Here is a 144,179-nt window from a genome sequence, read left to right on the forward strand (position 1 = left end):
GCGTGAATATGCGCTCCAACAACGTAAATGCTTCCACGTTTCGCTTCTCTTATTCCTTTTTCTTCTACTTCTTCGTGTTGCTCCTCTTCTTTCTTAGCATTCTTCTTCTTCCCACGTTTCGCTCATCTTATTCCTTTTTCTTCTACTTCTTTGTGTTTGCTCCTCTTCCTTCTTAGCATTTTTCTTCCTTCTTCTTCGTGTTCCTTCTTCTTGGTTTTATTATTTTCAAAAGAGTAAATCAAGAAGAACTTTGAGAAAATAAAATAAGAAGGAGAAGATGAAGAAAAAAGATGAAAAAGAAAAAGAAGACGAAGCAAAAGATGAGGAGGAGAAATTCAAGTGAAACGAAATCAAACAAATCTAAATTAACCAAAATTTCTTAAAGAATAAAAAATTTGATCAATACTTAATAGCAGCATCAAATGAACCTCAATTAATTCACAAATGAACTTAAATTAGTTCATATGTGAACAAGCAGTAAAAAAACTCAATCATCAACAAAATATATCGAATTCATTTTTGGATCCAAATGAACCTCAAATAAACTAAGAAATGAACCAAAATTATTTAATAATGGCTCCAGAGAAAATCAAAATCAATAAAGATGTTAGCAAAATGTTGGTGTTGCTAGTGATGACGATAACAAAAGAAAAAAAAATAGAAGAAGAAGCAGTAGTTCTACGACCACATAGTATCAGTTATAGCATCAGCTAGCACCCTGAACTCCGCTTCAGTGTTAGCCCTGGACACTGATACTTGTTTCCAGCTAGACCAGCAGATAATGTCCGATCCTAGGAACTCACGATAACTTATAGTAGATTTGCGATCAACTGGATCAGGAACCCAATATGAGTCACAAAACGCTAAAATTTTGAAGTCCTCACTTTTATGGAACTCAAGCCCCATGTTTGTTGTGCTTGCCAGATAGCGTAGAATGCGCTTCACATCTCTCAAATGCCATTCTAAGGGAGAATGCAAAAATTGTGAGACTTTGTTCACAACGTATGTGATGTCTAGCCTCGTTATGGTGGCGTATTACAAGCCACCAACCACCGATCAATATAAAGTTGGCCTATCAAACACTGCTCTTGGCATGTCAATCCGAAGACCACTCATCATAGGTGTAGGCATAGCACGAGCGTCAGCCATATCAACCCTCTCGAGCAAGTCCTTTACATACTTCATTTGTTTTAGCACTAAGGAACCAGCGGCTACGCAGCCTCAATACTAAAAAAAAAAAATTTCCATTTCTCCCAAGTTCTTGAGTGTAAAAGCCTCATTCAAATCAGCAATAAGCTTGTTTAGCTCACCTGCAGTAGTGCCAGTCACTAGAATATCGACATATGCCAAAAGATAGATAGTGGAGAGAGAGTTGTGTTTGACAAACTAGCAGGGGTTAGAGGTAGTATTGGTGAACCTAAAACTCTCAAGAGTACTCTTTAGCTTGATAAACCATGCACGTAGAGCCTGCTTGAGGTCGTGTAACACTTCTCTATCTTACACACTAAATTATATCCAAAAATGTAGCTTTCAGGCTACACCACATAGACATTTTCAGACAAATTGTCATTGAGAAAGACGCTGTTAAAGTCAAACTGACGAATTCACCACTGTCTCGACAAAGCCACTGTCAAAATAGCATGGAGTGCCGCAGATTTAGCCATAGGACTGAATACTTCCCCATAATCAAAGCCTTCCCTTTGAAAAGCCTTTCGCCACCAGTCGCGCCTTGTATTTCTGGATACTTTCATCCGACTGTCTTTTAAGAGCACCCACTGACATCCAATTGGGCTGCTGCTGTTGAGGTATCTACAAGCTTCCAGGTTTTGCACTTTATCAAGCAGCATACTCTTCGCACATAGCTACCTTCCACTGTGGTGAGGTAAGAGACTGAGCAATGGAAGAAAGTTTCATTTGTGTGAGATCAAGAGAGGAGGAGTAAAGCTAAGAAGAGTACACCTTGGGCTTGAAAATACCTGCTTGACTTTTAGTCACCAAAGGGCTAGTGCGCCCCACCTTTGTCATAGGCTCAGGGACAGCACCATGGTAATGATTGTTCAGTAAACCCTGCATTACTCAAGGAAAACTCAGAAGTAGAGTTAGAGATGCAAGTGTCAACAATTAATGGACAAGAATAAGTATAAATAGGACTGGCAAATGACTCGATCAACGCTGGTGGAGGGGTTGAGGTTGGCTCGGATGGGACTAGAACTGGAGGAGGAGATATAACAGTGGTTGACTCTGAAACTCTTTCTTGATGAGTTGACAAATTAGATTGAAGAGGTGAGGAGTGAGGACTCAAGAAAACTTGATGAGGGTACTATTGTGGCTGGGAAATCTGTTGAGCGTATTAGTGTTGTAGGTGTTAGTATACTAGGGTGTGACTCATGAGGATTTTCCGGAGGTATTAGTGGATGGCTTACATGAATGAAAATAATGATAGGCTTGGTTGTATAAGGAACTGACGCCTTTAGATTTGAGTCTCTGTTAAAAAATAGCAACTGATAAGGAAATTTAGATTCGTCAAAGACTACATGCCTTGTAACATAGAGTTTTCCAAATGGACAAAGGCACTTGTACTCTTTGTGGTGCCGTGAGTAACAAAAAAATAGACATTTATGAATCTTAAAGTCTATTTTATTGAAAACTTGATGATCATACTATTTGTAATTTTATATTGAATTTCTTTAAGATTTTATTATTTTTAATTTTAATTTTAATTTTAATTTTAATTTTCTATTTTATTAATATGTATGAAATATAAAATGATTGAATTTTATATTTGCTTAAATTGATTTTTCTGCGGATAGGATCGAGTCGGGTAGGGTAGGGTTGAGAACTTTAGGATGAGAGTAGAGTTAGAGTTGAGAGATTTTCAACTCGCAAGTAGGATAAAGGTAGAGTCCAAACCCTATCTTACCTTACCCGGTCTATTGCCAGTTCTATCCTCAACGACGTTAAACTAACCATAAATATTGTTTAAAATATGATTAACTAACAAAAAATATCAAGAAAAAAATATGATTCGTCTTGTAATTTTAGAATAAAAATATAAAAAATTCAAACAAAAAAAATGTTGGTTGATTCTGATGAAAAAAGAAATATATTTTTGGGATGGCATTATTAATGTTACTTATATATATGAATCTTAAACGTGTGAAAGACATGAAATTTATGCTCATATTTTCAATTTTTCAATACAAAGACGAATACTCCTGTAAATATAGTTTAAATTTCTCTTTTTCTTACATTACCATGGTACATGATTAGAGGAGGAAATTAAATCGAGAAGAATTTTGTCTTAATTAATACATTTACTGTTTTTTTAATTTTTCTTTGCACTCCAATGAGCCCGACAAAAAGAGACAAAGTTGTTGAATTCCTCTGCAAAAAATCAAATTGAACTAAAGTTTTGAATCGGTCAAAAAAGTCCTAACTTATCAGGTTGAGCTTATTTTATTCCCTTACATAGCACACATAGCAGTATATACAACTAAATTACTGTTGATCTTAGGCACGATAATTATACACTACTAATTTACATATAATACATTATGTTCAAACTAACTTCTAAATATAATAAATTGGATCACAATTTATTATAATATAAAATTCTCTAACAATATGGCACCCAATGGCAGAGCTTAGTTCAAACAAAGGAGGTCATGGCCTCTCCAAACTTTTTATAAAAAATTTAGTAGTACTTTTTTAAAAGATAAAAAATAGTTCAATTAACTTAAATACTTTATTATGACTTAAAGTATTTAATAAGTTCAATAAACAACACTCTCTCTATCTTTAAGTTCAAATATAAAAAATTAGATATTTTTTATTTATTTAATTTAATATTATTTTATATTTTACTATTTATTTAATTTAATTTTTTATATGATAAAAAATAATAAAATTGTTAGAAACAAGAGACTAAACTGAAAAAAGGATTTGTGTGTCTATTCAAGTTATGTTCAATGATACAATATAAAAGAGTATTTATAGAGACTAAGAGAATCGTAATAATAAAGACGTAATATTCTATAATAAATATTCAGATATACTAATTAATTCTAATTGATCCTAATTATATTCTAACATCTCCCCTCAAACTCAAGTGACAACTTGAGTTTGAAACATATTTAAAACAACGAAATAAACAGAAAAAAACTGCATAAATTGATAAAACGGGTGCAGACAGAACTGCCGGAAGGAAGCACAGATGGAACTGCCGCTTGTCTGAAGGAAGCGCAGAGGGAACTGCCGCTTGTTTGAAGGAAGCGCAGACGGAACTGCCGCTTGTCTGAATGAAGCAAAGACGAAATTGCCGCTATCTGAAGGAAGTGCAGATGGAACTGCCAGAAAGAAACGCAGACGGAACTGCCACAAAGAAACACGTAGACGGAACTGCCACGAAAAAACGCAGACAGAACTGCCACGGAAAAACACAGACGGAACTGCCACGGGAAAACGCAGACAGAACTGCCATGAGAGAACGAAACTGCCACGGGAGAACGCATACGAAACTGCCACGGGAAAACGCAGACGGAACTGCCACGGGAGAACGCAGACGAAACTGTCACAGGAGAACGAAAACTACGATGATTTCATCGCCAGGAAAACAACATCTCCTCTTCAAGGAGGATACCATGGCTCTGATACCATGTTAGAAACAAGAGACTAAACTGAAAAAAGGATTTGTGTGTCTATTCAAGTTATGTTCAATGATACAATATAAAAGAGTATTTATAGAGACTAAGAGAATCGTAATAATAAAGACGTAATATTCTATAATAAATATTCAGATATACTAATTAATTCTAATTGATCCTAATTATATTCTAACAAAAATATTCAATAAGTATTAATATTATTGTATTTATATAAATTGATAAAAAAAATTCAATAAATATTATAAATTTTAATATTTGTCCTTCTAACTTTTTCTTTATATATTTCACAGGATATATATTCAAATTTTTATATAAAATAATAATGAAAAATCAAAGAATTGATACATTTTTTAAGAGGAAGGCTAATATTTAAGAAGAAGAATATATAACTTTTATAATAGCAATACTTGTAGATAGTTCTTCTACTTTAATGAATCACGAAAAAAGTGAGATATAACGTTCAAAAGTTCAAAAAGTTACATCTGATGACTTTAACTTTAACTTTTTAGAACGAGATCTTGAAAAACGACTTTAAATTTGGTAATATCACCCAAACCAGAGAGATGAGATTAGACGAGTTTATCTTAAATTGGTTCATATAAAAAATATTTTGACAATTATTTTCTGTCTAGCCCTCCAAAATTTTGTTTCAAATTCCGCCACTGATGGCACCCTAGATAATTTATATGGATGCCATATATAATTGGGTTCTTCTATCTGGATGCTAAACTCTAGCTTCAATTAGTCATGATAAGTTGTATAGGAGTTAATTAGAATAGTCTAACTATGTATATCAGGTAGTTAGCATTGTAATAAGTGTGATTTATCATTATTGCAAATTCAATTGCTCGCCTAAAAAATTTAGATATGACATGCGTGTGTGTTATGCATTGCTATGGAGGATGGGGTGCTATACATGGATATGGGACAGAAGAAATTGGACCATCCGAATTCTGTTAAAAAAAATTGAATTACCAAATCGGATGGTCCGAGTTGTGAGAGAGAAAAAATTTAAAATTTACCATTAACAAATCGAACCGTTCGATTAGTGTTTTTTTTTAATACAAAGAAAATGGACCCTCCGAATTGGTATACAAAATATTTTTTCGAACACGTGAGTTGGTATAAAAGAAAACGGTCCCTCCGTGTTCTTGTATTCAACTCCCTCGGTCCGAGTTGTACTCCCCTAACACTTCCTGTACTCTCCATAAGGCTGCAACACACCAACTTCTTCTCCATATTAAAAATAAAAAGTGCAATTGCTCATTCTGGAATAAACTAATGATAAAAAAAAGTTAAATACTAAAAGTATGTGACACTTAAAGAGTTAACATATACAAATAAGTGTTTCTTTAAAGAACCTACCTAAAGTAGTGATGCAAAAGAAAAACTAAACAAGGCTTTGAAACCATATTTTCAAGGCGATTTTAGTCGCATAACCTATACATATTAGTTACTTTTCCAGTTTTCCACCAAGGGCAACAATCCCAAAAAAAATGAATCTTACCCTAAAATTCATCTCATATGAACAGAAAAGGCTAATGCCGATTAAAAAGCATCTATGCGGTTGCTAAATCCACACGGCAAAGGGGGCAAGTAGATTTTCCACTATGAAGCCAAGAGTAAAGACAAGAAGAATGAAACTGATGAGGACACAATCCAAGAGGTTGAATCAACTCCCCATCCTTAAACACTTCCATGCAAATAGAGCATTCAAGAGGGGAGCATCCACTGCTTTTATCTTCAACAACAAAGCTCTTAACCGGTGGCAACACCCTCAAAGCTTTCCTACCCATAGTTATAACAGCAGAATCACCATTGAATTGCAGCCTTGTTTGATGTTCTCTCTGATGAGCCATTAATCTTACAATATGATCCATCGCAATAGTATCTCTTATCTGCCTCCTCTCTTCTGTTTCTGTTTCTGTTGTTGATGCCTCTGGGATTCTGCTTCTCTCATCAATCAGTGTTTTTAACCGTGACCCAACAACGCTAATGAAAATATATAAGATCAGCGTCGCCATGGAAGACAATAATATAATAAGACTTGAACCCTCTATGAACATGGAAGTCACCACAAGAGAGACGAGTAGGATTGGGAGAATAAAACAAGAGTGAACAACAAAAAAATTCATTGTTGGAGACAGAGATGGGATAGAAAGAATCACAATAATGCAGGATACTAGACAATACACTGATGATTCAAATCTTATGGTTTTATATTTATAGTTTCAGATTTTAATTTATCCAAATCTTTTAAAACCCAATTCTTTCGTTATTCTGTTATCTTTCACCTTAACTTTATTAGCGGCCTTCTCATATTTTTTATTTTTTACATTATCTTTTATCCAATTATATTGTTTGCGGTTGGTTTAAAATATTTGAGTAATCTTGTATAAAAGATAATATTTGAAATTTTCTTAATGAGTTGATATGATACACGGAGAAAAGTACCAAACAAATCGCAAAAATAAAACGCCACATTATATATTTGTATATTTGGGAAACTAAACTGTCAACTTTACTCTTGGGATAGAAACAATCATAATTCGTAGATCGTTCCCTTTATCTATTTCACATTGATTAGTAATGCATGTGCATATATATTTTACATTATTAGCTGATAAAAACTTAATTGACACAGTGATACACAAACATCATGCGTAGATATTATATTTTACGATTTGGATTAATTAATATGCACTAACATTATCAATGCGTGTTACTAATGTAATATTTGTTAAGATGAAAACTTTTTTAATTTCTTAATAATCACTACAAGAGAAGCGGAGGATAGCCAGAAATTAGCGTCCGTGTTCGTACTCGTCGGAAATTGGCAGAATGGCGTTGGTTCTGAACTGCAATTTGGCTTCAGCTGCGGTACTGTATTGGATAGCAGCTCTTTAATAAAATAGCTACAATTCAATCGTTTTGGGTATATATAATGCAATATCAGCAGATTTCCTTCGTTTGTTCCTCGGGCAAACACAAACGAGAGCAGAGGCACAAAACACACCTCCGCGCACGAATCCTTGCCGCCGAGTACCTCTGCTTGTCAGTACCAGTTGCATCGCGCTTTCCCTGCTGGTGGGTCCATTGCCAATCTGCTCACTGCTTCCTCTGGTCCGTCCTTAAGTCTGCTCAGCTTCTTGGTTCAGATCATTGGTATCCAAAAAATTTGTCTTTTAATTTTGTTCTGTTTTCTTTTTGGTTTTCTTGATTTGGTTTTAGAATTGTTCACTAAACCGAGAATTTTTGAGATTACAAGCATAAAGGTGCTCCATGAGCCCCCCAAATCTTGTTAACCCTAACTCTTACTCCATGAGCTTTGATTGGCGCTACTTCTGCTGGCCCTGACCCCAAAACGGTGCCCCCTGCTTCCTCTCTACTGCCAAATCTGCTCTATCCGTGGTTCGAATTTGCTGCAGCTGCACGAGTTTCTTAGCACAGTCGCCTTCGGCCTCCATCGATGCTAGCCCCGTCACCACCACCACCATCTCAGGTTCTTCTCCTTCTTCCTTCTTTTTCTTTACTCGGGTCTTTGTTTTCTTATTCACCTTGAAGATTGTTGAATGCTTAGAGAAGGGGGGGGGATTGAATCTATGCCTTTCTTTAAGTTACTGAAATAACCATTTTTTAGATAAACTTGCAATTTTGATTATGGTTGAACTCAGCAGCGAAAATTTATGAGACAATTTCGTTTTGTTTCATGAATATCATAAAACAGAACAGAGCGGAGAAGAGAAAAGCTAACATCACCATGTATCCTGGTTCGGTTGCCTTGTGCTATGCAACCTACGTCCAGTCTCCACCACAACAGTGGTGGAATTTCCACTATAGTTGAAGTATTACATACACCAATTCCACAGGATTGACACAATCATTTCACACTCAAATTCTAACCTAACTTGACATTGGCTATGCTAATACCTAACTCTTCACTCTTAGTGCTCACCCAACTAAGAAAGGGGTACCTCTCTGGTACAAGATACAAGATACAGACTTACCTAAAGAAATCTGAAAATAACTTTAGACTTTTCTCTCAAGTGTATCACTCAGCCTCTTTTTACTCATTGGCTTTTACTTGAACTCTCTCAATATGCCTTTTCACTCAAGAAATTACAGAAAGATAAATATTAAAAAGTAAGGTACAATCTGTAAAACATGAAGGAGATTGACTTGTTTAACAGCCTCTTTGCTATGTGATAAACCAGATTTCCATATCTCTGATTCAGTTCTTCATTTTTGGCAGAATGCTTCTTTGAAAGAAAATACTGTCCAAGTAGATGAACTTCTTCAGAGAGCTTCTTCACAGAACAAAATCTCAATACTCTGGGTTATCTCTCCTTATCTTTTGAATGATGAAAAATCTTCTTTTATCTCCTTTCATATTGCTGGGTTGCTCTCCCTAGGTTAACTTTTTGAGCTTTGTGCTTTACCAACCCATCAACTCACTTTTTTTCATTAATCTTCAGAATAGAAACTTTGGTTCTGACCTTCTCTTGTTGACCGAAAACCATAGAAAAGCAAAAAACAGATATCCTCAATGGTAAACCCAGATCTTGGCCATTGAGAAGCTACTTGGTCCCCAAGACATACTTGTGACCGTAGATGCACAGCAGTGAGGAACAAAAATTATCTTTCCCATGTATCCCATTTCAGACTTGGCAGAGAGTTGGGAAGAGGAGTAGAAAGCAATATGCTTGCAATAGGAAATGTGTTACCTTTAACCTTTTCCTTAACTTGATTTGGTTTGATTTTGCTGATTTGACCTCAGCCTTTCTTGCCTAACCTTCTCTTTCTTTCTTCTTCTTTGAATAGCTTAGGAACTAAGCACTCTTTCTTTCTTCTGTGATTTCTGACTGAGACAGGAAAAAGTGAACGTTGCCTTGGAAGCAAGGTGGAGGGATTTGCTTGCTGAAATCAAATCAGGCTTGGGTTGGCTATTACTCAAGTTCATCCCGTTAGATTTCTTTCTTTATTTTCTTTGGGCTTTTATTGGCTTGTAGTCTGCCAGCCTTGTTTTTATTTTTTATTCAATTTGGGCTGCCTTTATATACCAATTTTGGCCTGCAACACTTAATCACAAATAATTATTAGTTAGATAATTTGTCCAAAAATAATATTTATCATCATTAATTAATTTTGTTAATTTCTTAACTCAACACACCTTTTTATTCGAATTATTGGATTTGTCAATTAACAACTTAAAGCAATCAAAGGTGATTTGAGGAGTAATTTTTCTCTACATATTTTATATTCAATAGATTATATATCTTGAATTTGCCACTTGATTTGAATACTAATTTTGAAGAGTTAGATGAAACTGATGAAGTCCTTATTTTTTATATGAGATTTTGAGTGCTAAAGACTTTTTTTTCTTGTTAATCTTTATTTGGAAAGTGTTGAAAGCTATACTTGAAAGAGAAAAGAATAGTTCTCCTGATATCTGTAATGACTCATTTTTTTTTATGAAGGTGTGTGATTATGGGTAAGTTTAGTAACATAAATTATTTAGATGCTGTTTCATTTTTGTTTTGGTTAAATGAGAATCTATGATTGTGCTCATTTTTTAGCATGCACAGAATTTTTTTCCATTACTTTGATGATCTAGAGTTATCAGTGGTTATTTTTGTGCTAAAATAATTGCTTTGGTAATCTAGAATTTTTTCTTTATTTTTTTATTTAAAATACACCGAGTTTCATCTTTTTTGGTAGTCATTAAGCATCGGAGAAAACTAGAATTTTCTCAAATGCCTCAAGATGGAAGGTTGTTCTAACCTGGGTGGCTTTGTCCTCTATTCGGCTAGTCTTACTACCCTTTAGCTGTCAGATCTATACTCTCTTTCTAAAATGGTGATTGCTATCTTTCTTTTCTCCTCTTGATATTGTATGATGTGATCAAACTTTAGATTGATAGAACTGAGCAGGCATTAAGAGGGAACTTTAGTTACCAACAGTTGCTTTGAAATGTTAGGTATTTAACTGTCCCCAGTTGAGAGAGATTTCGTTGGAGTTTTTTCGACAAAAAAATGATAGTACTGATCTAACAACTATGATTGAAGGATTAGGCAGAAATTGTTCAAGATTGCAGAATATACATATAAGCTGCTTTGAGGCTTTTTCATGCTGCTGTGCTTGCTCTTACAGTTGCTCGATTGAGGTTTGTAATCTTAAACTCCATTTTCTTACTGTGATTAAAAAATTTTGTTCACATGAGATAATAATCCTGTTGCTTCTATTCTTTGAAAGTTTTGGATTCGATTCCAGCAGCATGATTAATTTCATCATTATATTGTTAAGGGATTTTGATAGGACGAAGATGATTTTGCAGTTCATTGGTATTGATAATTTGTACACTAATTGTTACCATGTTTTATAAGTGTTTTCAATGAGTTTATTAAGGTGAGCGGCAGTGAAAGCATTAGAAGAAGAAGGAGAAGATGAAAGTTGAATTACGACTTCCATGATTGACTGCAACCTTAGCTCTACAATACCATGAAAGGGTTTTAGAGAGAATTGAAAACAATAGAGTGAAAGTGCAATAGCATGAATGAGTATTGAATTAAGCTGGTTCCTTGAGAGTTAAGTTACTTCAACTATATCTACAAATTTTTTTCAAGATATTTGTTCCTATCTTTAATTAATTATATTATATTGGATTTATTGCCTAAGCTTCAAAGGAGATGTCTTTTCTTCTCTGAGCTTTTTTTAAGTGGTTGGATTTAAGCTAAAATGAAAATTTGGACTATTCAATTATTATGTATATATTGAAGTATTTTTCTTGTTCAGAAATTAAAATAACAATTAAAAAATATTTAATTGAATATATATAGTGTTGCTGTGATGAAAGTTACATGTCATCACTGACTTGTTGATTGCTATATATGGAAAATTAGGAAATGATGGAGTGGGAGCACAAGACTTGTTTATTCTTTTTTCTTTGAATTTTTCTGTGTTGAGTCTTATGTTGATTGTTCGGCCAAGGATGAATTTAGATGTCTCATTATATTTTTGGATGACATAGAAACATAAAGGTGTCATTATCTTAGGAAAGAATAGAAAAATAAAATTGATTAAAAAATTTAAATGTGATTAGTTTTCTTTTACATAGTACTAAAAATTAAAATATGCAATTATTTTTTTCAATTATATATCTTTAGTACTTATTAGAAGTGAAACAAATTGAAATTTCATAAATATTTGTTTACATCCTTGCTGTTTCTATAATATGTACTGTTGGGGCTGAAATTAATAAAAATATATGCAACAGGGGATGTTGGAATTTTTTTTTTCTGGTTTAGATTACTCATCCACTTGTCCTCTGGTCAACGACCGAGTGAAGCAGTTAGTATATACTTGTATTCGAGCCTTACATTAGAATAGGTAGGATTCATTGGCTTAATTTAACTTCATTAATTTCTATGGGAGTTCTAAATATAACATGCATATGATGGTCAGAAGGGGGTGACATTACTTTCACTCTCTTGTGCTTCAATATTAGGTGATTTGTATGTATCTTATGACATAACCTGAAAACCATACTTCTTATAGAACCTTTTGAAGGATATTCAGCATGATTTTTGTTGTTGCTATACTCTTTCTTTTGAAGCATTACTTTAAAAATCTCTTTTTTGTTTGGTAGATAAATTTTTTTATGTACCGCATGTTTTTGGGTTTCTTGTGCTGTCTTGCTTAATTTTCTTTTACTGGATAGAAATCAGTTGAAGGATCAATTTTTGTTGGCTCCTAAGGAATCTAGTGTAACAGCTATTCGTAAAGGCTTCCAAATCAAATAGCTACTTCAATTACATTTTGCTATTAACCTTTTATTTTTCTATTCAATTGATTTATTATATCTTTGGCTTTGCTAATTGATTTAAAGCATTTTTGATAGTTCACAATACTCTATCTGGTTTAAAGCATTTCTATCCATACTAGGATGCCTTGAAAAATATATTTTATTAATATACTTTCTTTAATTATTCAATTTATTACTTGGTGTGATATGTGTTATTTACAAAGGGGCTTGACTATCTTAATTTTATTTCGACTTTATTAAGATAATCTAATAGGTAAAATCAGTAACTCTTTCTAACTTGTTATACATTGAATTCCTTATTGTGGCAGATGCTTCCACTTGGAACCAACAATAAAGAGCTACTTGAAGATTGTCTTTGTGGGTAAAATATTTTGGTCAGATCTTTGTTTTCTTGTTTAAAGTTTTTATTTGTTGATTAGTTAATCTTTTTTTAGTAGATGTTTGTCAGATCTTTATTTTTAGTATCTATCAATTGTGAATGAATTCATTTAAGATATTCATGCTCGATGGCCTAAGGCTATTGTTCAAGCTTGTTTTCATTCTAGTATATAACTCTCATTGTTCACATAGATTTTATCAACTATTTTATTTCTTTGATTTTTTAGGCACATAGCTATTATCAATTGTATAAATTAACTATGTTTATGTCAAGTATGTTTTTCCTTGGTTTGCAATGTAGGGCTTGGTGTTTTAAAAATGACCATCTAGATAATTTTAAAGATAGCATGGTACACTGAAATAGCTGTCAAAATGTAGAGTTATTTTGGTTTTTTGTAGCAGCAAAAAAAATAAAGAGGCAGACAACAAAGTGTGCTAAGTTATCTGGTCCAACAACAAGGTGGAAGCTACCACCAGACATTGCTGCACGGATGAATTCTTTGGATGGACATGGCGGAAAATAGAAATTAGGATATATATAATATTTTATTTTTCAGTATATGTTTTGTTTAAGTTAACTATGCAGCATTTTTTATCAGCCAAATACTTTACATTTTTTGGTGACTATTGAAATACTCTATTGATATTAAAATAAATATGTTAATTTGTTTTGCTTTTAAATATTTATGAGTTCTCGACATCAATTTAGACTTTTAGAGAAGATCGATAAGATTTTTAAAATAAAAAATACTCCAAAAAATATCCCCAGGTTAATAAAAGAAAACAAACTAAAATAGTATATTTTAAAAAGAAATAGGAGCTACAAATAGCGACAGTTTAAAACCGCTACAACTAAATTTTATAAAAAATGCTGTAGCAAATTGCGACGGTTAAGGAGTATCGCAAATACATAGGAGAAATCACTCTTCGTAATATAGCGGCGATTTTAAACCGTCGCTAATTTAACCGACGCAAAATGTAAGCCTTTATGTATTGCGGACGGCGTTCAGCTGGCATCTTGTTTAGTGGCAGTTCAAAACCGTCGCAAATCAGCAAATAAACTGCTGCAATTATCCATTTGTCTTATAGTGAATTAATGGTTATGGTACTTTAATATGTGTGAAAAAAATATTTTAGACAAAAAATAGATATGAATTGTTCTCTCCTTTACTTTTATATATAGTAGAAATATTAGTAAAAAAATGATATATAATTATATATGAAAGTAAAATTTTGTATTTAATCCTCTTAATTAAAATATGTGTGCCACGTGTGATTTTGATTTATATTTTTGTTTTGATATACTTACGTATGAGTTTCAAATGTATGAAACACGTGCCAAATGTTACTGATGTTAATCCAATTAGTTTTTAAAAAATATTATTAGTACATTAAAATTAACTACTAAAATTAGTTATTATCTATTTTTTTTTGTAACTAAATAGAAAAGAAAGAAAAAAAAGAGACAAAACCAAATTAATTGACTAGGGTTATATCTAAATCTATTAGATGTTGAAGCTCACTCCATGGTTGGCTCCAATTCGAGTGAATGTCCACGACAGAAGCAGCTGCTTTAGCCATACAATCTGCAACACTATTTGCAGTCCTCTGAATTAAAAGAATAGAGACTCTCCAATTCCAATTCATAACCTCCTGTATATGCTTTGCCAAATTCCATTCCGGAATATCCTTACCAAGCATTCTTTGGTTTACCAAGAAAAGAGCTTCTAAACAGTCTGTTTCACAAATAACCTCACGAAATCCACTCTCCCAAGCAAGAAGTAAACCTCTCCAAATTGCATACAATTCAGCAAAAAGAACACTGCACACTTCGACTTTCCCAGTGCAGCCTTTCAACCAACATCCATCAGGATTGCGAATGATACAACCAAAACTAGCATAGCCAGAAGGAGCAAACCAACTAGCATCACAATTCAATTTAACAGAATAAACTGGAGGTGGAACCTAATGCAAACAAAGCGAAGGAGGAGACAGAGAATGATGCATAGCAAAAATAGTGTGAAACTCCCTTACTGAACTACGAATCAAACTCACAACTTTACTAGCACTCTATGAATCATCTATATTAAATAAGTCATGATTCCTGCTTCTCCAAATTCACCAGATGGTCGAAAAGAAAAGAAAAATATTTTCACTCCTTGCACCTCTGTAGAGCCAATCATGTAAATTTGAGTTATCTGAATACAGGCCTAAAAGGTTCCAGACCTCCTTGGCACTAGGGCACTCCCGAAGACAATGAAGAATTGATTCAGAACCATTCTGACACCGATGACAGGTGCTAGATAAAGCTAAACCACGACCCAAATGAAACTCTGCCGTAGGAATAGCATTATGAAGACTGAGCCAAATCAAGAACTTGTACTTCTCAGGAATATGCAGTCGCCATACCCACAACCAATTATCATGCTCATTCCAGTCAAACTTTCTTTTGGCTAGCCAACTGTACCCACTCCTAGCTGAGTAAAGTCTAGAAGATGTCACACCCCACGACCAACCCGAACTCTCTCCAGCATTCAAATCCGGATTATAAGCATTCAAACGCTGTTTGACATCTTCTGGAATGATAGAGAAAATATCATGGAGATTCCATTGACCATCTTTCCAAACGTCTCTAATAGTTAAATCAGAGTCAGATATATGTACAAAAGGGACATCTTGAGCAATTGGGCCCTCAATACTCCAATTGTCAAACCAAAAAGATTGATCAAGTGACCCAACGCACCAAGAGAAGGCATCCTTAAGAGCACCAAAAGACTTTGAGATACTCTTCCAAACATAAGAAGCATTGCAAGGGACAGGGCCATCTAAAACTCCCTCATTCCTCAGATACTTCGCCCTCAATAGAGCAACCCAAGGCTTGTCCTGACAATGAAAAAGTTGCCACACTAATTTACCAAGTAAAGATATATTAACACACGCAGGATCTCTAACACCCAGGCCACCAAATTTTTTTGGAGTGATCACGGTCCTCCAATTAACAAGAGAAAGACCTTTACTATCAACTTGACCCTTCCAAAGGAACTGTCTTATCATAGAAGATAATTTATCGCAAACCCAATTTGGAAAAAAAGATATCTGCATATGATAGACAGGAATAGATGCTGCAACAGAATTGATCAGGCAAAGTCTCCCTGCTTTATTTAGAAGCCTTCCTTTCCAATTAGCTAATCTTCCCCTCACCTTTTCAATCACCGAATGAAAAGAAGCCCTACTGGTACGGGAATGATTAAGGTTAACTCCAAGATATCTTCCTAAGTCCAAAGCAAAACGTATTGAAGAAACACTAGTAAAAATATCTCTTCTACGAGCAGTCACATTTTTAGAACAAAAAGCTTTAGACTTTTCAAGATTCACTTTCATGTCAGATGCCTTGCAAAAAATGTTAAGAGAATGCATGACCATTTGGACCTGACTCTTTGTAGCCTGACAGAAGAGTAAGAGATCATCTGCAAACATCAAATGAGAAAATTTTGGGCCACCCCTAGTGACAGAAACTGGTTTCCACACACTCTCGACCACCTTATGAGATATATAGCAAGCAAGTCTTTCCATACAAAGCACAAATAAGTAAGGAGATATTGGATCGCCCTGTCTAAGCCCCTTCTAGGAGCAAAACTATCCAATCTATTCCCATTCCACATAATAGAAAGAGATGATGCACGGACACAAGTCATAATCAAATTAACAGTGATGATAGGAAAACCAAAAGCAATGAGAGTACTCTCCAAAAACCTCCAATCCACCCTATCATAAGCTTTTTCAAGATCAATTTTAAAAGCAAGAGTACCTTTCTTGGATTTTGTGTGCTTCATGAAATTCAGAATTTCTTGGGCCACAATAATATTATCAGGATCACCACGACCCGGAATAAAACCTCCTTGTAAAGGACAAACAATATCTGGAAGAAAAGGCCGAAGTCGGTTAGTCAATACTTTGGTGATAATTTTGTAAACAACATTACACAAGCTAATAGGCCTGAAATCCTTCATAAAGGTAGGGTTATCAATTTTAGGAATAAGCACAATCAGAGTTTCCATGATGCTAGGATTTAAGAACTCTCCCAAAAAAGCGCTCCGGACAATATTCCAAATCTCAGTGCCTACTATCTCCCAATATTCTTTAAAAAAATAAGCTTGAAAGCCATCTGGACCAGGAGCCTTAAAAGGACTCATACTGAATACTGCTGACTTGACTTCCGCAAAAGAGACAGGGTCAATTAACTTAGCACAAGCCTTAGTGCTTAGAGTGGGCATCGGAACATCCCGTAAACAATCAACCTCAACCTCTTCCGTTGTACCAAAGAGATTCTTGTAAAAAGAGAGGGCTTCTTCCTGGAGAATATCTGGATCAGTAGACCAAGACCCATCTCTAACATATAATCCATGTACTCTATTATGGTTTCTACGCACCAAAGTCTGAAGATGAAAGAATTTAGTGTTTCTATCCCCATACTTGACCCACTGCTCTCTAGATTTCTGGTACCAAAAAAGTTCCTCTTGCAACAAAAGCCTATTGTAATCTTCCCTCAGTTCAGCTTCTTTAATTCTCGGAGATAACACATCGGTAACCTCCAAACGCCGTTGAATCTGATCAATCTGATATTCCAGCTTATTTTTTCGCACAAAAATATTTCCAAAAATCTTTGAGTTGAAGTCTAAAGAAGCCTATTGAACCATCTTAAGCCTTTCGGTAACGCCTCCAAACTCTTGATTCCAAGCCGTACTAATAACATGTTTATAAGAAGGATGTGTTGCCCACGCAGCTTGGAACCTAAAAGGACGTGAACCTTTCACTCTGGGGCTACCATGACAACGAACTAAAATAGGACAATGATCAGAATGAAGCCTGCTAAGAATTTTAGAATAACCCTCAGGAAACATTGTCATCCATGCCTCATTAACTATAGCTCTATCCAACCTTTTAGCCAAGTCCCTGCCAGCCTGGACTGCTCTATACCAAGTATATCTCCTACCAGTCACTTTAAGATCAAAGAGCTCACAGTCATCTAGAGTAGTAGCTAATAGACTAGCTCTGTGAGAAGAAAAATAAGCACCTGTACTCTCATTTGGTGCCACAATCTCATTAAAATCACCAACGGCCATCCATGGTCTATTATGGCCTGAATTAATAGAACGCAAATGATCCCAAAGCATACATCTTTTTTCGAATTGAGGACTCCCATATACTGCACTACAAAGCCAAACTAAGTTACCCACACTCACTTTCACTGTGATACATTGGTCAATTTGATCAGTAACCACACAAGAAGCATTAGCAATAGAAGATAGAAACCAAATGCCACCCATGTGTCCTACTGCTTCCTCAATACCAACACAATGAAAACCCAACTTATCCCAAAAATTTTTCAAATTATTAAACATGGTATGAGTCTCAAAGAGAAAGAAGAAAGATGGTTTATATATTCTCACCAAATTTTTGCAATGCACACGGGCCATCTTGTTAGACGCACCCCTCACATTCCAGGCTATGATATTGAAACTATCCATAAAAACAGCAAAAAGAGAGCTCCAATAACAAACCCGAGACTCAACATGATGTCCCTGTCTTCGACGATCCTGCCTTTAATGGACTCTCAAGTTGCAGCCCAATTTTCTCCGTCGAAACTTGCACCATACTCGCCGTCGATGCTCCATCCTTATCTACTGGTGAATTCTGCAAAGAGTTTGGGCGAGGACGCTTTCGCACAGTGCCATTTGTTGTCTCACCTTGCTGCTGATGATGAACATTGTGCCGGGTCCCCGAAGAAGCCACACTAACCGATTTTCCAATATTGATGCCCTTGCTTAATTTTACTTTGGATCCAGTTGCATGTGTTGTACGTTGGTGATTAGGCCTTGTCCAGGTATTGGTAGCCTTGTTAGGAGTCTTCTTTACTTTTGGTTGGACCTGATGGGTGCTAAGAGAAGGCTTTTGACCCATTTTATACTTTCCTTTTCTAATCACTTGAGTCCAACCTTTCAAATCCTCATGTTGTGCATGGTCTACATGAACAGCATGCAAATCACTCTCCACCAAATCCGGGACAGTAACATTTACAGTCTCATCTCCAAGATTCTTGCCAAAATGAAAACTTGCCTTTTCCACATGTACTGGATTTTTTGAATTTGAGCTTTCTGGCTGCTTTGCTACATCGCTGATCACCTTGACATTAGTTCCTCCTCATGCATTGCTGTCAGTCTTGCACACCTTCATATCATGACCAAACTTGAGACAGGAGCCACAAATAAGGTGAAGACTTTCATATTCAACCTCATATTCAACACCTTCAACAAGAATCTTCTTAGTCACTGGCAATCCTAAATCTATCTGAACACAGGCTCGAGCATATCGTCCTCTTTCAGCTAATTTTGTTGCCAAATCAACCTTAACGGGAATGCCAACTGCAGCCGCAACACGGAGCATTGCATCTTCTTGGTAGCACCAAATTGGTAATCCGAAAATTCTAATCCACACTAAAGTTGCTCCAAAAAAGTTTTCACTTGATCTAAACTCTTGATCCCAAGGCTTCACAGCCACATAATTTCCCTCGATCATCCACGGACCTCCTAAAAGAACCTTTTCTCGCTCCTCAGCTACATCAAACTTCACAAGAAAGTAGTCAAATCCCACGTCCAATAAATCAAAACCTCCCTTAATCCTCCATACCGTTCGGAGTTTATGAGACAATGCAGTGTAGCACCTTAATCACTATAGCATCCTTATAAGGTTCTGCCAAGCAATTCTTAGCTTCTTGGGTAAACGTGACACTCGGTGGCAAGAGATCTCCTTGCTTCCCAGAAACTACCGCAATGTTATCTCCCGATAAAGTTTCAACAAGTGAAAAAGCTTTAGCAATCTTGGAACCCACAACTTTGTCCCTGAAAGAAACCTTCAAAGGCTTAGAAACCCCTCCCAAAATATGATCCTCCTTTTTCCCTGATGCAATCCCTCCCCCACTCTCCCCCTTATCTCTTCCGCCGACATTATCGGCTGCCTCACCGTGTTTCACCCTCAAAGTCTCTTCCCCGCTCACTTCCACCGCTCATCTTCGATTTCTAAAATTGTACAGAATACGGAGTACGTACTCCCACTAAACCCTAATTTTCTAATTCGAACTATCGATTAGTTGAACAGCTGGATAAAAGTGCGTTATTATCTATTTGTATATAAATATATATTATTTAATTTATTTTATGTATATTTTATATTTTAATATATATATTTTATATTGATAATTAATTTTTATGTTTAATTTTAATATATATTTAATAGAGTTTAATTTTGATATCATAATCATACAATTATATTTGTCTTTATAGATGATTAAATATACGTATAAAATTATTTTATACTCTATTTAATATAATTGTTAATTTTTTATGGCCGAATACTCCTGAAAATGACTGATCGGATCGGTTTAGAAAAATATCTTTTAAATTCCTCTGATCTTCTCCTAACACTTAGTTCATCGAGTATGGATCAAATTAATTCAGATGAATATTGTTATTGTACGTCTTACAAAAGTAATAGATGAAAATATTCTCTTAATCAATTTTAGGTACAAACCAATCGTGCTTTCTTAACTTGATGGCATAGTCTCTTTCTTCGCTCTTCAGTTCTCTTGCCTCCTCAATTTTTCTTAGTTGCACAAATGCGGCCTGTGTTTGCTAACACTGCATATAATACGATTCATATACCCAACTCTATAATATGTCTCCATTAATTTGCTTAGTTAACTCAGTACAACACTGGCAAAGGCTTGTTATTTTTACATTATTATTCAAAACTTAATAAATGAGTGAAATTTAGAATTATAGCAAAAAAGCAATAAGATAGATAGTATGAGAAAAAGAAATATTTTTATAAAAAAGGCAAAAACAAAAATCTCTTTGTTATAGTGAACATGTAATCTGTGATGAACAGGGAATGATGAAAGAAAGCAGAAATAGAGAGAAGCTAAGGACAAGATGAATATAACTAGCAAGGTAAGTTTGAACTGGGGATTCATGTTCCAAAATTAATATTTTCCAATGGGTATATATAACATAACATAACCCCCAAATCATTTTGTTCTGCTAATTTAATAATATTTATATACACTCATGCAACTAAAAGAGGGAGAGTTGTCATTTTATTGATTAATTAACAGAATAGAATGCCCTTGTTGCTCTTGATTGATAGAGTTCCAAGCGGCTCTTTGCTTCTGGCAAGAGCGCTTCGATGTCAGGGTCAGCCATCAAATGCCCCTGCTTGGTGCACCATTCAAGAACAATAGGAACATCTTCTTGCGCAAGAGCCTCACTCTTGGGCACATGCAACGCCACATAACACAAAAGAATCACCGAAGGAATCTGCACCGACTGCTCGGCGAAATAAACCAGCTGGACCAAGTGCTTTGCGCCACCAGCTTCGATTATGGCGCTGCGCGTGTTGTGCAGGAAGTTATCCGTACAAGCGAATTTGTTAAGCGCAATCACAGCTTCCACTGAAACTTCCGGTTCTCTTTCATCTAGAAGCTTCACCAACGGCTCTATGAACCTTGTCTCCGTGGCTCTGAACGTCCTTGCCAGATTTCCAACGGCTCTGACGCACGGTATGAGCAGATCGCTATTGTCTCCTTTCTTGATGACGTTGAGGAACTGCTCCACCACGGCTTTGGCCGCCGGGGAAGTCGGTTTGAAGGCGGAGCGTCTGAGATCGGGGTGTTCCTCTGCCACGGCAGTTATCTCCATCAAGGCCAGAGCTGAGTATCTACGAAGCTCATCCGTGCCTTTCTCTAAGAGAACCGCAAAACAGAGAAGAGCACGTGATTCTGTTATGTTGTTGCAAATGGAGAGGTTTCCTTTACAGAGCTGCCATAAGGCTCTAGCTGCCATTGCCTTCATCTCCGCCTTAGTATTGGGGTCCTCATACTCCCTCCCGCCGATACTACTCGTCCCTGTTATAGTATTCATATTCATATTTCCACCGCCATCACTAACCACCTTTGGGTTAATGTTACTGGTATGATCCGTCATTGCTGGAACTGTGGGTTGGTTACCCTTAACGGCATTAACCAAATTCTGCATCTGTGTACTTGCTTGGTTGGCTCCCATGGGATGAGAGGGGAAGTGATCCTGATTTGAATTCATCATCTTATGCTTGTTGACAACGGCGTATTTACTGTGCTCTTGAATGGTTTCGAAAGCCAGATGGCTAACCAGCAACCTTATGCAATTGTTCTGTGAGAAATGATCTTGGCACTTTGGGTGATTCGCTGCTAATTCAGAAATTGCCCAAGCCACCTCAATTTGAACCTTCATGTGACCGTCTTTCAGGATTTTGGCGAACACGGAGGAAACGCCGGCGTTAACGATGTGCTCCACGCTCTCTGGATCCTTCCCGAGTAAACCGATGGCTCTTGCTGCGTTCTGTTGCCCTTCTAACTTGCCTTCCTTCAAGAGTTTTAGAAGAGGGGGAACGCCGCCTTCTTCCAGGATGAGTTTGCCGTAACGGTCGTTGTCGCGAGCCAGGGAAACAAGGGAGGCTGCGGCGTCGGAGCGTTCCTCCACGGAGCCGTTTGAGAGGAGGTTTGCGATTTGTTCCCAGATGAGGCAGAGGATGGGCTCGTTGGAGGCGATTGGAGGGAGTCCGAGGTACTCGTCGTCGCGCTCGTCTGCGGAGGCGGAGACGCGGAGGAGCCACTGGACGTCGCCGATGGAGTTTTCCAACTGCATGGATATTTTTTTGAGTGCGGTGGTGGGGATGATGGTGAAGAGGCGTTTGATGAAGGTGTTGGCGCGGCATTTATCGACGAGAATGAGGGCCTTGTCGAGGACCTGCTCGGTGTCCTCGATGATCCGGCGCGTCGGCCTCTCGTACAAGTCGTTGCTGTTCCTGGCGGCTTGGCGGAGGAGGGCGGCCAGCTTATCGGTTTTGGCCTTGATGTCGAGGCAATCGCTGCGGAAATTTTGCGCCTCTTCCGCCATCTTGGAGACCGTGTCAGCCATCTGAATCGGGCTGGCCAGGATCTCCTTCACTATGCTCGTCATGGTTTCGCCAATTTACAGCAAAACCAACAACGTAACTAGAAGATCAGATCACACACCCGTCCCTACAACGATTCATATACGTGATGATTGCGAATATCGAAGGCTTAATGCGTTACGTTTCGTTTATTAATTAAAAGTAAAATGGGAGCGGTTTCTTTATTTTGCATTGTCAAGGGGGATGGAGATACGGATGCATACTAGAAGGTGAGGGCGGCAGAGAGTGGCGGCGGTGTTGGAGAGGGGGAGGCGAGGGCTTGGGAAAAAATGATGGGATGGCGAAACGGGTTTTTCTGCAACAAGAATACCATGTGAGAATTTAGGGCCCGGGAAAAGATGAAAATGATGTCGAGCTATATATAGTGGTTGGCGAATGGAAGGTGGTTCAAGTGTCATGCAGTGGGCAGTGGGGAAAAATAAAGATAATGTTGGCCTTATTCTTACGGTGGTACACTTATATTATTGTGCATGTCTCAGATATACATACATATAGAGATGTTCCTCTTATCTTACCGTCATGCTCTTTCATCTTACAAAATAAAATGATGATATACATCCATGTCTTTATACAAAAATAATACAATAGGCATGTAAACGTCATGAACATGTATTATATTAATTAATTTAGTTAAATGTATCAATTTGTTTAACAAAATTTAATTATTTTATATAAACACATTAATTATCATATATATATATATATATATATATATATATATATATATTGCTTATGTATAATTTTTATTATTAAAAGTTAATAAAAAATAAATCAGTCATGTATAAAAAGTGATATAAGTATAATTTATATTATTAATAAGAAAAAGTATAGGGTACCAACATATTATCTGCCAACTTCTGCTAACTCTTATTTATAATTGTGTTTCATAGAAGTGTGTTCGTGGATGTGTCTAATAATTAATATATTTTAAATACATATATAAAGAGACACATTCAGAAAATATATCTATAAAGACACTTTTATTAAACACAGCTATAAAAAAGACATTCTTATTAGACATATCCACGAACACACTTTCATGAAACACAATTATAAATAAGAGTTGGCAGAAGTTGGCAGAACCGTATTAATAAAAATGTCTTAGTATGTCTCTTAAAAGTATATCCTAAAGGTCATTTAGTATTTGAAAAATTACTCCATCTTTAAATTAGTTATTCAAATTTTTTTAATTAAATTTATCTTTAAAAAATTTAAAATTAGTCAAATTAATCCTTGTTTATAACATCAGAGATATGACATGTTAAGTAACATGTCAGTATACACCTTAAAATCTTAGTTGATTACTAATATGATGTGTTTATAAATTGATGAATTTTAATGTCTCAAAGTTCTCTCTAATTTAAAATTGATTTAATCTAATTATAAAAACTTGTCATATTAACAGTTAATTAGAACTACTAAATATGTGCTATGTTTAGTGTGATATCACTTACCAAACTACATCATTAAATTTTAATGTTAACAACAAAAATGAAGGACTAATTCAACTAACTTCAAATTTTTAAAAAATGAATTTAATTAAAAAAATTTTCAAAAATTAATTTAAAAAATGAGTGATTTTTCATAAATAATTTTGACCTAAAGGTATTATAAAAAATTATTTTGTTAAAAATTATTAAAAATTATTTTATTAAAATTTATTAATTTTTTTTTTATATTTTAGTATAATAAATATATTAACAATTTTAAAAAAAATTATTATCATACTATTAAAATATATTCTTATTATATAAATCAGCTAAATTCTTAAAGATAAAATAATGCATCGTAATTTTAAAAAAATAAAATAAAGGAAATTATTATTGGAGGAAAAGTCACGTGACCTTTATCATTCATCTGGCTTTCGTAATGCTTGCGTCATATTAATGCTGCAATGGACGGAGTTAAAGCAATTAGGCAAGGGCAACTAGCAAATCACGTGCTTATATTTTGCCGAAAAAAATTATATTCACTAAAATTAGTCAATAATATAAAATATATGTTAGAATATAAATATATATTAAAAATAAATTAAATTATATATATATTTATAATATATTGATGATTAATTTTAGTATATAAATAATATTTTTAAGTAATTTATTATTGATGAATAATTAATTCACTAATTATTTTCTATTTCAATTAGTTAAAAATAAAAAAAGGCTCTGTTTGGGGTCAACAGTTACTTATACTAAGAAATTTACAAAATTCTGCACTAACATCTATTTTTTTAGGAGTAATGTTCGATAATCAATATTATACTAACTAATTTTAATCGATATTATCATAAGTTATCAAATAAGATTAATATAAAATTTACTAAAATTAAATTTTTGTTGAGTTTAAATTTAAAATAATTTTTTAATTAAATTTTAAATATTTTTTCTTATATTAAAAATTGCTATAATATTAGATGCATAGTGTTAATTCTCAAGACTTTTTAATTATCATAGTTAGTAATACATTTGTCCTGCAATTTTTTTGAGGAAGCAAATAATCAACCAGAATGACAGTCGTTTATCTCAATACCAAAATTAAATTTATAATTTCAAGTTATATACTTGTTTATTTACAAAAATATTAATTAGTACGCATAGAAGTACTACTGTTCAACCAAATATTTGTATGTGCACAATTTTATTTTTAAGATAATAAATAATGGAATCAATTTTTTTATTGATATAATAATATATAAGATTAGATTTTTGTATAAATTACGCTATAATTAAACACAATTTAAACCCTTTTTACTAACCCATCCATTGTTCTTCACATAGATCAACCTACTATGTGAACTACAATAATAAGGAACACTTGAACCGAAAATTTTCTATTTGAAGCACGTATTAACGTATACCATAAGAATTGAACTTATGAGATTTAAAATGCAAGATCAATTATTAAGATCATAGCTAGTTTCTATACTTTGAATTCAAAATTTTACGTATCATTGCTAGCATGCATGAACTATTAAAGTTCCTTTATATATATCACATAACTGTATTTTTTTTTTTCAATTCTTGAAATGTAAACTCTAGACAATTTATTAAAAAACAAAAAATTTATATCATCATGACTAATTTTAGAAAAAAATTTAAGGGCTTATGAGACTCACATGTGTATTTACCAATCAGTTATGTGTAATTAAGTTAATAACAGTAATTAATTAAAGTAAGTTTCTAGAAACAATTAGTTAGTTAGTTATTCCCTCTAATGTATAAAATTAATATTTTTCATTCATTTTCAATATACACAATTATTCTAATTCTCTAAAATTATTGGTTCAACATGATCCTGAAGAATGACAGATCCTTGTGCGTTCAATGCGGATTGCTCAGATACACAATGAACAAATGTTACAAAATACATGGATATCCTCCAAGCTATGGCAAAGGAAGAGGAACCAAACCGACTGCATATAATATCACTAATAGCTTCGCTGATACACATTGTCAATAAGCCAATTCGAGTCTGACTTTGAATGCCACCCAAATATGACAATTAATGAAGTTGTTGAATAGCCACCAGATTCAAGAAATACCAACAAGTACAGCAACTGAAGTATCTATTCTAGTAAATATTGTCCTCAACACCTCAATTTCAATATCAAAATTATAAAAAATATGATTGGATTTTTGATAGTGGAGTCACTATCTACATTGCTTGTATACTATGTCTTTGAATAGGAATTTCACTTACACAGAGGAAGTATACTATGTATTTGCTCAAAAACACCAATTTTTTGGACTGCAAGTCAGCTTTGATTCCAATGGAGGCAAATCTTAAATTGAGAGCCAAAGAAAGTGGCTGGGTTGACGATGCATCAGCCTATCGAAGACTGATTGGTAGACTTACATATCTCACCATTTCAAGACCTGTCATAATATTTGCAGTGACAAAACTAGCACAATTCATGTCTGATCCAAGAGTTTCACACCTACATGCAGTCTACTAAGTCTTAAGATACTTCAAGGCAGCACCAGACCAAGGTATTCTTTTCTCATCAAACTCAAAGCTCAACTTGTCAATTTCCATCGATATAGATTGGGGCAGTTGCCTCGACACTAAGAGAACTACCACTGGCTACTGCACTTTTTCGGGAGATTCTTTGATCTCTTAGAAAAGCAAGAAGCAACATGTCGTGTCCAGAAGCTTAATCGAGGCTGAGTACATGCCGGACTATGACCAACGCTGCTTGTGAAGTTGTATGGCTCACCAACTTGCTGAAGTTAATGGATATCACAGTTTTCTCTGCCATGCTTTTTCGTAATAATCTTCTAGTTATTCAATTAGCTTCTAATTCAACTTTCCATGAAAGATCTAAGCATGATGAGATAGATTGCCATTTCATTAAAGAAAAAATTGAAACTGGTTTCATTAAATTGGTACACATCTCCACCAAACACCAATTAGCAGATATTCTTATAAAAAACCATTCTCAAACCCCAATTTCTTTTTCTCATGTCTAAATTGGGAACATATAATCTGTATGCTCTAATTTGAGGCAAGATATTAGACTCACATGTATATTTATCAATCAATTATGTGTAATTGAGTTAGTAACAATAATTAGTTAGAGTAAGTTTCTAGAAACAATTAGTTAGTTAGTTGTTCCCTCTTCCGTATAAAGCCAACTTCTCCCATTTATTTTCAATACACACAACTATTTTAATTCTCTAAAATCATTGGTTCAATAGGGCCTATTAGACTCACATGTGTATTTACCAATCAGTTATGTGTAATTAAATTAGTAACAGTAATTAGTTAGAGTAAGTTTCTAAAAAACAATTAGTTAGTTAGTTGTTCCTTCTTATGTATAAATTTAACATCTTCTACTCATTTTCAATACACACAATTATTTTAATTCTCTGAAATTATTGGTTCAACATGATCTATAAAGAAGGACAGACCTTTGTACGCTCACTGTGGATTGCTCGAACACACAATAGACAAATGTTATAAAATACATGGATATCCTTCAAGTTATGGCAAATGGAAAGGAACCAGACAGATTGCACACAATATCATTGATAGCTTCGCTGATGCACATTTTTAATAAACCAATTCGAGTCTGACTTTGAATGTCACCCAGATACGACAATTAATGAAGTTGTTGAATAGCCACAAGATTCAAGAAGTACTAGCAAGTACAGCAACTGAAGTATCTACTCCAGTAGATATTGTCTTCAACACCTCAATTTCAAGATCAAAATTACAATACTTCTGGCAGTTAGCGGCGGTTCTGGAGCAATATTGTAGCGGTTTTAAATCGCCGTTAAATATTTTGCGACGGTTAAATAACCGTTGAAAGATAGGCCGCGGGCAAACGGTTAGCGGCGATTTATGCTAACCGTTGGAATAACCGCCGTGAAATATAAATTGATTTTGTGGTGGTTTTTACTCGCTACCATAGCTGGCCGACAAAACGTCTACAATTTTGCGGTGGTTTGCAACCACCGCTAAATAGCAGGTAAATGAAAACAGCATTTGTTTTGCGATGTCAGATTCAGTATTCCCATTCATGTCGAATCGGGAGTGACCAACCGTTAAACCCGCGCTTTCACCAATAGACCCACAACGCGTGGATCACTCGAACCTTGAACCTGGGAAAAGGAAAAGTTTTAACAATGTCATGCTGCCAGTAAGCCAAATGACTCTTCAATGTATATAGAGCTAATAATTATATATATCATATCAACACATTTAATTGCCACACAATTTTTTGTTATATACTTTATATCTGATCATAGTTATTATAAGCACCTTATATATTACATATATATAAAGGCATGGATCATATTATAATTTATACATAATTTAATTAAATTAAATTTAAATAAAGATTTTTTTATATTCATATTTAATTGTGATCGGTTCAATCGGTTCAACCTGTGACTCATTGGTTGAACCACTGATCGGTAACCTAGTTATATGACCGGGTCGATTGCCGATTCGATTCTGATAACTATGTTCTTGTTACTTTTTCATTATTTTGTCTGATTTTCAACTTTAATTTATTAGAAATTAATTAAAATAAAAATTTTAAAAATTTAAAAATTTAATGGTTGATTGAACTTTGTTTGCCTCTTTTATTTTAACACTTAGGTTGATTACTTTAATTTAATGGTTTTGGGTTGCAGTATTACATATTTGTCTACTTTAAGAATTTCGATCTTTATGCTCGATTGAACTTTGTTTTAATATTAAAAAATTCAAACGTTGACTTATTTTTTTCTTTTATAGTTATGCTTGAAGGCAAATTTAAAAGATCTTATAGTAAACGAAGAAATCCAATTTGTAAATCTGTTCACATGATTAATCAAAATATGTTATTGTAACTGATTAATTTTTTTCGTAAAACAAATACAAAAATAGTGTAACGATTTAAGTAATAGTGATTCAAAGATATTTCTCAAATAAAGTAATGAGAACTAAGCAGAACATACCCGATTATTTAAAAAAAAAAGAAACGAGTTAGACGTATTTTGTGGCAGTTGGAAACAAACCACCGCCAATAGCTTATCTAGCGCCACAATAATCTATTTTGCGGCGGTTATATCAAAACCGCCGCAAAATGCCAAACAATTGGCAGCTCTCCTCTTATCCGCCGCATCAAACGCTGCAATATTTCATTTGGTGGCAGTTTTCGGTAACCGCCGCTAAAAACCCACCGCAATCGGCCGTTTTTGGTGTAGTGTACATTGCTTGTATACTATATCTTTAAGCAGGAATTTCACTTATACAGAGAAAGTATACTATGTCTTTGCTTGAAGACACCAATTTTTTGGACTGCAAGTCAGCTTTGATTCCAATGGAGACAAATGTAACACTCTACTATACAAAGCTTTACACTTAAGCCGTAAAATAGAGGTAGTGTGGTATTATGACTTCTACTTATATATATATAACAGCAAAGAAATATAATAAACTAGGAGTCTTGAAAAATAGGTGAAACAAAATCGTGAAAATAAAAAACGCAACGCTCAAAAAATGAGATAACTTGCCTGCTAAGAAACCTAAAGATTATAGGGATAAAGGTAACTAAGCAGAAAACGGGAGTAGAGGACCAAAAGTACAGAATAACAAGCTCTTAACTCAGCCTGCAAAACTAAGGCTGGCCGGAGAATATATATATATATATATATATCTCCCGAAAACCCAAAGTACATAATTGAAAACTTAACTCTCCTCAACCCTCTAGGAGGGACAAAATAAGCAAGTTTCTTAGAGAGAAAGCTAAGTATTTATTCATAAAGCTGTACAACAAAATAAACCCAGAGACTACTCTACTTCAGAGTCCAGATGCCTAGTGATGAGCCTCCCGACCTGCATCTGAAAACAACAACACAGTATGGGGTGAGAACCGGAGGTTCTCAGCATGGTAAAGGTGCCACGCATATAATATACAAGGTCTTGGAAATGCCAGAGGCAATTCTAGAACGCCGATATTCATATTAAAAGCCTTAAAGTTTTAAACAGAAACTATAAAGGGGGTGGTTTTCTAGGGATATCCAAGCTTATCATATCTTAACCTTAGTCCTATCTCCTCTTCGCCTTTCCTCCGAACCTCCATCTCCGATAGTATACCACACACAATTAAACAGATAAAATCAAACACAAGAAGGGTACAAGTACTGCAGATAATAATTATACAAATAGCATGGCAAATACATTTAGGCACTCTCATTTATTGCACAACAAGTAATTCAGGTAATATGCATATGGTGCATGCCTGTCCTATGGCTGATGAGTCTCATCTGTCAGTTATTAAGCCAACCCGACAAGTCCGTTTGCTAAACCTTTGGACTATTCCCCGACGCACATCCCAAGAGTCTATGCATAACTTTTTCTCATATTATAAATTGCTCAATGGGGGTTAACCTTCCCGGGAATTTAGAGTGCCCAGTCACATCTTACGTCGTAGGGTCAACAGAGTATCGGGCTCAACCTGGAACACGTGGTGGCAAGCCACGGTACTTTACCCAGAGACACCCGTATCTCAGATAATTTAAATGTGTATGCCTTATACATTTCATAGTAATTACAAAAATCAATTATTCAAGCCTTAGCATCATAAATCTTTCAAACATACTTCTCTTTCATATACGTTTCATCATTTTAACCTTTACTTCACCCTCAAGTTATCATAATGTCCTAACTTCACATCAGTACTAAGCTTCCTAATCAAGTTTAAAACTAATTGATATGAGAATAGAGGTTTAGAAGTTTGAGATTCAGTTTAAAACTAAAAATATTTGTGTGTGTGCAGAAAACAGGGCCACGCGTATGCGTGGGTATGCGTTTAGCCCAAGACGCGTACGCATCCCCTGGTTACGCGTACGCATATAAGCAAGGCAGAAGCGAACCATTGCGAACGAGGAATTCGCATACGCATAAGCCCCATGCCATGCGTACGCGTGGATGCACGATTTTCCAAAAATTTTCACCAAGTCTGAAACTGCAGCTTTGCCATTTTAAACCCCGAACTTCCGGCACGTATAACGCTTCCGTCTTAAAACATTTTTCCTCCATTCTTCGAACGGCGTAAACTTTGCGGATCCAATTTTCATATAAAACAGTTTTGAAGTCATTTGGGGGTCCGGAAGCCGAGTTATGAGCCGCTGAAGTTTGGCCAAAAACCAAATTCCACAAAACTTCAAACCTCATTCTCATTAAAGAAAACCATTCTCATCTCAATATCAAACCTGCAAATTATTGACAAGCACAACCCCCTCAACACTACAACAATCATCATGATACACCATATCTCAACCAACATTTTCATACATACACTTCCCAATACACCAACAAACCATAATTCACCAATTCAAGATTATATATATATATATATATATATATATATATATATATATATATATATATATATATATATATATATATATATATATATATATATATATATATATATATCCATGTCCTCCAAACTCTAATCTTCAATTCATCAATTGTCATTCAGTCAACAAGCAGCAAACTAAAACATTCCTCTTATCAAGGGCACCAAACAATAAATATACACATACGTTCCAACTTATCCGATGGTCATCTACCCTAAGTTTTCACAAAACATTACATATTAAATACGCAAAACCTAAACCATACCTTGGCCGATTTTCACATTTAGTCCAAGACAACACTTAAGCCACACACACACTGCTCCACAATTCACAAAATCACCAAGAATTGACACCAATCCAAGGCCTCCAATGTCCACAATTTCATGTTCCAATTACATACACACCACCTAATACAAATATACAACACATATATACCCAAACTCAACATCTATTACACAAATTCAGAAATTAGATAAAGTTATGGTTTCCTCACCTTACCCAAGCTTTGTATAAGCAAGAGTGAACGTTTTTCTCAAGCTAATTGGATCCTAATACATCAAAAAGTAAAGAAATCCAACACCACTACATAATTTTTTGAAAATTGGGGGGAAGGAGAGGCTGGAGTGTTAGAGTAACTTACCAAATAAATTGTTTCGATAGAATTATAAAGCTCGACGCGCTGGACGCATAGCCGCAAATAGTGCGGCGATCGGAGCTTAAATGGAGGAGTTGTGGCAAAGGGAGTGTTTGAATGAGGGTTTGGAAGCTTTGGGTGTTCTTCCTCCTCTTTGAGTGTTTCCCAGCGTGAATGAGGAAGAGAATGAAAAGAGGAAGCTGTGTCCTTATTTAATGGATGGGCTCGGTTGGACCTTTGACCCATTTGGGCCCGGTTCAACTGGTTCAGCCCAATCTTGGGCCAAATTCTTCGAAATTAATGTCAAAATTTTCGTTTTAAAGAGCTCTATCCTATTTTAATATAAGATTTTTATTTCTATTTTTTCTTATTAAAATTTGATTTATTGGCTAATTATTTATTAATTTTAGCGGAATTTACAACAAACCTTAAATTGAGAGCAAAAGAAGGTGGCCGGGTTGAAGATGCATCAGCCTATCGAAGACTGATTGGTAGACTCATGTATGTCACCATTTCAAGACCTGTCATAACATTTGCAGTGACAAAACTAGCACAGTTCATGTTTGATCAAAGAGTTCCACACCTACATGCAACCACCAAGTTTTAAAATACCTCAAGGCAGCACCAGACCAAGGTATTCTTCTCTCATCAAGCTCGAAGCTCAACTTGTCAATATATACCGATGCAGATTAGGGCAGCTCCCTCGACACTAGAAGATCTACCACTAGCTACTGCACTTTTTTGGGAGATTCTTTGATCTCCTAAAAAAACAAGAAGTAACATGTCGTGTTCAGAAGCTCAACCGAGATTGAGTACGTGCCAGACTATGACCAATACTGCTTGTGAAGTTGTATAGCTAACCAACTTACTGAAGTTCATGGATATTATAGTTTTCTCTACCATGCTTTTTTGTAACAATCTTTCAGCCATTCAATTAGCTTTTAATCCAACTTTTCATAAAAGATCTAAGCATGTTGAAATAGATTGCCATTTCATTCGAGAAAAAGTTAATTGATTTCATCAAATTGGTACACATCCCCACCAAACACCAATTAGCAAATATTCTTATAAAAAACCATTCCCAAATCTCAATTTTTTTTCCTTATGTCCAAATTGGGAACATATAATCTGTATGCTCTAATTTGAGAGAAAATATTAAATTCACATGTGTATTTATCAATAAGTTATGTGTAATTGAATTAGTAACAATAATTAATTAGAATAAGTTTCTAGAAACAATTAGTTAGTTAATTGTTTTCTCTTCTGTATAAAACTAACTTCTCCCATTTATTTTCAATACATACAATTATTTTAATTCTCTGGTTCAATAGAGCCAATAAAATTTATTATTTTTTTGTTAATATTTTTAGCTATTAATTTAATTTTTTTTATATTTTAATAATTTAATAATATATTTTAACTTATATTTTTAAATATTGTTGACTAAAAATAATAAATTTTGTTATTTTTTAAATATTTTTTTAATTTTATATTTATTATGATATATTTAATAAATAAAATGATGAATTTACAGTCACGTTCCAATGGTTATTATGAGAAAGAATAATCAATAATTGATAGATAAAGCATATAGAAAAATTGTTAAACACTTAATTTAACGTAAATGAATCAGAGAAAAAGTAAAAAAAAAAAAAAAAAAAAAAAAAAAAAGCACAGAATTGGGGTGAAATTAAAGTAAGATTCAAATAATGTTGTTGGTGGACCTCACAGAAAAAAGCTAAAAAGACCACAAGGCTCACTAGTCTCTAACCATAGGTGTACCCTTTTTCTTTCTGGCTATGTATGTGTGGCTTTACATCTAAAAAGATAAAAGACTATGTAACAAATAAATTCTTAGAATTTATTTGTTGGATAAAATAAAATCTTATAAGATAATAAATATAGATAAATTAATTTAATTAAAATTTATTAACTTAATCATAGAAATTAATTTAAAAATAATGAATTCACATCTAATATTTTAAAGATTTTATTAGTATTTTTTAAAAAAATTAATTTATCTGAAATATAAATTTTTAGAAATTTATTTGTCACTTTACTCAAGATAAAATAAAAGAAAGTAATTAAAATTTATACTTATTACATAATGATATTCGATATCTAAAATAAACCTTATCTTAAATAAAGGGTACTCGTATATTTAGATAAGTGTCGAAAATTTAAATTTCACTTCGTACATGTAGCAATTCATTGACCAACAACAAATTTATAAATAAAATTTTGAATAACAAATTAATTCTTAGTTTGCCAGAATGAAAAATACAGCAAAAATTCAAACAAAATATTAATATAATCTCCTCCAAAATAGAATGGAGTTTACACAATATGTCAACAAGAATTAGACGAGTCGAATATCATTTTTTGTTGCTGTTGTATCAATCCATATTAGCCGCAATAACTAATTATGTTTAACTTAGAGAAGAAAAAAACTTCATGTGGGAGAATTGGTACCATCAATATCAAGGTCTACATCTAGTAAGGTAGAATGTTAGTTTCATCTAGTAGTGTTTAGGGTTTAGAGTTTGATTTTGATCATTTACTTCACCAAAACTGCGCACAATAGCTTTTTGATACGGAGATTTACAAATCGGATCTTGCCAAGCCAAGAAAAAGAAACAAACTTAGCATACGTGATAAATGACAAATATATCATAATATCAAGCATAGAAATTCAACATATATGATCATATATCAATAACTAACTTCAACTTTCATAACCTTTCAATTTCCCATGAATATCTTTCTATTACATTAAAGACAAATTAGCCTCAGTGTTATGTCATCATGAAAGCATACATATGGATTGACTAACCCTGATTAATACTATTATATTTGCTTTAGATCATGCTAATAATTAAGACATATTAAGATTATTATTATAACTTTAGATCTGTTGATTTGGCGGCTTTCTTTAATTTTTCATCTAGCATACAAAAGGAATAGTGTTTTGATTGAATATATACACTGTTAAAAATTGTATCTAATACTAATGTTTTACGTGGAAAATGAATTCCTTTTGTATTCTCTATCGTATTCTATAGTGACATATTTAGCTGTTGCTTTTATTTTCACATATGCCATGATTCTCAATTTTTTTATTTTTATTTTAGGGTTCTGCATATTTTATTTTCTTGCTTATCATCATATTATTACTTTCATCAGAAGTAAGATTCCTTCTTGTTTGTCTTCACCTTTTGAAAATGATCTATGAAAAATGCAAAGTAAAGACAGGCCAGTTTGAAAAAACATCATAAATTGTGCATATCTTCTTTTAAATGTAACACAAATAGCTCTATTCTATTTTTACGTCAAACACAGAGTGCAAGTCCATAACTGTACACCAAAATTTTTAATATAATCCTTAGGCTCACTTTTGGAATTTATTAACCATAATATAATATGAAGAACAATAGTCAATTTCAGTTGCAGTTTTTCATGAATATAATTCAAATAACATGAAGGATGCAGAATTTTGTTTGCTCCATTTGGTATGATGAGTGTAAATAAAGTTTTGATTGATGTAAATTATTCTATATTGCCGGCAGGTATTTTTCCGATGTGCTTTCATTGAGAAATTTTTATTTTTATCCTTTATTGATAGGGCTAACTCAATTAAAGAGAATGACCATATGGTAGGTTGCTCTAGCAGATGTAGGTATATACTTGAATTGGCATAATTTATTTATTTTTTCATTTTTTTTTCTTTTAAATCGATCGAGATAATCAGTGATTAAGGTTCTTAGACAAATGCTCTTTAATTTAACCTAACCTGTTCTGCATCACTATACTAGATAAATGACCAATTTAGTATTTATGCATAAGATTGAATATAATACATTTTAATTGGTTGGTTCTTGGATAGGAATGATGACCACAGCTTGAAGACAAGTCATTAGAAATAATGAAGAGTATGGGCTGCAAAAACATGCAATAGAAGAAACCTAACAAAACCAACTAGTCAATCTTAATTTGAAATTTTGAATTTAGTAAAAAAAAAAATGTGCCACTCACTGTGAATTAGTGATAAGACTCTAAAGACTAAAGAGACATTCATTCTAGAAAACACATGATTGATGCAAAACATGATTTCACATTGTGATAAGGTCAAGTTAGAATTCTAAGTTGGTGGTAAGGTCACTTGGATATCAAGAGTATAGACAAGTGAGAAAATTGGCCACATATCATATCTTTCTTGAATCTCTTCTTATCCAAAACCTAATTGCCAACCATACACATATAAAGTCAAGTGGTCCACCTCAGGCTTACGTGTCTCCATGTATGTGGTTACCACTTAAATCAAATCCATTCAAGCTCTTGTAGATCATGTATCCTTAAATATGAAATACTTATATATTAATATATGTTTTAAGAACACTTCTAAGTTCTAACTATACTGATATTTCTAGTAAAGCTATGGAGTATAAGACTAGATGGGGTCATACTCATACACTCATAACATATAGTAAAAAGACAAAACACAAATCCCCAAGTCAAAGAAGATCCTATTTGGTTGTCAAACATTTTTAGACACTGGTATATATCCTCAGTTAATACGAGAGAGATTTTGTCCTTTGATGCATGTCAATTTGCAATTAGATCTATGCTAAGGTCAGATCTACGTTCCTGGCACATGCTTCACTCTTCCCTTGATCAGAACACTTTGTTATTTTACAACCATGCTAGCCGTTACTATAAACTACACATTGAAAATAAATTAAACAATACATGTATTTATACATAAATATGACTGATTTTAGTGTACAAATAATATTTTTTATTATTTTATCCAAAGTTTTTATTATCTTTATTTTGATTTAAGGAAAATAAAGGGTTAACTCGTGAATCAACTTCCATATAGTAGTGTTGTTTAATTGTGTTCTCTACTCTCTAGGATCATGTATATTGTATACTACTATTCATTTCTGGTTTTATATGTAACTTGTAAGATAACAAACGAAAACGGGTACTAGCTAGTAAATATTCTTAGAACACGCATTGATCAGAAGCGTACAAAAAAATGGCATTAATACAATGTAATACAATACTACCAACATTGATCTGTTTCCCACTTCCTCCCTTGTTGAGAAAATGATTGGTATGTTGCAGACATAGAAGCTGAAGTAGCCATGTTTGATGAAGATCTCATCATGATCTTGTGTCCATAAGTTTCTCTATCATACTTAGCTCTCTTATCTGGGTCTGAAAGTGTTGAATAAGCTGAATGGATCTTGATGAACATGTTGGCCGAGCTTTCCTTCTGATTCATGGCCACAACATCAGGGTGGCATGTTCTTGCTAGCTTTCTGTATGCAGCTTTTATCTCATGCCCGCTTGCTCCCATTGAAATCCCAAGCACCTCATATAGTGAAGCCATAACACAAACAGAGTCCTCTGTTTTCAGTTATGCTTTTAATTTCTTGAACAAGAATACAACACTTTGGTAAGAAAATGGAACACTCTTGAGGGTATACACTATAGAGATTGAAAATGGATAAGGTTTGAGGAGTAACATATGCTATGTCTCATTATATAGAGAAGAAGAGAAGTAACATATTTCATTGCCTTTATTCTTGATATTTTATTTCACTTTTGACTGTAGTAATTTAATAATACTCTCTCTTATTTACTTTTGTGTTTGTGTTTTTAATATTAATGTACAGAAAAGAAAACATATATATTATGAAATATTTAAGAATTTCTCTATTAGATGTCTCAGAATTATAATTGTTGTGAGTTGTGAATGGCTGAGTGTGGATGAGGTTGCATCCATGTCAGTGTATGTTTTGTTTTGTTTATTGATTCTGTTTAGTGCTGAGTCAGCACACTGTCTTCAAATGGATAGGGTTTGCGCTTTTGCATCATGTCATGTGGACCTATTTTCCTTGTCTCCAAAATCCTATTGAGAAATAGAGGTTACTTTTTTTTATATTTTTTTGGTTTAATTTGAAGTTTTCAACACCTTTTTCCCCTGAAATATTGGGGGTATGATTTAGCTTAACAAATGTAAAATCGTCTTTACTTGTCACATGTTAGTCTTTATCTGAAATCTCATTAAAAGGATTAAAATAAATATGAAACTCCAAATCCTGAAAATGTTTTTTATTTCATTTTTAAATTTTTGTTAGACTTGTATGTAAGACATTTCCATATTTGTAATTATGGCTCAACACTTATATATGATATTGGGCTAAAGATTTAATAATGCAATAACAATAATCAAATGTAATTGAAGGAGAAGATAATAGTGCCAGCACATGCACTTAGCAAGATAATGAATCAACATCAAACACAATTATGATTGATATACCAAACAAAACACAATTATGTCTTCTTCTAATGCTGCCACTAATGACAATTTGACCTTTTTCTTTAAGTATGTTTTTGTCTAACAGATCTTCTTAAAAGCAGTGGTCTTCCACAACATTAATGTTTGGCATTGTTCATCATTTCACTGAATTTTACTTTTATTTTCATTATTGGCACAACAAAAACTATTTCTATTGTTCATCATTTTACTGTATTTTTTCCCATAAATTCCTCAAGTTATCAACTCTTTCTAAGCTGTTGTCTCATGTTACTTCGTTTGGTCCCCTCCCTCTATTTTCTGTTCTTGTCAGCCATATACGCATTGGTCTTAAATCCGTGACCTTAAAGTCACATAGAGAGAACTCAACCATTGTTTCAAGGCAAAAGAGCTAAGATGCAAACTTAGTTATATATGTTTTAGTGAATCACATAATTCATTAACTTTGGTGGATTATGTAAGAAAATCTGATTTCTGAATGACTAGAATGGTGGTAGGCCTTGGATTAAGCAATAGGATATAACAAGTTGGCTGAATATCAAATATCAAATTGTACTCATTTTATGTTAACTAAATTTTTATCTCATATATTTCTCCGAGACATCTTCACAGTCTTGTAAAAGGAGGTTGACTAGAGTGTCATCAATTTTTTTCGTTGTCCACGGTATCTCCAACCCGACAGGCTAATGAATAAGTAGATCTGAGTTCCATTTAAGAGTCTGCTGCTGGCTAATGAGTTGTTGTATGCATAAGACGAGATTCGAACTCCCAACACTTGTTTAAGCAGACGAGTGAGCTGACCACTTTACCCACCCAAGTTGTTTATCAATTAAATGTATTAGAAATCACACATTCTTTGGGAATATGTTCATAATAGCCCTCAAAAGTGTTTGATAATACTTACTTCTTAAGCAGTAATTAAGACTAGTTAATGCTATTGCTGAGAATCTGAATTAATGTCTATAGTCATTTTAGCAGGTTTGATCATTTAAAGAACGGTTTTGCTAGGTAGATAATGACTTTTGTAAACAATATGAACAATGGGCTCTAGAAATGATCCAATAACATAAAAAAACACTCCACCCCCAAATTATCTCCTAAATCCTAACATTAGAATAACCATCCGCACACCTAATGAATTGAACATTCGGCATATCCATTGTACTAAAGCCTAGAGATTCAACACAATCCTCCTTTTCCTTAAATTACCTTATTGAAAGTTATTTGGGCCAACACTTTATGTAATAGTGCACCTTTTCTGTTTGCAGCAGAATAACAAGTGGTCTAAACATTGGAGGAAGCTATCGACCAAAAAAAAAACATTGGAGGAAGCTTTAATCAGTTTATTCTGTTTAGAAAAAGATCAGTGTGGTTTTCTATTCTGATTCCTCATCATTTCAGCTCCCAAAATGTTCTTGTAAAGTTTGAGTGGATTGAATTATTTCTAGCAGCATTCCAGCATTTTGTTCTGCATAATGCTCCCTGAGTGTGTAGAATGTTGTTTAATTTTATTATTAATAAACAAAGAAGTGTATGAATAGTTAAAGTCTCTATTTAATGCTTTTAGGCCCACAATTCCAGATTTTTGTTTTCAATATTGGACCTGAGATATTTCTCTCTGTGGAAGACATTTGAGTACGTTTTGACCCTACAATGTCTTCCAATTTGGAGAAATTGGTGATAAAATCATGTTGGCATGAAGCTTCCTTGATTGGAAATCAATATGGTCTTTCTTTTATGCTATTTCTAATTTTAAAGTGATTAAACTCTTTTTTTTTTTCTTGTAATCCAATCATATATGCTATTTCGTCAAAACAAGTTTTATTTCCCTTCAAGTATAGGTACATATTTTTGTTACAACGTGAACGTATCTTCAAGATTGATCTCTTAAAATTTTTAATTGCTTAAGGCTCATCCAAAATTTAATAACCTGAAACTCTTGCAGGTTGCACTCTGAATTTATCCCATTGAAAAATACACGCCAATTCCATTATTCTATGATCAATCAACTAAAACTAACTAAACATATTAAACAACCGATTAGTTTTGCAATAAATTATGGGACTTAAAATTATATTCATTCCTCTGATATTTCTGGTTTTCTTCATGGGAATTAAATTACACATCCATTTTTCCCCTTACATCATAACTTAAAATCAAATACAAATAAATCTGTACAATTAAAAAAAGCTAGAAGGATAACACACATCATCAATCATCAACACATGAAGAAAAACATAACAGAACTTGTTTCATGCAATACCCTTCACCCTTGCATATGTGAGTCCAACACAAGCACCAACAAAATCCTCATCTATAAAATCTGTAGAGAAAATCTGCAACCTATCACCAATCTGTTTGGTGAAACATTGAGATATGAATAGCCTTGCAAAAGCATGAATCCTTTCAGTCACTGGTTTCACACACACAATGGGGTTATCCGGCACCGGAGTAACCGTGTTCTCCACCCTATAAAAGTACTTTCTAGTATTCACAGGTTCTTGTTTGCTCAAATAATCCAAGTTGCTTTCAAACTTTGTTTCTGGCAAATCAGTGTTGATCCAATTATCCTTCAAATACCCTTCACTCCACAGCATGCTACCAGCTTCAGGCTTTGGCAATTTTCTTGGCTTCCAAACACAAATAACCCTCCTTGGTAGCACTTCTCCAATGGTTTTATCAAAAACTTGTTCATCATTTGGTATAAGGTAATCCCCTAGTTTTTCCTCTAGATACTTATCAAACTCTGGAGGATCTTCATGTCCATATTCTGTTCTAACTTCAAGGATTATGATCTCTGATTCGGTTTCAGACAAGAACTTCTTGATATCATTAAGGACAATATCTACACTGTAAGTTGTTAGAATTCCATGGCATACCTTTCTATCCTTCTGCACTCTTATGTCTAAAACGCGTGTCCCCATCAAAAGTTGTTCGTATATGGAGTCAGATTGGCATTGAGCAAAAGGGCGAGTGATGAATGGGATTCCAATCTTGTCGGTTGCAGAATCATGGGTTCCAGGCCAAACTATCTTCTTGATTTGAAGCTTTTCTGGGTTGAGATCATGCATCCATGTTTTCCTGTTTATAAGGAAGTAATCAGAACCTGGATAGTCTTCACCTTCGAATCTCATGAGATCATTTAGAGTTTTCTTTTGTGTTTGAATTGCTCTGCGCCTCTCAATCTGTTTGGAAACCACATCACCCATCTTAATCTGTTTGATGATGATGATGCTGATAATGGTGTTGATGTTGATGAAGAAGAGGAAGAACAAGATGGCGTTGAAGTTCTTCCACTTCTTCTGTGATCCTGAATTTTGTTGTTTTCTTTTTGTGCAGCTGGAGTTAGCAGTTGTTGAAAGAGTGTGTTATGTTGTTGGGAGCTAATATATAAAAACATGGTCACACGTCAAAAATGGACTGTTTTGTTTTATAATCAAATGAGTTCTTAACTATCTTGCTGAACTGGACAAAAGGGTTTGTGTAAATTATGAAATGATTGTTGTTGTGCTTTCTTCACTCAATTTGTTTATCAAGTGTGTTTTGGCTTTGCTTCATGGGAACTTTCGCCCTAATTATTGGTAAGGAGTTATGGTGTTGGTTTTTGCTTTTGATTGGTCCACTTGTATGGCTCTACAACCTCTTCTGACTTGGTATTTGTTTTGGTTTCTTGTTGGTTATGAACTTAACATAATCCCTATTTTAAATGATTACGTGTAAAGCCAACAAACACAAACGTTTGACGAAAAGGATTTGCTAAATTTTCCTATACTTGAAAACCAAATATTCCACCTGTTCCGGAAATTACCTGAGATGGTAGTTTGGACCTGAATGTGAGGTCCAGACTCGAGGCCGCATCTGACTTAGGTGCTACTGTCCAAGTTTCTCGTGAGGAGGTAGTACCTGCAAGAGGCTCCGATAACTTAAAGTTAACTTTGAGCAGATTTTTAGTAGATTAAGATTTGAATATACCTGAGGGTGTTAGTGTATTTATAGTAGAATAGATAATGAACTTTTGAAGTAGTTCCACATTTGTTGGCAGATAATTGTTCCCTTCATCTTGGGAGTTTGTTGAGATCTATCTTCTAGAAAAGATTTAGGAAGGTAGTTACTTATCAGATAAGTAAGACTAGACCTCTTTTGTGTCGTACCCGACCTCTTAATAAATCGGGCAAGTGACCATCTTTTTTGGGTGGATCTTTATCTTTATTGGCCATGACTTTATGTTTTTGGATCAGGGTATAAATACCACCCTCTTTATTATTATTATTATTATTATTATTATTATTATTATTATTATTATTATTATTATTATTATTATTTTTTTTTTTTTTGTCTATTAAATCAATATAAATTAAATCTAGTTCAATTAGACATCTAGATGGCAATAAATAATAATATAGAGAATCTCTTCTATAATTGCGTTATATTGTAAACTACAACCTCAAACTTCATATAAAAAAAATAGAAGCAAAGCTCATAAGGTTTAACCTCTGATGTTTATCATTTTCTTGTTTTATTCCATTTGAGAAGAATACACATTAAAGATACAAGAAAATCTTTCATTAATGACTATATTCTTCTGTTCTTCCTACCAGTCCCTTTCTCATTCCTCCTCAATCTTTTTGGAGGAAAACATCTCATAAGTATACCAATGTGGTATAGTTCAACTCTGCAGAATCCAGAATTAATAAAAAAGATTGAAAAAAAGAAAAAATACTAATAAACAAGTTGTGGAAACTATAATCCTGCGCTCTACAAAAAATGATCTACTGAAAAAAGATGTCTCCAACTTTCACATTTCCAAGTTAGGTAATGCTGTAAAGGTACATTTTCTTCCATCTGAGTACTGAAGTGTCCCAAAGCCGGTTATATAGTTTCCCTCAGAGGGTGTCACCCGTCTGGTACAGCGAAAGCGTGAACCTTGTTTTGAATTTGAACTCAAGTGACGGCTTGATTGAGCCTCAAACATTGCTCATGCATAATCTGTCTCATTTTCTCAAGAGACCCCCTTTTCACGAGTGCAACATACACACTTGAAAGTAACAAGTAAGCAGCAGTGGATTGAAGCTGCAATCTAATAGGGAATTTATGTACTTCTCTTTCAAGTTTTGTACTTTCAAGCTTTCTCGATAGATCATGCGAACTATTCTCAACATGCTCACCTGGCTTGTGATCCATCACTTGTAGATCATTCCCTGATTCATTAAAGCATCCAGCGCGATGCAACAGATTAACTAAGCATGCATAGTGTTCTTGGTCTGGGACAACACCATGCTCACTAGTCATGGACATGAAAAACTGAAGCCCTTCCTGCACAAGACCTGAGTGACTGCAAGCATTAAGAATTGAAACAAAAGTGGCCTTGTCTGGCTTCACTCCTGATCTTAGCATATCGTTTAGCATCATAATTGCTTCTATACCATAGCCACAGTAAGCCAGCGCCGATATCATTGAGTTCCACAATACTACATCTTGCTTATTTCCATTTATATTAAACACTTTCTTGGCAGTTTCTAAAGTTCCACATTTTGAATACATGTCAATAATAGCACTAACAACAACAGTATTAGGTCTGATGTTATTTTGCACCAAATATGAATGTAATTGTTTACCATGTTTCAATGAAGCAATAATAGCACAAGCCAAGAAACAACTATGAAATGTATACTTATCAGGTCTAACTCGATGCTGGATCATCTTTCTAAACACTCGAAGAGCTTCATGACCCATACCGTTTCTAGCATAACCTCCAATCAGCGATGTCCATGAATAAGAATTCTTCTGTGGCATCTCACAAAAAACTTCAGCAGCTGATTCCATGTTCCCACATGCTGCATAACCCGAAACTAGTGTTGTCCAAGCAGGGATATCCCTCACGGGCATCTCATCAAACAATCTCCTCGCCTCCTTCATCTTCCCACACTTTGCATAAGCGTCAACAATCGAGCTGGATACAACTACATTGGTCAAAAATCCAACAACCAAAACCTGCGCATGAACCTGCCTAGAAAGCTCAAAGTCCTTCAGCTTCACACAAACAATCGACACACTTGCAAAACTAAACCCATTATACCCAATACACAATCTCCTCAACTCCCCATAAAACCTCAAAGCCTCACCAAACACCCCATTACGCGCATACCCAACAATCATCGTATTCCACGACACGAAATCCCTCTCAGGCATTCTATCAAACACACGCCGAGCCTGCTTCATCATGCCCAATTTCACATACCCAGAAATCATATTGTTCCAAGAGTACAAATTTCTAGCCTCCATTTTGTCGAACACCTTGCGGGCACTAACAAAATCGCCGCAACAAAAGTACATACAGATCAAATGGTTGGCCAAATACGTAGTGGGGCGTTTGAAACCGGTGAGCTTGAGATGCAAATGGACCAATTTGCCCTCACGGTAGGATTTGGAGGCGGAGCAATGGCGCAAGAGGATGGCGAGAACACGAGAAGGTAAGCGAATGCCCTTAGGGTGGAAGTGATCGAGAGATGAAACGGCGTCGTAGAGGGAAGGAGCGTTGAGGAGGGACTTTGAAATGCAGAGCTTGAGGGATTTGAAGCGCTTGAGCTTGTTGAGGGGTGAGAAGGAGAGAGGCGATGGCATTGCAGAGGAAGAAGAACATGTGAGTTGCTGTTACGGTTCGTCGTCATCTATGTGTACGTGCGGTGGTGGAGAAGCTCCGGCCACCATGGACGGGGGATCTAGGAGAATGAAGGTGGTGGCGGCGGATAATAATGAAAATGGTGGTGGGTGAACCACATACAGAACCCGAACGCACAGTACGTGTCAAAATCATGGGCCTCTTCATCTTGCCGAAAAAACAAGTACTATTCAACAACAAAAACTTAACTCACACCAAAAACATTAAATCATCTGACCAAAAATCGGAAATTTTAAAATTAATCCAGATTTACATATATATATATATATATACTAGTTATTATAAATATTTTTTATGAGTTCAATTTTAATGTGATAGTGTTTAGATAATTTTTTAAGTATTAAATTTAAAAATTAATTTTTTTATTGCTGTGATAATATATAATTAGTTACCAATTTAAAAAAAGAGAAACTCTATGAAACTAACTCTAACATAAGCCAATTCAGTTAACTTTTCTTTATTTTTAATTTTCAAATTTTAAAAAATAGGAGTAGTGGAGAGTTATTTTATTATATTTTAATGTAACTAGCATAATTTTCAACTAGTTTAGTATAATTAGTTATAGCCCAAGTTAGTTCCTATCGAAATCCTTAAAAAAAATCAAATATTTACAATTAAAGCTTGTATTAATGTACATAGTAACTTTTCTATTTTTTTCTCCAAAAATATATACAAAAGATATAAGAACAATAATATATAAATTAAATCATATCATAAAATTAGTTGAGCAATCACCCTACTTGTAATGTCAAAAGTTCATATTTCACTTTATATATACAATAATAATTTATTGGCTAGTAGCACACCTTAAATGTAGTTCTTATGTTTATATTTTATTTTGAAATTCTTTTTATTTATATTATTTGAAAGAGTAAAAATTAATTTTGATTCCTAAAGTAATATACATAGTTGAACCTTAGACATGTTAAAAATTAAAAGTTATACCTAAAGTCATATATATGGATACAAAAGCAAAGAGGAACGGGTACATAACTCAGTATCGTGAAAATCCCAATGTCTACATATCTTGAGGCGTTTAGACATGTTAATACAAAACCATTGAATGAAAGAATAGCATCCAGTAGAAATTCCAGGAAAATGCGCTCTGTCTTCGGAGGATTGTATGCTTCCATCCGAATAATGCCCATGGGCATTGCTTGTTACGTACCTTGTAGATAATGTCATCCATTTTATGTTATGCATCTAAATTAATTTTAATTAGAAGAGAGTTGTTAAAAAATAACATAAAGAGCAACAGTAAATAAAGGTTTTATTGATGAATCAAACTGAAGCGATATAAGATATCATCAAATGGTGATGCTAAACAAAAAAGTGCACAACGGAATCTAACATCTTACAATACCATATTTTTCAATTTTCATATTAATGGACGAGGGTGACATTGTAGCCAACAATGGCATCGCCATTGGTGGGATTCAACCAGACAGTATGGGCGAGTGCAAACCCACGCGCCATTCGGAAGAGTCCGGTGCCTCCTACAATGGGCATCTCGCGAACCGGGCTCATGGCGGAGTTCTTCCCCATGAGCGCGAACGAGCTCCCATTGTAAGGCCCATCCGTGAATGAGAAACTCAAGGCCATCAATAGGCCTAATTCTTGTTGGCAAGACGATCCATACAGACCCTGCGCCCGGCCCACAAGCTTAGACTTTGGGTCGGACGTTTCGGTCAAGGGATCATCAGCCATCATGATGGAACCAAACATGGTGAGTGTGGACTTGTTCTTGTCAAGTGGCTGAGCCACCTGAATGGCACTTGGATTTTGTCCGCTGAGTGTGTCGTGGAAATAGAATTGAAGGTTTGTCACTGTCTCCTTCTCGGACTTAACACTCACACCCCAATTCCCTGCCTTCAATTGCATGCATTGAATCCCTCGCATTACACTTATTGTAACCATCATCATCATCAACACAATTTGCTTTGACATCTTTAACGCTAATTCTCTAATGTTTCTTTACTATAGAATAATAATGTGCCGATGATAATAGGTATGGCTCTAGTTCTTGCTTTATATATAAATAAATGGGTAGGACCGAAAATCTTTTCTTAGTTTCTTCTTTTCTTACTTACCCTCGGTGTCAAGGTTTGGTATTACTCTTTTTCTCTTTCTAGAAGACGTTGTTGCTGGTGGTTATGTGCATGGACATTTTGTTTTGTTGTCCCCAACAAAATTCAAAGGAGCGTTTAACCATCTCGTGTCATACAAAGTACAAAACAGCAAATTCAGTTTATTTTATTTTAGTTTATATAATGTGAAAGGGGCAAGTATGTTATAATGTCATCAAATTTTTCTTTTATATAGCATGTGGTTGTTTAGCTACTTTATATGAAGGGGTATGCATGCATAGTTAGGAGCTAATAATAATGATCCATCTGAATAATATTAAGGCATTTTGTGATCTAAGAAAGAGACTAATGTAAGAAAAGGTTTCTTAATTAGCGACCATGACTCAAAAAAGGAGCTTGTAATAATACAAGAATCATCCAACCGAAATTCAAGCACACCAAACTACCTAACTCTAATAGGTAACAGCTAGTCGGTGCCGCAACCGGTGCTGGTCAAGCAAAATAAATTTGAACCTCACATTGATAGTAAGAACTAAGAAGTAGCATAGTTTTAAAAATGTTTTAGTGATTCAATAAAATCACATATCTTTGAAACAAATAATGAATATACTTGAGATAAATATCTTTTTGTTTCTGCATGAATAAAATTTCATATTTTGACTTAATTTATGAGATAAACTCACTTTAGAGCCAAGAAGCTAAGATACATTAAACATAATTTTGTTCAACCAGAACACAGAAAGAGAAGAATGTTGTTCTTTGTCGGTCATTTAAACTGGAGGAGATTTTCTGACTTCAAAACCACCTAAGTTTATGCCAAATGGAACACACTTACTATCATACCCTGCAGGCACATTTATTCCAGGGAATCTTCCATTGGGAAGCAAAGTTGCAACAGTTGAACCAGGTGTTACCAATGCATCAAGTTTATAATCACTCACCAGTTTCTCAAAGCCTTCTCTTAATAGTCTTTCTAGATTGGCCAGCTCTGCCTTCTCTGTCATGCCATATTCATTGATCTTTCCCTGAATAGTAGTTACTTGAATACAAGAGGTAAACATTTAAGTCCATTTTGATTAAGAAATTGTTTGAATCCACCTCGAGGTATATACTTAGACCAAGTTGTAGTTGTAGTTACTGGATCATTGTTTGAATTACATCAAGAACATAGACAGCATATCAGATACTGTCCTATTAATGGCCCTGCCAACAAGTACAACCACAAATTCATAATTGTCAAATAATGGGCCTAAGATTTTGGAACAAAGAGAAGAATATAATGAATTGTAGCAATCTAATGCTCTGATTGGTTGCTTCAATTCAAGAGATCATAATCTTAATCATCACATGCAACTGAATTGGCTCTTGATGGACATAAAATTGAGACCACTCGCCCCCCCTCCCCCCCCCCCCCAACACATTGCTATTCACCGGATGATTATCTGTTTCCGAGTTAATATATAAGTAATATACTGGTATTCTACAAAGAAATTCAGCACATACACAAACTCACCAAGAAGATGCTAATTGCTATGCCTCCATCACTATTTTGTTCGGTATTTACAGGAGTCACTATTAAGAATCAACATTCAATGTAATTTTATGTTGTATCAAAAAAGGACCAAGACATCCAGTAGTAAATAGCATCATAAGAACTCATTGGATCAAATAATTAACCTCGCTAAGTGACTATAGGCGAGATTATTAAACCACTCTTCCACCTTAGCCCATGACAACAATAAAAAAGTCTCACATCCCACAAATTCAACACAACAGAATACACAAATTCAATTATAATTTTAGTCTTTATTATTATCTTATCTTTATTTATTTTTATCATATCTTTATTTATTTTTATCTTTCATACGTCAATGTTCTATATATATTTAGTTTTACCTTTATAGTTTACAATTCAATTAATCAAGAAATACCTCTCTTCTTTTCTTATTATTTCACAATTTTATCAGAGATAACATAGTAACATTTAATCCGGTTAATACTCAGCCGGATTGGGTTAGTCGAGTTCCTGCTAAAGGATTTGAGTGGTTTCATTTGGACTAAAAAAAATAGGGTAAAGTACTAAATTGGTCCCCTATGTTTGGACGTAATTTTATTTTAGTCCTTAAGGTTTAAAGTGTCTTATTTGAATCCAAAAAAGTTTCATTTAGCATCAATTTAGTCCCACAGTTAGGTCAAACTTAAATAATTAACGGAATGTCCTAAATAACAACAATACAAGAACAAAATCGATAATCTGGAGAACAAGTACAAGCTACAGAGGCACAAAATTAACCGTTGATACATCAATACATGTATTTATCATTCTCTTTAGTTCTATAGAAAATATTTTATTTATATTATAAGAAAAATAATAAATAAATGTATTGATGCATCAACGGTTGATTTTGTGCCTCTGGAGCTTGTACATATTCTCTAGATTATCGATTTTGTTCTTGTACTGTTGTTATGCAGGACATTTCATTAATTATTTAACTTTAACTTCACTGTGGGACTAAATTGATGCTAAATGAAACATTTTTTGATTCAAATAGGATACTTTAAACCTTAAGGATCAAAACAGAATTATACACAAACATAGGGAACCAATTTAATACTTTACCCTTAAAAATATTCAAGTGTAGGAGAAGTTGACCATAAAATGTAAAATGTCCAATAGAAATGCTTTTCTTTCTTTTTTTTCTTCTTCTTTTTTTCATATTTTTATTTTTTATCTGAAATGGTTTTTTATTCAATTGAATATGAATTCTTACTAACCGAACATGTTAAGAAGCTACGATGCATGTATATGAGATCCTTCCCTACAAGTTCTCATCAATTTCATTAGTCATCCATCAAACAAAGTTAAAAAAAGAAAATGAGACGAAGACGCCAAAGATCAATAAATTAAATGTATCATTCAAAAAATTGGTACTGCCATACAGAAAATGTTTACTAAATGATGACAAAGATTGGGTAAAAAAAATGCTGCAATAATTGAAGGAGTGCAGGTCAAATTGGAAGTTAATACGTTACTGATCTATTAAAAACTAAAAAGCATGCCTCACTTGAGAGTATTTTGTTTTGTTCATAATAAAATAATAAACTACTCACTACAAGAATGTTAAACTAAATTTTTTCCCCCAAGGAAAAGCTATGACCCCACCACTAACTAAGCAAAGCACACGTGCATTGAATTTGGTATATATACAGGGAGCCACTCACATAAAATTACTTAAAATGTATCTTTTAAAGATTTTTTTAATAATTAAAAGAATAAATTATCATTTGTATCCATAAAAGTTGAAAATGCCGGCATCTATTCATAGAAGAAAAAAATATAAACTTTTGCTAACAAAACTATCCAAATCCAAAAAATTATTTGAAATTTCCAAATTACCTTACCACCACCACTTACTTCATACCACCACTTTTCCAATCCCAAACCCACCACCGAAACTCTTCCTCACCATCACCCTAAACCCTAACTACCACCATCACTCAAAATGCTTCCCGTGCCTCCGACGAATATTCCAAAAACAACGATTATTTCAACCAAATATAAAATAAGTACAAACTTCAACCATGTCTTGTCGTAATTCAAAGAAAAGAAAAAGACGCACCTGGATTTAGGGTAGAGTCCTTCCATTGAAGGGGTAGCAGATGTGACGGTCATAGGATACAGATCCCAATCCATTGGTTCTCATGGGAGCGTTTTATGGCCGCCATGAGGGAGTTTGACACCGAAGGTCCGTCGTCCTCGGCGGTGGAGGAGGTCGATGAGGGTTTGGAGGAGGGGAGGCAGTCGAGGAACACGCTGACAGAGAGTTCTAGGGCACACAGCTGGAGGCGCGGGGAGACGGTTACGGCTGCGGCTACAACGGTGACGGCAGTGTGCGATTGGGTGATTGCGTCGCGGGGGAGGAGGAAGGGAGGGCCAAGAGAGTGGAGACTATGTGGAGGGAAGTCGTCTAGGAAGCTTGCGGATTTTGGATGGCAGCAATGATGGCGGTAGTTGGGGATGAGGGTGGTGGTGGGATTCGATATTAGAAAAGTGGTGGTGAAGATAAGGGTAATTTAGGAATTTTAGGTAAATTTTTAGTGTTTGGATAATTTTGTTGTGCGGAACCCGTATTTCATGAGTACAAATGGTAATTTCCTTCTTTTATGGATAGATGTGTCAGCGTTTTCAACTTTCGTGGGTAGAAATAGTAGTTTACTCTAATTAAAATTCAACTTATATAATCGATCAAACTGTGTTATTTTTGTCAAAATTAGACTAAACAAATCGGTTTGATCGAAAAATCAATAAACCAAATCTTGAACCGATCTAAATTAATATTTTTTTATAAAAATAACTACAATATCCTTGTTATAGAAAATGACTTAATATATATATATATTTAAAAAATTCTAAATCATAACCCTTCTCTTCTCTCTATGTCATCATAGGATTAGAATTTAGGATTTTCAAGATTAATATATATAATAAGAATATTTTAATTATTTTTTTATAATAAGAATATTATAGTTATTTTTTATATAAAAAAAATATTAATTTAGATCGATTCAAAATTTAATTTATTAAATTTTTGGTTGAATTAATTTATTTGATCTAATTTTGACAAAAATATCACAATTTGATTGATTATATAGATTAAATTTTAATTATTAAAGACTTTTTAAGTAACTTTATGTGGGTAGCTCCCATATATATATCTTTCCCCATCTTCAGTATGCATCTCATTTTCGTAAGAACTAATCCTTATTATTGTTGCATAATCAAAGTGTACACATACAATGGATTGCATGAGAATCCAAAGCACCTTGTCTCACAGCCACAGTAAGAATTGGAAATATGATGTGTTTGTGAGTTTCAGAGGCGATACTCGCTTCAACTTCACCGATCATCTTTGTGCTGCTCTCCGCAGACACGGCATACTTGCCTTTAGGGATGATACTAGGCTCGAGAAAGGAGGACCTATATCAGCAGGTCTTCTGCAAGCTATTGAAGGATCACAGGTTCTGATTGTTGTCTTCTCTATGAACTATGCTTCTTCCAAATGGTGCTTGCAAGAACTCGCAAAGATAGCTGATTGCATAAACATACCGGGACACCGTGTTCTGCCTGTTTTCTGTGATGTGAGTCCATCTGAGGTGAGAAAGCAAAGTGGAAATTACGAAAAAGCCTTTGTGGAACACGAAGAAAGATTCAAAAAAGATGCAGAGATGATGGAGCAAGTGCGAAGATGGAGGGCAGCTCTAACACAAGTAGCCAGTCTCTCTGGCTGGGATCTCAAGGATAAGTAAGTTACCAGTTATCTGTTTTGCTATTTATTCTTTTGAAATAATTTGCTCAACACTCTTAACATTAACTAACACGTTTCAAAGATTTCATTGATCTGTTTATTAAACCGAGCGAACGAGAGGAAGCATAAAATTTATACTTTCAACACAGAGAATATCAAATATTTTATTAAAAGATATGATATAATAAAATTATAAAATTAGATAATATCTTAATCAAATCTTTAACGAAATATATAATGGTATTTGTAATATTTTACCCAAAACTAGGTCCCAAAAATACACTCACAAAATATATCGATACTCAAAACCAAATGATAGAAATACTTGGTCCAAAATATGGCAGCTGTCTTCTTAAAAACAACCTCGTGCTATAAATTATTCATGATGAATAAAAGAATGGTGGAAAGAGCTTTTTGATCGACGTTTTTTCTACATCATGTCATTTTTTTTATAGAGTCCGGTTTCTTCTCTTTGATATCAAGCACAATACTAACGCACCTTGTATAAACAACTATCATACTGAGCTTTTCACATTTTAAAGTTGATGCGATCATCAAATCGTTAAATCTCAATTCTCGAATTTTATAAATGACATCTTTAAAATAAGTTTGACATATAATTTCACTTAGAGCTCTAATAGCTCAAATGACATAAACTCCCCATACTCAATTAAGAGCTTAGAAAACGAAGTGTGCAAGCAAAGTATATATAATAACCAGAATGAATAAATAAATAAATAAAACGGTGGATCCATTTCTACCATAGTTATAATATATAAATATCTTTCATCAAATAATTTACTTTTATTTAATTTATTTTAATTTTAATTATAAATTTACTCATTCTTAAATTAATTATATTTTTATTTAACAATAATTATAAACTTATTTTTTTAAAATTATATAATATCTATTAATATTATTTTTTAATGAATACTTGTAGTATATAATAGTATAATAAATATAAATTAATTAATAAATTATTAAAATTTAAAATAATAGTTATTTTAATATAAAAATAAAATAAAAATATTTATGATAGAGTAAAATTAACAAAATACTTATTATTCCTGTTCCATATTATTTTAGAATAGCAAAATATTAATAAAAATATGTATTTTAAATTTTAATTTTAAATTTTTTATTATTTTTTATTTTTTATTTATATAAGACTGAGTCAATCAATTCAACCCGTGACTTACCAATTAAACCAATAACCTAATAATCCAATAACATAATCAGTTTGATCACCGATTCGATTCTGAATTTTTGATAACTATGATTTCTACCTATTTTTCTTCTTTCTCTAATTCTATCCACACACCCACATTCCTCACTCACTCTCACAATCTGAAATGATGAAGAAAAGAAAAGATCAGGAAAATAGAGCGAGAGGATGAAGGAAGAAAAGAAGAGAGGAAGGAGAGAAAGGAAAGTTGTAGCTATTGTCTTCGCGGCTGAAGGTGTGGAGGCCCGAAGAGAGAGAAAGAATGAAAGAGAACACAAGACGGAAAAGCGTGGAAGAAGGAAAGGAAATATAGAAGAGAAGTAGAAGATGACGGCACCGGAGGAAACAAGGGAAAGCCGTTGCCACCGTTGAGCTAGAGAGGAATAGAAAGAGACGAACGAGGAGAGAGGTGGGATGCGAGACTGAAAGAGAAGGAGATGTGATGAACAGAGGAAGGGAGAGGAGCTCGTTCCTGTCACCGTCATTACTGGCATTGCTGCTGCTAATGTCGTCGTTGCGGTTGCAGAGTTGGGGCTTCAAAGAGAGAGGAGTTCGCAAAGAGAGAAAAAACGCAAAGGAGGAGGACCATCCGCTGCGGCTACTGTTACCGTCGCCGTCGCCGTTCGAGTGAAACTTGGTTGCTACTGGAGCTGAACCGTTCCTTTCACAAACCTAAACTATCACCAGTTCCACCTTGTTGCTGCCCCAATCCAAATTTTGCGCTCAATCGTTTCATTCTACTTCAATCCTCCTCACTTTGGATTTTGGCACTCCGAGTTCAGTATCTTCGATTCCTTGGAACCAAATAATGAGTAGACTTTATATTTATAATTATTTGATTGTGCATCTATAATTATTTTGACATATATCTATTATGATCTTTAGATTATACTCACTATATTTGCCTTGAACGATTTTAAATTGATTAGAATAATTGATTTATTAGAATCGAATAATTCCTTTTTGTGAAGTTTATACTTTAGGAACTATACATGATACCAAACTTATTAAAACCGGACCAAATTAGTCGGTTCGACCGAAAATTTGGTAAACCGAATCTTAAACTAGTCCGATCTGCTGATTGAACCGAACAAAGTAGAGAACCGGTATGAACCGGTCAAATGCAGAGTAAACCGGTGAAAATCGGTCAAACTCAATAAGACCGGTCCGACCGAACTGCTGGAAGTTAAAATTTTTCAAAACGGGTGGGGCGGGTTTCGAACCCTATCCTCAATGAAAAAAGTGACAGTCACAACCACCAGGCTGTCTGTCACAACCCACAATGAGCCATGACTGGCGCTCAGGGAAATAGTCCCTAGCAAGCCTAATAGATTCAAATTTAAGATAAATAAAAGGTTACAAATATTTTTGATAAATTTATAGTTTCTAGAATGAATAATTACATATTTTTAACAAAAATAAAATAAATAAATAAATAAATATAGATGGATCCTACTTGTGACATATGGAGCAGATGACATCTAAGAACTCAACAAAGAATAGATACAAATTGCAGATCATTACTCTTGAATAGAAAGGCTCACATAATCTATTTATTCCTAAAAAATATTTTTAGAAAAATGGAGTGAGTTTTGCAACCCAGTGACTAGACAGTACATCTATAATTCACATGAGACCATATAAATACTATTATAAAAATAATTTTAGTTAGAAAATAATAATTTATATGAATGAGTGAATCAATAAGAGAGTTCTCATACAGAAATCAAATCAAATAGTCCACACTATGGCAGCTCCACCTCTAAGGGTAGCAATTTCCTCTCGTGTGTCCGTACGGAATAACAGATCCAACGTGTAGCCTACACGTTAAGCTAGCAACGCCTCTACTAGCTGAGGTATGAGCCAGATGCATCTAGGTTAACGTCATAACCGCCGTTAACTACGGTTTTCTAATACGAACCTCCCAAACCAATTCAAAACATATAATTTCAAATATAACAAATTCTTCAGTCTTCAAACATATAATATATCAAATCAAATCAAATAATACTTTTTCATCCAATTCTTTTTCAATCATATTTTTCCAATCTTAAGGCATTTCAAACATATTTCACAATTTCAAAATAAGCGAGTAGCAACAAATACTTCAATGCTTCAAAAGAATCATATTTGAATAAAATTAAATATTTTAAAATAATATAAAGCTTCATCAAACATGCATATAGCCTCATAAAAATATATAGTCTTGTTCATACCCTGTCCCAACGCTAAGGCCCAGGATCCAAGTAAAAAGGCCCAACCCAAAAGAGTTGAGCCTCACACTACGCAAACTAGATGCCACGAAGTCGGCTATCTTCACGACTTTCTCTAAAGAAGTCGGTACGAGGATCAGCTGGCAGATAAACCCTCCCTCAAGAGGATAACTGCCTCGAGAATCTCTCTAACCACTTCCAAGAGCCATATCTCAACCCCCCTAAGATAAAGGGACGGTTATTCCCCTTAAAAGGTGGAACTACCCCAACGGTGGTTATTGGTCCATCCCTATAAATACACTGACACTTCTCAGGTATCTCAGAAGCCAATACTCTCTAGACCTGTTTTGCTCCCTTTGCTGACTTTGGCATCGGAGTGTCTTTGCAGGTACCACCCCCACTCGTTCATACTCACAAGTCGGACGGAGGCCCCCAAGGTGCAGACCCGCTCGAAGGCTTCCTTCCTCAGACGGTTGGGCCAACCTAGCGAGTCCAGCCCAACAATCTCCGGTTACCCATCGTAACATTGGCGCCGTTGCCGGGGACCCGAGAGATCAACCAATGATGGCGGACAGATCCCCTGAGGAGGGTCATGTGGAGACAGATTCCGAACAAGAGAATCTGGACACCGGAAATAATGACGTGGACCTAACCCTCCACCAGGGAACCAACGATCAACACAGAGAAGGTACCTCCGGAGTCAAAAATCCGAAGGTAAATTCCTCAGAAGGGCGCGAATCGGAGAAGGACGGGCAGTCCCACGCAACTGAACTTATGGGATTAGTCCATGTCCACCAAAGCCGCCTGGAACAATTGGAACAAGAACGGGAGCGACAAAGGGAGACTGAAAAGAACCTAAAAGAGGAGATGGAACGGCGAAAAGAGTTAGAAAGAAAACTCTTGAAGTTAGAATCCTCCCTCAAAGGTCGGAACCCCCGTGATGATTGAGAGGAGTCGCCCCTAGGAGGGGAGGACCCCTTCAGCGAGGATATAATGAGGGCAAAAGTTCCGAGGAACTTCAAAAGCCCCGATATGGACCTCTATGACGGAACCACAGATCCGAAGCACCACCTAAGCAATTTCAAAAGTCGGATGTATCTGGCTGATGCCTCTGACGCTACGCGATGCAAAGCTTTCCCGACTACCCTGTCGAAAGCAGCAATGAAGTGGTTCGACAGCCTCCCCCCGAGGTCGGTCACCAGTTTTGAAGACCTCTCAAGGAAGTTCTTGATGAGATTCTCCATCCAGAAGGACAAAGTAAAACATGTGCCAAGCCTCCTGGGAATAAAGCAGGAGGTCGGAGAATCCTTACGAGCCTATATGGAAAGGTTCAACAAAGCATGTTTGGAAATCCAAGACCTGCCCACCGAGGCAGTCATAATGGGGTTAGTCAATGGGCTTAGAGAAGGTCCCTTCTCACAGTCCATATCTAAAAGACACCCCACCTCCTTAAGTGATGTACAGGAAAGAGCTGAAAAGTACATCAACATGGAGGAAAATGCTAGACTGAGAGATTCGAGTTGGCGACCTGGGCATCTCCCCTCAACAAAAGAGAGGGAGAGGGAGCCCAAGAAGAAGGAAGAACTCAGTCTCGATAGACCAAGGAAATATCACTTTTATACTCCTCTAAAGGTTTCCATAGTGGATGTATACAGAGAAATTTGCAATACTGAAAGGCTGCCACCTCCCAGGCCCATTAAAAATAAAAAAGGGGGGAGTCGCAGTGACTACTGTGAGTACCATAAAATATATGGTCACTCGACAAACGACTGTTACGACCTTAAAAATGTGATAGAAAAACTGGCTAGAGAAGGCCGGCTCGACAGATATCTCATAGAAAGGTCGGATGGTCATGCGAAGAGAAAGCGAGACGATATGGATAGAAGAGACCCACCACCACAGACTCCGGAGAGACATATCCATATGATCTCAGGAGGATTCACGGGAGGGGGACTCACCAAGTCCTCTCGCAAAAGACATCTCAAGCGAGTCTACCAGGTCGGAGGAGAGTCATCCGACCTCCCCACTATTTCATTCACAAGAGAAGATGGGCAAGGAATAATCCCTGGGCATGATGACCCAATAGTAATTACTATGATCTTGGCCAATGCCCATCTCCACATAACCCTATTAGATCAAGGGAGCTCAGCGGACATCCTTTTCAAGCCCGCTTTTGACAAACTAGGGTTGGATGAGAAAGAATTAAGAGTCTACCCCGACACCTTGTATGGACTGGGTGACACACCAATAAGACCACTAGGATTTCTACCCCTACACACTACCTTTGGAAAAGGGGAAAAATCCAAAACTCTGAGTATAGACTTCATAGTCATCGACGTAGGGTCAGCATATAATGCTTTGATCGGCAGAGCTACCCTTAATCGACTCGGAACGGTGGTGTCAACTCCGCACCTTTGCATGAAATTCCCGACCCTAGCAGGAATAGCAACGGTGAGGGGAGATCAAAAGTTGGCAAGAAAGTGCTACAATAAAAGCCTCAACTTGAGGGGAAAAGGCAAAGAAGTCCACACCATAGAGCTCGGCGGTGTAAGGGCCCGAGAAGAGCTGCGACCACAGCCGGGAGTAAAAACTGAGGAAATACAGGTCGGCAAAGAGGAAGGAAAAAATACCAACATAGGAGCCAACCTAGGGAAAACCCTAAGGCAAGGGTTGATTAAGCTTCTAAGAGACAATTCTGACCTCTTTGCCTGGAAAGCCTCCGACATGCCCTGGATAGACCCCGAACTTATGTCCCACAAGCTCTCGGTATACCCAGGGTCCCGACCTGTACAGCAGAGAAGACGCAAGCTCGGTCCGGAACGAGCCTTAGTTGTAGAAGAGCAAGTGCAGGCACTCCTAGAAGCCAGCTTCATCAGATAAGTCAGATATCCAACATGGCTAGCAAATGTGGTTCTAGTCAAGAAGCAAAACGGCAAATGGAGAATGTGTGTCGACTACACCGACTTAAATAAGGCATGTCCCAAGGACCCTTATCCACTCCCGAGTATTGATACCCTTGTAGACTCTAGCTCAGGGTATCAATACTTGTCGTTCATGGATGCCTACTCGGGATATAACCAAATCCCGATGTATGAGCCAGACCAGGAAAAACATCATTCATCACGCCCAGAGCAAATTTTTGCTATGTGGTCATGCCATTTGGATTAAAAAATGCGGGAGCCACATACCAAAGGCTGATGAACAAAGTGTTTGCTCTCCACCTTGGGAGCTCAATGGAAGTCTATGTAGACGACATGCTGGTGAAAACCAAGAAAGAGGCCGACCTCTTAACAGACCTCTCACAAGTATTTGACACCATAAGGTCACACGGGATGAGGTTAAATCCCGCAAAGTGTACCTTCGCGGTGGAAGCTGGAAAATTTCTAGGGTTTATGCTAACTCAAAGGGGGATCGAAGCAAATCTCGATAAGTGTAGAGCTATCCTAGAAATGAAAAGCCCGACTTGCTTAAGAGAGGTCCAACAGCTAAACGGCCGACTTGCTGCCCTCTCCAGATTCTTGGCAGGATCAGCACTAAAATCCCTCCCACTGTTCTCCTTATTGAGAAAGGGATGTCAGTTCGGGTGGACTCCTGAATGCGAAGAGGTGTTCCAGGAGTTCAAAAGATTCTTGAGTCAACCTCCGATTCTGACCCGACCTGTAGTTGGAGAAGACCTCGTCCTATACTTATCTGTAGCAGACAAGGCTGTCGCGTCAGTCCTGATAAGAGAAGACGAGGTCGGTCAGCATCCGGTGTATTTCATCAGTAAAGTTCTACAAGGCCCCGAGCTAAGGTACCACAAGCTAGAGAAGTTTGCCTACTCCTTAGTGATAGCCTCACGAAGGCTACAACCTTACTTTCAAGCTCATACAATAAGAGTCCGCACGAACCAACCCATGAAGCAGATCCTCCAAAAGACGGACGTTGCAGGGAGAATGGTTCAATGGGCAATAGAGCTCTCCGAGTTCGACTTGAGATATAAAACTCGGACGGCAATTAAAGCCCAATGCCTTACCGACTTCGTAGCAGAATACGCAGGAGATCAAGAGAAAAAGCCAACTACATGGGAATACTACGTAGATGGATCCTCAAATAAGACATGGAGCGGTGCAGGCATAATATTAGTGGACGAAAGGGGAACCCAAATAGAGGTTTCCCTCAAATTTGAATTCCCAGCCTCAAATAATCAGGCAGAGTATGAAGCCCTAGTTGCCGGGTTGAAGCTGGCAGAAGAAGTCGGTGCTACAAAAGTGATGGTATATAGCGACTCCCAAGTGGTGACCTCCCAGATAAGTGGAGAGTATCAGGCAAAAGACCCAAATATGAAGAGGTACTTGGAAAAAACTCTGGAGCATCTTGGGCGCTTTGCAGAAACCGAGATCAAACATATAACTCGGGATCTAAATAGCAGAGCAGACGCCCTATCCAAGTTAGCAAGTACCAAGCCAGGAGGGAATAACAGAAGCCTAATCCAGGAAACTCTCCAGGAACCCTCTGTGGTAAAAACGGAGGAAAAGCAAGTGGTCCTTGAGGTAACCGGACTAAACCTCAGATGGATGAACCCCTTGGTCAAATACATGAAATTCGACATCCTCCCCTAGGAGGAAAAAGAGGCTAAGAAAATCCGAAGGGAAGCACAACACTACACTCTGGTGAAAAATATTCTCTATAGAAGAGGGATATCAACACCATTGTTAAAGTGCGTACCGACCTCGAGAACCACCGAGGTATTAGAGGAGGTCCACAGTGGGATCTGCGGAAATCATCTCGGAGCCAGGTCGCTCGCCAGGAAAGTAATCCGAGCTGGATTCTATTGGCCGACCTTGCAGAGAGATGCCAGGGAATTTGTGAAAAAATGTCAAATGCATGCAAATTTCCACGTGGCTCCCCCTGAGGAACTAATCAGTATAACTTCCCCATGGCCCTTTGCAAAATGGGGGATGGACCTGTTAGGCCCTTTCTCCCAGGCCCCGGGATAAGTCAAATACTTGATTGTGGGAATAGACTACTTCACAAAATGGATAGAAGCAGAACCACTAGCATCCATCACAGCCCAGAGAAGTCGAAGGTTCCTCTACAGAAATATTATCACAAGGTATGGGATACCATGTTCCGTCACTACAGATAATAAAACCCAGTTCACCGACTCTACCTTCAGAAGCCTGGTGGCCAGTATGAAGATTAAACACCAGTTCACCTCGGTGGAGCATCCGCAAGCAAATGGACAAGCCAAGACAGCCAACAAAGTCATACTGGCAGGGCTAAAGAAAAGGCTACAAGATGCAAAAGGAGCCTAGGCTGAGGAGCTCCCACAAGTGTTATGGGCTTACAGGACAACGCCCCAATCCGCCACTGGAGAAACGCCCTTCCGATTAGTCTATGGCGTAGAAGCCATGATACCAATAGAAATCAGCAAACAAAGTCCAAGGGTGATTCTCCATGATGAGATCGGAAACATACAGGGGCACAAAGAGGAGCTCGATTCGCTCCCCGAAGTCTGAGAAGAAGCCCAGATAAGAGAAGCAGCGCTGAAGCAAAGAATGACTACAAGATACAACAAAAAAGTCATTCGAAGAACCTTCACCCCAAATGACTTGGTCTTGATCAGAAACGACATTGGAGTTAACAAATCAGGGGAAGGAAAACTCGCTGCTAATTGGAAGGGACCATACAAAGTCAATGAGGTCTTAGGAAAAGGTTATTATAAAGTGACCGACTTGAATGGCACCGAATTACCAAGGTCGTGGCATGCTTGTAATATGAAAAGGTACTACAGTTAAAAGCGAACTCTACTCCCTGATGTACTCTTTTCCTAACTTCATGATTTTTTCCCGAAAGTAAAAAGGTTTTTTCTGGAGAAGGGTTTTTAACGAGGCATCATAGTAGAGGCTAAGGAAAAATAGGCTGTCAAAAACCCTTAGTAGCAATAAGGTACCTCCCCAATAAATAAAGATCTTTTTTCATTTTACAAATATCTCTTATAAATTCCTTCTAGTTTTTTCTTTCTACGAAACGCGCCGACTTAAGCTCGACAAAGCGTGAAAATCCCATGAACCGACCTAGATGGTTGTCAGGATAAAACGACGAGGTACAAGTCGATGTAAAGAGGTTATAAAAGTCGATCGTAATAAACTCAGAAATTATCTGACTTACAAGTCGGAAAAACCGAGAAACAAGGAAACGCATTGCAAAAATAACCTAAATCATAAGAGTTCAATAAATCAAAAATTGAGTATAAGGAATACCAAAAAGAGATCAGGAAACCTATTGAAAGCACCAAGGCAAAAGGCTGTCCCGAGTTGTTAAGGAAAACTTAACTTAAAGAAAGGGACAGTCAGCCAAGGAAAATGTTTTTCAAAACAAAGATAAAAAAGGTTTTTTCGAAACCTAAAACAGAAAAGCATGCACACAAAAAAGGTAACTAAAAACCCTTATACCAAAAAGGTTATTTTCTTTTTGGTATTAAACCCTTATCCAAAAAAGGGTACTTATAAATATTTTGTCTACGACCTTAAAGGGGCCAGAGAAATGTTAAGTTATCATCACCACCAACAAACAATAAAGAGTTAAAAAAAAGGGGGGACCCACAGGCCGGGTCTCCATATAGCCAACAAAGTTATTTTTTCAGAGGAGTAGATGGATCGCCACCAGAACCAGGAAGAATAGTCGGAGCAGCGTTAGGACCAGGGAGAGAAGTATCCATAGGAGTCGGAGAGGAGGACCCTTGAGGCTTCGAGAAACTCGGAGCATCCTTCGAACGAGGAGGGGACTCAATGATTCTTTGCCCCCGAGTCTTCAAATCTGACTCGGTGACAACCTGGGGAACTGGGGGATCAACTATGGCCCCATCAATTACAACCTTGTCGGGATCTAAAGGAGAAAGATCCAAGTCAGGGGCAATGACCACGACTTGCTCCTTAAAAACCCTCCAGGCCTCCTCAGATCCCTCAGCAATAGAGTCCTCCAACTCGGTGTAAGCTGTCCGAGCACTCAGCAAATCTTTTTTAACGACCACAAGGTCCTCGAACAAGCTCTGGTAACTCTCCTGTGCTGTCTTCCTCAGGCCCACCTCCATATTACACTGAGCCTGCAGCTTGCTCTCCTTCTCCCGAAGGCTGTCTCTCTCCTCCCTTAAATTGATAATTTCCTTCTTCAACTCCCTCTCATGCTCCTGATACATGAGAAGCCTTCCCTCTAGCTCTTCAACCTTTGAGGTTGAACCCAAAGAGCTAAGAGGGGTCTTCTCGAAAATATCTAAGAGCTTGGCACAGACCCCCGCCGCCCTGATACTCTCCTCAGCCAGAGAGGTAAGGTGGTTCCGGACAGAAATATCATCCATACCTACACGAGTATGGGGGTAGATGTATTTTCGGATGAATGCAGGGGCATCCATTTTTACCTCACCCTCCAAAGAAGAGTCAGGCTCCAAAGCCTTGCGCTTCTTCCTCTCTGGCTCAGGAGAAGGTCGGGGAGAAGGGGGCGGCTGAGAAGAGGCTGAAGAAGAAATCACAATGGGTTCAGAAGGAGTCCCCAAATTTCGGGGAGGAGGAGGGGGAGAGATAACTGCCCTGGCACCACCAGTCCTGGCCCGGGACCTCGCCCTAGCCTCCTGGACCCTCTGGTAAGACTCATTCGAATTCCTCCTCGCCATCTCTGTAAAAACAAGTAATAGCCAAAAGGTTAGACAAGTCGGAAAAAGATAGTCAGACAAGTCGGAAATCCAATAAAACAAATAAAAGCTACCTAATTGTGTCTGAACAAAGGTCGGAGACCCTTGGAGAAATTTTTTAGTATCCATATATGGGGCCCTCCCCCATACTTCTCGGAGGAACCCCACAATGGCAGCCTCCACCTCATCCAGGTCATCCAGATCATATTTCTCACAGGGGGAGGCCTCCAACCAATACAGAGGGAAGCGAGGGGAAGAATTCTCATCCAGGAAAAAGGGGTGGTGACCCTCTACAGCTTGCACTTTGAAAAAATAATTTTTGAAGTCATGAAAAGATTCATCAAAAAGGGTGAAAACCCTCCGACCTTGTATAGCCCGGAAGGACACCCATTGTTGTTTATTATTTTGCCCACTAAAGGGCTTGGTCATATGGAAAAGATAGAAGAAAATCTTCAAGGAAGTCAGAAACTCCAGGGCTTGGCTGATAAACTGGTAAATTTTCAAAAAACCCCAAGAGTTGGGGTGAAGCTGAGTAGGAGCAACTCGGCAGTGACGCAACACAGACATTTCGAAGTCAGAAAATGGAAGAAAAATACCCAAACGGGTAATCATGCTCTCATACATAAAAAAGAAAGGAGGGGCCGCCTCAGTGACCCTCCCGAAGCACACCCGGTCCTCCGGACCTGGGACCACTAACTCATACTTCGGCTCATCCTCCTCAGAAGTACAAAGCCTGTGATGAGTGCGAAGGTGGGTGATAAATTCGACGTCAACCAAAGGTTCCTCTCCTAAAACCGTGACATCGACCCATTGAGCAAGAATTTCTACGGAGACCATTTTTTTTCCTAAAAAGGTGAGAAAAACCTACAAAGGAAAAAGGAAAAGAAAAAAAAATATGGTCTCTAAGGGGAATACGGAGTCAGAACCTACGAACCAAATTCTCTCTAAGAAATAAAAACATGCAAACAAGAAACATTTTTCGTGGAGAAGAGAAGAAAAGGACTAACCTTTGTCTGTGAGTGAGAGAAAGGAAGATGAAAGCCTTCGAACGGAGGTTACACCACGAACAAATGAAGAAGAAGAGGAAATTCAAAAAATCATAGAAACGAAATAACGAAAGAGAGGGAAAGTATTTATAAATGAACTAGGGGCACAATGGTAAAAATAGAGCAGTCATTAATAAAAATGCACCGTTACCAAGGCCATCAATCCCTACGCAAATCCCTAACAGACGCGACGTCTAATTAGACGTAACTGTAAGAACCAAAAGGTCACAAACAGACACGTCGGTTCCAGACCATCACGTCGGTCCCCCAACAAGTCGGCTACGACCCCGAGTAGAATACTCGAACCCAAATCTTGAAGAGAAATTGTGCTCGAGTAGGGGCACTGTTCATACCCTGGCCCAACGCTAAGGCCCAGGATCCAAGTAAAAAGGCCCAACCCAAAAGAGTTGAGCCTCACACTACGCAAACCAGATGCCATGAAGTCGTCTATCTTCACGACTTGCTCTAAAGAAGTCGGTACGAGGATCAGCTGGCAGATAAACCCTCCCTCAAGAGGATAACTGCCCCGAGAATCTCTCTAACCACTTCCAAGAGCCATATCTCAACCCCCTAAGATAAAGGGACGGTTATTCCCCTTAAAAGGTGGAACTACCCCAACGGTGGTTATTGGTTCATCCCTATAAATACACTGACACTTCTCAGGTATCTCAGAAGCCAATACTCTCTAGACCTATTTTGCTCCCTTTGCTGACTTTGGCATCAGAGTGTCTTTGCAGGTACCACCCCCACTTGTTCATACTCACAAGTCGGACGGAGGCCCCCAAGGTGCAGACCCGCTCGAAGGCTTCCTTCCTCAGACGGTTGGGCCAACCCAGCGAGTCCAGCCCAACAATCTCCGGTTACCCATCGTAACAAGTCTCATATGCATATTAAGATGAACTTAACAAAGATAAATATTTAGTTCTAATAAATCGATTATTCAATCTAATTTAAAATCCTTTGATTGTAATATGTAAGTGTAATTATAAGTTCAAAGCAACGTATATCAAAATAAAATAATTAGAGATGCAAAGCCAACCAACTATAAATGTAAAGCCTACTCACAAATTGGTCCCAAGGGACCGAAGATACTAAACCCGGAGTTTTAAGATAAAAGGTGAAGAAGATTGAAGTAGAATGGAATGAAAGAGCACGAAATTTGAACCGGGGCAGTAGAAAGTTGCGGCTGCAACAACATAAGCTTCATTCCTACCAATATACACACAAATCAATGGAGCAATGACAACATCATCATTGGCAGCCCTAGTAGCAACAACATGGGACAACCATAGTAAAAAGGGCAGCGAATCCAACAAGAGCAAAAGCAAAAAGAGAATCAAGATAGGATAGAGTCAATAATAGAGCTTTACGGCAAGACAAGATAGAACAAGATTAGTCTTACCAAAGAAAACAAGGGGATGGAGCATGAGCAGCTCCAGTGATCCTCTCCAGCATCGACGGTAAAGGACATAGCAGAACAGCGGTGGCGGCAGTTCCTCTCTAGCAGTGACTCCCGCAGCAGCACCACAAGCTTTGACGAACAGCGGAGAGGCAGGGCTCAGTCCCTAGCGAAGCAGAGCAAGGGCAGAATGCGAAGCAGGCAGGCAGGGGATCTAGCAGCCTCAATAGCGAGCTCCATCGGTGGCAGTTGCTCGGCGGTGACATTAGTACAACTCCATTCTTCTCTGTCGCAGTGTTTCGTTCTCTCTCTCTTGTGCGCGGGTTCCTCTTCTGTTTATCTCTCTCCTCTGTGACAACGACACGATGGCGATGGCAATGGTGGCAGCAGGACCAAACCTTGTCATGCGGTCTCTCTCTTCCCTCCCCTCTCCTCTTCTTCCCATCTTCTTCCGTTTCCCCCTCTTCCTCTGTTTCTTTTTCTCTCCTTTCTTTCTTTCCTTGTGGTTTCAGATCAAGAGAGAGTGTGAGTGAGAAGTGTTAGTGCGTATGTATGAGAAGTGAGAGTGAGTGGGATTTAAAATTAGGATTAGGTAAAAAAAAAGAAGTAAGGAAATTTTAGGGATTTTAATAAAATTAGATAGTAGAGTAGTAATTAAAAATTAAATGTATTTCATTAAAACTATTATAAAAATATTGTTTATTTATCAACTTGCTAATTAGTTTCTAATAAGTACTTTAATATTAAATTAGAGATAGTTCAATTAAATTCTTTTTTTTTAAGTTCATAAGATTAAACCATTAAATTCCAAATCTCAATTATTCAAAATAAATAATCAATTTTTTTATTTTTAAATTATTACAACTTTTAAATATTAAATAAGAAATTATCTAATAATTATGAATATTATATATAAGGGTCCTAATAAATTTTTAAATTCAAAATATCATAAAATTTAATTTAATTACTATTAATAAAAATATTTCCGAAAAATAAAATCCTAAACAAAGATAATGAATCATAAATAAATCATTATTTAGTTTGCAAAAATTCGGGTTACATTCTACCCTCCTTACAAAAAATTTTGTCTTCGAAAATTTACATAATTTGCAAAATGTTACGGAATTTTTTTTTTTTGGCCATATAATAAACATGAGAAAGAAGTATAAGCTAGTGCCAGTGTTATAAAATAGGTTTGTGTTAAAAAGTTAACATTCACACACATTCTTGTTCTCTTGATAAGACAAACACATATAGCACTCTTCAACTTGTACCATATTTCCTTAACTTTCTCCTCAGATCACTCCTACTTCATAATCTCTTTATTCTATTGCACATATGTCATATATCCATGGTAGCAACCTGTCTCACATCAAAACTTGGAATTTCAACTTTTCAAATTTCAGCATAACTTATCTTCACAACTCCTTGTAACGTTGCACACTTACAAGTTTCACCTTTTGCATCCACAATTCGTGTTCTATAGAACTAACGTATCACTGGCTATATCTAGGAATCGCACATGACATCGAAACAAGTTCGAATTTACTCAATGGGATACAAAACTTAGGAAGAGAAGAACAAACATCACGGACGGTATTCGCAGGAATTCAAAAGGGTGTTTAGGATCACAATTAAGCAATAATGTATAGAAACAACAAAGTCTTCTAGAAAGAAATCTGAATCAAGAAACTTTGATAAGAACAATAAAAGGAAAGATAGAGTATTAAGTCGAAAAAGTTCAAACTGAATAAAAGAAGTACAAAGCTCACAAGAATTGATCACTAAAGTCAATGGCCATATTCACAAAGATTTAAAAGAATATTAGGAACACAATCAAATAGGACATTCATTAATAATTGATAAAACTAAGAGAGTCATTTCACGTGCTCAAAGAAAAAATATGAGACGAACATTTCAAAAGAATGAAAAATGCATAAATTCTATCACGTCAAACGGAATTAAGTTAAAACAAAGGATACAAGATTCATAAATTGGTTCTTAATAGCAGTTAGGGGCAAGGGTTTTTGCTAAAGATCTCTGGAGGATACCTAGGTGCACAATTAAACAAGGATATGCATAAACAAATGAAATGTGGTTGAAAAAGAATCAAGTTGTGTTCAAAGAAAAAAAAATTGAGGTGAAAGTCTCCTATAAAGTTAATAAAAGAATAGGTGGTGTTAATCATTGGAATTTAACTTCGAACAAAGATTTTTCTTTAATATTTCTACCTAAAAGCATTGTACAGCTTCTTTGAGTTAATGAATTGAACCACAAATAAGTAGTTGTAAGTGAATTGTATTCGAGTATAAAATGAGTTATATTTTGATGCGTTAAAGTTGAAGAAGGCTGCTGATGGTCAGAATAGAGAATGTGATGCAGCGAATATAGAGGGAGCAGAAATACCATTACATTCAGAAGCAATAATAATCAGCAATCTCATATCACATAACAATAGCAAACTAAAGATCAGTAATCTGCCTATATAAAAGTAGAGTTGAGCAATTCTCATAGTTCTCTCTTTCTTCGCTCTCATAGTTCTCTCTTTCTTCTCAATGTACTAATTATTTCAAATTCTTTCATTTACTATTTCCTACTTGAAGGGAAGAAGGGTGCAAAAATCATGAAGTTTCCTTTCTCAATTAATAACCTTACCAAATAATAAGGATATAACATTCTTTCAAGTATGCGAATCTTTTCTTATAAATCTTTTCTCAATAACATTACCAAATAATTTTTCCTTTGTTTAATGAAAATCAAGTATGAAATTTGGGATTGAATCAGATGCGACAACTACAAACCAAGGTTCAAAAGCAAAAATGACAGATCAGTAATTGAATTCATCGAAATACTAAATTCCATAACAATAGCAAATCAAGGGCCAAACTGATTCATTCATACTCCTCATTATGTATTATGTTTATGTTGATTGTATTGTCCAGACATATTCCTTCAAATATTGACAATCCTGAATTCTCATAAATGTCCAAATTCAGTACAACAGTTAATCAAAGGAATGCAAGAAATTAAAGGGAAATAACATGTAACAATGAAGCAAATGCTTTTACTCAGCACTTTGAAATGTTTTATGTCCAAGATCCAAAAAGGAATAAAAGATAAATCAAGAACTACAAACAATTACATGCAAGGTAGTGAAAGAACTATTACATTGTGTTTAATGAAGATGGATTAGTGAACCTAAATGGCAAGCAAAAATAAAAATAAAAATAAAGCAAACTAAGGCCTATCTTGTTATCTCCTTTCATTTATCTTTAATTAACTTCAAATGACAAGGAAATTAAGGCTCCATAATGTTAATTAGTTCACCTTTACATAAAGTAACAAGGTTTAATCATACATAGGCAAATCAAGACTCTATAAATTAAGCTTAATCACACACTGTATTTTCACCTCATAAAGAGGAAAAACACCTGAACTAATATAAAAAGATAGAAATATGAAAATTGAACTAATCTATATTCTAAACAGAACAAGTAATCAATATTCAATAATCAATTATTCAAAAATCAAGATGTCAAGAGAAGTACACAAACTAGAAGAGAGACATTACATAGCTACAGCAATGGTGGAGAGAGAAGACGTAGCAGCACGATTAGATCGAGATATGTATAAGATGTAGGAGATGAAGCAAAAGAATCAAATCACATTTCGAGAAGAAATAAAACAAGGAGCTCCCAATATGAAGATAAAAGATAGAATGATACGTCAAATCATGCGGCATGATCAAAGCGCATACTTCAACACAAACTAACCTAAGAAGAACACCTAGCATTCCCAAACTTAACGATTAAAGGAGGAGTTTAGAAGAACTATTCCTCGCATGTTATAATTTTCTAACCCTGTATGCATCATGCCCAACAACCATACCACAAAATGTGACAACGCTAGATATTTTAACTCACGATACATGATTTATAATAATCAGTTGAAAGTAACAAGGGAAAAACTCTTGTAAAAAAAATTGTTTAACTTTAAGGAATTAGATAGTAATTCACAGCAAACACAACTCGAATCTTCCAAGTAATTCCTAAAATACTGACGTTAGAAATCATAGAGAACAACATGAAGATGAAGAAGATTAAAGCATACATTCGCCAAAAATCGGGGAGGATTAAACTAGCTACGAGAGAAATCGCGAACCAGAACCCAAACTGAAACCATTACAAAAACACGTTCAACAAAATCTACCAAAGGATAAGTTAAGATTGGGTACAAGAAAAAGGACAGGAGTAGTAAGAAGCGGAAAATGACGCATGATCACAATAATCAGAAGAGACAATGACACAGAGAACAAAGATGACATTCTTATAGGCCTTTGATAGTGTCACAATTTGTACAAATAGGCGCCATTACAAAAACACGTTCAAAAAAATCTACCAAAGGATAAGTTAAGATTGGGTACAAGAAAAAGGACAGGAGTACTAAGAAGCGGCAAAGGACGCATGATCACAATAATCAGAAGAGACAATGACACAGAGAACAAAGATGACATTCCTATAGGCCTTTGATAGTGCCACAATTTATACAAATAGGCGCGCTTCTATTTATACAATTGTGATCCTACCACAAGACACTTGCTCCATATTACACAGATTAAACCTAAGCTCTGATACCACTTTGTCACAACCCACAATGAGCCATGACTGGCGCTTAGAGAAATAGTCCCTAGCAAGCCTAATAGATTCAAATATAAGATAAATAAAAGGTTACAAATATTTTTGATAAATTTATAGTTTCTAGAATAAATAATTACATATTTTTAACAAAAATAAAGTAAATAAATAAATAAATATAGATGGATCCTGCTTGTGACATATGGAGCAGATGACGTCTAAGAACTCAACAAAGAATAGATACCCATTGCAGATCATTACTCTTGAATAGAAAGGCTCACATAATCAAATATTTATTCCTGAAAAATATTTTTAGAAAAACGGAGTGAGTTTTGAAACCCAGTGACTAGACAGTACATCTATAATTCACATGAAACTATATAAACACTATTATAAAAATAATTTTAGTTAGAAAATAATAATTTATATGAATGAGTGAATCAATAAGAGAGTTCTCATACAGAAATCAAATCAAATAGTCCACACTCGGGGGGCTCCACCTCTAAGGGTAGCACTTTCCTCTCGTGTGTCCGTACGGAATAATAGATCCAACGTGTGGCCTGTACGTTAGGCTAGCAACGCTCCTGCTAGTTGAGGTCTGAGTCAGATGCATCTAGGTTAACGTCATAACTGCCGTTAACTACGATTTTCTAATACGAACCTCCTAAACTAATTCAAAACATATAATTTCAAATATAACAAATTCTTCAGTCTTCAAACATATAATATATCAAATCAAATCAAATAATACTTTTTTATCCAAATCTTTTTCAATCATATTTTCTCAATCTTAAGGCATTTCAAACATATTTCACAATTTCAAAATAAGCGAATAGTAAAAAATACTTCAATCCTTCAAAAAAATCATATTCGAATAAAATCAAATATTTTAAAATAATATAAAGCTTCATCAAACATGCATATAGCCTCATAAAAAAATATAGTCTCATGTGCATATTAAGATGAACTTAACAAAGATAAATATTTAGTTCTAATAAATCGATTATTCAATCTAATTTAAAATCTTTTGATAATAATATGTAAGTGTAATTATAAGTTCAAAGCAACGTATATCAAAATAAAATAATTATAGATGCAAAGCTAACCAATTATAAATGTAAATCCTACTCATAAATTGGTCCCAAGGGACCAAAGAAACCAAACTCAGAGTTTCAAGATAAAAGGTGAAGAAGGTTAAAGTACAATGGAATGAAAGAACACGAAATTTGAATCGGAGCAGCAGAAAGTTGCGGCTGCAATAACATAAGCTTCATTCCTACCAATATACACACAAATCAATGGAGCAATGTCAGCATCATCACTGGCAGCCCTAGTAGCAACAACATGGGACAACCACAGTAAAAATGGCAGTGAATCCAACAAGAGCAAAGGCATAAAGCGAATCAAGATAGGACAGAATCAATAATAGAGCTTTACGGCAAGAAAAGACAGAATAAGATTAGTCTTACCAAAGGAAACAAGGGGGTGGAGCATGAGCAGCTCCGGTGATCCTCTCCAGCGTTGACGGTAAAGGACACAGTAGAACAGCGGTGGCGGCTGTTCCTCTCCTCTAGCAGTGACTCCCGCAGCAACACCACAAGCTTTGACGAACAGCGGAGAGGCAGGGCTCAGCCCCCAGCGAAGCAGAGCAAGGGCAGAACGCGAAGCAGGCAAGTAGGGGATCTAGCAGCCTCAATGGCGAGCTCCGACGGTGGCAGTTGCTCGGCGGTGACAGCAATACAGCTCCATTCTTCTTTGTGGTAGTGTCTCGTCTCTCTCTCTCTCTCTCTCTCTCTCTCTCTTACGCGGGCTCCTCTTCTATCTATCTCTCTCCTCTGTGATAACGACATGACGGCGATGGCAATGACGGCAGCAGGACCAAACCTCTTTGTCGTGCGGTCTCTCTCTTTCCTCCCCTCTCCTCTTCTTCCCATCTTCTTCCGTTTTCCCCTCTTCCTCTGTTTCTTTTTCTCTCCTTTCTTTCTTTCCTTGTGGTTTCAGATCAAGAGAGAGTGTGAGTGAGAAGTGTTAGCGCGTATGTGTGAGAAGTGAGAGTGAGTGGGTATTTAAATTTGGTAAAAAAAAAGAAGTAAAGAAATTTTAGAGATTTTAATAAAATTAGATAGTAGAGTAGTAATTAAAAATTAAATGTATTTCAATAAAATTATTATAAAAATATTATTTATATATCAATTTGCTAATTAGTTTTTAATAAGTACTTTAACATTAAATTAGAGATAATTCAATTAAATTCTTCTTTTTTAAGTTCATAAGATTAAACCATTAAATTATAAATCTCAATTATTCAAAATAAATAATTAAATTTTTATTATTTTTAAATTATTAAAACTTTAAAATATTAAATAAGAAAATATCCAATAATTATGAATATTATATATAAGGGTCCTAATAAATTTTTAAATTTAAAGTATCATAAAATTTAATTTAATTACTATTAATAAAAATATTTTCAAAAAATAAAATTCTAAACAAAGTTAATGAATCATAAATAAATCATTATTTAGTTCGCAAAAATTCGGATGTTACACTGTTATACTTCTAGTTAATATATTTATAAATTATAATATATATATATATATATATATATATTTTATCAAATAATTTATTTTTATTTAATTTATTTTAATTTTAATTATAAGCTCACTTATTTTTTAATTTTTTATATTTTTATTTAATAATAATTATAAATTTATTTTTTTTATAATTATATAATATTTATTAATATTATTTTTTGATAAATATTTGTAGTATATAATAGTATAATAGATATAAATTAATTAATAAATTATTAAAATTTGAAAATAATTTTTATTTTAATATAAAATAAAATAAAATATTTATGATAGAGTAAAATTAACAAAATACTTATTATTTCTGTTCTATATTATTTTAAAATAGCTAGATATTCTTAAAATGTTAGTAAAAATATGTATTTTAAAATTTTCACTATTTTTTATTTTTTAGTTAATAAGACCGGGTTAAGCGGTTCAACCAGTGACCTACCGGTTGAACCAATGACCCAATAATCCAGTAGCCTGATCGGTTCGGTTCTAACAACTATGCATGATACAATATATATTTTTTATGAAGTTTTACATTATTCCAAAATGTTTGATTTTACTTGAATATCTGTTTTTGAAGCATTGAAGTATTTGTATGTACTCACTTTAAAATTGTGAAATATGCTTACAATTTTTTTGATTGAAAAAATATGATTGGAAAAGATTCCTGATGAAAAAGGATTATCTGATTTGATTTGATACCTTATATATTTGAAAGATCAAAGATTTGTTGTATTTGAAATTATATGGTTTGAATTGGTTTGGGAGACTTGTATTAGAAAACCGTAGTTAATGACGGTTTTGACGTTAACTTAGATGCATCTAACTCAAACTCCAGCTAGTAGAGATGTTGCTAGCCTAACGCGTAGGTCACACATTAAATCTGTTATTCTGTTAGGACACACAAGAGGAAAGAGCTACCCTTAGAGGTGGAGCCGCCCAAGTGTAAACTTTTGATTTGATATTTCAATAAAAAAATATAATATAACAAAGTTACAAAATTGAATAAGTATTCTACTTTAACAAAATCTCTAACGAAATATAAAGTAAGTGATAATTTTTTCTATTTTATGCAAAACCAAAATCCCAAATACACCCACAATAGCTATTATTACTAAATTAAATGGTGTAAACACTCAATTCAAATATAACCAAGATAAAAAAAAAATACAAGATAGATCTTCTCTAATAAAAAAACGACTAATTACTTGATATATATAAAACAAATTTGGAGCCATACCACTCAATAAAATTTTATAATTTTCTCTTTAACACCTGTTGCATTACTTAACTTGTGGAATGCAAAATTAAGTTAACTCAACCACCTATTTATACTAATTTATAAACAATTAAATTACACTACAATTTTTTTTTTACCAAAGATATGAGACTCGAACCCGCAACCTCTTAATTGAGTATGGGGAGATTATGCCATTTGAGCTATAACTCATTCATCGGCTCTAATTTGGAAAGATATGTGACTCGAACCCGCGATCTCTTAATTGAGTATGGGGAGTCTATGCCATTTGAGCTATAACTCATTGGCTAATTTGGAAAGATAGGAGACTCGAACCCGCAACCTCTTAATTGAGTATGGGGAGTCTATGCCATTTGAACTATTACTCATTGGCATAAATTGTATGATATTATCAACTTGTATAATTCATAAATTGTAAGTTAATAACACTCAAGCCAATGAGTTATAGCTCAAATGGCATAGTATCCACATACTGAATTAAGAGATTGGGGTCGAATCTCCTATCTTTGATAAAAAAAAAAAAAAAAGTTAATAACACTCAAACCAAAATCTTCTACTAAGTAATTTTCTTTTAATATTATCTTTCAATATAGTCAAACTTGATAACTAATGCTACTTTTACTAATATCTATATTTTTCAAGTTACATTATTTAAACAAATAAAAAATGATTTTTATTTCTTCACATACACAATTATGGTTGATACTTGATAGATTATCTATTACAATATCTTATATATGTAGGTTTTCTTCTGCTGTCTTGTGTGAAGATTTTTGTTTCTCTCTTCTTTTTTTTCTTGTTCTTTCTAGGTCACATTCTGCTGAAATTGAAAAAATTGTCAAAACAGTGACCAAGATATTGGGTCCCAGATCATCATCAAGTCTATCTAATGATATAGTTGGGATGGAGTTCCCTCTACAAAAACTAGGAAAGCTTCTAGTTTTGGACTCAGATGATGATGTTCGAGTTGTAGGGATTTGTGGAATGGGTGGTATAGGAAAAACAACTCTTGCTAGCAGATTATATGAAAAAATCTCTTATCAGTATGATGTTTCATGCTTTATGGATGATGTAAGTAAAACATATAGAGATTGTGGTTCACTTGGTATGAAAAAGCAGCTTCTTTGTCCAGCTTTCATGGAAGAAGATTCTCTAATATGCAATATTTTAATGGCAGATAATTTGATTGAAAATATGTTACACGATAGAAAGGTTCTGATAGTTTTGGATAATGTTGATCAGAGAATTCAGTTGGAGAAGTTGGCTTTAAAACGGGAATGGTTAGGTAGAGGGAGTAGAATAATCATAGTTTCTAGAGATGAGCATATATTGACAGAGTATGGAGCGGATGAAGTTTTCAAAGTTCCGCTCTTAAATGATGAGAATGCTCTCCAATTGTTTTGCAGAAAAGCTTTCAAATGTAATCATGTTGCAAAAGATTATGAAGGCCTCACAGATTCTGCATTAGCATATGCTAATGGACTTCCTTTAGCAATTAAAGTATTGGGCTCATTTTTGTTTGGGCGAGATGTCTCTGAATGGAGTAGTGCATTGGTTAGACTAAAAGAAACTCCAACAAAAGATATTATGGATGTGCTTCGAATCAGTTTTGATGGACTTGAGGATCCGGAAAAAGAAATATTTCTTGATATTGCCTGTTTTTTTCCCAATGACATTGAAAACTATGTAAAAGATATTTTACGTATTCGAGGATTCCATCCTGATAATGGTATAAAAGTTCTCATTGAAAAATCACTCATAACCCGTGATCGGTGGAAGATCACTATGCACGATTTGTTGAGAGACTTGGGAAGAAGTATTGTTCGAGAAAAATCACCCAAAAAACCGAGAAAGTGGAGCAGGTTATGGAATCATAAGGATCTAAGCAATGTCTTGCGAGAAAACAAGGTAAAAATAGTTATTTAAAATATTGTTCTTAGCTAACATTTTTTAAAAATCTGATATTCTAAAAAGGTGTGATGTTTCAGCCAGCAGAGAATGTTGAAGCCATAGTTTTGCCAACAAATGATGAAATAAGAGAAGAGTTGTCACTAAAAGCTTTATCAAAAATGAGTCGCCTAAAGTTACTCAAACTTGGCCAAGTGAAAGTGAATTTCTCAGGCAAGCTGCATTTTCTTTCTAATGAGTTGGGATATCTTTCTTGGAAAGAATATCCTTTCACATGTTTGCCATCAAGATTTCAACCAACTCAACTCGTTAAATTAATCCTACGTTATAGTAACGTCAAAGAACTCTGGAAGGGAATAAAGGTATAGTAGATATCTTATCGATGTTGATTTTATATGAATGAAAACAATAGGACAATATTGTTACGCTACCTCATTCCATCAATGAACTTCCCAAGCTAAGGCAGTTGAACTTGCAGTACTGTAAGCAACTAAAGTGGTTGCCAAGTACCCTTTTGCCCATAGGAGAAGGTAGCCATGGAAGACTTTACTATGGAGGAATATTTGTGTTCAACTGCCCTAATTTGAGTGACACAGAAAGTTGTGGTGTCACAGTTATTTCATGGATGATAAAAATGATTCAGGTGCCAGCTTCATTTTCTCATCCTTTCTTTTCCCTTTTTATTTTCTCCCTGTATATCTAATTTGTATGGTGCAGGTGAACATGCAATCTTCTTCACCTAGATGCGTCATTCAAGTTGTTATTCCAGGAACTGAAATTCCAAGGTGGTTCAACAATCAGAATGAGGGTAGTTCAATGAAGCTGGATCCATCTCCTATTCTGAATGACAATAATTGGATTATTGGCATTGCATGTTGTGTGACATTTGTTGTACATGATACTCCAACTCAATTGCCTGAAGAACCGAAATATCCTGGTGATCTTGGATGCGGTTTTCGTCTTCGGTCTGGGGGAAGTTATTTTGCGGTTCCAATACGTCTTAAGAAAGATTTGATCACAACTGAATTAGATCATATGTTGCTAATATTTTTCTCCCGGGACAGGATCATTGATCATTATACAAGTCATTTAAAAGAGGGAAGATGTGATCTTGATGGTATTGAATTGGCCACCTTGAGTGAATATCCAAAAGAAATAATACAAGTGAAGAGTTGTGGTTACCGTTGGGTATGTAAGGAAGATCTGGAACAATTAAACTCAACAATGATGTATAGTGCCAATTCTTCAACTCAGAATAAGAAGGGCAAGTTTTTGGCAATTCAATGAAAATGTTGTATCTGTATTTTCTCTATACTTCTGCTTGTATCATATATTCGTATTAACCCCTTCCAAAAAGTCATTTTCTAAATATTGAACAACAATAAGAGTATATTGTAACAATGCAATTAATAAAAGAAAATATAGAAGTTGCTAAAGTGAAAGATGTAGTTGTAGTAAGTCTACACGGCACCCAAGATATGCAAGATATTTTGTTACAAACTAGCTAAAAACAGAAAAAAGTTATTCATACAGAACGAGAATACATTCACTTTAGCCAAGAAACTGTTATTAGTTTATTACACGTAAATTTGTTCAAATAAGACACATAAAAAGATATTAATATATTATACAACAACAGTATTGAGGCAAATTGACTATATATATGACAAAGTATTGAAAAACTTAATGGTCTTATTCTTGCAAGTTAAACTGGAAGGGGCTTTCTTCAAATTCATATGCAATCTCAATTAGCTTTGATTCTGAGCCTTTCAAACCACCAAAGTTTATACCAAATGGAACACCTTTACTATCATACTCTGCAGACACATTTATTCCAGGGAATCCTCGAATGAAAAGCAAAGGTGCAACACTTGAACCAGGTGTTACGAATGCATCAAGTTTATAATCACTCACCAGTTTCTCAAAGCCTTCTCTTGATAGTCTTGCTGTCGCGCCAATTCCATTTGTTGTTTGGGCTAACAAGAAGATGTCTTGACCAAACTCATTGATCTTTTCCTAAATAGTTATTTGAAGCAAGAGTTAATCACTGTGAACTTTGATGTTCTGCATAAAATTAATCAAGTTTTGTCAATGAAGGAAACATTTGATTATACAAACCAAATCTGCATTCTCATTGGTTGCTTCAATTCAAGAAATCATAACCCTAAACCATCATACAACAATGAACAATTATCCGAACTATTCCATTGATTATGGATCCTTACAGATCTTAGCCATCCATCACAGAGAGTTATAAAAGGAATGCGCGTCAAATTTGAAGCTAATAAAGGTTAACGCGTTTCTAGTAAAAACTAAAATGTATCTCCCACTTCAAAGTGTTTTCTTTTACTCAGAGTAAACTACTCAATAATCAATACAAGAATTTTCAACTAAAACAAGCCCGTTGACTTCTCTCTCTCTCTCTCTCTCTCTCTCTCTCTCTCTCTCTATATATATATATATATATATATATATATATATATATATATAGCATCTCATTTCCATAGAAGTAATCCTTATTGCATTCATATTCACAGTTCAATAGTTCACACAGTATATTCCCTGTACAATGGAATGCGTGAGAATCCAGAGCACCTTGTCTCATAGGAAGAATTGGAAATATGATGTGTTTGTGAGTTTCAGAGGCGAGACTCGCTTCAACTTCACCGATCATCTTTTTGCTGCTCTCCACAGACACGGCGTACTTGCCTTCAAGGATGATACAAAAATCGAGAAAGGAGGACCTATATCAGCAGGGCTTGTGCAAGCTATTGAAGGATCACAGGTTCTGATTGTGGTCTTCTCTATCAACTATGCTTCCTCTACATGGTGCTTGCAAGAACTCGCAAACATAGCTGATTGCATTCAAATCCCAGGACACACTGTTCTGCCAGTTTTCTATGATGTGAGTCCAACTGAGGTGAGAAGGCAAAGTGGGAAATTTGAAAAAGCATTTATGAAACATGAAGAGAGATTCAAAGATGATGCAGAGATGATGGAGCAAGTGGCAAGATGGAGGGGAGCTCTAACACAAGTAGCCAATCTCTCTGGCTGGGATGTGAAGAAGGATAAGTGAGTAACCAATTTTATGTTTTCTGTTTATTCTTTTGAAATAATTTGATCACCAATCTAACATTAATTAACACATTTCAAAGCTTTTATTAAACAATTATGGTTGGTGTCTCATCTATTGTCGTTTTCTTGTGCTGTCGTGAAGATTTTGTTTTTTCTCTCTTTTTTTTTCTTCTCCCTTGGATCTTTGTAGGTCACAATCTGCTGAGATTGAAAAAATTGTCAAAGCGGTAACAAACATATTGAGTCCCAAACCATCATCAAGTCTATCTAATGATGTAGTTGGGGTGTACTCCCATTTAGAAGAACTAGAAAAGCTTCTAGTTTTGGACTCGCATGATGATGTTCGAGTTTTAGGCATTTGTGGAATGGGTGGCATAGGAAAGTCAACTCTTACCACCATTTTATATGAAAAGATCTCTCATCAATACGACATTTCATGCTTTATGGATGATGTAAGCAAAACTTATGCAGATTGTGGTCCACTTGGTGTGAAAAAGCAACTTCTTTGTCAAGCTTTCGTGGAAGAAGAATTTCTAATATGCAATCTTTCGGCAGCAACTAATTTGATTCAAAATAATTTATGCCATAGAAAGGTTCTCATAGTTCTGGATAATGTTGATCAGGGGATTCAGTTGGAGAAGTTGGCTTTAAAACGGGAATGGCTAAGTAGAGGGAGCAGAATAATCATAATTTCTAGAGATGAACATATATTGAGAGAGCATGGAGTGGATGATGTTTACAAAGTTCAACTCTTAAATGATGAGAATGCTCTCCAATTGTTTTGTAGAAAAGCTTTCAAATGTAACCATGTTATAGAAGGTTATGAAAGCCTGACAAATTCTGCATTAACATATGCTAATGGACTGCCATTAGCAATTAAAGTATTGGGTTCTTTTTTATTTGGCCGAAGTATATCCGAGTGGAGGAGTGCTTTGGTTAGATTGAGAGAAAACCCAACAAAAGATATTATGGATGTGTTACGAATAAGTTATGATGGACTTGAGGATATGGAAAAGGAAATGTTTCTTGATATTGCATGTTTTTTTTTCTAACGAGAATGAATATTATGTAAAGAACATTTTATGTATTCGAGGGTTTCATCCTGATATTGGTATAAGAATTCTCATTGATAAATCACTTATAACTTGTGACTGGTCGGCCATAGTTATGCATGATTTGTTGAGAGAGTTGGGTAGAAGTATTGTTCGAGAAAAATCACCCAAAGAGCCAAGAAAGTGGAGCAGGTTATGGAATCAAAAGGATCTAAGCAATGTCTTGCGGGAAAACAAGGTAAAATAGTTATTGAGAATATTGTTGTTGGCTGCAATTTTTGGAAACTGAATTATTTTAAAAGTTCTAATGTTTCAGATAGCAGAAAATCTTGAAGCCATAGTTCTACCAAGATTTCTTGAAATTAGGGAAGAGTTGTCAGTTGAAGCTTTATCACAAATGAGCTGCCTTAAATTACTCATACTCACAGAAGTGAATTTTTGGGGATGCCTTAATTTTCTTTCTAATGAGTTGGGATATCCTTTCACATGTTTGCCATCAAGCTTTCAGCCAAATAAACTCGTTAAATTAATCCTGCATCACAGCAACATCAAAGAACTCTGGGAGGGAATAAAGGTATGGTAGATACCACCATCTTTACTCATGTTGATTTTAACAAAAGTAGCTTCAAATTGTTCTCAAATCCTTAACATTTTTCTATTATTACACGTAGTCTTCCTTCTTTGTATTATGGCTTAAGATTCTTCTTACCTTTCTATCTCACTCTCTTGACATTATAGGATCTACATAATTTGACACATTTGGAACTATGTTATTCCAAAAGCCTTGTAAACATACCAAATTTATCTCAGGCCCCAAATCTTTCGCGACTAGATCTTAAAGGATGTGTTAAACTTGTTCGCCTTCATCCATCCATTGGCTGTTTAAAAAACCTGGGTTACTTGAATCTGGAAAACTGCAGAAGTCTTGTTAGTATTCCCAACAACATATTTGATCTTAATTCTCTTTATGATTTAAATCTATCTGGCTGTTGGAAATTACTTAAAGATCAGTTGTTAGAGCAACCAAGGCAAAGCAAGCAGTTGAATACAGGTCAAAGTGTACAAAGGCACATGACATCCTCCATATGCAAAACTCTTACAAGGCCTCTCCATTTTTTGTCTTCTAGAAGGTGCTCCAATTCAATTGGTTTGTTGGTGCCTTCTCTGTCTCGTTTCCCAGCTTTGGTATCTCTTGACATAAGTTTCTGTAATCTAGTTGAAATTCCTGATGCAATTGGACAGTTATGTTGTTTAGAACGTTTAAACATAGGGGGGAACAATTTTGTTACACTACCTCATTGCATCAAGGAACTTCCCAAGCTAAGGGAGTTGAACTTGCAGTACTGTAAGCAACTAAAGTGGTTGCCAAGTACCCTTTTGCCCATAGGAGGAGGTAGCCATGGAAGACTTTACTATGGAGGAATATTTGTGTTCAACTGCCCTAATTTGAGTGACACAGAAAGTTGTGGTGTCACAGTTATTTCATGGATGATAAAAATGATTCAGGTACCAGTCTCAAGTCCTCCTTTGTTTTGCCATTTTGCTGTTGTCTCTGTATGGTATGAACTTATGCTGTTATACATACCTAATTTGTATGGTGGCAGGTGAACATGCAATGCTCTTTCCCCAGATGTTCAATTAAAGTTATTATTCCAGGAACTGAAATTCCAAGGTGGTTCAACAAACAGAATACAGGTAATTAATTCAATGAAGGTGGATCCATCTCCCATTGTGGATGACAATAATTGGATTGGCATTGCTTCTTGTGTGGCATTTGTTGTACATGGTGCTCCAACTGAATATCCTCCTATTCTATTTGGTTGTGGTTTTCGTCGTAATCCAGATAAGGCCGTTTGTTCCATTGCTCCAATACGTCTTAAGAAAGATTGGATCACAACTGAATTAGATAATATGTTGTTAATGTTTTTATCCAGGGATGTTTTCATTAATAATTATGTAAGTGTTTTAAAAGAAGGAGCATCTGATCTTGATGGTATTGAATTGGTTGCATTGACTCGTTATCTAGAAGAAGTAGTAGAAGTGAAGAGTTGTGGGTACGGTTGGGTATTTAAGGAAGATTTGGAACATTTAAACCTAAAGAGGATGTATAGCGCCAACTCTTCAGCTCACAATCAGAAGCACAAGTTTTTGAAAATTCAAGATGACCAATAGCTGGCAATATTTATTCATGAAATGAATTAAAATGTTGTATTGGCAAAGGTGGAAAGTGTTTATTTGTTTCCTTGCTTATTGTAAATGAAAAGTATTATTTTAGCACAATGCGTCTTTTACTTCTATTTTTCATGTTTATTCATTGGTCCCATAAATGATCCCAAGCCAATATGATATAAGAGTCTATAAATTCCAGCAGTCTTAATATTTAAGAAAGAAGTACAAAGGGCAATCTTAAAAGATAATGGTTGAGAACCTCATTACTTGGACTAAATAACAAAGAATTATTAGTTTTTGTTTAGAATTTGAGTTAGCTAGCTGGGAAAAAAAATATACAAAAGTTGCTAAAGTGAAAGATCAATTTGTATTATGTCTACAAAGAATCCAAGGTATATATCTTTTTTACCAATTAGCTAAAAATAGAAAAAAAGCTAAAAAATAGTTATATTGAGAAAGATAACCAGACAATAGTTACTTTAACCAAGAAGTTAAGATTCATTATTACACATAAATTTTTTCAAATAGGACACACAAAAAGACATTATAGTTAAACAATAGTATAGTTCATGAGACAATTGACAACATGTATGACAGTATTAAAACAGATAATTGTCTTATTCTTGCAAGTTAAACTGGAGGGGCTTTTTAGTTGCTTGTTTAAATCCATATGCAATCTCAATTAGCTTTGATTGATCCTTTCAAACCACCAAAGTTTATTCCAAATGAAACACCCTTATTATCATACCCTGCAGGCACATTTATTCCTGAGAATCCTCTAATAGTAAGCACAGATGCAACACTTGAATCAGGTGTTACCAATGCGTCAAGTTTATAATCACTCATCAATTTCTCAAAGCCTTCTCTTGATAGTCTTGCTAGATTGGCCAGTGCCGCCTTCTCTGTTGTGCCAATTCCATTTGTTGTTTGGTGCTAACAAGAAGATGTCTTGACCAAACTCATTGATCTTTCTCTAAATAGTAGTTATTGAAACAAGAGTTAATCATTCTGAACTTTAAAGTTCTGCATAAAATTAATCAAGCTTTTTAGTGAAGGAAAAAATTGATTATACATACCAGAGCTGCATTCTTTTGGTTAAAGGCTATAACATCTGCCAAGGATCTCACCGGCGAAACCACCAAGTTCTTGAGATAAGAATTGAAGGATAGTTTGAACTCAGAAGCAAGTGCTACTGCTTCACCACTTTTGGTCACATTTAAGATACTATTGATATTGGTTATCTGGAGATTATCTACTACAACTGCTCCTTGATGTCTTCAATTTTCATGTTATATATACATTTTCATTAGGTAGGCGTACTGATTGAGAAAATGAAATATTTTGAAAATTAAACATTTAAAGCACTAACAAAACCACTAACATCATTCACTATCCAAACCACTAACAAAACCACTTGTATGACAATCCTATCTAACTTAGCAACGGTACATAATGACTACCATTCTATCACACCAAAGGTAAAAATATATATAAAAAAAATAACTGATTCGCTCCTATTTTAAAAGAACAAGTTCGCACTAACCTCTTCATTGATAACACCAGCTATATGGGCTATTCCATCCAAATGATAAAGTCGGTCCAGATTATCCCCCATCGGCTAAATATTCTGCTCAAGCCTTTGTTGGAGTCGTACGGAGGTCATTTTTTCTGGAATTTGGTGGGGCATGGATTTAGAATAGTGGTTCGAATGAGGTTACTTCGAACTCTTTATATAGGGAAGGTGCATGTAATTCGAATGAGTAGGATTCGAATTACCAACGGCAGCCAAAACAAAGAGTAATTCGAAACAGCCTGTTTCGAATTACTATGGGCACGAAATTCTGGCTAGTTTGAATGATGCTAATTCAAACTAGTATGTGTTAGTGTGTATAATTCGAATTAGGGTAATTCGAATTAGTATGTGTTAGTGTATGTATGATTCGAATTACTATGAGGAAAAAAGACAGATAGGTCCCTGACTTTTTAACTTTTTGACAAATATATCCCTGACAAAATTTAAATACAAAAAAGTCCCTGACTTTAACAAACGGAGGACAATTTAGTTCTTCCATCTATTTGTCTCTCATACACCGAACGGAACTGGCTGACGTGGCTGAAACGGTGTCCAGGTGTCCGTTACGGTGCCACGCTGGAAGAAGAATAAAGTTCGAAGGACAAATAAATCCTTGACGTCATTTTACAAATAAAGTTCGAAGGACAAATAGGTCCTTGAGAATTTTTTTTTTCAAAATTAATAAACTCCTTTCCTAAATTCTCTCATCTACCTCTCTCTATTTTTATTTTTCTCTACTATTTTTACTCTATATATAATTATATTTTATATTAGTAATTTGACAAATTAAAATATATTTTAGATATTTTTTACAATTAAAATATTTTAAATGTAAAAATATACACATTAAATTATTTTAAAGTTTAGATAACGAATGTTAAAATTAATTATTAACAAAAAATTAGACTTTTTCTTATAAAAATAATAACTAAAAATCTTATTATTTAATTTTTTATCTGCAGATATCTTGGTATTCTTAGTCAAAAACTTTTGTCAATTTATGACTTTTTTGTAAAAGTAGTTTGATTTTATAAATCTTTTGTGTCATACATAATTTATACTGTTAGAACAAAGTGAACTATAATTTAAAAAAAAATTATTCTCGTAATGTTATTATGGATAAAAATACTAGTTCTAATATAATACACAAATGCACTAATGCTAACTTAATACATGAATGAACTAATGCTAACTTGATGCATAAATGAACTGATGCTACCTAATGACACTGGTATGATGAAAACTGAACTAATGCAATTTAACAAATTCTAATATAATACACAAATACACTAAAACTGAACTAATGCAATTTAAGAAAAAAAAGTAGAGTTAATAGTCATTTTCGTCCCTGAAAGATACCTCGATCTCCATTTTCGTCCCCTAAAGTCAAAATTAATCAAAAGCCTCCTCGAAAAATACCTGACTTGATCACGTTCGTCCTTCCGTTATCTCCGCAGTTAAGATGGCAAACGTCCGCTTATGTGACCCGTTAACTGCCAAGGTGGCAAAGAACCAAAACGACGTCGTTTTGGTAGAATGCCTACTGGCGTCGAAATGTCGCCGTTTTATCTTCAAAAGGGGGTAAGTTTCCGAATTTCGATCACAAACAACTGTTCATCAATGGATTCTTTCTCCCAAAAACCTAAACCCAGAAACTCTCACTACCCAGAAGTAATCGATTCCAACCTCGAAGCCAATTCGTCCTTCCAAAAACCTAATCATCAACAGCAGAGTTCTCTCTACCCTTCCCTTGACGTTGATGACCTCAGCGACCTTGTCCAAACCCTATTTCCCCGAAATGACACCAGAAGCAGCGATGGTAGTGTTCATTCGCCGTCTGCTCCACCGGCCGCTACCGAGGAGGTCCTCATCAGGATCCCCGGCGCCATCCTCAACCTCGTCGACACCCACTACAGCGTCGAGCTCGCTTCCGGCGACTTCTCCATCATCCGCCTCCGGCAGGGTGACAGCGCCGTCGCCGTTTACGCCTGCGTTGCCGACAAGATCCAATGGCCCCTCGCCAAGGACGAAACTGCCGTCAAGGTCGACGACTCTCACTACTTTTTCTCCTTCCGACCTCCCATGGGCTCCGAATCCAATTCCGATTCCGACGAAGAAGATCAGCGTAGCCGCGGGTAAGATAAGAACGGTTCCGATCTGCTAAGCTATGGGTTGACGATTGCGTCAAAGGGGCAATAGGGTTCCACTTCCCCATTCTTCTGCTACTCTCTCTTCATCTTTCTCTCTTTCCACCTCTCACTCTTCACTCTTCAAACCCAGGTACCCCCTTTTTCTGTTTCTTTACATGTTTTTGCATATCAATAAACTTGGTACCCCAATTTGTTGGGAAAAAAAGGAAGAATTTTTAGTGCCAACAACCCAACAAACGCTTTCTAAATGCCCTTTTCTTCTGCTTTGTTTTGCTGAATATTTAAACCATGAGGGGTTGGTTCGTTTTGCGTTTTAACACTGTAACATTAAGTGATGAGAGATTTTGTGGTTTTAATAGGGTGAGTTTACAGCTGGGAAAGTTGCCTAGTTTCCGTTTGGTGCAAAATGGTGTCACACCAAGGGCGTATTATGTCTTCACTCTCAGCAGCTGAAACTTCTCAGAAGAGTGAAAGTTCAAAAGCTTATGGTTCTGATCAAATTCAGGTATTTTTTTAGTTAGTTCATATCTGGATTAATAATGCAATTTAATGAAACTAGTTAACTGCATATTGGAAGTGATTTGTGCTATTGTGTTGAAAAGAAAATTGAGTGCCTGTATTTCTTGTCACTTATTGTGGGTTGCTTCACCAAATATGCTTTAGAAGTGGCACAGGCTTAATATAGTTGTAACTTTCATAGGTACTTGAAGGCTTGGATCCTGTTAAGAAAAGACCTGGAATGTATATTGGAAGCATTGGCCCGCGTGGGTTGCATCATAGTTTTGTGGTGTATTTTATCTGATTGAACCAGAGTGCATCTTAGGTTTATGAAATTTTGGATAATACTGATTTTGCTGTACATAGTATACTGATTTTGCTTTCTATATTAATCAAGAACTATGCTATGATATTGTGCATATGGAATTACTAAAATTTGCAGTACATCTTTTTCAATGTTTTTAGCTCTTGAAGCTTCTACTGTAATAAGTAATTCCATTTTGAAAAGTTAAATCTGACTTTTGAGCTATTTGAGCTACTTTTACTATCTGTTGGGTGATTTTGAGCTTTTAACTATACATACTAATTTCACTCGTGGAATGCAGATTCCTACCGACTTACATTTAGTTACAAAAAAATTGCCTTTGGGGAAAAAATTAAAAAAAATTATATAAGGACTAATTTGATTATTTTTTAAAATTTTAGAGATGAAAATGATTTACATATGAATTTTTAAGGACTATTTTGATTAAAAATAACTTTTTCACATGTCAAGTGACACGTGGCATGCCACGTGTCACTGATCCGACACGTCAACCAATCATCTCGTGACACATGGCATCACCCACCACGTCATCATGTGCCACGTGGCACTTAACGTGACACGTCATCATCCAACTGACGGAAGGACTAACGTGACCAAGTCGTGTATCTTTCGGGGACGATTTCGATTAACTTTATCTTTTGAGGACCAAAATGGAGATCGGGGTATCTTTCAGGGACGATTTTAAATATTAACTCAAAAAAAGTAGAAACAGAACAAGCTCAATTTCTGCAATTTCAATACAAATAATTTAAATTACAGAATACAACAAGTTAACTAGATTTCAAAATACAAGCATAATTTTATAAACTAAATTCTCATAATAGAAACATAATAGAAGTATAATAAAAAAATTTCTCAAGAACCTATTTGTCCTTCGAACTTTATTCCCCTTTAAACATGGTACCGTAACGGACACCTGGACACCGTTTCAGCCACGTCAGCCAGTTTCATTTGGTGTATGAAAGGTAAATAGACGGAAAAACTAAATTGTCTTCTGTTTATTAAAATCAAGAACTTTTTTATATTTAAATTTTGTCAGAGATATATTTGTCAAAAAATTAAAAAGTCAATGACCTATCTATCTTTTTCCTTTACTATAGTATGTCAGTGGCTCTAATTTGAACTATATAAAAAAATTCTCTTGATAAAATTTTGTAACGTCTTTATATTTAGTGAAATTGTCCAATGCGTCATTTGCCCAAAATTTTACCTAACCAAAGTATAATTGACTGTAGCATGTGTAGGTGCTATAAGCTATGGGATTATGTAAATTATTATTAATATAAAAAAAAAAAAAAGCAATCTTCTTATATGTATTATATAAAATAAGAATAATAATTAAGAGTTTTAATGCATGTTTTTAATTATCTTTTTAACACGTAAAAAAGTAAATGTATATATTATTTTCAAAAAATATAAAAATAAAAAATACAATATTTTTTAAAGTTAAAAAAATAATTAAAAAACAAATCAGAATTTCCAACCATTTTTTATAAAATAATTTTGAACCGTAGATGATAAAGTATTGATTCTCCAAAGTTAACATAGTGCATACGGGACATTAGGACAATGGCTATATCATTGGCAGTTTGGCACTAGTCAACAACTATTTCTTGTTCTTCTTTTGATTGTGTCAAATAAAAAAAAAAAGAAGATAAAATCAAATCAAAAAATATATTTAGTCGGCCAAAAAAAAAAAGAAGAAAAAGAAGAGGGTAGAAGAAAAATAAAAGAAAATTACTAAGTTTACACAAGCGACAAAGCTTGATTGTGAATCATGGATTTGATTTTGAACTTTGAGGTGAGCCTCTGTCACTTTCTTTTATCTTTTCTCTTTTTTTCGAATCTGGTTTCGTTCCATTCCATTCCAAGCTCAACCGCACACGCATCCTAATCAAATCAAACAGGGTCGCAATTCTTTAGAATTCTACCAAATTGCGCGTTTCTTTGCAGCATTAATTTCCTGCTTCCAAATTCCCATCACATTGAATCTCTCCACCATCACAAAGGTTCCTGCTCTTTCTTCACCGTTAATCAAAATTATTTTTTCTTTTCCTTTTAATTTTATTATGAAAATCCCAATTTTGTGAGAAAAATTGGACCCTTTTTTTAAAAAAGGGAAAATGATCTTATCTTGTTGCATGTTTAGTCAGAATTTGTTACCATTTGTGTGTTGGTTGTTATGGCAGGACTGCACATGAGGTTTGATCTCATTATCAAGCAGTAGTTACCTGAATCTGATTCCCATCACTTGAACATTGTGTTTCAGGATTAAAATTTAGGTATTTTGTCTTGAAAGCTTTCATGCTTCAGTGTTTAGTATAGAGCTTGGAGGTGTTTGATGAAAGGCATGGCTTGGAGTACTACATCTAAAGGCTCTTCCATAATTTCTTCGAATCGAAAGCCGATTTCGTGGATTGCAGTTTCAGTAGGAGTACTTGCAGTTTTCTTAATTTATGCTTCTTGGGGACTTGTATCATACCCTATTGGATCCACTGTTCATAGTCATTTTTATGGTGTAGATAATACAGCAAAGATAGATGTGTCAGTACCTTCAAAAAATGAAAATTCTAAGGATGCTCAATTGAATAGTAGTTCAGATCTTGTTGATAATAAACAACCTTTGGATCTAGATTCTCCCACGGTTTCATCTGATCAATCTAGTGGTAGCAGTATAGAACAAACTGATAGTAACTCAAACTCACAAGCAGGGTTGAGTGAGCAGACATCAGAGCAATCTCCGGTTAACAAGGAGGTGAATGAAATAGAATCTACTGATAGAGCGGGTTCTGATTCGCAAGAATCTTCAACTTCATTTGATGGAAGTAAGGATGCAGTCAATAGTAGATTGCCTTCTAAATTCGATTCACAGGTTGATATGGTTTCGACGGCAACTTTGCCAGTGGCTGGTAATGATACAAGTATTGTTAAAAATGAGGAACTGGCCTCTGTGGATTTGACCAGTCAGTCCAGTGCATCTGATGAGGAATCCGTGTCATCTAGTGATTCCACATCAAAGGCAGTTCCAGAGCCAATAGAGAAGCAAGATAGCGCATCTTCTGCTGGTTCAGCTAATCCAGGTTGCAGTTGTGATAATCATATTCTTTTATTGTATTACTCTTGATTTATATAATCAATTACAACATAAAATTGTTTTTTTTTTCTTCGCCTCTTTTGGGAACACATTGGAGCAATAATTTCATTATTAGTTTAATTTTATTATTATGACTTGGAACATGCTTATGAAGTGATTTATGTGTAATACTTGTTTATTATGTGTCCACTTAACTTGATGAGGGGAATATAGATTTAGTATTCAACATATGTACTACATACAGCCTCACACATTAAAGTTTTTCTATCATAGAGTATAGGCTTCGGTGGGGAGAAAGAGATTGAAATAGTATAGCCAGAAAATCATTTTTTTTCTTTTCCCTGTATAATAGGATGGCTGTAGCAATCTTACTATTTATATATTTCTATAACTCCTACAATGAAGGCTTGAAATTACATTCCTTGCTTTTACTTGTATAACTTGATGCTGGTATGATTTCATAGTAAGCGCTCTTTTAGTTTGATCTTTGTTTATATATAAATTATGAGTTAATCAATAGATTTGTGAAAATTATTAGATATCTTTTAGGTTGAGATAGGATAATAAAACTAGTATTTGTATCTTATTACCAAAACTGTGACTGTCATATAACCTTTTTTTTCCAAAATAATTTTGGTTCAAAATACTATGTATATCTTTGGTGATGTTTAATTGGTTTTTCTTATTGGATTCTGTAGAGTGCGATTTGTACCATGGAAGCTGGATACACGATCCATGGGGACCATTATATAGAAATGATACATGCCCAGTAATTACACAGATGCAAAATTGTCAGGCTAATGGGAGGCCTGACAAGGATTATGAGAATTGGCGCTGGAAGCCATCTCAGTGTGACCTCCCAAGATTTGATCCAAAGAAATTTTTGGAGTTGATGAGAGGGAAGACCTTGGCATTCATTGGAGATTCCGTTGCAAGAAACCAGATGGAATCATTGCTGTGTATTCTCTGGCAGGTTATTTCTTTTTAACTTGTGTATCTGCGTTGAATGGAAAATTAAATGATTCCTAGATAACAGGGAAATTCAATGTTTTGCGAATTTGTCATTCTATTTTTTCATGGTTGCTTTTGATATTAGTATATTAGATTTATGATATATATGGTTGGCCGAGCCCGAGAAACACATAACAAACCGTAGTTTGTCCACTTCGTAAGACAGCAAATTAAAGACATGGAATAGAAAAAGGAATTCTGTTTCAAGGAAGAACCTCAATAATCCTTTAAAGAAACCTAAGGAATGATGAACTTGGCCTTGTGATGGGGAGTTTGATTAGTTAGGATTTAGTATAAATAGGAGGGAGAAGACAGTGGGGTAAAATCAGCCGTGGAATGGAGTGAGGAAAGATTAAGAGAGTAGTGGTCCCCCGAAAATCCTCTCTAGTAGTTTCATGTGCTGTGGTCATCTTGATCAAGAACCATTAGTGAACAGAATAAACTCCTGGTTTGATTTTGATGATCTGAACCAATTCCGTCATATAACTGCTGAGCTGATGTGATGTTACTATCAGCCTTTGAACATAGTTTACGGATATTAATTGATCTGGATTATCTGAGGAAGTCAGTTATCTATCACATATTACGGGTGCTTAATTTTAAGTATCATTCTGGCTGCTAGGTCAAGAATTGTCTTCGTGTGGCATTCGAGCTGCAGCTGCACCTGCACCATGCTATGTTCATGATCAAATTCAATGGTTTCTTTGCATAGAATTTACTTTATACTTGCATACATACATTATATGCGTGCTTGTTTTTGCAGGGTGCATGATAATGTGCATTCATTTCGCATAGTGAGAAGGCTAACTTATAAAATGATACTTTCAGGTAGAGGTACCGAAGAATCGGGGAAATCGTAACATGCAACGATATTATTTCAGGTCCACATCTGTAATGATTGCGCGGATGTGGTCTTCGTGGCTTGTCAAACATTATCCTGAGCCATTTGATTATGCCGAGGCTGGTGTGGATAAGCTCCATCTTGATGCTCCGGATGAGAAGGTGATGGAATTCCTCCCAATGTTTGATGTGGTTGTTCTTTCTTCCGGTCATTGGTTTGCCAAGAAGTCTGTGTACATTTTGAACAACGAGATTGTGGGCGGGCAGTTGTGGTCGCCGCCCAAGTCTCATCGGAACAAAATGAAGATTAATAGTATTCAAGCATACGGTATATCTGTTGAAACGATTCTTACTTCCATTCTTGTGCATCCAAATTACAAGGGGCTTACAATTGTGCGCTCTTACTCGCCGGATCACTACGAGGGTGGTGCCTGGAACACGGGTGGATCGTGCACGGGGAAGGTGAAGCCTCTTGGTCCGGGCGAACTGGTGGAAAACGAATTCACAAATGTCATGCATGCACAACAGGTTAATGGTTTCAACCGTGCTGTGCAGAATGCAACAAATGCATCAAGGTTGAAGTTAATGGATATCACTGAAGTTTTTCAGTACAGGCATGATGGCCATCCTGGTCCATACAGGAGCACTGATCCAAATAAGATCACAAAGCGTGGACCGGATGGAAGGCCGCCACCGCAGGATTGCTTGCATTGGTGCATGCCAGGCCCTGTGGATACCTGGAATGAGCTCGTGATGGAGATCATTAGGCGAGAATATGAAGGATCAAGTGCATCGTGATTAGTTGAATGACTCTGTAGGAAATGAGAGTTTCTTGGGGAGAGACAAAAATAGTTAAGTTGTATCTTTTCATAGAAGAAAATATTAACATTGTAGAGAAATTAATTTATTTGTATATGGGTTCGGATGATAAAGCTATTTGCTTATTCCTTAACCCTCAAAAGCCATTAGTACACCTGATATGGCTACGTATGTCATTACCAAGTTTTGATTTTTAATATACCACATCATATTTTTTGAACATCAGTTCGCATTATTTTATCTGATAATTTTGGTAGTGAGTTTTAGTCCTCCTTTGTTTTGCCTTTTTGCTGTTGTCTTTGTATGGTATGAACTTATGCCGTTATACATACCTAATTTGTATGTTGGCAGGTGAACATGCAATGCTCTTTCCCCAGATGCTCCATTAAAGTTATTATTCCAGGAACTGAAATTCCAAGGTGGTTCAACAAACAGAATACAGGTAATTCAATGAAGGTGGATCCATCTCCCATTGTGGATGACAATAATTGGATTGGCATTGCTTCTTGTGTGGCATTTGTTGTACGTGATGCTCCAACTGAATATCCTCCTATTCTATTTGGTTGTGGTTTTCGTCGTAATCCAGATAAGGCCGTTTGTTCCATTGCTCCAATACGTCTTAAGAAAGATTGGATCACAACTGAATTAATCATATGTTGCTAATGTTTTTATCCAGGGAAGTTTTCATTAATAATTTTGTAAGTGTTTTAAAAGAAGGAGCATCTAATCTTGATGGTATTGAATTGGTTGCATTGACTCGTTATCCAGAAGTAGTAGCAGAAGTGAAGAGTTGTGGCTTGTGGGTACCGTTGGGTATTTAAGAGATTTGGAACATTTAAACCCAAAGAGGATGTATAGCGTCAACTCTTCAGCTCACACAATCAGAAGCACAAATTTTTGGAAATTCATGATGACCAATAGCTCGCAATATTTATATTCAGGAAATAAATTAAAATGTTGTATTGGCAAAAAGTGGAAAGTGTTTATTAGTTTCCTTGCTTATTGTAAATGAAAAGTATTATTTTAGCACAATGTGTTTGTGACTTCTGATTTTGGTGTTTATTCATTGGCCCTATAAATGACCCTAAACCAATATGATATAAGAGTAAAGACCTGTAGAGGCCTATAAAATCCAGCAATCTTAATATGTAAGAAAGAAGTACAAAGGGCAATCTCGAAAGATAATAGTTGAGAACCTCATTAGTTGGCTAAGTAACAAAGAATTATTGGTTTTTGTTTAGAATTTGAGTTAGCTAGCTGGAAAAAAAAAGTATATGAAAGTTGCTAAAGTAAAAGATCTAGTTGTATTATGTCTACAGAGAATCTCAAGATATATCTTTTTTACCAATTAGCTAAAAATAGAAAAAAGCTAAAGAATAATTGTATTGAGAAAGATAACCAAACAACTCTCACTTTAGCCAAGCTAAGATTCATTATTACACGTAAATTTGCTCAAATAAGACCACAAAAAGACATTATAGTTATACAATAGTATAGTTCATGAGGCAATTGACAACATGTATGACAAAGTATTGAAGAACTTCAACAGTTAATTGTCTTGCTCTTGCAAGTTAAACTGGAGGGGGCTTTCTGACTTTAGTTGCTTGTTCAAATTCATATGCAATCTCAATTAGCTTTGATTCTGATCCTTTCAAACCACCAAAGTTTATTCCAAATGGGACACCCTTACTATCATACCCTGCAGGCACATTTATTCCTGGGAACCCTCCAATAGCAAGCACAGGTGCAACACTTGAACCAGGTGTTACCAATGCATCAAGTTTATAATCACTCATCAATTTCTCAAAGCCTTCTCTTGATAGTCTTGCTAGATTGGCCAGTGCCGCCTTCTCTGTCGCGCCTATTCCATTTGTTGTTTGGGCTAACAAGAAGATGTCTTGACCAAACTCATTGATCTTTTCCTAAATAGTAATTATTTGAATACAAGAGTTAATCATTGTGAACTTTGATGTTCTGCATAAAATTAATCAAGTTTTGTCAATGAAGGAAACATTTGATTATACATACCAGATCTGTATTCTTTTGGTTAAAGGCTATATAACATCTGCCAAGGATCTCACTGGCGAAACCTCCAAGTTCTTGAGATATGAATTCAAGGATAGTTTGAACTCAGCAGCAAGTGCTACTGCCTCACCACTTTTGGTCACATTTAAGATATCATTGATATTGGTTATCTGGAGATTATCTACCACAACTGCTCCTTGATGTCTTCAATTTTCATGTTATATATACATTTTCATTAGGTAGGCGTACTGATTGAGAAAATGAAATTTTTTGAAAATTAAACATTTAAAGCTTATATTAATTTTTACCTTAAGGTCTGAAAATGCTTCTCAAAGTGTTGAACCACATCAGAGGCTAAAAGGCCAAAGAATGGGTTCCTTACTATTCCAAGTCTCTTCCCTCTGAGCCCATTTTGATTAAGAAATTGTTTGAATCCACCTTGAGGAATGTACTTAGACCAAGTTGTAGTTGCTGGATCATTGTAATCAATCCCAGAAATTACATCAAGAACAAAGACAGCATCAGATACTGTCCTACTAATGGCCCTGGCAACAAGTTCAAACACAAATTCATAATTGTCAAGTAATGTGCAATGAATTGTAACAAGCTAATTCTCTGATTGGTTGCTTCAATTCCAGAGACCATAATCTTAACCATCACATGCAACAAGTGTTCTTACCCAACAGTATCTTGTCTAGGCGAAACCGGGATGACTTGATCCCGGCTAGTGAGACCAACTGTTGGTTTGATGCCTACAACTGAATTGGCACTTGATGGACATAAAATTGACCCATCAGTCTCAGTTCCAAGTGCTACTGTCACCAAATTAGCAGCTGTTGATATTGCTGATCCACTACTAGACCCACATGGATCAGCAGATAAAACATATGGATTCTGAACATTACACAAAAATGATATTAATAATGTCAATATGTCAGCATTCCTATTCAATCTGAAATGTAAAATGTTTTGCTAAGCAAATTTCTTAAAACTCTTATAACATATTGCAACTTTTTCATGCTGCAAGTGCTATGACTAACCTTTCCTTGGCCACCTCTTGCACTGAAACCATTAGGAGCCTTTGTAGACCTGAAGGCAGCCCATTCACTCAAGCTGGCCTTCCCCAATATGATTGCCCCGGCTCTCCTCAGTTTCGACACCACACCGGCATCACGAGGCACCACAGAACCAAGCAAAGCAAAAGATCCAGCAGTAGTATTCAGCTTATCCTTGGTTCCAATGTTATCCTTGAGCAGAACTGGAATACCGTGCAGTGCAGGCAAACTTGTCGACGACTTAGTTTTTCGGTCGCAGTCGGCTTTATCAGCTTGGGACAATGCATCTGGGTTCACTTCTATGACACCCTTAAGAGTTGGGTTCAGCCTTTTGATTTCTTCTATATAAAACTCAACCAGCTTCCTTGAGGTGAGTTTGTTTTGCCTGAATGCAAGTTGAATCTCACTTATGGTTGCTTCTTTGATAGAGAATTGTTGTGCTGTTATGGTGTATGACCCTTCTGATAATATGGTCAAAAGAATGATCAACATGAATGAGAGTATAGACATAGTTAGTGACATTATGGTAGCCATCAAACTCAGCAATGTGATTAGTTGTTTGCATGAATGACCATTGTTTAGTTACACCGTTATTTATAGTATAAGCTTAGAACTGCAAATTTAATTAAGAAATTGTACTTGAATAATATGTTTCAACTATTTTTAGTAGTTTGGAGTTCATGGACTTGATTAAGTAAATAAATAAAGCACTAGGTTGTTACTTATGTGGAATTTTGCTTAATTATCCGGCCATGGTCAGAATATTCGGGAGTAGATTGAATTATTGAATGTCACTTTGGAAGAACATATGTTTTTATAAGTTCAGGACCATAATTGCTCGTTACAAAATATTGACTAGTTCATTGCCTTTGCCGGCGTTTAAGAGTGTGTAATGTATTTTTTTATTTTTCATTACTGAAGTTGGTATCTTCATCTTTAGTTGGCAATTAATTTATTGAAATGAGACACAGAAGGTACAATATAATGTACGTGCAGTGATTTGTTTATACATTTTGGACCCAATTAAGGGATAAATCATCCTCAAGATTCTTGGTAGAGCAATGCCATATTTTTTGTTTCTTTCTGCTTGTAATGTCGATTAGTTGTAACACTCTTGTATCCCCACGATTAATTAACAAACTCATTTTTGTGCAGTGTTCTAAATCATGCAGTTTGGTATATTTAAGGCGAAGTTTCTTGTGTAGAAGGTGCTGCGCTTTCTACATGTGTAGACATGGCGTGGTTGCTAGCAGCTTGTAACAAGTGTATGAGTTGAGAGGCAGATATGACATGTTGCAGTATTGGTCCCCTCTCATGTTTGTTTGTTTTTTTTTTTTTTTTTTACCAAAGATAAGAGATTCGAACTCGCAACTTCTTTTTTTTTTGAAACAAAGGAAGCTCAACACATTAAAGTGGAGCAAATAAAAGAAAAAAGAAGACACATAACTAGCTACCAACAAATAAACCAACCCCTACTATCCCCAGTACTCTCATCCTCCCCCAGGATCACCACCACTCCATTCCGTGTAGCTCATCAACGTCCTTGTGTGTATGACCTCCAGGCTTGCTCTTGCATTCTTGAAGATTCGTGCATTCCGTTCCAACCAGATGTTCCAAATCACTGCAAAGAACACTGACATCCACATCTTCTTCCCCTGTTGTCTATTATGCATTCCATGCCAACTCTCAAACATTTCTTTAACAGTTCCGGGAATCACCCACTCCCTTCCTAGTAACCTCAGCCACTTGCATCACACCTGCCATGTTACCTCACACCTAAGGAATAAATGCTCAACAGATTCTAATTCCTTGGTACACAGTACACACATACTATCCCCCAGAATGTTGACTCCTAGTTTAGTCAGCCGCTCCTTGGTGTTAACTCTACCCACTAGCACAAACCACCCAAAGAGCTCAATTCTCGGAGGAACGAAACCTTTCCAAATGGAACTCGTGAAGCTATAACTCGTTATCTCAGCTGATAATGTCTCCGCTTGTATAGCCTGGATCACAGAACTAGTAGAGAAAATACCTTTATTTTCAAACTTCCACACCACATTGTCCTCCCTACCTGATGACACCCTCACTGGCCTTAACCTCTCATGCAGTTGATTGACAAGCTCTAGCTCCCATTGGAACAGTGCCCTCCTCCATTGAAAATTCCAAATCCAATCAAGCCCATCCCAAAAACCACACTCCCCGATGACAAGTCCTTGCTGACTGGAAATAGAGTAGAGTCTCGGATGACTTCCTTTCAGAGTACCACCTTGAACCCAGTTATCTTCCCAAAATCGAGTCTGCATACCATTGCCTACTTCCATTGCCAGTCCACTTACCACTTTATCACGAATCCGCGGTTCTTTTATATTCAGCTGACATATGTCCTTCCAAGGGCCACCCTTTACTGGTAAAGGCTGAGTTGCTAACATGACATCCGGGTTCAACTTATTACACGAACACACAATCTTCTTCCACAGCGGGCAATCCTCCTTTGAAAACCTCCACCACCACTTAAACAGAAGCGCTGTGTTTCTCAGCACTGCATCACCAACCCCCAATCCCCCAACCTTTTTTGGAGCCTGAACTATCTCCCACTTTACCATAGGTATACCATAGTTCCCGTTCTCCCTGCACCACATAAAGTTCCGTTGTAAAGCAATCAGCTTGTCCGCTACCGCCTTCGGCATCTTGTATAGACTAAGGTAGTAGATGGGGAGACTATTCAGCACCGATTTGATAAGGACCAGCTTACCTGATTTATTCAAAACCTTGGCTTTCCACAAACTCAGCTTCTGTTCCACCTTATCAATGATTGGTTTCCAAGTCTTCACCAAGCGCGGATTCGCACCTAGAGAAACTCCCAAGTATCTAACCGGTAGAGAAGCTTGTTGGCATCCCAGCAGTCCACATGCCTGATCAATCCATCCTTGCTCACAGTTCACCGATATCAGATTCGATTTATCAAAGTTAATGCTCAGCCCAGACATCAACTCAAAGCACCGTAACAGTCTCTTATAGTTTACAATTGTTTCAGTCTCCGGCGGGCAGAATAAAATAGTGTCATCTGCAAATTGTAGGTGTGACAGTTCAATAAGATCTCCCCCTACCAGCAGTGGAGCAATGCGGCCATTCCTCACAGCCTCCCCCAACATCCTATGCAACACATCTACAACTAATACGAATAGCAATGGAGAAAGTGGGTCCCCTTGTCTTAGTCCCCTCTCCATCTTGAATGGCTTGGAAGGTGCCCCGTTTACCAAGACTGCCATGGTGGCCGTAGTAACACACTCCTTCACCCAGCTCCTCCATTTTTGGCCGAAGCCCATTTTCTGTAGCACAATGTCAACAAAATCCCATCTCACTCTGTCATAGGCCTTCTGAAAATCCAGTTTGATAATGACTGCTGACTTTTTCCGAGTCTTCAGCCAATGAACCGTCTCGCAGGCTATGAGTGCACCATCATGAATTTTTCTTCCCTTTACAAATGCAGTCTGAGTCTCTCCAACCAGTCCCGACATCACAGATCGCATCCTGTGCACCAACACTTTCGAAATCACTTTGTACACACACCCCACCATACTAATCGGCCTAAAATCCTTCACCTCCTTTGCACCTTCAAACTTTGGAGCTAGTGTCACCCACGTTACATTGACATCCTTTGGCAATTTCGCACTTTGAAAGAACCCCATTACCGCAGCAGTGAATTCCGGCCCAATGTCATCCCAGCATTTCTTTATGAAGTTCATGTTAAACCCATCACTCCCTGGGGCCTTGGAAGATTCGCAGTCCCACACAGCCTCCTTAATTTCCTCATCCGTCGGCATCACTTCTAAAGCTTCAGCCTCATCCCTATGGATACACTTTACTAACCCATCTCTGATTCCAATCCTCGGAACATATTCCTGTCGATATAAATCCTTGTAGAACCCTCTAATCGCACCTTTTATTCTCGCCTGATTCCGCACAAGTCTTCCATGTAACATCAGAGCATCAATCCTGTTATTCCGTCTTCTGGCCGAAGCAATGTTATGAAAGTATCTGGTATTCCTATCCATGTTTGCAGCATGCTTAGACCGAGACATCTGTTTCCAGTACATTTCCTTTCTAATATACCATTTTGATCAAAAGCTCACAAGCGCCTTCCTTCTAGCCTCCGTCGTACCATCATAAACTCCATCACTGACTGAATTGTCCAGCTTGGTGAGCTCCTCCTCAAACCTCATGAGTCTCTTATCCATGTCCCGGAAGTTATCCTTGTGCCATTGCCGCAGTTGTATTGCTAGAGCCCTCAGCTTGCACGGGAACTGCGTTTCTCCGAGGCTTCGCCACTCATCCTTCACCATTCTCAGAAATCCCTCATGCGTAAACCAGGCGTCTAAACTTCTGAATGGTCTAGGGGGCCCCGTTACTCTTGTTAGTTCCATGATCACTGGGCAGTGATCAGACAATCCCCTTGGGCCACCCTTAATCCTAATATCCGGAAACACCTCAGTCCATTCAACATTAACCATCACCCTATCAATCCGACTACAGGAACGCCCCCTAAACCATGTATACTTCCTATCAGTAAGAGGCAAATCTATCAACTGCATGTCTCGCACCCATTCCTTAAATTCCTCCGATGACGCCATCAAGCTAGTAGCTCCTTTACGATCCTCTACTTGTAAAATTTCATTAAAGTCTCCGAGAAAACAGAAAGGAATCTGACACAACCCCGCCACATAGCTCAGTTCCTCCCACACCCCCCTCTTTGCCTCCCTCCCATGCGCCCCGTACACCAAACAGAAAGCACATCGGAAGTTGGTCTTTGTTAAAACGCCTTCAACACACAGCCACCTCTCACCTTTATACCTTTGATCTACTTGAAACACTCCTTCATCCCAAATTAATAGCAGACCCCCCGCCATTCCTGCAGATTCCACAAACTCCCAACCAGCAGTACTAGATCCCCAAAGCCTTGCAACCTCATATTTAGTAATCACTTCTTTTTTTGTTTCAAGCAATCCCAACATGTTCAAATTATATTTATTTTTCAAAGATTTCAGCATGCTTAATTTACCGTCCCCCCTCCACCCCCTAATATTCCAACAGCTCACAATCATTTAAATAAAGATTTGCTCACCTTATTTTTATTTTTTGGTCGACTCCTTCTCGCCTTTTCCTTTTGCTTCGCCAGTTTTCTCTTAGCTGCTATTTCTTCATTTTGTGCTTGCAAAATCGCCATAATATCTTCTTCCTCATCGCATAAAACCGCTCCTGATTCCACAGCCAATGCCCAGGTTGCTTGATTCTCCTGGCGCTGCTCTTCCTGTGTCCCCTCGCCTTCTAAATGGCTAACTGTGCCCAGCCTAGCCCCTGCTCCTGCCCCCCGGGCATTGCCACAGGCAGCCACCTCCGGGACGTCCCTCACTGCGTTTCCCTGTGCTCCCGAGGTACCATCCTTCCCCATTAGGCAGCTCAATCCCGCTTGGGATCCCTCATCGTGCAAGCCGGCCTCACTTATCCCATCCTGCGCCCCTTGCTCCTGCCGGTGGACTGCCGCCCTGATTCCCGTCCCCTCCTGCGCAACCCTTCCCCCATCAAGCTCAACTCCCACCCCATCGATCGGTCCTCCGCCCCCCACCATCTCCTCTAGTTCCGGGTTCTTATCCACCGACGGATCCCCGAGTTTAAGCGGCAACCCTCTCGCCTCAGGATCCTTCTCCGCTGGTGAGCACCCCAGCCCTCGCAAACCTTCCATCGGCGCCGCTTCAAACAGCTCCCGTGGATCCCTCCGGATCCTCAGGCCGCCCGACCCGTCGTGGCCTCCAATGGAAAGAAAACCATACGCCGTTTCAGTTAGGAGGCCATCCTGGCCCAGGCCAACAACAGGCTCCTTCTCAATACGTCATGTCCCTTACGGTCAGCCTCCCCCCTCCGTTCTTAGTTGGTGTTGGGCCAATTGAATGCGAGCCCATACTGTTACAATACTCCAACCGTGTCCCAGCTTGGTCCCAATCCGGATGGGCAGCCCACTTTGCATGAACTCCTCCCACCCCTCCCCATACTTGCGTGACTGTATTCTCCGACTCCCCCTCATGAACTATCTCACATCCCTTCAAACCCGCTACTTCACCGTCCTTGGTACTAGCTGAATCCGGTACAACCGTATCCTTTTTGAATTTCAAAAAGGCAACGTCCACATCATTCAATAACACATCAGAGATTACTATTCTGTCCTCATCGTGCTCAGCCTCCGTAGGCCTACCAGTAACCAGTTCCGCCGCCGGGTCCCAACTACCCTCCCCCTTCTTCATGGCCGTGCCAGCGGTGCCAGAAACTTCATTCTTCGCATAGACACTTCTGCTTCTCCCCATGCTGACCGCACCGCCCTCCTGTGGTTCTACCTCCTTCACAAAGATCTCAAACACCGTCTTCCCAACAACAATTTGCATCCATTCTCGGATTACATCGAATACCCCCGTCTCAACTTGAATCCTCCCTGCTTCAAACGATGCTCCTTCCCCCGTCATTACATCACACTGGACCACGTTGCCCCACTGCCCTCCTATTCTCTTGAACGTTTCCGGTGCCCATGCATGTAAAGGAATTCCGTAGCACTCCAGCCACGCTCGTCGAGTAATACACCGTTCCGATTCCTCCCAACGCGAGATCCTATGGAATACTTGCAACAAATTATCCATCTTGAATGTAAACACTCCCTCCGCATGCTGCACAGTATCAAATATTACCAGCACTTTGCACGGCCCGATCTCCCTAACATCCACAATGTTGGGCAGATTTTTAGACACCACCGTCTTCACTGATCTGAGGTCCACTGGGTGTAACGTGTGCCCCACTAAACTCCTCGCCAACCATTCCATATTTGCTTCGACTACCGGCACATCAATTCTTTTCACAGGTCCATTCCCCTCTGTGGCATTCTTATGGTCTCGCACTGGCTGTTCCTTCATAGCTTTGGCCGCAGCCACCCCATTCCCCTTATAAGAATCCACTACTTCACCGCCATTGGGACTTGTTATTTCCTTACGCACTGTGCCACCCATCTGAAACTGTCTTCGATACTTAGCTTCCCCGACGGTAATTACCTTCCCCCGTAATCTCCACTGGTTCATTTCTGCAATCGCCTTGAGAGCGCCCCCTTTTGTCGTGTACCGAACAAAGGCAAATAAATAGATCACACCACTCTTTCGTTTCCGGCCAAGATATATGTCGTTAATTCTTCCCGTCCAACAAAATAAGTGATACAGCTCCCTCCTTGAGATATCAGCCGGTAGATTATCCACAAACACAGAGAATGAATCATTTTCCAAACGATGATATGCCTCCCGATTCCAAATTCTAGGATCCTTTGGTATTAACTGTACTCCTCTCGTACTACCCCTGGAGTACTCACCTCTCACAGCCTCTCTGCCTCCCATTTCAGTTATTGGCTATCAACTCGCAACCTCTTAAATGAGTATGGAGAGATTATGCCATTTGAGCTATAACTCATTGGCGGTCTCCTCTCATGTTTGAGTCTGCTGCTAACATGGTGTGATATGAAAATGTTGTTAGCTTATGTAATTACTAATTACATTAACGATAGTTTTTTTTGTTTGGAAGGGTAGTTAATTAGTGTGAGATGAAGTTAGGCCTAGTTTTGTTCGAATTATTGCTATGGTAGTGAAACAATGATATAAAGAAACATGACAAATTTATGAACGGACTAAAACATCAGTGAACTTAAAAATATAATTTTAAAAATTCATTCTAAAATTTAAAAGGAAAAGGCAAGTTTGGACTTTTGTTTTTAAATAAAAAACATATAAATACATACCCAAAAAAATTATTTTATAACATTAATTATTGTGCAATAAAATTTTAATGTATTAAAAAATTTTATATACATTTTATTTTGATTTTAAAATATAAAATACTTAAATTATAAAAATTATTAAAAAATATTAGTATGTACTCTTCTATTATTCAGTATAATAATAAAATAATAATGATGGTTCATAAACTCAAATTAAATTTTTATCATACCGAAAATTTAACTAATTTAATTTAATTGATTAAAACTTTTTTAGTCTATTTATTTTAATAAAAATATCGTAAAATGAATAGATATTGAATCAACGAGATACAACAAGATAGTGGAGTAAAATAAAAATAAAATACATAAAATGTTATATCTTCTAACCGTTTATGATGGTATTCAATTTTTATATAAAATTCATGATAGTAATTAATTTTCACATACATTTCTACGCTATATAGCGATTTATGTATAAATTTGAAACATTTACGCTCTATAGCAGATTATTGATACTTTCTAAAATTTATGTAATTATATAATTCACGTATTTCGTTTTCTGTATATTAATGAGCTAAATCCTAAAATAGTCCATAAAATTGATGTTGTGCATTAAAATCATTCTTGAGATTTCAATTGCACCAATGACATTTTTGAGATTGACAAAAGTGCATCATGTTAGTCTCTGACCTATTTTTTATTAATGGCGTGATTATTATTAGTGACATGTGTCACTCTATGGTTTCGCCACGTGTAATGATATGATGATGGGTTCACTAGTGACACGTGGCATGCTGATATGGATGGTTGTGCCACGTGTCACGATGTTATTTGAACATGTGTCAATTTGTGCCACGTGTCACAACGTTATTCGCCCACGTGTAATCCGTCATGTTATCATTGTAGATACACTAAATTAGTCTCTCAGTTTGCATAAAGTGACTCATTTTAGTCTTTGAAATTGAATATTGTGCACTAAACTAGTCCTATCACCAATTTTTTTCTCATTTTTTTAAAATTTCAAAATTCTCAATATTTTTGGATGCACTAATTCCAACTCTATTTTTTTACATATCACTTAAATACAAGTGCTTTTATAATTTTTTTTTAATTTTAATTTTAATTATATAATTTTTTCTATAAAAGTTTAACGTCGATAAATTTTGTAATATAGAAGTAAATGGGATAGATTGAAGGCACTTCAAGTATCCTCACTACCATCTCCAACCTCTTTCGTCTAGCCTGGACAAAAGAGGTCGGAAATAGTAGTGAAGGTGCTTAAATGCCTTCACGTCAACTCCAAGACGACGGTTAGAGATACTTGCAAGAGAAAAAAATATTTTATAAAAGTACTTGTATTTAAATAATGTGTAAAAAAATAAAATTAAAATTAATGCATTTAAAGATATTAAGAATTTTGAATTTATAAAAAAAGAAAAAAAATTAGTAGACTAGATGCACGACCTTCAATTTTATGGACTAAAATGAGTCACCTAATGCAAAATGAGGGATTAATTTGGTGCATCTACAATAATGACATAATAGATAACAGGCGGACGAATGTCAAGGACTAACATGGTGTGTACTTTTGTCGATCTCAAAAACGTCATTGGTGCAATTAGAATCTCATGAATGATTTTAATGCACAACACCAATTTTATAAACTATTTTAAGGTTTAACTCGTTAGTATACAGAAAATAAAATGTATGAATTTTATAATTATATAAATTTTAAAAAATATCAATAATCTGCTATAGGGTGTAGATGTTTCAAAATTTATACATAAATCGCTATATAGCGTAGAAATGTATGTGAAAATTAATTACTATCATAAATTCCTATGTGTAAATATTTATGTAAAAATTGAATACCATTATAAACGGCTAGAGGATATAATATTTTATGTGTTTTATTTTATCTTCTTTTGCTCCACTATCTTGTTGTATCTCATTGATTTGATATCTATGTATCATTTTACGGCTGATTTTTTTTGTATGAAAAAATATTGGTGTTTTTTTTTTGGAAATGGAATTATTTGGTGTAATTACAGATAAGTGAATTTTATAGTTGAGAAGTCAACACGTGGGGGCGTGTTGGACACGTGACAGCATATTGGCCAACACGTGGGGGCGTATTGAATGATTTCCACAATACTGTAATACACTTCAAATATCAATATTCAACTAAAATACCATTTCCATTTTCATATTAAAAATAATTTCTATCTTTTACGATATTTTTATTAAAATAAATAGAATAAAAAAATTTTAATCAGTTAAATTGAATTAGTTAAATTTTCGGTATAATAAGAATTTAATTTGAGTTTATGAATCATCATTATTATTATATTATTATACTGAATGATAGAGGAGTGCATAATAATATTTTGTAATTATTTTTATAATTTAAATATTTTATATTTTAAAATTAAAATAAATATGTATATAAATTTTTTACTACATTAAAATTTCATTGCACAATAATTAATGTTATAAAATATTTTTTTGGTATGCATTTATATTTTTTTATTTAAAAGCAAAAGTCTAAACTTGCCTTTTTCTTTTAAATTTTAGAATGATTTTCTTAAATTATATTTTTAAGTTCACTAATATTTTAATCCGTTAATAAACTTGTCATGTTTCTTTATTCCATTGTTTTGCTACCATAGCAAATAGAGCCCCACTAATTTTCCCTAGTCATTCCAAAAATTAAAAAATCCCAACAAAATTAGGCCCAACTTTATCTCACACTAATTAACCACCGTTAATCTCATGTTAAAAAAAACAACCATTAATATAATTAGTAATTACAGAAGTTAACAACATTTTCATATCACATCATGTTAGCAACAGACTCAAACATGAGAGAAGACTAATACTACAACATGGCACATGTGTCCCCCAACTCATACACTTGTCACAAGCTGCTAGCGACCACGCCATGTCTACACATGTAGAAAGCACAGCACCTTCTACACCATAGACTTGACCTTTAACTAAATTACAATTCACATTAGATGGAAATGTTAGTTGAAGCACTTGAGCATCCTACAATTAAAAACATGCTGCTGAAGCTGAATTACAATTAATCAGATCTAAAAATATGAAAACAAGAATTGATCTTCAAATAGTGTCTTGAAGTAGATGACAAGTAGGTGGAGGCTTCCTTGCATTAGTAGCTTGTTCAAAGCCATAAGCAATCTCAATGAGTTTTGGCTCTGTTCCCTTTAGCCCTCCAAAACACACTCCAAATGGCATTCCCTTGCTGTCATATCCAGCTGGAACAGTGATTGCAGGGTACCCTCCAATTGCTAGAACCGTGGCAGCATCAGATCCAATAGTCACCAATGCATCCAATTCATTCTCCTTCATCAATTTCTCAAACCCATTTTGTGATAATTGCTCCATCATCTCCAATGCCTCGATTGGAGGAATGCCATTTGTCATTTCTGATGCAATAAACAAATCCTGCCCATACTCATTCGTCTTTTCCTACAAAAGAAATAAAGCAAAAACAGTTCATTAATGCCAAATCAAACTAAGCATTCTAAACCAACATCAAGTTGGTATATGTTTTGATGCTTTAAAAATCAATGGCCTTTCAATGCTATTGTCTGTGTAAAAATCATACTACATGCTTACTAAATCAGGGTGCTTGATGTTGAATTCAATAATCTCAGCCAGCGATCTCACAGGAGAATAAACCAGTTCTTGCAGGTACTCATTGATGGATGACTTGAACTCTGCCAGCATTGCTAATGCTTCACCACTTTGGAAAGGGTCAAGAATGATGCTTGAATTCTCTATTTCCAAATTATCTATCACCATCGCACCTCTTTGCCTTAGATTTGCGAAAACCACCACAACATCGGTGTTAATATAAAATATGATCATTCACTTGTGTGTGTGGGTGTGTTATGCATTCTATATTTACCTGAAAATGTTAAGATGGCTCTCAAAGATAGAAATGGCGTTGGATCCATTATAAGGAGTGAAAAATGGATTCCTAACAACACCAAGTTTCTTTCCTTTGAGGCCTTCTTTCCTGAGGAACTGCTTGTAACCACCTTGAGGTATAAACATAGCTGCTGACTTTGTAGCATTATAGTCTCTGGGATCAAACCCAACAATGGCATCAAGAACATGAACTGCATCTGCAACTGTCCTGCATATTGGCCTGTGCAAAAACACACATTTTCAGACATAAAAAGACTAGTGATATGATAACTAATTGTTTTTTCATGTTTATTGTTTGCTCATATAAGAAAGAGATGAGTTACTAAGACATTTGTTGATACAAGAAGCGATTTGTTACCCGATTGAATCTTGGCGAGGCGAAATCGGTATGACACCAGCCCTGCTGGTGAGTCCAACGGTGGGTTTGATCCCCACAACTGAGCTGCGGTCAGCTGGGCAGATAATGGAGCCATCGGTTTCAGTCCCCAGAGAAACTGCAACCATGTTGGTGGCCACTGAAATGGCGGATCCAAAGCTAGATCCGCATGTACTTCCCCCCTCCACATAAGGATTCTGCTTGTTACATTACACACATACATAAATTATGACTACATTTTTTTTTCCACTGAAATAATCTTATCATGAACCTGAACTGCAGATAGATATGCTGGTTTAAATCAAAGCAACCATAGCGAAATTGCCTTAAACATTGATCGTAAATAAAAATTTCAACCTTAGTTTAACATATCTTGCTGAACATAATCAAATATCTTTAACACTAGTTTACCCCGAAATGGAAAAAATAGAATATATAAGATTATTATAATGGCTAATCATTAAAGTCCATTCAACAGAATATAACAAGACTACATTTTTAGTTGAGGAGAATTAGGGCCAGCAATTTTTGTAATTTTGTAGTTATCAAATAGTTATCAATGATATTTTTAATGGTATGGGATTTTATCCAATGATGTGAGATTACTCACTTTTTTTTTTGTTAGTTACATGCTAATCAGAATTTAATAAAATTGCTGCCCTAAACTTTTCCTTTTTGGTTTTAACACTAGTCTACAATTTTTGTTTCTGTTTTACGTTTATTGAACTCTTACTAGCAGTTTTATTTAATATAGTATAATAAAATAAAATGTTTATAATGCTCTTTTAATTAAAAAAAAGTTGAAACTTTCTGCTTAGTTAAAATAATCAAATAGGTATATAATATTTATATATTATTGTTATTGTTATGCTTCTGCAACATTAAATAACCTTTTTAGTTTGTAATTTTTAAAAAATATAACTACTAAATTAAAACCTTATCTCTTAAATATCATTTTTTCTGAAAAAAAAATGTCTTAACCCTAAATACTTAAAAAATTAGTGTAATATATTTGTTTTTAATTAAAATATGCAAAAACAAAAAAAGTTAGTATTAACGTAGTTTATGTTTAGTAATTTTTATTCAAAATGGATTATAGTAAACTAAATATTGTTTGGATTACATTATTCAAAATCACTTTTAGATGAAAAATTACAGAAAAATGACATAAATTTAAATAATTATTTTATTTTAGATATTTAAATAAATTTTAATATATTTTTTAATACTCTCAGTACTCTTTAATACTCTCATAGAATTAATAGAATCATAATACAAAACAAAAAAAATATTCCATACAAAAAAAATAACAATAACAATAACAATAACAATAAAAGAATTTATATAAACAAAAAATAATAAAAATTTTATAAAAAAAATAATATACATAAGAAAATATTAGAAAAAAATATTATAAAAAAATAAACATATAAATAATAAAAGATAATTGGTATATAAAATATAAATTTCAAACATAAAAAAGTAAATAAAAAAGCTAAAATTTATAGCTTTTAACAAACGTGAGTTGAAGATAGAAATCACTTCTCCATTTAAAGGATAAAAACATTACCAAACATAAAAATAAAACGTTCAAAGAATTCAAACACACTTCTCTCTTCTTTAATACAAAACCAAACACATAGATAAAAAATGTTGCCAAGTATAAAATGAAAACATTTAAGGGATTCAAACATACTTCTCTCTTCTCCAACATAAAATCAAACACACTTAAAGACCTAAGTTACTGCTAATTAACTATAACTTAAATAAAATAATATTTTCCATACTCACCTAAAGGTCTAAAAAGTTTTGAGAAAAATAAAATAAAATAAAAAATAGAAAAGGAGAAGGATAGAGAGCAGAGTACTAACAGTGGCATATCCACCTCGTGCGCACCAATTTTCCGGCGCTTCCGGAGACCGACAACTGTACCACTCGGACAGACTAGCTTTCCCCATAATCACCGCACCAGCCTCCCTCAGCTTCATCGTCACGTGCGCGTCACGTGCTACTTTCGACCCCAGCAGCGCATACGACCCTGCCGTCGTGTTCATCTTGTCCCGGCTCCCAATGCTATCCTTCAGCATCACCGGAATCCCATGCAGCGCCCCAACCACCTCCCCGCCTCTTCTCTCCCGATCGGCCTGCTCCGCCTGATCGCGTGCGTCCGGATTCACTTCCAGTACGGCGCGGAGCATCGGATTGAGTTTCTGGATCCGCTGCAGGTAGAAGTCAACGAGTTGACTCGAGGTTAGGTCGTTGCGGGAGAACGCAGCTTGGATTTCCTCAACGGTTGCTTCGACGATTGTGAACTCAGAAGCATTTGTTGCTCTGGAATGAGAAGTCGCAGATGAGTTCAAGATGAAGAAAAAGAAGAGAGGAGAAAGAGAAAGCATGGATGCCGCCATGTTTGAAGGCACATGTATGTTAGAGAGAGCTCTTCTGCGTTTTTTTTTTTGGTGACTTCTGCGTTTAAATAGTGTCAACTACTGATACTGTCAGTAAGGCCACTATAATACGAAAAAAGAGAAAGTCTAACCGACAGTAATTTTTATAATTTGTGGTTAGTATTTAACTAAAAAAAAGTGGGTGATTTTTTTATTATTAGATGTAATCCCATATTATTAAAAATAATATTAATGATGAATTAATAATTACAAAATACAAAAACCTTAACACTACTCTACAAAAAAGAGGAGTAACAGCAACTTTTGTGATTTTTTAATTTTATTTTTATTTTTACTATTAAAATTTTTTTAAATACACTAAAAAATTAATGCACCCAAACAAACATTTAGTATCTCAAACAAAATAAAAAAACTCATTCTCAGCCTTACCACAATTTTCAAAGTACTTTTATTTAAATAAATAAATAAAATATTATTTTTCAAAATGTCCACGAATTGAAATGTAGCCCAAAATATGCAAGATCAATCCACAATTATTGCTTGCTTTAATTCAAGAAATCATAATTTAACCTATTTTTGCTAGGTAAACAATAATTTTTGTGAACAATGAATTCTAAAAACATTTCACTCAAATTACCTCTTAAATTCCAACATTAAGATAACCATCGACATAATTAATAAATTGAACATTCGACATATCTATTATTGGTTTAGTATTCTCATTATTTTCCTAATACTTTTCCTAACCTTAATCGTCACATACAACAATTGCTCTTACTTGATCCCGGCTTTGATGCCGACAACTGAATTGGCACTTGATGGACGTAAAATTCAGACCAATTATTTTTTTTTTCCCGTATTGCTATTTACCAGATGATTATCTGTTTTCAAGTTAATTTTACTGCTACCTTAACCTGGTTAACAAACATGTTATAGTATTTAGCACTTGTTTACTTCTAAATTCAACTAATGATATATATAAGTAATATATACTAGTATTTCTACAAATAAATTCAGCACATACATAAACTCACCAAGACGATGCTAATTGCTATGATTCCCATCACTATTTTGTTTGGTGTTTACAAGAGTCACTACTATTCAATGTAATCTTATATTATATCAAAAAATGACGAGATATGAAGGAGTAAATAGCATCATAAGAACACAGTGGACCAAATAATGAAACCTCGTTAAGTAACTCTAGGCTAAATAACACTCAGTCAGATTGGGTTGATTGACTTCTTGGTAATAGGACTAGAATGGTTTAATTAGGACTAAAAAAATATTCAAATACAGAAGTTTACCATAAAATATTCAGCAGAAATATTTTTCTTTCTTACAATTGATGTACATGAGATTCTTCCATGCAAATACTCGTCAATTTCGTTAGTCATCCATCTCTCTGAGTCATAAAAGGAAAATGAGAAGAAGACCCTGCTAAGATCAAGAAATCAAACATGTATCATTCAAAAGATTAGTGCGTGCCATTCAGAATCATGACATAGATTTGGAGAAAAATAATTGAAGGAATGCGCGTCAAATTGGAATTTAAGGTAGGTTAACACGTTACTAATACTAGAATGAGATCCGCCCATCGTGAGTAAATTAATGATAATACATAATAAATATTAAAAATTATTATGTTCCGTAGAATTAAATTAAATATGTGTAAATTAAGTCATCAAAAAAAAATATGTGTAAATTAAAGTTAAATTTAAAAAGTGTTTTATTTAAAATAATTTGTAATACAAAAAATTTGGATGTTGAAATTGTATAAAGTGACATTTTTATTTGGTGGTTTGATTTTTGCATTTATTTTAGTTGATGGACTTAGTCTTCTTATGTAATGCTCATTCTCCTTTTTTTATTGGTTGTTGTTAGAGTTGTTTTTTTCTTTCTAGGTTCTTGTGAATGCATGTTCTTTTTGAATTGTTGAGTTGTATGCACTTTCTATTGTATTGTTTGTTCCATCTTTACATGTATGTTCTTTTTCCGAAAATGTGTCTTAAATTTGTATGATTTTCTTTTTCTTTAATCACTTGATGGGTATGTGATTGATGAGCGGATAATTTATATACTTTTTGGCATTGTTTTTACTTAGTTTTTAGTATGATTTAGTTGGTTTTTAGTATATTTTTATTAGTTTCTAATTAAAAATTACATTTCTAGACTTTACTATGAGTTTGTGTGTTTTTCTGTGATTTCAGGTATTTTCTGGCTGAAATTGAGGGAGTTGAGCAAAAATCTGATTCAGGCTGAAAAAGGACTGCTGATGTTGTTGGATTCTGACCTCCCTGCACTCAAAGTGGATTTTCTGGAGCTACAGAACTCCAAATGGCGCGCTCTCAATTGCGTTGCAGGGCTTTCCAGCAATATATAATAGTCCATACTTTGCTCAAGGATAGACGATGTAAACTGGCGTTCAACGCCAGTTCCATGTTGCAGTCTGGCGTCCAGCGCCAGAAACAAGTTACAAGTTGGAGTTCAACGCCAGAAACAGGTTACAACCTGGCGTTGAACGCCCAAAACAGCCCAAGCACGTGAGAAGCTTTAGTCTCAGTCCCAGCACACACCAAGTGGGCCCCAGAAGTGGATTTCTGCACTATCTATCATAGTTTACTCATTTTCTGTAAACCTAGGTTACTAGTTTAGTATTTAAACAACTTTTAGAGATTTATTTTGAACCTCATGACATTTTTAGATCTGAACTTTGTACTCTTTGACGGCATGAGTCTCTAAACTCCATTGTTGGGGGTGAGGAGCTCTGCAGCGTCTTGATGAATTAATGCAATGATCTCTGTTTTCCATTCAAACACGCTTGTTCCTATCTAAGATGTTCATTCGCGCTTCACTATGAAGAAGGTGATGATCCGTGACACTCATCACCTTCCTCAATCCATGAACATGTGCCTGACAACCACCTCTGTTCTACATCAGATTGAATGAGTATCTCTTAGATTTCTTAATCAGAATCTCCGTGGTATAAGCTAGAATTGATGGCGGCATTCATGAGAATCCGGAAAGTCTAAACCTTGTCTGTGGTATTCCGAGTAAGATTCAAGGATTGAATGGCTGTGACGAGCTTCAAACTCGCGATTGTTGGGCATAGTGACAGACGCAAAAGAATCAAGGGATTCTATTCCGACATGATCGAGAACCAACAGATGATTAGCCGTGCTGTGACAGAGCATTTGGACCATTTTCACTGAGAGGACGGGAAGTAGCCATTGACAACGGTGACACCTTACATATAGCTTGCCATGGAAGGAGCCATACGTGTGTGAAGAGGAGTACAAGAGAAAAACTGAAATAAAGAAGACAAAACATCTCCAAAACCCCAACATATTCTCCATCATTGCACAATAAGTATTTATATTTATGCCCTTTGACTCTTTACAATTGAAGTTGAAAAACACTGTTGTTGGCATCCTGACTAAGAATAATAAGATAACCATAGCTTGCTTCAAACCAACAATCTCTGTGGGATTTGACCCTTACTCACGTAAGGTATTACTTGGACGACCCAGTGTACTTGCTGGTTAGTGGTACGAATTGTGAAAAGTGTGATTCACAATTCGTGCACCAAGTTTTTGGCGCCGTTGCCGGGGATTGTTCGTGTTTGGACAACTGACGGTTTATTTTGTTGCTTAGATTAGGAAAAATTTTTCTTTTTGGTTTAGAGTCTCTTATTATTGTTCTTGTTAAAATTTTAGAATCCTTATTTTCTCTTTCAAAAAAAAAATTTTCGAAAATTATTTTTTTTATTTATTGACTTTTTCTTGTTTGATCTCTGGTTTTTCTTGTTTTGTGATTTTTCTTGTTTTCCTGTGCCTTTTCAAAACATTAGTTTTCAAAAAAAAATATTTCTTTCATTCTTAGTTATTTAAAAAAATACTTCTTCAAAACAAGTGTTACATTTACTGTCCAATTGGCTAGAACGTTGGTCTAAGTTCGTGGCAATTTGGTATACTCTTTTTAAAATCTTTTTTTTTCAAAAAAAAAAGAAATAATTTCTCTATTAAATTTTGTGCCAAACTTTAAGTTTGGTGTTTTCTTGTTGATTTCCCTTTGGTTTTCGAAAATTTTAGTTTGGTTTTCTAAAAATTTTAAGTTTGGTGTTCTTTCTTCATGTTCTTGTGTTCTTGTGAGTCTTCAAAGTGTTCTTGAGTTTTCCTTGTGTCTTGATCTTAAAATTTTTAAGTTTAGTGTTCCTTGGTGTTTTCCCTCCAAAATTTTCAAAAACAAGGAGCATTAGATCTAAAAATTTTAAATCTTGTGCTATCTTATTGTTTTTCTCTCTCCTCTTTAAATTCAAAAATATCTTTTCTCTCTATTTTAAAGCAAATTTTCGAAATTTACCTTTAAAATTCAGATTTTTATTTCAAAATTTAAAACCTTTTACAAAAATCATCATATCCTTTTCAAAACTTCCTGACCACTTTCTCTCTCCTCATTTTTTCGAAAATTTTCAACCATTTTTATTTATTTTATTTTAATTTATTTCATTTTTGAAATAAATAAATAAATAAATAAAAATAATTTTCTTTTTTTACATCATCTCCCTTTCTCCATCATGGATCTAAGTGGAAATGAACAGTCCAGAAGGACTCTGGGGTCATATGCTAACCCCTCTACTGCTTCATATGGGACTAGTATCTGCATACCCTCCATTGGAGTCAATAGCTTTGAGTTGAATCCTCAGCTCATTATCATGGTGCAGCAAAGCTGCCAGTATTCCGGTCTTCCACAGGAAGAACCTACAGAGTTTCTGGCACAGTTTTTACAAATTGCTAACACAGTACATGATAAGAAAGTAGATCAGGATGTCTACAGATCATTACTATTTCCATTTGCTGTAAAAGACCAAGCCAAGAGGTGGTTAAATAACCAACCTAAGGCTAGCATAAGGACATGGAAACAGCTGACAGAAAAATTTCTGAATCAATACTTTCCTCCAAAACAGATGACACAGCTAAGGCTGGACATCCAAGGCTTTAAACAAGGAGATAATGAATCCCTTTATGATGCCTGGGAGAGATACAGAGAGATGCTACAAAAATGCCCCTCTGAAATGTTTTCAGAGTAGGTTCAATTAGACATCTTCTATTATGGGCTTACAGAAAGAGCTCAGATTTCTCTAGATTACTCAGCTGGTGGATCTATCCACATGAGAAAGACAATTGAAGAAGCTCAAGAGCTCATTGATACAGTTGCCAAAAATCAGCATCTGTACCTAAGCAGTGACCCTTCCATGAAAGAAGAGGTTAAAACAGTAACTGCTAAGCTCAGTCCTGTAAAACAAGCTGCTGAATTCAATCAGCAATTGGACTTTCTAACAAAGCAGTTAGCCGAATTCAAGGATAGACTACAAGAGACAAGGATGGCTAATATAAATATGGAAGAACAATTGAAGCAAACAAAGCAGCAGCTGTCAAAACAAATAACAGAAGAATGCCAAGCAGTTCAATTAAGAAGTGGGAAGACATTAAATACCCTACCTCAAGGCAGCAAGAAGCCAAGAAATGAGCAAACCACCCAAAATCCACCTGAGGACAGTAAGAGCCCAGGGAAAAATAATTCTGGCGCTAAAACGCCAGAAATTGGGTGGAAGGCTGGCGCTGAACGCCCAGACCATGCTCAGGACTGGCATTCAACGCCAGAAACAAGCAAGGATCTGGCGTTGAACGCCCAAAGGAAGCACAGTTCTGGCGTTCAGACACCAGGAACAGATGAGGAGTTGGCATCTAACGCCACTCCAGCTTCCAACCCTGGCTTTCAAATGCCAGTGAGGAATCAGACACCTGCAAGTGCTGATAATAAATCCCTCAAGAAGGCCTCTCAACCTACCTCTGTAGGAAATAAACCTGCAGCAACTAAGGTTGAGGAATACAAAGCCAAGATGCCTTATCCTCAAAAGCTCCGCAAAGAGGAGCAGGATAAGCAATTTGCCCGCTTTGCAGACTATCTCAGGACTCTTGAAATAAAGATTCTGTTCGCAGAGGCACTTGAGCAAATACCCTCTTATGCCAAGTTCATGAAAGATATCTTGAGTCATAAGAAGGATTGGAGAGAAACTGAAAGAGTTCTCCTCACTGAAGAATGCAGTGCAGTCATTCTGAAAAGCTTCCCAGAAAAGCTTAAAGATCCCGGGAGCTTTATGATACCATGCATATTAGAGGGTAACTACACCAAAACAGCTCTATGTGATCTTGGGGCAAGCATCAACCTAATCCCTGCATCCACTATCAGAAAGCTTGGCTTGACTGAAGAGGTCAAACCAACCTGGATCTGTCTTCAACTTGCTGATGGCTCCATTAAATACCCATCAGGCATAATTGAGGACATGATTGTCAAGGTTGGGCCATTTGCCTTCCCTACTGACTTTGTAGTGCTGGAAATGGAGGAGCACAAGAGTGCAACTCTCATTCTAGGAAGACCATTCCTAGCAACTGGACGAACCCTCATTGACGTTCAAAAAGGGGAGATAACCCTGAGAGTCAATGAGGATGAGTTTAAGTTGAATGTTGTCAAAGCTATGCAACATCCAGACACATCAGACGACTGCCTGGGCGTTGATATTATTGACTCCCTGGTGGAAGAGGTCCATATGACTGAGAGTCTCGAATCAGAGCTAGAGGACATTTTTAAAGATGTTCAGCCTGATCTGGAGGAACCAGAGGAAATAAAAGAACCTCTGAAAACTCCTCAGGAAGAGGAGAAACCTCCTAAACCCGAGCTCAAACCACTACCACCATCCCTGAAATATGCATTTCTGGGAGAAGGTGACACTTTTTCTGTAATCATAAGCTCTGCTTTAGGGCCACAGGAGGAGAAAGCACTAATTCAGGTGCTAAGGACACACAAGACAGCTCTTGGGTGGTCCATAAGTGATCTTAAGGGCATTAGCTCAGCCAGATGCATGCACAAGATCCTATTGGGGGATGATGCTAAGCCAGTGGTTCAACGACAGAGGCGGCTAAATCCCACCATGAAGGAGGTGGTGCAGAAAGAGGTCACTAAGTTACTAGAGGCTGGGATTATCTATCCTATTTCTGATAGCCCCTGGGTGAGCCCTGTCCATGTTGTCCCTAAGAAGGGAGGAATGACAGTGGTTCATAATGAAAAGAATGAACTGGTTCCTACAAGAACAGTTACAGGGTGGCGTATGTGTATTGACTACAGAAGGCTCAATACAGCCACCAGGAAGGATCATTTTCCTTTACCATTCATAGACCAGATGCTAGAGAGACTAGCAGGTCATGAGTATTACTGCTTTTTGGATGGCTATTCAGGTTACAACCAAATTGCAGTAGATCCTCAGGACCAAGAGAAAACAGCATTCACATGTCCTTCTGGAGTGTTTGCCTACAGAAGGATACCTTTCGGTCTGTGTAATGCACCTGCAACTTTTCAGAGGTGCATGCTCTCTATCTTCTCTGATATGGTAGAGAAGTTTCTAGAAGTCTTCATGGATGACTTTTCAGTATTTGGAGACTCATTCAGCTCCTGCCTTTACCATTTAGCACTTGTTCTGAAAAGATGCCAAGAGACCAACCTAGTTTTAAATTGGGAAAAATGTCACTTTATGGTGACTGAAGGGATTGTCCTTGGGCATAAAATTTCAAATAAGGGAATAGAGGTGGATCAAGCTAAAGTTGAAGTAATTGAAAAATTACCACCACCTGCCAATGTTAAGGCAATCAGAAGCTTTCTGGGGCATGCAGGATTCTATAGGAGGTTTATAAAGGATTTTTCAAAAATTGCAAAACCTCTGAGCAATCTGCTAGCTGCTGACACGCCATTTGTGTTTGACACAAAGTGTCTGCATGCGTTTGAGACCCTGAAAGCTAAGCTGGTCACAGCACCAGTTATTTCTGCACCATACTGGACATTACCATTCGAACTAATGTGTGATGCCAGTGACCATACCATTGGTGCAGTATCGGGACAGAGGCATAACAAGCTTCTACATGTCATTTATTATGCTAGCATTGTTTTAAATGATGCCCAGAAAAATTACACAACCACAGAAAAAGAATTACTTGCAGTGGTTTATGCCATTGACAAGTTTAGATCCTACTTAGTAGGATCAAAAGTGATTGTGTACACTGACCATGCTGCTCTTAAATATCTACTCACAAAGCAGGATTCAAAGCCCAGGCTCATAAAATGGGTGTTGCTTCTGCAAGAGTTTGATATAGAAATAAGAGATAGAAAAGGGACAGAGAATCAAGTAGCTGATCACCTGTCCCGGATAGAACCAGTAGCAGGAGCATCCCTCCCTCCTACTGAGATCTCTGAAACCTTTCCGGATGAGCAATTGTTTGCTATTCAGGAAGCTCTGTGGTTTGAAGACATTGCAAACTATAAGACACAAGGTTCTCCTTCTGTAACCATGGAGAGGAAGCATGAAAAGCTTCTCTCACTGCAGAGTCAACCAAAGCCCCCACAGTCAAACTCTAAGTTTGGTGTTGGGAGGCCACAACCAAACTCTAAGTTTGGTGTTGGGAGGTCCCAACCTTGCTCTGATTATCTGTGAGGCTCCATGAGAGCTCACTGTCAAGCTATTGACATTAAAGAAGCGCTTGTTGGGAGGCAACCCAATGTTATTTAATTATATCTATTTATTTTCCATTGCTATTTTATGTTTTCTTTAGGTTGATGATCATGTGAAGTCACAAAAACAAATGGAAAATCAAAAACAGAATGAAAATTAGCATGAAAAATAGCACACCCTGGAGGAAGATCATTCTAGTGTTTAAACGCCAGAAACAAGCATCTGTCTGGCGTTTAACGCCAGAAACAAGCACCAAGATGGCGTTTAACGCCAGAAACAAGCATCAGTCTGGCGTTAAACGCCAGAAACAGGCTGCATTTGGGCGTTTAATGCCAGAAACAGGCAGCAGTCTGGCGTTAAACGCCAGGATTGCACAGTAAGGACATTTTGTACGCCTAATTGGAGCAGGGATGCTAAATCCTTGACCCCACTGGATCTGTGGACCCTACAGGATCTCCACCTACCTCACCATTCAAATTCAAACAATTTCCCTCCCAAACCCACCCATTCACACACTTCCATCTCCTCCATCTTCTCCACTTCTCTCTTCTTTTGCTCGAGGACGAGCAAACCTTCTAAGTTTGGTGTGGTAAAAGCATTGCTTTTGTTTTTTCATAATTCAGTGGTAGAGCAATTGACTGTAGATCAAAGAGCTATGAGAAAAGAGCAACAAAGGCAAGGAAAAGACATAGAGGAGCTCAAGAGCACCATTGGTTCTTCAAGAAGAGGAAGATGCCACCCTCATTAAGGTGGACCCATTCCTTAATCTCCTTGTTCTTATTTTCCTGTTTTTCGTTTACTATGCTTTATGTTTAATTATGTTTGTGTCTTTACTATATGATCACTAGTACCTAAGTGTCTATGTCTTAAAGATATGAATGTCCTATGAATCCATCACCTTTCTTAAATGAAAATTGTTTTCTGAAAAAGAAAAAGAAGTACATGAATTTCGAATTTTAAAACAGTTTAATTATTTTGATGTGGTGGCATTACTTTTTGTTTTCTGAATGAATGCTTGAATAGTGCATATGTCTTTTGAATTTGTTGTTTATGAATGTTAAAATTGTTGGCTCTTGAAAGAATGATGAAAAAGGAGAAATGTTATTTGGTAATCTGAAAAATCATAAAAATGATTCTTGAAGCAAGAAAAAGCAGTGAAGAATAAAGCTTGCAAAAAAAATAGCGAAAAAAAAAAGAGAAAAAGCAAGCAGAAAAAGCCAAAAGCTCTTAAAACTAAAAGGCAATTGCAAAAAGCCAGTAGCCCTTAAAACCAAAAGGCAAGGGTAAATAAAAAGGATCCCAAGGCTTTGAGCATCAGTGGATAGGAGGGCCTAAAGGAATAAAATCCTGGCCTAAGCGGCTAAACCAAGCTGTCCCTAACCATGTGCTTGTGGCGTGAAGGTGTCAAGTGAAAACTTGAGACTGAGCGGTTAAAGTCAAGGTCCAAAGCAAAAGAAGAGTGTGCTTAAGAACCTTGGACACCTCTAATTGGGGACTCTAGCAAAGCTGAGTCACAATCTGAAAAGGTTCACCCAGTTATGTGTCTATGGCATGTATGTATCCGGTGGTAATACTGGAAAACAGAGTGCTTAGGGCCACGGCCAAGACTCATAAAGTAGCTGTGTTCAAGAATCAACATACTGAACTAGGAGAATCAATAACACTATCTAAATTCTGAGTTCCTATAGATGCCAATCATTCTGAACTTCAAAGGATAAAGTGAGATGCCAAAACTGTTCAGAAGCAAAAAGCTAATAGCCCCGCTCATCTAATTAACACTGATCTTCATAGATGTTTTTAGAATTTATTGTATATTCTCTTCTTTTTATCCTAATTTATTTTTAGTTGCTTGGGGACAAGCAACAATTTAAGTTTGGTGTTGTGATGAGCGGATAATTTATACGCTTTTTGGCATTGTTTTTACTTAGTTTTTAGTATGATTTAATTGGTTTTTAGTATATTTTTATTAGTTTTTAATTAAAAATCACATTTCTGGACTTTACTATGAGTTTGTATGTTTTTCTGTGATTTCAGGTATTTTCTGGCTGAAATTGAGGGAGCTGAGCAAAAATCTGATTCAGGCTGAAAAAGGACTGCTGATGCTGTTGGATTCTGACCTCCCTGCACTCAAAGTGGATTTTCTGGAGCTACAGAACTCCAAATGGTGCGCTCTCAATTGCGTTGGAAAGTAGACATCCAGGGCTTTCCAGAAATATATAATAGTCCATACTTTGCTCAAGGATAGATGACGTAAACTGGCGTTCAACGCCAGTTCCATGTTGCAGTCTGGCGTCCAGCGCCAGAAACAAGTTACAAGTTGGAGTTCAACGCCAGAAACAGGTTACAACCTGGCATTGAACGCCCAAAACAGCCCAAGCATGTGAGAAGCTTTAGTCTCAGCCCCAACACACACCAAGTGGGCCCCAGATGTGGATTTCTGCACTATCTATCATAGTTTACTCATTTTCTGTAAACCTAGGTTACTAGTTTAGTATTTAAACAACTTTTAGAGATTTATTTTGAACCTCATGACATTTTTAGATCTGAACTTTGTACTCTTTGACGGCATGAGTCTCTAAACTCCATTGTTGGGGGTGAGGAGCTCTGCAGCGTCTTGATGAATTAATGCAATGATCTCTGTTTTCCATTCAAACACGCTTGTTCCTATCTAAGATGTTCATTCGCGCTTCACTATGAAGAAGGTGATGATCCGTGACACTCATCACCTTCCTCAATCCATGAACATGTGCCTGACAACCATCTCTGTTCTACATCAGATTGAATGAGTATCTCTTAGATTTCTTAATCAGAATCTTCTTGGTATAAGCTAGAATTGATGGCGGCATTCATGAGAATCCGGAAAGTCTAAACCTTGTCTGTGGTATTCCGAGTAGGATTCAAGGATTGAATGGCTGTGACGAGCTTCAAACTCGCGATTGTTGGGCGTAATGACAGACGCAAAAGAATCAAGGAATTCTATTCCGGCATGATCGAGAACCAACAGATGATTAGCCGTGCTGTGACAGAGCATTTGGACCATTTTCACTGAGAGGACGGGAAGTAGCCATTGACAACGGTGACACCTTACATATAGCTTGCCATGGAAGGAGCCATGCGTGTGTGAAGAGGAGTACAAGAGAAAAACTAAAATAAAGAAGACAAAGCATCTCCAAAACCCCAACATATTCTCCATCATTGCACAATAAGTATTTATATTTATGCCCTTTGACTCTTTACAATTGAAGTTGAAAAACACTGTTGTTGGCATCCTGACTAAGAAAAATAAGATAACCATAGCTTGCTTCAAACCAACAATCTCCGTGGGATTCGACCCTTACTCACGTAAGGTATTACTTGGACGACCTAGTGCATTTGCTGGTTAGTAGTACGAATTGTGAAAAGTGTGATTCACAATTCGTGCACCAGTGATCTTCGTCTGATGATATTAGTGTTGGCGAAATTGGTTCCTATAATCAATGAATAATTTAAATAATTTACTTTGACTTCAAATATAAATGTGAGGTTGCACAAATTTTTCAATTGAAGTAGTGCTTCAATGTCATTACTTTTCTGGAATGTCATTAGATTTGAAGCAGTTGTGCCCAACAATTTTTTTTGTCGCCATCCAATAGTACAAAAATTGTTGTAGCACTTTGATCTTAAATAAGTATTGGGTTAGTAACTAATAATTTGATAGATGGGATTATGAAGATAATATAGAGTTACCTTATTGTTAGATATTGTGGTGTTTGATTTCATGTGTCACAAATGTAGTTGCCTCATTTTCTTCTAATATAATAATTTATAAACAAAGAGGCTCCTCTTCATTTGTGGGTATTAATGTTTTTCATAGACGAATCATACAAATTTTGATAAACTAATTGTCTTATTTTGTGATATTGTCCAAAAAATGATATTTTATTGAGTAAGTTTGAGATGTTGTGTAATTCAAAAATAAATTTTTTGTGCTAAACTTGATATTATTTGAAGAAATAATGATAAGAGACTTATATAAGTAGGTCAAATAGTATGAAATTTGAATATTTATAACGTAAAATTTATTATGATTAATAATATTATATTGTTATGACATTTGTAATATGGATGTTTATTACATTTAATGAGTTATTTATACAAATTAATTATTGGGATTATAAATTTATTGTATTGTTTATAACGGTAAGATCTAATAAATATAGTAGGAATATGAATTCTTTGTAGGTTACAAATTTGGTTAGACACATAAATTTTTAGATTTTTTTGTATATTTTATTTTATTTGCTGATTTGGAAATATAATAGTTGATTTGGCAAAAATTGAGTGGTTGATTCTAAAATTTTATCAAATAAACGTTGTTAGTAGGAGAAAAAACATATCTTAAAAGTAATTTGTGTAAACTTATCCATCTACATCTATTTTTATATATTAGATAGTAAAAAATGGTGACTACTCCAATGAAGATTTAATAATTGTCATAATGTGAAAATACATTATTTTAACTATTAGATGATAAATTGTAGAACTTAATTTTTATTTAAAATAAAAGTGTTACCTTTATTTAAAAGTATTGTTAAATAAATAAGTTACACTTTTTAAATAAAAATTATTATAAAAAGATGTTTTTGACATGTTCGTAGGAGTAGTTGCCGTAAAGAATTATGAGCCACTTGAAAGCGATTAGTTTTGTTCATAATAAACTACTCAATGCTTCAATACAATAATTTTCAACTGAACTTCCTATCAATTATCCAAAACACGTCCGTTGACTTTAATATATATACCCTGTCCTCAGTATGCATCTCATTTCCATAAAATCTAATCTATATTGCATTGTATATTCACAGTGCACACAGTATATTCACTACACAATGGATTGCATGAGAATCCAAAGCACCTTGTCTCATAGGAAGAACTGGAAATATGATGTGTTTGTGAGTTTCAGAGGCGAAACTCGCAACAACTTCACCGATCATCTTTATGCTGCTCTCTGCAGACACGGCATAGTTGCCTTCAGGGATGATACTAAGCTCGAGAAAGGAGGACTTATATCAGAAGGGCTTCTGGAAGCTATTGAAGGATCACAGGTTCTGATTGTGGTCTTCTCAATGAATTATGCTTCCTCCACAAGGTGCTTGCAAGAACTAGCAAAGATAGCTGATTGCATTCAAATACCGGGACACCGTGTTCTGCCTGTTTTCTGTGATGTGAGTCCTTCTGAGGTCAGAAAGCAAAGTGGAAACTATGAAGAAGCCTTTGTGGAACATGAAGAAAGATTCAAAGATGATGCAGAGATGATGGAGCAAGTGCAAAGATGGAGGGGAGCTCTAACACAAGTAGCCAATCTCTCTGGCTGGGATTTGAAGGATAAGTGAGTAACCAGTTCTATGTTTTGCTGTCTATGGTAACAAGCATGCTGAGTCCCAAACCATCATCAAGTCTATCCAATGATATAGTTGGGATGCACTCCCCTTTAGAAAAACTAGAAAAGCTTCTAGTTTTGGACTCAGGATGATGTTAGAGTTGTTGGAATTTGTGAAATGGGCGGTATAGGAAAGTCAACTCTTGTTACTATTTTATATGAAAAAATCTCTCATCAATACGATGTTTCATGTTTTGTAGATGATGTAAGTAAAACTTACGAAGATTATGGCCCACTTGGTGTACAAAAGCGACTTCTTTGTCAAGCTTTCATGGAAGAAGATTTTCTTTTATCCAACCCTTCATTGGCAAATAATCTAATTCAAAATAGGTTATGCCATAGAAAGGTTTTCATAGTTCTGGATAATGTTGAAAAGGGGATTCAGTTGGAGAAATTGGCTATAAAACGGAAAAGGCTAGGCAGTGGGAGTAGAATAATCATAATTTCTAGAGATGAACATATATTGAGAGAATATGGGGTGGATGGTATTTACAAAGTTCAACTGTTAAATGATGAGAATGCTCTCCGATTATTTTGCAAAAAAGCTTTCAAATGTAATTATGTTGCAAAAGATTATGAAAGCCTCACAAATGTTGCATTAACATATGCTAATGGACTTCCGTTAGCAATTAGAGTATTCGGTTCATTTTTGTTTGGGCGAGATGTTTCTGAGTGGAGTAGTGCATTGGATAGACTGAAAGAAAATCCAACAAAAGATATTATGGATGTGCTTCGAATTAGTTTTGATGGACATGAGGATATGGAAAAGGAAATATTTCTTGATATTGCATGCTTTTTTTCCGATGAGTTTGAAGATTATGTGAAAGATATTTTATTGTTATAAGAATTTTCATTGATAAATCACTCACAACTCGTGATCAGTGGAAGATAGTAATGCATGACTTGTTGATAAAATTGGGTAGAAGTATTGTTCGAGAAAAAACACCCAAAGAACCAAGAAATTGGAGCAGGTTATGGAATCAAAAGGATCTAAGCGATGTCTTGTGGGAAAACAAGGTAAAATAGTTATTAATAATATTGAATTTATCTGCCATTTTAGAATCTAAATAATTTTAATATTCTGAAGTTTCAGACAGCAGATAACATTGAAGCAATAGTTCTTCCAAGATATGAAGAAATTAGAGAAGGATTGTCAGTTGAAGCTTTATCACAAATGAATCGTCTGAAATTACTCATACTTGGCAAAGTGAATTTTTCAGGATGTCTGACTTTCCTTTCTAATGAGTTGGGATAATATCCTTTGACTTGTTTACCGTCAAGTTTTCAGCCAAATAAACTCGTTAAACTAATCCTACTTTATAGCAATATCAAAGAACTCTGGGAGGGAATAAAGGTATGGCACATCATATCATTGCCTCTAACAATGTTGAACTTATTAAAATAGAAATAAGAGGACAATTTTCTCTCTCTTTTTTTTTTCTGTTCACTATATTATTATCTTGTGCTATCGGTCTTCTTTTTATTCTTGCAGAATTTACATAATTTGACACATATGGAACTATGTCATTCCAAAAATCTCATAAAGATACCAAATTTATCTGGGGCCTCAAATCTTTCGCGCCTTGATCTTGAAGGATGTGTTGCACTTGTTTACCTTGATCCATCCATTGGTTCTTTAGAAAAGCTTCATTTCTTGAATCTTGAAAACTGCAAAAATCTTGTTAATATTCCCGGCAGCAGATTTGAATTTATCTGGTTGTTTGAAATTACTTAAATATCAATTGTTAAAGAGTCCGTGGCAGAGAGAGCAGTTGAAAAAGTTGGATCCAGATCAAAGTGTAGAAAGGCACATGACATCCTCCTCCATGTGCAAAACTCTTACAAGGCCTTTCCAATTTTTGTATTCTAGAAGGCGTGCCAATTCAGTTGGTTTGTTGGTGCCTTGTTTGTCTCGTTTTCCAGCTTTGGTAACTCTTGACATAAGTTTCTGTAATTTACTTCAAATCCCCGAAGCTATTGGAAACTTACGTTGTTTAGAAAGTTTGAACATGGGAGGAAACAATATTGTTACGCTACCTCATTGCATCAAGGAACTTCCAGTAAGCATCTAAAGTGGTTGCCTAGCACCTTTTTTCCCATAGGAGGACGTAGCCGTGGAAGAGATTACGATGCAGGAATATATGTTTTCAACTGCCCAAATTTGAGTGACACGGAAGGTTGTCGTGTCACAGTTATTTCATGGATGATAAAAATGATTCAGGTGCCAGCTTCAGTTCCTCATTTGTTTTCTCATTTTGCTTTTGTCCCTCTATGGTATGAACTCATGTTGTACGCACACCTAATTTCTATGGTGCCAGGTGTACATGCAATGCTCTATCCCCAGATACATCATCGATGTCGTGATTCCAGGAGCTGAAATTCCATGGTGGTTCAACCGACAGAATACGGCGGGTAGTTCAGTGAGCCTGGAGCCATCTCCCATTCTGGAGGACAATAATTGGATAGGCATTGCTTGTTGTGTAATATTTGTTGTACATGATGCTCCATCGAAATGGCTTGAAGAAGCCAATCATTCTCCTGTTCTTGGTTGTGGTTTTCATGGTTATCAGCTTGGGGGCAAATATGCCGTTGTTCCAATCCGTCTCAAGCAAGATTTGATTGCAACTGAATTAGATCATATGTGGCTAATATTTTTCTCCCGGGAACTTTTCATTAATGGTTATATAAGTGATCTAAAAGAAGGAGCATCTGATCTTGATGGTATTGAATTGGACACCATGAGTGATTATCCAGAAGTAGTAGAAGTGAGGAGTTAAGGTTCCCGTTGGGTATACAAGGAAGATATGGAACAGTTAAACACAACGATGACGTATATATAGAGCCAATTCTTCAGCTCATAATCAGATGTACAAGTTTTTGGAAATTGAAGGATCAATATCCCGCAAACCTTATATTCATGATTGAAAATGTTGCATCGGATACCCCTCCCAGTAATTATAACGCTTTTGATTTTTGGTGTGGGAGAGAGAAAGGTGTATAACAATATGGTGTAAGTAGAGGGGTGTTTTATTTGGCTATGGGATGACACAAATCGGAAGCACCAATTTGTTTGCATTGTTTTGTTTTTTAAACAAACAATCACAACGGACAGTCCAATTTGTGATTTCGAAAATAAAAAAAAAATTTAATGTTAAAATCGGACGTTCGATTTTTATTTTAACAAATAAAAAAATAAAAAATATAAATCGTACCATCCGATTTGGAGTTTAATTTTTTCTTCAAACAAATCGGACCCTCCGAGTTGTAATTTATTTTTTTCATCAAACAAATCGGACCGTCCGATTTGAATAAAATACCATATGCAAAAAAAACACCTAATTTTCCAATAACAATGTATTACACATATATTTAATCAATATTAAAAAAAATTAGCCTAATTATAAATCAGTATTGTTTTCTGGTTCAATTTAATAATAATAATAATAATAATAATAATAATAATAATAATAAGAGGTAATGACCAAATCAGTACTTGAAATATTAAAACGCTGACATGGCGGTACCTGACTATTGTAAACGACAAAATGGTACCTGGTTGATTTTAAAATCAGACAAACGTATCCATAACCTGGCCGGACCTAAGCTCCGGTGAGGACAATGCTTACGTGGTCACCGGATTATGCTGACAAATCATGTTTTAATTGAGTTGTCATTTCTAATTAATTAATTTGCTAGCCTAGGTGGAAATTAGGTTAATTGGAATTCAATTTGTCCCAAATCATTAGTCTTTGCCCTAATCCCAAATCAACAAAGCTTGTTACTGCTGGGTGACTTACTGTGACTTAGTGTTTCACTAAGAGTAAAACTGAAAGGTCACGTAAAGAGGGAGAGACGTTGCCCTGATTACTTGGCGTGAAGAAGAACGAAGAGGATTTGAGAGACATTGTCGAAGCGTCAACAGGGAGGGGTTGGTAGTGGCATCATCGCAACCCCAGTCTTCGCAAGGAAGAACGCTACGTAGAGGTAAGTTCATCTTCACTCCATACTCTCATTTACGTGCCTTCTGTCGAGAGCATTATTATCATGTTGATTGTTTTATTCATTGTATCTTCCCTCTACGATTTTTTAGATGGATCGTCTAGTTACCTTTGTTTATCATCACATGGGTGCCTTGAAAAGGGGTGTTGATGGTAATGTGATATACGACGGGGGTTTAGTAACTGAGATACACAGGGTGAATGTGGAGACATGTAATTTGTTCTTTGTTGAGGGTTTATTTTTAGACTTGGGTTACCCTGGATACAATGAGGTGTACTGGCTAGTACCTGGTTTAGAGTTAGGTAAGGTAGCGTTTGTTTTGAGGTACTGAGACGGAGACTGGGGGACTCCGTCTCAGTATTATGTTTGTTGGCCTAGAGACTGGTACTAAAATTTCAGTCTCTGTCTTAAAAATTTCAGTATTTCAGTACTTCCAAAAAGTAGGGACACAGAGACAGAGACGGAGACAGAAATTTTAAATAACAATTTATGTCCAAAATACCCTCATTCTAATTATCTAATTCCTAATTTGCCCTTTTGACCAAATCAAATAATCAGGGTTGGGTTTTTCAATATCATGTCAATCAGACCTTGGAGCTAACCCTGAAGCTGCTGCCGCTGCCCATCGCCGCCTGCAAGACCACTACCTCGTCGTCGAAATCGTTGAACCACCGTGAGCAAGGTTAGTCGCCGTCACACCTTCATCTTCGTAGGCATATTTTTCAATTCATGGTATCCTCGTGAAGCTTCTATTTCTCTTCTCTTCTCCTCCATATTTGCATTTTGCTTGTCGTCTCTTCGTGTATCTTTCGCATTTGTGTTGCTTTTTATTGCAGTTTTATAGAAGTTGTATGGAGTTATATGATTTTTTATTCAAAATTTCTACTGCTCTGCTTGTTGAAATTTTTGGTAAATTTCAACGCCTTCTGCAGATTATCTTCTATTTCGGTATTTTCTGTTTTTGTTAAATGTATTTGAGAAGTGTGTTTTATGTGATATGTGTATTCAGTTCATAAACCATGGTGTGTGGAGTGTGGACCAGTCATGTTTTTTCTTATCTTATTTAGAACTGATTTTGTATTCTCTCTGACCTATATGTTTAGTGAAATTAAATCCAATGTGTGAAATATTATTATCAGAAAAGTGTGCTGAATCTTGTTCCCTGGTACTATATATATTGTCGTGGATCATATGTGTTGTTGTAAATTGGTTTGGTGCTACTGAAAGGGTTAGTTAATTTGTTCATATAATAATAGAGTTGAATTACTTGAATAGGACAAATTTATTTTCCTCCATTTAATAATGCCAATGCCTTGCATGTATAAAATAAAATCTTTTCTGATTAATACATCTCTTAATCATTGTGTTATATAATCTGCATTCAACATTTGCCTCAACTTTATTTTAGCATATATAATGAAATGAAAATTAAATGATTATCAAACTTCCAGACCGTGCCATATATAATGCAATCTGTATAGTCATAATTAAAATTTGTACTCGAAATTGCTTGCCTAGAAATTGTTGTCATGTTTTTGTTATGCACTTTTCTGAGACGAATCCCTAGCTCCCTTCCGGTGAGTTCATCTTCACACCTACCATTTGTCTCTGCCCGCAGTTTCGTTCTTATTTTTTCAATTTTTAATATCTAGCTCGTATGGTACTCGATTTACATCTCACAAATTATTCTGCATTTATTTGCAAGTTGAAAAACTTTTCTGTAATAACCAATGAAAATTTTTGAAGCTAACTTTTTTATTTCAAATCTAGAATTACAATGCACAGGGTATCTAATTAATTCATGGTCTATGCAAACTGCAAATGCATGAATTTTTCTAAGTTGTGTTGCTTCTTATTTTGTTTTTTATTTTTATTTTTCCCCTTTTGACCCTTTTTGCTAATAAAGCTGGCTTTATTTGTGAGGAACAACGTTTTGATGCTCAAGGGGAGCACCATAGTAATGACCCTTTTGAGTATATTAGAATTCAGAACTTGAAAAAGTAGACAGCTTACAAAATCTGCATCAAATATTAGAGGATGTTAGCAGTTGATGGCACTTATTTATTTATTTAACATCTTTTACCAATAGAAGAACCAAATATATGAGTTTTATGATTTGCTAGGTTACTTACTTTTTGAGCTGAATTTGTGCTCTATGATACTCTAATCTTTACTCTCTGATCTTTGGAGCCAGAAATGCTAGTTGTGTTTGTCTTTAGCAGAAAAATTAGTTGGTAGTTCATATAAATATTGGGAAGAAAATTAGTATTTTAAATAAAGTTATTAACTTTTGTTGTACAAATAATATTACTCCTAAGTTCTTAGGAGTATGGAATTAATTGATTATTTTTTCGATACATGGGAAATTGTAAAGAGGTACAGCATGCAAAACAAGGGTGATAAGGTTGATGTGGGTATGGTACTAACCATATATTAAAAAAATCAGTGGTACTGGTTTATTATAAATTGTACTACTTTGGCTATTTGGCTATTTGGCTATTGACATGTTCTTATTTCAAGTACATGTGACAAAAGACATTGAATGATTATATCTAGTTTAGATTTTGATTTGAGTAAATTGAATGTTTATGCTTATTTTTATGAAATGATTTTGTTAGGAAGGAATGGAGCGGTCGGAGATTATTAAACGATGTGTTTCTTTTTATGAAACGATGAGATCGAAGCATGATAATTTGATGTTAAACTTTGTTCTTACATTATTTGTGTACTTTAGGAATAGAAGTAGTGGAGAAGTGTCATTAGGCGGAAGAATGAATAGTAGAATTAGACGTGATGCTTTAGAGCGTATTATTGGTGAGGGTGATAGGAATTGTATTTGGGAGTTAAGAATGAACACAAATGCCTTTGCTAATTTGTGCGAGTTGCTTCAAGTCCAAGGAGGACTTTGTGAGGATGGTCAAGTAAGCTTGCCGGAACAAGTTGCAAGTTTTTTAATTATCTTAGCTCATCACAAGAAAAATCGTAGTCTACAAGTTAGATTTTGTAGGTCTGGGGAAACAGTTAGTAAGTATTTCAATAAGGTTTTAAAGGCTATTATACGTATGCAAAACTTGTTATTCGCCAAGACCTCACCGGTTGAAGAGGATTGCATAGACCCAACATGGAGAAAGTTTAAGGTAAACCTAAATGGATTATATATGTAATTTGTTTTAAGCCTGGAAGGATTGTCTATCTAAAAGTTGTAATTTTTTGTGAATTATAGGGTTGCTTGGGAGCATTAGATGGCACTTATATAGAGGTGACAGTCCCCGAGTCTGATAAGTCAAGATATCGAACAAGGAAGGGTAAAATATGTACTAATGTCCTAGGAGTGTGTAACCGAGATATGAGCTTTGTTTATGTACTTAGTGGGTGGGAGGGATCGGCATCTGATTCAAGAATACTTCGAGATGCAATCACTCGTGGTAATAGTCTCAAGATACCTCATGGTAATATCTAATTTATAAGTCATAAGTTAGATTTTGACATTAAGCTTGACTGGAGAGTTGTAGAGCTTATTTTGTTTATATGTAATATTTATAGGTAATTACTATTTAGTGGATGCGGGTTACACAAATGGTCCTGGGTTCCTAGCACCATATAGAGGCACTCGCTATCATGTTAGAGAGTGGGCTCAAGGAACACGTGCACCTCGCAACTACCAGGAGTATTTTAATAGAAAGCATTCTTCTGCTAGGAATGTCATAGAGCGATGCTTTGGATTACTTAAGAAGAGATGGTCAATTTTAAGAAGCCCTAGCTTTTACCCTATAAAAACACAAAATCAGATAATAATTGCTTGTTGTCTGTTGCAAAATTTTATTCGGAAGAACATGGATATGGATCCGGAAGAGCAAACTAGCTTCTTAGATGAATTTCTGCCCGTCGAAGAGGAAGCACCAGATGAGTTGATCGATGTGGTTGAAAATACGAATGAGTGGACACAATGGCGTGACAACATTGCAATTGAGATGTACGAAGAGTGGCGAGCTAGTCGTACGGAATAGGATAGATTATAGGCCCAACTTGAATCTCCATGTTTAATTTGGCATGAAACTTGTTATGTAATAGCTAAATTTGTGTGCGAAAGACTTTCCATTGTTTTGTTGGATTTTTTGTCATTGAAATTTTTAAAAGGTTATTGTAAGCCTTGTTTGTAATATTCATAATTATTAATATGACTAATTATTGCATTGGTAGATTTCTATTATCATAGGTGATGTTTGATTTTAATGGATTGTACAACTTATTGCATGTTACATTTCTTCTTAGATGACAATGGACAAACGCATGTGGACTGATGAAGAAACTGAAGCATTTGTTGGTTTCATGGAAGAGTGTGTTGTTGATGGTTTGAAAGCTGATTGTGGACAATTTAGACCAGGAACTTTTGAAAAATTAGCCTTGAAGATGTTGGAAGCATTCCCAACTTGTACGGTAACGGCCAAGCATTGCAAGAATAAGCATAAGCGACTGAAGGAGAAGTATCAATATGCCTCTGAGATGCTGGCATGTAGTGGATTTGGGTGGAATTCTGAAAAACAGTGCGTAGATGTTGACAGTAGAAACGTTCTTGATGCGTGGATGAAGGTTGTTAACAAACTTACTTGAAATTATTTTATTAGTGACTTTAGAATATGTATACTAACTTCTGTAAGTTTCATCACAGGCACACCCAACCAAATTTTATACTCCTGGTAAGCCATTCCCTTTGTTCCACCGATTAGAGGGTATATTCGGAAAGGATCGAGCCACGGGTGCAGGTGCAGTTAGTGGTTTTGACGCACAGGAGCAAGTTCAAGAGGAGGAGGAAGATCATTGTCCAAGTTTAGACGATTTTGGAATGTCAGCAAATGTAAGTTTTCATGAAGGACAAGGAGCAGGTTCACACTCTGATGCCTGTGCAGCTAGCGGAAGGCATTCGGGAAAGAAGCGGAAGCAAAATGATATTCTAGAGAGGATGGTTGAACAGGTGCAATTTTCGACTGCTGAACAAGGAAGGAATGCCCAAGTTCTTGCTGATGCTATATCTGGGGTGAATGAGAAGTTCATGGTCGGTGAGAAGCTTGAACAGCTTGGATTCGATAACGATGAGGTGGTGCAGGTTGCAGTGAAATTTGCTAATAATGCACAGATGGAGAAGGTTTTCTGGGGTTTGAAGGATTCTCAGAAGAGTGGTTATGTGCGATCCATTCTCAATTAGAATAAGTTGTTCTAGTTAACGATTCTTGTTGAACATAGTTAGGATGATTTAGTTATTTTTATGAATTCAATAACTAGTTAGAATGATTTAGTTATTTTTATGAATTTAGGATGATTTAGTTATTTTTATGTAGTTATGTTTATGAATTCATTAACTTATTAGGATGATTTAGTTATTTTTATGAATTCAATAAATTATTAGGTGAACTGTCCTGATTCACAAGTTATTATTAGATTCTGACTTTTCAAATTATTGCTTCATAAATTTTCAAGGTAATATTAGATACTGAATAATCAAACTAATGCTTCATGAATTTATATTAATAAGTTCAATATGTTAAATTCAGTCTCCTTCCATCTGTTATTAGCAAGTTCTTATTCCTATCTATATTAAATGCTCTGTATGATATTAATGTCAACAATCTAATTTCCCAAGAATTTCAAGAATACAAGAATTTCCCAAAACAGCCAATCTAATTTCAACAATTTAATGTCAACAAATCAGTCAAGCTAATTCATTCCTATACATGCTTTTACAACATGTTTACAAATACAAACAAATTACACACAAATACTCCTGCTGCAATTTAAAACCCAACACTATAACTTAATCTGTAGTTCCGTTTGCCTTCAAGAGATTCGGTGATGCATAAGTTATGTATCCACTAGGTTTCTCACTTGTATATCATTAGCTTGCTTGGAGAGGGGTTGTCCATTGATAGAAATGCCCTGGAGGTTTACGTTGTAATGAGGTCTGAATTTTAAGAAAAGAAATAGTCAAACCTACATAATATATCTCATAAAACTATCAATTAGTTGTACAGCAAGCATAATAGGATAACAAATATTTTAAGAACCCAATTCTTGAGCAACTTCATATTTTATATCCATAAATTTCTTTTAATATTGCTTTTGAAAAAATAAAAAAAGCGGGTCACTAGCAAGGGGCTAAAGTAGACAAAGTGCAGAAGAACTTACTGTGATGGAAGCAGTGGTGTATAAACTATATTTAGATCCAAAATATGACCAAGAACTAGTATGCCTCCTCCATTGCCATCTCCTTTTAAACAATTAGAGAAAACTTTGGGTGTTATACCACGCAAAGACAATTGTGATACAACAGATAGAGGACCAGGGCCAAACCCAATAATTCCATCAACTGCTTTATCTGATTTAGTCAATTCTCCAGACAAATAGTTGCTACACCTATTAACAAAATAATCATCAACCGAACCATATACGCATCAAAATGAACATAGGAATAATAGCAAAACCAATAGATGAGTAAGATGACACATAAACCTTATTCACAGTAAAAAGCACACATACTCACCCAAAAACAACAGTCGCTGAAGAGTTAGCAAGTGAAGACTGTCCCAGGATCATATCAAAATACACTGCATCAGAAATATAATATCCTGTCGTTCCACTTCCATCTCCATACTGAAATGTATAGCTGCACTGATTAGCCTGAGAACATTCAGTAGCTGCACCTTGAACCTCAGAAGCACATATCGAGTCTGAGCATGGAACCAATAAGCATATCAACTGCAAGCAATTTGGCAGAGTAAAATAGTTGCAACCAATAAGCATATCAACTGCAAGCAATTTTGGTTCTTGAAATACAATAAAAAACAGCAAAGACAAACTAGGTTATGTGAAAAATAACTTTTCAATAAAAACTCAAAATAACTTTTCAATAAAAACTCAATCACCATGTAACCATTTTCTCCTTTTAAATTTCAGACACCACAAACTCAAAATCACTCACTGTGAAAAATAACTTTTCAAATCGTGACTTTATTCAAAGTTAACAACGATGCTAACTATCTCATATCAGTGTTATCATTGAATCATCAGAAATTTGGTATCAAAATTATCATAATCATCAGCTTACATACCTTATTCGGAGGATAGCCCCTGTTTCCAGCATGAATACCAACCAATTTGCCCCTGCAACCAACAGAAGAAAGTGAGAGAGAGCAAGAGAGAGAGAGATCGAACGTGAGAGAGAGAGACAGATGGAGAGAACCGTAAGCGAAGGAATTGATGAAACGGTGGCAAGGCTTCCTTGTCGACGGCGAACTCGACGCCAAGCAAGAGATTGAGACGGCGAAATTGGGTGAACTGACGGGAGATTAGGGATTGAGAAAGGAGGAAGGGGAAATGGTTGTCTGAAGGATTGGATTTGGGTTTTATATTTGTTTTTTCTTTTAATTAGTAGGGATAATTTGGTCATTTCATTTAGTTTAGTCTCTGTATTATATTTTGAACAATATTTTATACCAAACATAATACTGAGACTTATTTTAATTCTTGTCTCTCTGTCTCTGTCTCTCAGTATCTGTCTCTCAGTCTCTGTCTCTCTACCAAACGCTACCTAAGGGTCTTAGAGTGCTTAGGACAGACGCTGAAGTCATGAGAATGTGTGAGAGTGCGATGAAGAATGAGAACACTGTACACCTATATTTTGATCACCCCATTGACGCAAACCCTGAAATCATTGATGAAGAAGTCGTGTCTAATGGTAGTAGTGATAGTGTGGTTGAAGTCAATCCAGATGGTGATAGTGTCAAGGAGGATGAAGTTACTAATAAGGTTGACGGACATGCTAATGAGAAGGAGAATGATGGTGTGAATGAGACCAGTGGTGAGGTTAATGAATTGGAGATGGTGTTGAGTGTGGCTGTGAAGGAGAATATGAATGACGGTGTAAATGAGGCCACTGTTGATGTTAACGAGTCGAACAAAGGTGAGAGTGGTGCAGGAGAAGAAGCTGCAAATGACGGGAATGCGGAGAAAGACACTGAAGGAGCATCAGCTCCGGAGAAACCTGCTAAGAAGGTTAGAAAGAAACATCCAAGACCAGCCCCTAATGGTTTACCCCGAGAAAAAAGAGCTGCCGAGAATGAGGGTGTAAATGAGAGTAACCATGGAGAAGCTGAAGTTGGGAATGAACCCACAGAGGAGACCAATGCTGATGATTTTGCTGGTGTCAATGGGGGTTCTGAATTTCGAGAACCTTTCGTGGATGAGGAAAGGGCAGAGGAACCTGTTACAGAAAACCCAACAGGTAAATTAGTTTTTTTTTTTAAGTTAGAGTATATGTAAATATAAATTGCTTCAGTTCTCATGTATCTCAACTGACTTTGCAGCAAATAATGTAACACAAACTAGTGGGAGGGACAATGCAAGGAGAAATCATCCAAGGCCTCAACCGTTTGGGCAAAGAATTGTACCTAGAAAGGAGGATGAAGCACCAAGGGTAGATGTGCCTAACCCGAATAGAGAAGATGGTGATAGTGAACCTGAGATGTACCAATATGAATCCGAAGAACTCTGTAGCCCCCCTGCAACTGATGACGAAGAGGAACCTGTATTTTCTCAACATAATCCCAACACGCCATATGGAAAAATAACTCTGGAGTTGAATATGGAGTTTGAGACCATGGAGCAGTTCAAAGCAGCAGTGCAGAAGTATAACATACAAATTGGGAGACAGGTGTTCTACATTAGGAATGAGAAGAAGAGGTGTAGGGTGATCTGCTATGATCCAGACTGTCCTTGGTTGTGCTACTATGCCAGGACCAACTACCCAGCATCCTTTCAGATAAAGACATTTGTGGACGAGCATACGTGCCCCAGGAGTAACAAGAGTAAATTTGTTTCATGTGCTTGGGTTGCTGAGGAACTGGTCCCAAAGCTGAGGATCCATCCCAACATGCTGCAGAGAGAGGCACATGAATGGTTTAAAGTGGAGTATGACATCTCAGTCAACGAGAGGATGATGTTTAGGGCTATGGTCAAAGCCAAGGAAGTTATCGAGGGAACAGAGAAAGATCAATACCTAAGGCTCAGAGACTACCTTAACGAAATCATGAAGGCTAATCCTGGTTCAAAAGCCAACATGGGGACTACTCCACAGCCAGAGGGGTTGCCTAAGTTTAGAAACTTATACATCTATTTGGCTGCTTGCAAAAATGGCCTTAGAGCAGGGTGTAGGCCATTTATTGTTTTGGATGGGACGTTTCTGAAAGGGTACTTTGGAGGGCAATTACTAACAGCAGTTGGTCAGGACGCGAACAATCAGCTGTTTCCAATAGCGTATGGGGTTGTTGATGCAGAAACTAGAGAAAATTGGAGATTCTTTCTAGAGGAGTTGCAATAGTCAAGTACCGCAATGTCAGCGTTTTAATCTTTCGGGTACTGATTTGGTCATTACCTCTAATAATAATAAAAAAATGGGTCACACAGGATACATGCCCCCACTTAACCCTCTCTTTTTTACCTAAACATTCACCCGATCTCCTCCTCTCTTTTGCCTTATTGCTTATTGTAAATGAAGATCTAATCTATTTTTGTAAAATTTCTGTACTATCTATCAATTTTTATGCTCAATATCTTTCCTGAATATATAAAGGAGAAGAAAGAAAAGATGAACAAGAAGACAATAATTACGATGATGATCAGGAGCGAAATTAGATGAAATATTAGAGGAGAGTAAAAAATATTTACGTAATAAAATAAGACTAAAATAAAATTTTAAAGGAGACTAAACTGAAATTTACATTAATTTACATGTAAAAAATTAAAATTAGGGGTCATTGCCCCTCTTTGCCACTATGTGGCTCCGTAAGACAGTGGTGACAAGGATAACGACAGTCGGCAACAATGACAACAACGTTGAAGAGAGAAATGTGCAAAAGAAGATAATCAAGAAGGAAGAAGAGGAAGAATAGGCAGCAAAGCAATACATATGTAGGAAGAAAAAGAAACACACCCCATACTTGGTTGGAGACTTGATTTTAAAAATGCTTGTTCGTCTAGCTTTATTGTTTTACTTTAACTCAAACTAATTGAGCAATCAATTTTGTACTGTTCCATTCCATAGTGCTTGGATAGAATTCCCCCTTTGCTTTCATGCAAAAGTGGAATGTGTTTATTAGTTTCATTGCTTATAATGAATGAAAATCCAAACTATTATGTATGCACAATGTGTGTGTTATTTCTGTTTCTAATGTTTATTCATTGGCCGCCCAGAAATGGCCCTGGGCAAGCCAATATGATAGAAGAGTAAAGAATAAAACACAAATTCATATTTTCTTCTTTTTACATGTGTATGGAATGAAATATGTGTTTAATCAGTTACTCTATCATTCTTCTTTTAACAAAACTATATGAAATTACATTTTGACATCATTTCTATTCTCAAAACCATAGTTTAAAGCGAAACCGTAATTTGAAACTATAAATCAATTCACTCTTTAACTAATCTTATAAAAAAGGAAGCTCTTCGTGTTGTTTGGAATCTAATTTGCATATCAAAAATTCATTTTATCAGAAGAACATCCCTTTTCACTTTTAAGTCCTTAGGCAGGTGAACACGAATAGCAGTCAAGGGAGGAGGAGGATGTGGAAGACAAACATGAATACAAGAAACGGCACTTCACCACCAATAGAAAACTTGTACATATTATAAAATAGTGAGACAACCAGAGTAACAGTGACAAATTTGGTTACCAACATAGACATAAATTAAATACTAGAGAGTAAAGACTACCTAAAGCAAACCTATTAAAATTATCTTTTTCAACAGTTTCAGTACAGTGTCTCATAATAAACACAAGTTCAGAACAAAACTTTCAATGGTAAACAAAAAAATTTGATATCCAATGTTCCTTTTTCCTTTCCAACTCTGTTATCACTCAGCAGGGACAAAATTGACAGCTCCTCAGTTTTCTTCAACATGTTCATCCTCCATTTTCTCAGAATCAGCACTGCATTAACACAAGAAAACATGTCAACAATGTCAAAATGGTATATATGGAGAAAACGGAAACTCCAAAGATCTTCCTCAGATGTCTCAACCAAGCAGAGTTGTCCTCCATGAGAGACAGCACCACTATGTGCCATGTGGTAATAATCAAATTTAAAGATAATGCAAACCTATGAGTGGCATGATGCAAATATAGCAGAAACAATTCAGGAGGAGTAAAGAAAGACTTTCAAGTTATCATAAGCACCTTCTTCCCTCAATGGTATTAGATGATAAAGAAGCAACATATCACACAACTGAATTGGTTTAGCAGACAAGAAGCAACTCATTAACTGTTAACAACCTTCTCCACTTTTCTTTTCCCCAGAGGGCTGTGTTCTATTCTATCAACATCATCAAAATCAAGATAAGCCTAAAACTAAAGTACCTAACTGCACTATCAGATGTACTAACAAGTATGCCAATTTCCAAAATCACATCATCAAACAACTAATAAAGCCTTGACCAAGGTACAACTACTTGGTTGATACCTTACTCTATCAATGACATACCTTTTCGGACGACCATCATCAGATTCCGGCTTGCTCTCGGTCTCAGATTCTGCCTTCCGCTCTGTCTCGGATTCCGGCTTCCTCCAACTCCGCTCAGTCCTGGCTTCAGACAAACTAGAACCACGTCCATTGCCAGAACCAAAACCCCTCTTTCCAAAACTCTCTTTTTTCTCAGCAGCCTCCTTAATCTTCACGCTCTCAAGCTGCTCATCAATCTTCTTCCAATCCTGCCCCTTCTCCGCCAGCACCTCCTCCCTCGGTCTCGCCTCGCCGAATGGGCTCGGACCCTTTGGTTTCACCACATTACCATTACCATTACCAGCACCCTCCTGGCTCTCATTGTTCACAGGCGCTGTACGAGGTTGCAGAACAAGCCTAGGTCTCCCACCACCACCTTCACTCCTCTCACTTCCACCGTTAAATTCAACCTTTTTCTTGTTCCAATTATCAGAATCTGCGCCGCCGCTAGACCCAAACCCTACCTTCCTCTCTCTTTCAAACCCAAGACCACCAGAACCGCCGTTGGAACCGAATCTCCGACTCTCTGACGGCACAGAACTCTTGTTCGTAACCCAACTATCGGATTCATCAGCACGCGATTGGGAATCGAAAAAACCGCTCCTTTCCCTATCCCTATCCCTTTCCCTCCTCTCGAAACCGTTACCGACCGTTGATTTCTTCGCGGCGGCCCAATTATCAATCTCATCGGCGCGGGAAGGAGCCAATTCGCGATTCGAATCCCTAAACCCACCGTTCCGCCTCGGCTCGTCAGAAACCCTAGAGGAACCCCACCTCGAATTGGAGGAATCATCACCACCACCGGAGCTTCTGTTGGCGCGGTCACCGCCGTAGTTCCTGAAGCCACCACCAAGACGGTTGCGGTCGCGGTCGAGCTCCTCGGCGGTGCGCTGGCGCGGACCGGTGGGGAGCACGATGGGATCTTGGTAGTCCGTTTTGGCGGCAGTGAACTCAGCAAGGGAAAAGGTCTGGCCTTTCTTCTTCTTGGGTTTTGCGGCGGCCGCCACAGCCAAAGATGGGAAGTCGGCTAGTGGTTTTCCGGTGAGGGCAGTTTCGTTATTGTTGCTAGTTTGCTGTTGAAGGAGCTCAGCTTCATGTTCCTCAGAATCCAAAGCCCACGCACCTGGCTTCGACCACGCAGAAACGGTAGCCGCCATTCTCAACTTCTTCTTCTTCTTTCTCTCTCTCTTGATTTGCTTGCACAGCACAAAGGTTTGCGTTTTTTCGGTGGAGAAAACGGAGGCGCGAGGGACATCATTATATATGCATCAAACGGTGGAAGTTATGACTTTGGACCACCATGCCTGGTCATCATTATCAACGGTTCAGATTAGTTTCTTATCTTTTTTTAAAAAAGAATATATATTCTCTTGAAAAAAGTTTTCACAGACAAGGTTTAAGTTAATTTGGTATTGGTTATTGGTTATCCTATCTGATCTCACAAGATTATCTCATTAAACAACAAATCTTTATAAAATATTTTTTTTGTTTTAACCAACTTCGTTAATCTTATTGATTAGCCAAGTTATAACTATTCTGGACTAAAACAATCTGCAAATTCAACTGAAAAACAAAATATACAGCTTACCATACTAATCTTAAGCTCTATTATTTAATTTTTTTTTTTTACGACTCCTCTTTGTATCTCTTTCTCTAATACAATTTTGTATAATAATTAAATATTTTTTTACGACTCCTCTTTGTATCTCTTTCTCTAATACAATTTTGTACAATAATTAAATATGGATAAAGATCCTTTATTGTTTTTACTATTCACTTATTATTTTTATATTGAATTAACAATGCTATTTTTTTTAGATTATAATTTATTAAAGTATTAATTTTAAATATGTTACTATTTAATTTGAAGTACATAAATAAAAAAATTTGATTTCTAAGAGGTAAATAAATCGAACTATTTAATTTCTATTTCTAAAAAAATAAAAAAATTCGAGGTACAGAAATTGAATCCTCTAATTTGTGTACTTTTTACAAATTTAAAAAATACAAAAAATTATAATAGTTAAGTATATAATTCATCTCCCTTTCATAAAAAAAAAATTAGCCTTTACTATTGTTATCTTCTTTTATATCTTCTATATTGAAGTTTATTTTATTCTTATCTTTTATATAATAAAATGTGAGAGAAATTTAGTATAAAAGTTTTTAAAAAATATCATTCATAAGATATAAATTTATGAAAAAAAATTAAAGCTGCCTGTTAAGATTGCTTAAAGTATATATTTTTAAAAATTTTCTTCAATAAATGTACTTCTTTTAAAAAAATTAGAAACTTCAAATTTTTTATATTCTTAATACAAATTTTTCACATTTAACGCATTAACAATTGCTTTCATATTTAATACATTAAGGCATATGTTAGCTAAATCAGCTACGTTATTTATATTACAAAATATTCCATGTTGTATCGTCTTTCAACTTATGAAGCTCATCATATATTGTAATTTTTTTTAAGAGATTCAAGCTTTTCTCCTTATCTATACGAATAAAAGCACCTAGCATTTTATGGAGAGACGGGTTTCTCGCCCATGCTTACAATGGTTAATTCAAAATAAAATAAATAAATAAATAAAGCCTTTGACAAAGGTATAAACCATATTCAGACTAACAATATGCGTAAGTTAGCTTAGAATCGAAGCAACACTTAAAAGAATTTTACGAAAAAAATGCAAAAACCTAAAGTACGCTAACTTCGTCACCACTAATCCACTAGGCACACTTTGTTCAGACCACTGTAGATTCTTCTACACATTCCTGAGTCAACCATCATGTTAACTATGTCATCTTCCTCTCATAGTGCGCTTAATCTAAACACAATAATGATTGGAAAAAACAATATGATCCTTGTTGCAGAAGATCTTAATAAACATTTCAACGAAACAAACTGATACTATTATTTGCCACCACCAAGAAAATTATCAACATAATCCAATAATCAATTGAAAAAAGTATAAAAATATATACATAAACAAGTGCTGACCTACCACCAAAATTGTGAAAGGGAAAATTACACAGGCTACTATGGACATTATATCACATAGCATGATATCACTTCAAAAATCTGAAACTTTTTGAGACGAGTTAGCAATCCCCATTTCGGCCGTTGAACTGCACCGCATCAGACATTTTGAGATCACTCCAAGGAGGGTGGAGAAATGGTCAGAAAACTTTAGCACTCCGGGATGCTTGAATTCAAGCCCCAGGATCAAAGACATGAATGCAATGCTTGCTGCAAATGCATCGTATCATGAGCTGGGCTGTGTCCAAATTGTTATTCCATTGCTGATTCATAGAACTTGCTCTCATACATCAACCTCACAGGAAAAGTCATTGTTCCAAAAAATCCGAACCATGTATAAGGATCAGGTGTTCATCTTCAAGGCCCTTCATTGAATCCTCGCCAACGTAGAATTTTAAGGTCCCTGAATCAAATAGACAAGTTACTACTCTACAGCGTAAGGCAATCAACAAATTCGTTAGCAAACAAAGGGGAATTGGCATGCATTACTTTGCATATCGGACTCTTCCTGTTTTCTGGTAATATGCAATATCATTGTTCCTGAAAGAATGGTGATGAACCCACATATCTCAGACGCTATGCTGGTGGCATCCTGACCAGACCAATCCTGCATGGAAGCTCCATGAAAGTGAGTACTGAAGCTCATCACATC

General features: G+C 35.9%; 11 protein-coding genes, 5 long non-coding RNA genes and 2 pseudogenes across 19 annotated transcripts in view; 7 read left to right on the top strand and 11 right to left on the bottom strand.

The window, feature by feature from the left end:
• Positions 1–7,430: 7,430 nt before the first annotated feature.
• Positions 7,431–13,461, top strand: LOC140177831 (uncharacterized). The gene is made up of 3 exons (XR_011869317.1): positions 7,431–7,829; positions 7,991–8,166; positions 9,536–13,461. It is a non-coding gene; the product is annotated as an uncharacterized lncRNA (long non-coding RNA).
• A 7,410-nt stretch (positions 13,462–20,871) lies between these two features.
• Positions 20,872–23,411, bottom strand: LOC112737037 (uncharacterized). The gene has a single exon (XM_025786744.3). The coding sequence runs from the start codon at positions 22,914–22,916 to the stop codon at positions 21,024–21,026; it is 1,893 nt and encodes a 630-aa protein (XP_025642529.1). The 5' UTR covers positions 22,917–23,411; the 3' UTR covers positions 20,872–21,023.
• Positions 23,412–29,987: 6,576 nt separating this feature from the next.
• Positions 29,988–32,603, bottom strand: LOC112737038 (uncharacterized). The gene is made up of 3 exons (XR_003168866.3): positions 32,410–32,603; positions 32,035–32,176; positions 29,988–30,246 (listed from the first exon to the last, which is right to left on the bottom strand). It is a non-coding gene; the product is annotated as an uncharacterized lncRNA (long non-coding RNA).
• A 4,161-nt stretch (positions 32,604–36,764) lies between these two features.
• LOC140177832 (uncharacterized) lies at positions 36,765–38,133 on the top strand. Its single transcript, XR_011869318.1, has 2 exons — positions 36,765–37,032; positions 37,531–38,133. It is a non-coding gene; the product is annotated as an uncharacterized lncRNA (long non-coding RNA).
• A 2,639-nt stretch (positions 38,134–40,772) lies between these two features.
• On the bottom strand, positions 40,773–42,415 carry LOC112737040 (uncharacterized). The gene has a single exon (XM_025786747.3). It carries the CDS (start codon positions 41,935–41,937, stop codon positions 40,981–40,983), a length of 957 nt encoding a protein of 318 aa, XP_025642532.1. The 5' UTR covers positions 41,938–42,415; the 3' UTR covers positions 40,773–40,980.
• A 793-nt stretch (positions 42,416–43,208) lies between these two features.
• Positions 43,209–45,594, bottom strand: LOC112737041 (pentatricopeptide repeat-containing protein At2g21090-like; annotated as a pseudogene).
• Positions 45,595–46,652: 1,058 nt separating this feature from the next.
• On the bottom strand, positions 46,653–47,401 carry LOC112737042 (dirigent protein 23). Its single transcript, XM_025786748.3, has one exon. It carries the CDS (start codon positions 47,352–47,354, stop codon positions 46,791–46,793), a length of 564 nt encoding a protein of 187 aa, XP_025642533.1. The 5' UTR covers positions 47,355–47,401; the 3' UTR covers positions 46,653–46,790.
• Positions 47,402–52,188: 4,787 nt separating this feature from the next.
• LOC112737044 (disease resistance protein RUN1-like) lies at positions 52,189–78,173 on the top strand. The gene is made up of 5 exons (XM_072211132.1): positions 52,189–52,797; positions 75,639–76,737; positions 76,818–77,099; positions 77,216–77,380; positions 77,455–78,173. The coding sequence occupies exons 1-5, from the start codon at positions 52,292–52,294 to the stop codon at positions 78,022–78,024; spliced, it is 2,622 nt and encodes an 873-aa protein (XP_072067233.1). The 5' UTR covers positions 52,189–52,291; the 3' UTR covers positions 78,025–78,173.
• An 88-nt stretch (positions 78,174–78,261) lies between these two features.
• On the bottom strand, positions 78,262–79,153 carry LOC140177833 (uncharacterized). The gene is made up of 2 exons (XR_011869319.1): positions 78,856–79,153; positions 78,262–78,753 (listed from the first exon to the last, which is right to left on the bottom strand). It is a non-coding gene; the product is annotated as an uncharacterized lncRNA (long non-coding RNA).
• A 60-nt stretch (positions 79,154–79,213) lies between these two features.
• LOC112737043 (disease resistance protein RUN1) lies at positions 79,214–82,720 on the top strand. The gene is given in 6 exon segments (XM_072211131.1): positions 79,214–79,809; positions 80,003–80,857; positions 80,859–81,102; positions 81,181–81,438; positions 81,603–82,370; positions 82,469–82,720. Coding segments are annotated over 6 exon segments (2,727 nt in total). The 5' UTR covers positions 79,214–79,306; the 3' UTR covers positions 82,568–82,720.
• A 3,440-nt stretch (positions 82,721–86,160) lies between these two features.
• On the top strand, positions 86,161–87,695 carry LOC112737051 (protein EARLY-RESPONSIVE TO DEHYDRATION 7, chloroplastic). Its single transcript, XM_025786760.3, has 3 exons — positions 86,161–86,741; positions 87,116–87,261; positions 87,457–87,695. The coding sequence occupies exons 1-2, from the start codon at positions 86,161–86,163 to the stop codon at positions 87,207–87,209; spliced, it is 675 nt and encodes a 224-aa protein (XP_025642545.2). The 3' UTR covers positions 87,210–87,261; positions 87,457–87,695.
• Positions 87,696–88,950: 1,255 nt separating this feature from the next.
• LOC112737046 (protein YLS7) lies at positions 88,951–93,565 on the top strand. Of its 3 annotated transcripts, none has more exons than XM_025786753.3 (4): positions 88,951–89,588; positions 89,849–90,659; positions 91,372–91,646; positions 92,513–93,565. In XM_025786753.3, exons 2-4 carry the CDS (start codon positions 89,921–89,923, stop codon positions 93,320–93,322), a joined length of 1,824 nt encoding a protein of 607 aa, XP_025642538.1. In that variant the 5' UTR covers positions 88,951–89,588; positions 89,849–89,920; the 3' UTR covers positions 93,323–93,565. The 3 variants fall into 3 exon arrangements, with proteins under 3 accessions (XP_025642538.1, XP_025642540.1, XP_029147255.1); XM_025786755.3 differs by having other exon boundaries at positions 89,151–89,380; XM_029291422.2 differs by having other exon boundaries at positions 89,242–89,588; positions 89,769–90,659.
• Positions 93,566–94,772: 1,207 nt separating this feature from the next.
• Positions 94,773–96,960, bottom strand: LOC112737052 (probable amidase At4g34880). The gene is given in 6 exon segments (XM_025786761.3): positions 94,773–95,265; positions 95,372–95,401; positions 95,404–95,572; positions 95,677–95,913; positions 96,048–96,262; positions 96,409–96,960. Coding segments are annotated over 6 exon segments (1,551 nt in total). The 5' UTR covers positions 96,958–96,960; the 3' UTR covers positions 94,773–94,914.
• A 10,036-nt stretch (positions 96,961–106,996) lies between these two features.
• On the bottom strand, positions 106,997–111,050 carry LOC112737047 (probable amidase At4g34880). Its single transcript, XM_025786756.3, has 5 exons — positions 110,426–111,050; positions 108,537–108,751; positions 108,156–108,398; positions 107,864–108,062; positions 106,997–107,713 (listed from the first exon to the last, which is right to left on the bottom strand). The coding sequence occupies exons 1-5, from the start codon at positions 110,960–110,962 to the stop codon at positions 107,345–107,347; spliced, it is 1,563 nt and encodes a 520-aa protein (XP_025642541.1). The 5' UTR covers positions 110,963–111,050; the 3' UTR covers positions 106,997–107,344.
• Positions 111,051–124,352: 13,302 nt separating this feature from the next.
• LOC112732554 (TMV resistance protein N-like) lies at positions 124,353–132,947 on the top strand (annotated as a pseudogene).
• Positions 132,948–134,770: 1,823 nt separating this feature from the next.
• LOC112732555 (uncharacterized) lies at positions 134,771–135,551 on the bottom strand. The gene is made up of 3 exons (XR_011870339.1): positions 135,476–135,551; positions 135,121–135,348; positions 134,771–134,896 (listed from the first exon to the last, which is right to left on the bottom strand). It is a non-coding gene; the product is annotated as an uncharacterized lncRNA (long non-coding RNA).
• A 4,036-nt stretch (positions 135,552–139,587) lies between these two features.
• LOC112737048 (eukaryotic translation initiation factor 4B3) lies at positions 139,588–141,741 on the bottom strand. Its single transcript, XM_025786757.3, has 2 exons — positions 140,470–141,741; positions 139,588–139,919 (listed from the first exon to the last, which is right to left on the bottom strand). Exons 1-2 carry the CDS (start codon positions 141,642–141,644, stop codon positions 139,874–139,876), a joined length of 1,221 nt encoding a protein of 406 aa, XP_025642542.1. The 5' UTR covers positions 141,645–141,741; the 3' UTR covers positions 139,588–139,873.
• A 1,636-nt stretch (positions 141,742–143,377) lies between these two features.
• Positions 143,378–144,179, bottom strand: part of LOC112737049 (probable magnesium transporter NIPA6) — a 3,006-nt gene continuing 2,204 nt past the window's right edge. Inside the window, exons 8-9 of one of the 2 annotated variants that reach the window (XR_011869320.1) lie at positions 144,017–144,179; positions 143,378–143,930 (exon numbers count right to left, since the gene is read on the bottom strand). The exon at positions 144,017–144,179 is cut by the window's right edge and continues 10 nt beyond it. Coding sequence is in view for 1 of the 2 variants with exons in the window: in XM_025786758.3 (XP_025642543.1) it covers positions 143,836–143,930; positions 144,017–144,134 (213 nt within the window). In the remaining variant the exon portion in view is untranslated. The remainder of the gene's footprint in view (positions 143,931–144,016) is intronic. The other variant, XM_025786758.3, reaches the window with a different exon arrangement.

Source organism: Arachis hypogaea, chromosome 13 (genome assembly GCF_003086295.3).
Source record: "Arachis hypogaea cultivar Tifrunner chromosome 13, arahy.Tifrunner.gnm2.J5K5, whole genome shotgun sequence".
Lineage (NCBI taxonomy): Eukaryota > Viridiplantae > Streptophyta > Magnoliopsida > Fabales > Fabaceae > Arachis > Arachis hypogaea.

Excerpts from the sequence above, each read along its gene's own strand:
- LOC112737048 (XM_025786757.3), bottom strand. The coding sequence starts at position 141,644 with ATGGCGGCTACCGTTTCTGCGTGGTCGAAGCCAGGTGCGTGGGCTTTG. Across the intron at positions 139,920-140,469 it reads GATGATGGTCGTCCGAAAAG|TGCTGATTCTGAGAAAATGG; the intron begins GTATGTCATTGA and ends GTGTTAATGCAG.
- LOC112737044 (XM_072211132.1), top strand. The coding sequence starts at position 52,292 with ATGGATTGCATGAGAATCCAAAGCACCTTGTCTCACAGCCACAGTAAG. Across the intron at positions 52,798-75,638 it reads GGCTGGGATCTCAAGGATAA|GTCACATTCTGCTGAAATTG; the intron begins GTAAGTTACCAG and ends TGTTCTTTCTAG. Across the intron at positions 76,738-76,817 it reads ATGTCTTGCGAGAAAACAAG|CCAGCAGAGAATGTTGAAGC; the intron begins GTAAAAATAGTT and ends GTGATGTTTCAG.
- LOC112737051 (XM_025786760.3), top strand. The coding sequence starts at position 86,161 with ATGTCGCCGTTTTATCTTCAAAAGGGGGTAAGTTTCCGAATTTCGATC. Across the intron at positions 86,742-87,115 it reads GAAGATCAGCGTAGCCGCGG|GGTGAGTTTACAGCTGGGAA; the intron begins GTAAGATAAGAA and ends TGGTTTTAATAG.
- LOC112737040 (XM_025786747.3), bottom strand. The coding sequence starts at position 41,937 with ATGGGTGATGTGGTTTCCAAACAGATTGAGAGGCGCAGAGCAATTCAA.
- LOC112737042 (XM_025786748.3), bottom strand. The coding sequence starts at position 47,354 with ATGTCAAAGCAAATTGTGTTGATGATGATGATGGTTACAATAAGTGTA.
- LOC112737046 (XM_025786753.3), top strand. The coding sequence starts at position 89,921 with ATGAAAGGCATGGCTTGGAGTACTACATCTAAAGGCTCTTCCATAATT. Across the intron at positions 90,660-91,371 it reads TGCTGGTTCAGCTAATCCAG|AGTGCGATTTGTACCATGGA; the intron begins GTTGCAGTTGTG and ends TGGATTCTGTAG. Across the intron at positions 91,647-92,512 it reads TGCTGTGTATTCTCTGGCAG|GTAGAGGTACCGAAGAATCG; the intron begins GTTATTTCTTTT and ends TGATACTTTCAG.
- LOC112737047 (XM_025786756.3), bottom strand. The coding sequence starts at position 110,962 with ATGGCGGCATCCATGCTTTCTCTTTCTCCTCTCTTCTTTTTCTTCATC. Across the intron at positions 108,752-110,425 it reads CACGAGGTGGATATGCCACT|AATCCTTATGTGGAGGGGGG; the intron begins GTTAGTACTCTG and ends TGTAACAAGCAG. Across the intron at positions 108,399-108,536 it reads CCTCGCCAAGATTCAATCGG|GCCAATATGCAGGACAGTTG; the intron begins GTAACAAATCGC and ends GTTTTTGCACAG.
- LOC112737037 (XM_025786744.3), bottom strand. The coding sequence starts at position 22,916 with ATGACGAGCATAGTGAAGGAGATCCTGGCCAGCCCGATTCAGATGGCT.